The sequence below is a fragment of the Populus alba genome, chromosome 11 (genome assembly GCF_005239225.2).
Source record: "Populus alba chromosome 11, ASM523922v2, whole genome shotgun sequence".
Taxonomy (NCBI): Eukaryota; Viridiplantae; Streptophyta; class Magnoliopsida; order Malpighiales; family Salicaceae; genus Populus; species Populus alba.
In genome coordinates, this window is record NC_133294.1 from 1,100,706 (window position 1) to 1,242,497 (window position 141,792).

Sequence of the window (141,792 nt, forward strand, 5' to 3'; positions counted from 1 at the left end):
TTTTTTCATACTATGGTATTCATCACAGGTCAATATGTCCTCATACCCATGAACAAATGGCACAATTAAGCGTCATTATCGGTACATTGTTGAAACCAGTCTTACTTTTATAGGACAATATAGTGCTTCATTAAGATTTTAGAACTATGCATTTAAATCATCACTATGTCTTATTAATTCCATACCTACTCCTGTCCTCCAAAATAAATCCCCGTTTAAGTGTCTGCTTCATCGTACTCTTGATTATGATTTTTTACATACTTTTGGTTGTCTTTGTTTTCCTTTCTTGCATCCATTTCATGCTCCTAAGTTGGATTTTCTTTCATCTTCATGTGTTTTCTTAGGATATAGTAACTCTCATCTTGGTTATCGATGTCTTGATTTAACATCTTAATATATTTATGTCTATCGTCATATTTGTCTTTATGAAGATGTGTTTCCTTTTGCAAATTCTGAATAGATAGGGCACCAACCATTCACCTCCTCTCAACATACACACCTCCCAATCTTGAATCCTTCCCTAAATTTTCACCATATTCCCCCACCAATTCACCTAACCATTAGTTCTAATCAATCACTTGCCGCACCTCTTCCACTCCACCATTCGCCCACCATATTTTCCACCATCCTATCACCACCTAGCCCTGCCCCTCTGTCATCATCTGCTTTTTTTATAATGATTATTATGCAGGAATAGGTTCTCCTTCTTCAGAGTTGTATGCTTCTAGTTTTGCTACTGCAGAGAAGCCTAGTTTTGCTGCCATTTCTCCACTCTCTGTTGTTGTGCAATCTGGTCCTTTAACACGTTCTCTTACTGGTCTGCAACTATGTGTCGATCTCTCTCAATATCATATTTAGCAACTCACAAGTTCAGTTTCTTCTACCCCTGACCTACAGATCGTTAGCAACCCATGGTCTCCATCCTTGACTACCAAAAACTACCTTGCTCACAGCATCTATAGTTATCTCTGCTACTCCAATATGTTGGGCAGTGTCTCCTCCTACATGTGAATCCATTTTTTTCCTGATGTTGACAAGTATAAGGCTTGGTATGGCGCTATGCGTAAGGAAATTCAAGTCTTACACTTTAACGACACTTAGTCCTTAGTTCCTTTTCATCCTTCGATGAATGTTGTTAGTAGTCAATGGGTGTACAAGATAACACGCCATATTGATGACAACATTAAGAGGTATAAGGTGCGACTGGCTGCTACGGGTTTTACTCAGCAAGAAGGCATTGATTATTCTGAAACTTTCAGTCTTATTATTAAGTAAGTGACCGTCAGATTAATCTTCTCCATTTTGGTTTCACGTAATTGGAAGATACATCAACTTAACATACATAATGCCTTCCTCAACGTCATTCTTGACGAAGAAGTTTACATGAAATAACCCTCAGGTCTTGTTGACTCTGCATTTCCTTCTCATGTATGCAGATTGCATAAGTTGCTATATGGATTAAAACAAGCTTCACAGGGTTAATACACTAGTCTAAGTGCTTTTCTGCTATTTATAGGCTTTCATGCCTCCAATGTTGACACCTGCTTATTTATCTTATTTGTTGGTGTTGATATGTTTTATCTTCTGGTTTATGTTGATGATATTCTGCTTACGGGTAGTACCTTTACTATGCTTCACCACCTAATATAGTTGTTGAGCTCAAAGTTCAAGATTCTTGACTTTGGTGTCATTTATTATATTTTGGGTATTAAGGTTCAGTCCACTGGTATGGGTCTGATGTTATTACAACATAAGTATATTCTTGACATCCTTACTTGGGTTGATATGACTTCTTGTAAATATATTGATACTGTTATCTCTACCTCTAAAGTTACTATATTATCAGATCTATTGTTTTGTGATCCTACATGGTTTCATCAAATCATGGGTGTTCTTCAATAACTCACCTTTACGAGACCACTCCACTAGATTTTCATTGGGCTGCCGTTAAATGCATTATGCGTTATCTTCAGGGTACGACAACCTATAGCTTACATATAGTTCATCTTTTGCGTTACATGGCTTTATAGATGCAAATTGGGAAAATAGTATTGATGATCGTAAATCTACGAGTGATTACCTTGTTTTATTTGGTCAAACACCAATTTCATGAAAATCAAGTAAGCAACATACAATTGTTTGCTCCTCTACTGAAGATGGGTATAAAGTATTAGCAGATGACACTATTAAGGTTATCTAGCTTCAGTATTTATTGATAGATCTACAAATCCCTTCTCATTCTGCTATTACCATTCGGTGTGATAATCTTGGTGCTACTTATTTATCTGTGAATCCTATCTTTCATGCTCTTACAAAACATGTTGAGGTTGATTATCATTTTGTACAAGATAGGGCTGCAAAGAGATTCAGATTTGTTTTATCTCCTTCTAGGATCAACTTGCAAATGTCTTCACTAAACCACTTTCTATTGCTTATTTTACTACTTTTCGCTTCAACCTTCGAGTCGATCCTCCACCCTCGACTTGATGGGATATATTATAGAATGTATAATAGAAAATATTTTAGGCACTATTCTAGTGTTATGAGCTCTACCTTTACTATTATATATTGTCATACATATATAAATAGAAAAGGATTGAATAACTAATAGGTTAAGCCTCCTACTTCTTCTCAACTTTCCTATAAATATATATATTAAGTATTCATTGATATTATTCTGCAACTAGATTCCAAAAACTTATTTTTGGTAGAATAACATTAATTACTCAAGTTAAAATTTCCTAGAAAAGTGTTCATATAGTTGCGTGAAAAAAGAATGCAAACCATCGAACTACTTTAAAGGGATGAAAAAAGAAAAAGAAAAGTAGAGTATAATAATGAAACTGATGAATTGTAACTTGATAACATAATGTTAGGTTATGTTTTCAATTTGTAGAATACTGGATTTAAAACCTACATCGCGCAGTAGAATTTCAAGTTCAATTTTAATTTAAAATATATCATTCTTACGTTTATGATTTTATTATATGATGATTTTTTAAAATAAAAAACAAAAAGATATTATTTATACTTATGAAATAAATTAAAACAAATATAGATTAATAAACTATAAAATAATTGTTAATACTAATTAAAAAAAAAACAACCTAGGATTTTAAGTTAATTCCTAACATAAAAAGAACAAAATAATTACATTATATATATATATATATATATATATATATATGTATGTATGTTTTCATGTATCATAATGTTTTTAATTGAGCAATAAAAAGATATTGTCTCTGCTTTATCAAATAAATTAAGAAATATAAGAACTTATAAATCTAAAAATAGTTGTTAAGAGTAATTAAATATTAAAATAGGAAGCTAATTTTCAAGGAAGAACTAAAAGATAAAAGTATAATGTTTTACATGGACTATCCTTTTTATTTTAAATGTTTTTATTCTTTTTATGGTAATGGGTAATTGTAGTTGCTAATAGCAAATCATTTATATTTTTATAAAAACATTCATTCAAATAAAGATAATTCATATAAAATATAAAAGGAAGAAAGTTCACGAGAAATCAAACTAATCTCTTTGAAATATCTTCTAACTAAAAAAATATAAGATCGATCATTATTTAAAAAACAAAGCAAATTTAAATAGTTCAAGAAAAAAGAGAAAGACAATAAATTGTTATTTAAATGAAAACAATTAAAGAAAAGGGAAAAAAAAGGAAAAAAAAAAAGAAAAAAAAGAGGCTAGGAATACAAAAGGCCCAAGCTTGTGCTTTTTTTTTTTACATGAGAGGGAGTGATCTGTCGTTCGCTCCTACTTTTTTTAAAATCATGGTCAGTGACCTATCTCCTATTGTAACATATTTTGTGATCAAAAAACTAGAGTTCAAGTTTTGGGACTCCAAAAACTCAATTTTTAAAGTTGTAGGATTAAAAAAAATAACATGAAAAAAATAAAAAAGTGATGCTTCACTATTCATATTAGGTGATCATTTTCAATTTGATTTGATTTTGGATTAAATTAAACAATCAAACCAATTTTGTTTCGATTCATAACCAAACCAAATCGGAAAATAGACCAAATTGATCGATTTTAATTTAGTTCAGTACAATTTTTAGGTAAGAAACCAATAAAATATATATATATATATATATATATATATATATATATTACCTTTTTGGGGTTTTTATTGATGAATAAAGCCAATTGAAATTGTCCAATTATTTTGGGCTTTTTTGTCTTTTTTTTTGTTTTTCTTTGTTCGTTTAATAATCATGGAACATTATTTACAATAAAATCAAAACTATTCCAATGAGAAAATAGTCTAGGCAGCCAAAATCCAATATCAACCTTCTTGATACAATATCAATCAACCTTCTTAATACACTATATTCAAATAAGAATAAAATCCAAAATTCTTAATTTAGTTTTTCAACAATGAAAGAAACTCTAGACCATTTTCTTCATAAAATATCTATAGGCAATCATGAAAAAAAACTAGTTAAATTAAAATTAAAAAATTTATAGATAGAAAATTCGAATGAGAATATAGTGTCAAACAAAACTTTGTAGTATTCAAAATAATGCGAGAAAAAGTATAAGAACAATTATCTTTGGTAAAACTTGCAATCAATGTATCAAGTAAAAAAAAAAAAAAAGCAAAAACAATTCATCTAAATTGAAAATGGTAAGAAGTCTCAATAAGAAATTCTAATGCATTCATGTAAAGTTATAATTCATCTTATTATTGTCATAACTCACACCAATGTTTCTTCCTTCCATAACCTTCAACAACAATATGTAACAATCAATATTTTATTTAGGAATCAAGGCATTAAACTTAATAAGAAGAAGAATGGATTACAAGAATGATTTATGAAGTAAAATGGCATCAACAATCTAGATAAACCAAACATGGTCTCTTTTTATTATTATTAAACATGACAAGTGAAACCATAAGACAACTGTACAATTAGATGTTATATTAGAAAAAAGATGAGTTAATAACTTTGAAGAAGAATGAAAGAAAAAAACCTAAGGATTAAAAAAAAAAAAAAAAGAAGGCACCCAATAAATGATTATGTCCCATCAAATTATCATAAGCAGAGGTAACAAAATCCAACACACAAACAAATAGATGACCTAACATATAATTAACCAAAAAATCTCAACATAATAATGTGAATTTTTTAAGAACTTTATCAATAATCTAGAATTTTCCTATCCTTAAATTAGGAGGTTCTATCTTTATTTGATTTCCTTTTGAATTAACCTATGTAATCTAACAAATTATAATTCAATAACACTCATAACTTCACAATAGTATAATTCAATAACAGTTTGATAGTAGTGTAATCCAATAAGTTCCAATTCAATAAAATTCATAATTTAACAATAGTGTAATTCAAAAAATTTAAAATTATAAGTTGTGATATTTCTATTTCATAATAATTGTTGATAAAATATGAGTTTAAATATCCAAAATCAAGTTGGTGGTGAAAAAAATTGTCATATAAAAGCATTATGCACAAGATGGAAACAACAATCAAGTTATGAATTCTTGTTATTCTATTTGATATAGTGATGAAAAATCTAGTTATTGCCCACTATTTTGATTTTAAAATCTACCCTTAATACCTAAAATCTTATTAATTCTTGCCCACTACCTAGATTCACGATTTGCAAAACTTTAGGGATGGATTAATAGATGTTCAAATTGAGCATAAAAAGGTTAAATCTATTCTCACACCAAATGGATGGTAAGAAATCAAGTCAAAATTCTACCAAATCACAAATTTACATTAACCACCTCTAAAACACAAACATATCAAATAATTCATGTTTTCCTTGGTTTAACAACCTTAATCACAACATGTTTAACATTACTTATAGTTTTAGGCCACAAAAAACATCAAGAATTCAAGATTAAGAAACTTACATGAAAGAGAAAGGGTGCACCAACTTTAAGATACTAGAGACACAGAAAAGAGATAAGAGAAGGAGATGGAAGGGGGAGGTTATGACTTGCGTGAGAGAAGAGGAAGATTGGAGAGGAGAGATTGCAAGAAAGGAGATAATCTAGTTTAGGGTAGTTGATTGGTTGTGGGAGGTGAGAGGGAATAAGGGTTTAAAAAAGACCTTTTATACCTGGTTTCCTAATTTGGTTTAAACATTAGGGGCTCAAATTGAACTAATTCGGGTTGTTTTGGTTTGAATGGTTTTAGAGGATTTAAATCAAACTCGAACCAAATTGAATATATTTTTTTTTTTTTTAAGTAGGTTTTTCAATTTTATCTTGGTTAATTGTTTTTTTGTTTTCTCATTTTTCTTGGTTATTATTTTAATTGTATGGTTGTTAGAATAAATTTTTTAAAGTAATTCAATGATTTAGATTCTAGAGTAAAAAAATATATTTTTGAAATTAAAATACCCTCTTCTTATTTATGCATTTTCTTTTATTTAACAATAGCATAACTTTTTATATCAACGACAATTTGTCTTTGGAAAAAAAAGAGTAAAGCAACTAAAATGAAACTCATCAAGATTCAAATAGTTTAAATGCAAGAGAAAAAAAAATCCTTAACCAAAAATGTCTTTTTATTAATTATTATTTTCTTGAAGATATTTTTTTTATCAAAAACATGATTTTCATGTAAAAATTCATCATGATCTGTAAAATAACATTAAACCAAGAAAACTTATCATCTCAATTTATTTTATGCTATTATATGAAAAAAGATAAAAGGATAATTAATTGGAGGAAACAATTTAAAAATGTAGAATAAAAAAATAACAAAATATAAATTTTAATCTCATTTAATAATATTATTCGAATGCCAGTTTCTTTCTTCTTCTTTTTTTTTTTTTGAGAAATTGTGCATATTATTTTCATTTATAATTATTAAAAAAACTTGAAAATATAATTAAATCCAATGTAATTTAATAAATATTAAATAATGTTTTTAAATATTATTAATTGTAACCATTTATTTTTTTTAAAAAATCATTTTTAAGATATAATTTCATTTTTAAGAAAAGAGAAGGGCTAAGAAAGGCGTGACATGCCTGGATCATAAAAACAATAAGCTTAAATGGGTCCGGGAGGCCATGGCCACACATCTAGTATTCTATTTAAAAAAAAATATATTAAATGAATAAATTATTTTTGATATTAGCACATCAAATATGAAAATATCAAAAAAAAAATTAATTTAAAAACAATTAATTTTTTTAAAAAACACTTCTGAAACATAATATCAAACACAAATTACAACGGATTTCACCCTTGTGAACAAAACTAAGTAAAAATGATTAATTACAAAATATTAATTGATGATTCCATTCATTAGTTTCTGCATAAAAACAATATGGACCACTATTAGTGGCCACAGACTTTTTATTCATTGCTTGCTATTGATTGAGGGATACAATACAGTATCAATTTCATACCAAACAAAATACTTCGTAAAGGGAAAATCGTCATCTTCTATTCATTGTGACAACAACACAACCTTTATGTAATCTGAATTAGGGCACTATAAAATTAATTTATGTTGATTTGAAAAATAATACAATTTGCATAGTGCATAGCTTTGAATGGAAACAATGATTCGAGAAACCAGCTCAAGGCATCTTTATATTATTAAACATTGTCTAAACATACAAGTTTGATTGCATTTATTATGCCTTTTGTGATGATGAAATATTATTGTGCTGTCTAGATTAAATGAAATTATAGCAGTAAATTATACATAACTCATAAGTTTGATATTTTAGACTCCTGTTATATTGGAGTTAAAGGATATCTGGATTAGGGCTTGCCCTTAATGCTACCAAAAAAAAAAAATTAAATATATATTTGGTACTTAACACAAAAGAGGTAAATAAGGTGCATCTATCTAAAGTTCTTAAGATATTAAGAGAAATGTATTTTTTATGGAAGATAAATTAAAAGTTCGTGCACAATTTATAACAAAAGATTGAGGTATTACCTGAATGAATACAAACTAGCAATAAAATGTTACTAGTATATTATTTAGCATTTAATAATTTTTTAAAATATAAAACAATTTTAAAAGTATAAAGAATTTTTTAAGTATATGGTCATGACAGATCCAATGCTCTTTAATTAGAAAAAACCAAACCCAATAGAGTTAGGTTCTGGCACCCATATCAGACTTAATAGCATTGGGTTGAACTAGGGTTTTAGGTCCAATCAGCTCATCTCCTGGATAAGAGTGTGTTTGACAAACACAATCTAATGTTTTTCCCTTAGTTTTTAATTACTTTTTACTTTAGCGCTTAGTCAGACAAAGCCTTAAAAAAATCCAAGAAATTCAAAGTAATTTCTTTCCTTAAAAAAAATACAAAAAAATAGTTTTTGTTTCCATGCATATGACTAAATCTCTTAAAAAATAAGAATTATATTTTGATTAAAAAATATATAAAAATATATGATATGATTTAGCATTACACACACACACACAAAATTCAAAAAATACATTTGTATGCACTTTTAGATTTAATAATCAGTTTATTGAATTCATGAGAACTTAGCCAATATTTTAATAATCATTAAAAATTTTAATTCATGATAATTAATAATCAACATTCTGATATAAATATTGGACCTACAAGTAGACTAATATTTAAATACCAAAAGCTAACTAGAAAATTCTCAAAATTATTTTAGATATTCACTAATTTTAATTGAAAGTATTTTTCACCACAAAATATAAGTAGTAGAAAACTCTTTCGTGTTTCATGATAGGTGAACTCTGTAAAAGCTCCCACATGGATTCTTTCCACAAAAATTTATATGAGTATACGAGCTCATAATAAATTCATAATATCAAATTTATTCATGAGCATAATTTTTTATTCTAGACCATAAATAAACTATCATTTAAAAACTCATTAGTACTTTTAAATCGTATTCAAATTATATATAGCACAGTTTAATTACCTCTCATGTAAAGAGTTTTAAAAATACCTATACTTTTTCCCGTAACAATCAATCTCTTACACTAAAAATTTAAATAAAACTACACTTGAATCTTTTAATGACTGATCACAACTGTCTCTCTCTCTCCCTCCTTTGATCCCAACATCAGTCACTCCGCGCCCACTTCCAACACACTACCATACATCGAGAGGAAATTTAAACGAGAAATACTTATCATAACTCTCTCTCTCTCTCTTAAAATCTCGCATTTACAAGTCTCTCCCACCATAAATGTTAGTACACCCTCTCTATGCGCTCTGCAATTACTCCTCTGATGCCACAGCCTCACCACTTGTTCCCTTTCTTCTTCCCGTTCTCACCTTCTTCAAAGCATTATAACTTATCTCCTCCTTTGCCCTTCCATTTGTCTCTCACCATGTGCCCTCTTTTCTCCCAACATAGTTAGTCAGTCATCTTAAAACCCTCATTAGAACTTAGGGTTTGTCTTCCAAAACCAGCCAAAAAACTACTTCTGTAGCCTTCAAACCTGGTTTTTTAGAGACCCAAAACCTCTTCACATACAAACCTAACCCTCGTTTCCATATAGAACTTCAAAACAATTAAACGCTTCTATATTTTGGTGAGTAGTAATATAATATGCTTATGCACACCTTGTCTTCTAAACACTTCATTTCTCATCACAACAAGATTCTCTCATTTTCAGTTTTATATGTCCAACGTTTTTCCTTCAACTTTCTTTTCTTCTGTTCATGGTTTTCATTTTTGCAGGGATAAGATCAACTGCTATCGATTGACTTAGATCTTGGTGGGAGTTATAGCCGGGATAATTTTTTGCGTTGAAATTTGTTAATTTGTCAGTCTCAAAAGAGGTCCACTTTGTGGCAACTCTCTATGCTTAGGACTTGTTTCTTTTCTATTTATTTCTTTCTTTTCTTCTCAATTCCAATCTTTTGACACGTATAATCTATAAAGGACTCAAGACTTTCTTGGATAGACAGACCTTAACACCCTGGTCACTCCTGCTCTATTACTATTGGTAATAATCTTATAGTTTTTCCCTTTTTTGCTCACACAGCTTGAGAGAATCTACTACTGAAACCAACCCCGCATATCATGTGTATCTCCTCGGGAGAACGAGAGAGAGAGAGAGAGATAAAGATGCTTCTGAGGGTTTGTATGTGAGAGAAAGATATACATGCCTTCTAAAATGGATTTTGAAGGGAAAAAATACCTGCGTGATTCGAATATCTTTATCTTTTATACTTAAAAGGGGGCGGGGATATTTTACTCACTCAAGAATGCTTAAGCAAAGGTTAAAGAAAACGTTTGAAGCAACATCCTTCTTGAATGAACGCGAAACACTTTCTTTGGAGAGAGGGAGAGGGGCAGAGAGGTGTTAACTCGCTTCTCTGGTCACTAGCCTTCTCCTATAATGATGCATGTACACGAATAATTACAGCTATGGCTGGGTGGAATACAGTTCACCTTGCCCTAGAAAGTCTATATAACATTTATTATACAGACAATTCAACCTTATTTTCCTTTTATCCCTCCTTGTAGTCTTTTTTTTTAATTCATTAATGTTTCTTATCAATAAAGCTTTCCTCAAATAGTCTTTTCTTTCCTTCTATGATTCACTCGCTCTTTTAGCATGCCATATCCAGGGAGTTCATCTTTTATTTACTTATTTATGATTTTATTTTTGGCAGATTGCAAGTACAACTTAGCTTGAACTCTTAAGGATTTATAAAAACGTTCCAAACATGTTTGATAGCCACCATATGCTTGATATGACTCCCAAAAGCTCTGAAAACGACTTGAGCAAGCTCAAAGATGATGACTATGAGACCAAATCCGGCACCGAAACTATGGAAGCTCCCTCCGGTGATGATCAGGATCCCAGCGGCCAACGCCCCAAAAAGAAGCGTTATCATCGCCATACGCAGCGTCAAATCCAAGAACTGGAAGCGTAAGCAACATCCGTCTTCACTCATATTGATTTCGCAACGATACATGGATCATGCTAATTGATTTATTTTTTATTTTTTTTTTTGCAATTTAAGATTTTTGGTGGTTAATTTATGAACTTTTTTTTACTTAGTTTCTTCAAGGAATGCCCTCATCCGGACGACAAGCAGCGGAAGGAGCTCAGCCGCGAGCTAGGACTGGAGCCATTGCAAGTCAAATTTTGGTTCCAAAACAAGCGTACTCAAATGAAGGTAACGCTTCTACTACATTTCAGGCATCCTCTATATTTTCTCTAATCTTCATAATATTATTGTTTGGTAAGCATTAACTTCCCACGTTTAATAATATCACAAATTTTATTTTTCCCTTTAGGAAAAAAAAAATCATTTCCCATTCCAGCAATGTAAAGCTATAATTAGTTGTACCTGCAAATAATTAAAGCCCTTTTTTTTTTTATCAAATTAATCAATTTTAATTTTGGTTTGCAATATGCTCTTTTTCAAAAAAAAAAAAATCTAGAATATAGCTTACAGGCTTATAGATATTGTTAATCATTCTTTTCATTTTGTAGGCGCAACATGAACGCAGTGAGAATTCAATTCTCAAGGCTGAGAATGAAAAGCTTCGTATGGAGAACAATAGGTACAAGGAAGCCCTAAGCAGTGCCTCATGCCCTAGCTGTGGTGGTCCAGCTGCTCTTGGTGAGATGTCTTTTGATGAGCAGCATTTGAGAATTGAGAATGCTCGCCTTAGAGAAGAGGTTACAAAAACTAAACTTCTATTAGTCTCATGAGTTCAAAAATTATATTCCCTTGAAACAATTTTTTTAACATAAGTGTTGTTTAGTTACAGATTGACAGGATATCTGGAATTGCTGCCAAGTATGTTGGCAAGCCTTTGTCTTCTCTTTCCAACCTTTCTCGTCATTTACCATCCCGGTCTCTTGATCTCGGAGTTAGCAATTATGGGGCACATTCGGGCTTCGTAGGGGACATGTTTGGAGCTACTGCTCTAGTTGGATCAGCAGTTACTGGACCTACTGAGGCAGACAAACCGATGATAGTTGAAGTCGCGGTTGCGGCAATGGAGGAACTAATGAGAAAGGCTCAGGCCGGAGAACCCTTGTGGATTCAAGGAGAGAACAATACCGAGGTTCTCAATGAAGAGGAATATTTGAGAACTTTCACTAGGGGAATTGGACCAAGACCTTTAGGAATGAGATCTGAAGCTTCAAGGGAATCCGCAGTTGTTATCATGAGTCATGTTAATCTTGTTGAAATTCTCATGGATGTGGTAGGTTTCTTTCTTGTTCATAGTATATAGATCCGTATATATTTGCGATATTTTTTTGAAGATTGGTTGGGACCTAACAAAATAAGGTCTCTAAATCATCACACTAGAATTTAAAGATTTGAATATGAGACATAGAATTTAACTATGGCAATTTAGCTCACTTCTGGAGCGTCGGAAGTTTTGTAGTTCCTAACTAACTGTATGAGATGAAAACTTTGGTTGCAGAATCAATGGTCAACTATTTTCTGCGGTATTGTATCAGGAGCAATGACCCTGGAAGTCCTATCAACAGGAGTGGCAGGGAACTATAATGGAGCATTGCAAGTGGTATAAACAAATTTTCAAATTCCTTAATCTACTGATATGGATCTATTGACCTTTTTGTGAATGAAATGGTAACTTCTCCATGCATGATAATCAGCATTTCCATTTGGCTCTACTTCTCAACATACCTATCATTGCTTTCACAGATGACAGCTGAGTTCCAAGTCCCTTCCCCACTTGTTCCTACTAGAGAAAATTACTTTGTGAGGTACTGTAAACAGCATACCGATGGGACTTGGGCAGTGGTAGACGTTTCTTTGGACAGTTTACGCCCTAGTCTGATGTCTAAATGTAGAAGAAGGTCATCAGGTTGCTTGATCCAAGAATTGCCAAATGGTTATTCCAAGGTAATAACTCTCACTTGAACATCACTTTCAAGGTCTTACTTCCGCCCTCAAATATAATTGTCAAAATCATCATTTGACCATAGATCATGATTGTGAAGGTCGTTTGGGTTGAGCACACTGAAGTGGACGACAGGTCTGTTCACAATATATACAGACCCCTTGTTAATTCTGGTCTTGCTTTCGGAGCAAGGCGTTGGGTGGGAACATTAGATCGACAATGCGAACGTCTTGCAAGTTCAATGGCTATTAACATTCCAACTGGAGATCTATGTGGTAATGTATTTTCATCTTTCTCCTTTAGCTAGTTTCATAGAGCTGAAGGGGTGTGCTCATTTGGATTTTATCCTGATGGCATAACACCTCGATCAATCTTTCTTCTCAATAGTGATAACAACCCCTGAAGGGAGGAAAAGTATTCTGAAGCTGGCTGAGAGAATGGTGATGAGCTTTTGCACTGGAGTTGGTGCTTCTACTGCACATCCTTGGACAACATTGTCTGCAACTGGCTCTGATGATGTGAGAGTAATGACTCGAAAGAGTGTGGATGATCCAGGCAGGCCTCCAGGTATTGTGCTCAGCGCAGCGACTTCCTTCTGGATTCCTGTTCCATCCAAGAAGGTGTTTGATTTCCTTAAGGATGAGAACCATCGAAGTGAGGTATATGAAATCAAGGTTTTAGTTTCATGTAGCTTTTAAGCCCAATTTCCTATCAGTAGCTAAAGTAATTTCAATGAATTCAAGGTTTAAGTTTCTTCTCAAAGTAAACTTCTTATCTTTGCATACAGTGGGATATCCTTTCAAATGGTGGCCAAGTTCAAGAAATGGCTCATATTGCTAATGGACATGATCCCGGAAACTGTGTCTCCTTGCTCCGTGTCAATGTGAGTTGCCAAAACATGATTGTGCGTGCGCGCTCGCGTGTGTCCCCTCTTCAGATATCTTATTTCAGAATCATGTCATTGCTGACATAAAAAATAAATTGCAGAGTACAAATTCAAGCCAGAGCAACATGCTGATCTTACAAGAGAGCTGCACTGATTCTACAGGCTCATATGTGATTTACGCACCAGTGGACATTTCGGCCATGAATATAGTCCTAAGTGGTGGAGACCCAGATTATGTTTCTCTGCTTCCATCAGGTTTTGCTATTCTCCCTGATGGACCAGGATATGGCCCTGCAGGAATTCTCGATGTCGGGTCCGGCGGCTCTCTGTTGACTGTTGCTTTTCAGATTTTAGTGGATTCAGTCCCATCAGCGAAACTTTCGCTTGGATCAGTAGCAACTGTAAACAGTCTAATTAAGTGCACAGTTGAAAGGATTAAGGCTGCAGTAATGTGTGACAATCCTTGAATAAAAGGCCTCACATAAGGTTAGGAAATCCTACATGCTATATGTTTTTGGCCAAATTATTCCGAAACATATTTAAGTCAAGAACGCACCTTATATCATCCTTGCCTGGTGGTATCTGTCAAGGCAGTTAGCTAGTAGTGAAAGGGCATTTTCACCACCCTGCAAGGGTTATAGGTTCGGGTATTGACTCTGCCTGACAAAGATGAAAGTGAACTCAGAACTCGCTAAAAATGCTAGAAAATCTCGCTTTCATCTTTCTTTTTTTCTTTAGAGTTAATTAGGGCTAGTATCCCTGAAGCTGTAAGTTAGTTTGTAATTGTCTAGAGATCTGCTCCGGCTTTTGCATATCTGTTGTCAAGGAAACGTTAGAAGACTGTAGACTACTTGGCTTCCTCATTAACAAACATTAGTTTCACTTTGTGTTGAATTTCTCAATAACTTCTGAATGAATAGTCGCTCCTTCTGTTTGAAACTGCTAATTTTAATCTCTATCAGTAAAATGACAGCCTCGGTTTTGATAACTAGAATCAAGGGAGAAGGTAGGACCTCAAGAAAAGCTCCTACCTAGTTCATGCTCATTAAAAAAAGCCAAATCTCAGGTTCAATCTCAAACTCTAGATGGAAAAATTGGTATAAATCAACTGTGAAATCTTAACATGTGATCATAAGCAACTCTTCAGTAGCCTATTGACAACTATATATGATGGGAGCTAGGCATTAGAAAACTGTGTTGCAAGAACAACTTGAGAACTTTCGAAATACAGTATGGTGAGATGGAGTGACAGCGTATCCTGTCGAAAAACCTTAAGCTTTTCGGTGAGATCCAAGAAATGGATTCATATTAACTCGAGCATATATCTATATTGCCGAAGATGAAAGAGAGAATGTAGTCATACTCTAGGCACTATGCACTTGCCTTGTAAACCAGCCTAAAACTGCTCCTTGAGTAAACTGAGAATTTCATCACCTAAAATGAGAATTTCTTCTAGCACACCAGTACTGGTTGGATGGTGTAATTATTCCTCAGGACATTGCATTCATTTCTCTTACCAGCACATTGATGTTCAAAGATTTAAAATTTACCTCCATGAAGTAATTCGACAAATTAAGTAATAAAGATTCAAACTCTCAGGCCCGCATGCAACAAACCAAAATCTACGGGTATTGAGTTATTCAAGATCTGAGTGGTCGTAGCTGCAATTTTCTAACTACAGAGGCAGCTGCTCAGAACTCATTAACTCCTTCATATCGAATTAGGTCCTACTGACGTGAAACACAAGAATCACTATATATGAGCTTTAATTCTGAATCAAGATCTGGCCTGGCGATTTGAACATTACTCCATGGCCCTCCGTTTAATAAAAACTTTCAAGAATAAATAATATATATTTATTAATTATATTTTATGAAATAAAAATTATCTCTGCTAAAAACAAAACCTAAAATACAAAATGAAAGGTTGTTCAAGACTAATATATATATATATAATTTTACACAAAGACTATTATTCACCTTGAACCCGGCTATGTCTGTCCGAATCATCTAGTGTCCTCTGCTATCATCATGTACCAAAAGCAATACAGTGGGTTGTTGAGATAATTCAATGCACTGCAAAAGATTTCCAGTGATTTTGGAACCATTATTATACTATATTTTATATTTTAAAACGTGTGAGAAAAATGCAGTGTATGTATTTGTATTGTAAATATAGATTCATTGTACCTAGGATGACATTGTAGATACAAAATATTTGTGTTGTGGACAGTGTAGTAACGCTTTAATGGGATTGTTTTTTCTATTTATTAATCAAAAAGTGTTGTTGGATTTGTTTTGACTGTCAAATCCAACATTATTAGGTCTGGCTAGACAGCTAAATTTAATGTTGTTAGGTATTGTACAAACATTATAGATATAAAGTATTTATATTGTGGACCACACATAAACATAAAGTGTTTGCATTATGAAAACACTCCTTCAGATACTGTGGACATATACTCATTATATTATGGATCACATTGATATAAAATGTTTAGTCTATGGACGATACTGTAGCACTTGGGAGGCATTGTCTTTTATGTTAATTAATCAAAAAGTGCCGCTAGGTCTGGCTTCGCAGTCAAACCCAACGACCTTAGATCAGGGTGGGTAGTCAGACCCAACGTTATTGGATTTGGTTGGGCCGCTAGATAATTTCAATTTCATTTTTTTGCCTTTTTATTTTTTTTTTCTCTTATTTAATTTTTTTTTTCATATGGTAAGGAAAAAATAAATTAATGGGAATTTTTTTATATTATATAAAAGTTGAGCGATGATAATTGTTTTTCATTTGAAGTTGGGTTGAATTTTCTTATTAAATGATATTTGTTTTTGCGCTTCAAAAATGCTTGAAAAAAAATTAATTTTTTTTATTTTTTTCTTTAATTCAAATTAATATTTTTTATTATTATTTTTGTATTATTTTAATTTGATGATATAAAAAAATCAATTTTAAAAATAAAAAAATATTGTCTCAATATATTTTTTTATTAAAAAATATTTTTAAAAATAATCATTATGTAATAATATAATAGCTAGTATATTGGTCTGCGTTATGCAGATTCAATAACAAAAAATATTTTCAAATGTAAAGATATTTGAGTTGGGTTAAAAGTACGGAATGTATTTGCATCATCACCATCTTTAAATAAAGTATTTTCTACAGTAGCACCATGAATAGTGCATTGAAGAGCAGCACCCAACACACCGGCAACTAATTTCATTACCTTTAATTTTTTTCCTTTTAAGATATTTCCAATATATATTTTTAAGTTTTTTTCCTCTTTAATTTTTTTTACTTTTATCTTATTGATTTTTTTCATACTATAAAAAATAAATAAATTGATATGAATTTTTTTATATTGTACAAAAATTAGGTGATGATATTTTTTTTTTTCATTTTATATTGGGTTAAAATTTTTTATTAAAGCATATTTGGTTTTGCGTTTCAAAAATACTTTTAAAAAGAATTGATCTTTTTTTTTTTTTTTTCTTTACTTAAAATTAATATTTTTTTTGATGTTTTTACATGATTTTGATGTAATGATATAAAAAATAAATTTTAAAAAATAAAAAATATTATCTCAATATTTTTTAAAAAAATAGTATTGTGAATATAAAGCCATTGCATATTACTAAAATAATTTACTCTCAAATTTAGGGATTATTTCTTAATGTTAACATATATACTCAGATGAAGGCTTTTCTCTTTATGTAATTACCAAGACACATTTCCATGTGTCATCTAGTAGTAACAACAGCAAGTGAAGTTGAAGGTACCTAGCATGCATTCCTTTTTTCTTTCTTTTTTTCTTTTTCTCAATAAGGAATAAAAGAAGAAGAAATGCAATATTGTTTTGCTTGAAAACCATGCGATTTATTTGCTGATTAAAAAAAAGTACTTAAATAGGAATGTGCTAAAGATCTTGTGGGTTCATTCAAGATAATATATCGAATGGATAATCAGTCATATATATATATATATATGAGCTATAAATTTTATACACACTCATTGGGTATACCTACTCCACAAGATTTAGAAACATGGAGCATTTTGTGTAATCCTTAGTGCTCAAGAAATATCTTAAATTAAATCTTGAATAGAAGAAAAAAAAATAATAATAAAAGAAAAAAATATTAACATGGTGACCTACTCCACAAATGTCCCCGTAAAAAACTAAATATTATACTTTAGATTGATCATAAATAGATCACAAGAAATCTATATTTATAAAAGATTAAACATGAAAACTTATATTTATTACAAAATAAATCAATTAATCCCTTAATATTCTCTCAAACAAAATCCAAAAGTGCATCCCCACTGTTTTTTTATTGATATTAAGTGGAAAGTCAAGATACTTTCCAATAAAATAATCCATAAGAAGATGGAATATTAAAGATGCCAAGAAAAGGGTTACCTACTGAATTTAAAATTCTCTTCCAAAAAGCAGACCAGAGACGCCATTGAAGATGATCATTATTTGCACACAGGACCATAACCATTTTGATGATGTCATATGTTTCAAAATCAGTGGCACCACAAAATTGAACTGGCAGTGCAAATATCTGCACCAGCTACGTGCAGTGAATCCATTAAGACGATATTGCTGTAGATTTCAGAGGCCATTAATGTTGTCGAAGAAATAAGCTCCAGCTAAAGAATTCTATGATTTTATCGAGGAGATATTAGAAGTTTGAAAGAGAACGGGGACCTCACCAAATATCCATCATATGAAGATAAGATTGGTAAGATCCTTACAATCTTTCCATTTATTACTTTGCCTGGAATTCAAAGTACTTATAAGCCATAAGCACCGACAAATGCTACATCTCCTACCTGTTCAAGTGTTCATGTTCTTGTTTTCTATGTGGCTCTTGTGCATTAGATGTATCATAACTCAATTCTGAGTTATTTTCTAAAAATAACTTTTTTTTAAATAAAAATAAAATAAATAAAATAAAGGCTAGAAATATGGAGAAAGTAGGCCGGGGAATCGAGCTGCAATTTTTGGAGGAAATTCCAGACCTAATTGTACCCCATTATGCCTAAAAAATGAGAAAACAATGCAAATTCAAGGTCAAATTAAATGATTATTGGATGAATTTGCATAAAAATTAAGTTCAAGGACATAATTAAATTTTTAATAGGTCAATTTGATTTAATCATGGGCCAAATTAAATTTTAATTATGTTTGAGAATTAATTTTTGTTCAATTAAAGGATTTAATTAAGTGCAAGGACTTAATTATACTTTAAATGGGTCAAATTAATTTTATTTGGGGCTTAATTAGTGAAAAATTAAGTCCAATGACATAATTAAATTTTTAATAGGCCAATTTGATTTAATCATGGGCCAAATTAAATTTCAATTATGTTTAAGAATTAATTTGGGTCTAATTGAAGAATTTAATTAAGTGCAAGAACTTAATTATACTTTAAATGGGTCAAATTAATTTTATTTGGGGGTTAATTGGTGAAAAATTAGGTTTGGGAGCTTAATTTGGGCTTAATTGAGAAGATTGAAATTTTAAGAGACCAAATTTAATTTTTACCAAGTTAATTGATTGAAATCAGGGGCAAAATTGTAAGAAAATTCAAGTTTTTGGGTCAATTAGGGGTTAAATTGACAAAATTCGCATCCAGGAACCAATTTGCAAGAGGCGCCACACTTTAGGGGCTTAATTGACAAAAATCGGGGGCTAAAATTGAGAAAATTGAAAGTTTAATGGTCAATTAGGGGTTAAATTGACAAATTTCGAGACCAAGGACCATATTGCAAATGTCGCGTAAATACGGGGCTACAATTGAAGTTCATCATGGGGCTTAATTGCATTAAATCAAAAGTTTAGGGCCAATTAGGGGTTCAATTGAAATCAATTGAAAGCTTGAGGACTAAATTGAAAATAAGTTAAAATTCCTAATTCAAGCCCGAAACGACGCCGTTTTACATAAAAAAAAAAAGAGAGAGAGAGAGAGAGAGAGCACCAAACGACGCGTCGTTTGGTTACTGTTCATTGTCTTCTTCTTTTACCCGAAAGAAACTGTCCGGCCGCCTACTTTTGAGGTGCATTTAATGCACCAAACATCCACAGAATTTAACCAAACTTGCACGAAACGGATCCTCTGCAGTTCCTCTACAACACCATGTGTACAGGTCAGGATGATTGATAGCACGGAGACGGCGTGAAGAGGTCAACTCAGGCAGCCTTTACCTGCAGATTTGACAACTCAGGGAGGCTACTTTGAACCAACGGTTGGGATCCTTTCCAAGGTAATCAAGGGCTAAAATTTTACCCCGGTGAAGACAAGATTACCCTCTTCCACCGCCTATAAATAGTGGCGGAGTTGATGGCCTGAGGGAGGAGAAATTCGGGTCCAAATATCATAAAAAACCAGCCTCCCCCTATTTCCATTTTTCTTATTTCCCCGTCAGCCCTCTGCAGCTCTTTCCACCTCTGCCACAGCTGTCTTCTCCGGCGAGAATATCAATAAACCCAGCCTATACACCACCACGAACACCAGCTCCACCATAGGAAGCCAACCAGCCACCAAGCAGCCACCGCGACTCTCTCTCTCTCCTCCTTCCATCGTTTCTCTCTCATCTGCAACGTCTTCGTCTTCCCCCCACAGCCGACTCCGGCCACCATCACCTCAGCCAACGCCCCCTGAGCCACCGACCAAACCATTTCATCACGACCGAGACCAACGCCAGGCAACCTCCTCCTCCCAGCTTTGCGTCTCCTTCCTCGCCATGACTGTTGCATGCAGAATTCATTTCTGCATGCAGCATGAATAATTAGCATGGTTGTTGGGTTGGACCAGCAACCATGCGGGCCTGGGCCGGACCCAAATGGTCCGGCCTGGCCCAAAAAAAAAAGGAAAAAATGTTCTGGGCCGAGATCGGCCCAACCAGTTTGGGCCGATGTTGGCCCACCTTTCCAGGGCTGAGCTCGGCCCAGTTAGCTGGGCCGGCCCAACCCACATTTAATATTATATATTATTATATTATATTATTTTAAATCAAAAAAATTCCAAAAATTTTCAAAAATAATTTTAAAAAATTTGTGATTTTCTCAAATATTTTTCTACCAATTGTGCACAATATCGGATTGTATATTTACACTGTAAAATATAAATCCAGTATTAAAATACCCGGTTTTCTTCGAAATATTTCAAAAAAAAAAAGGCAAAAACATTTTTGAAAAAAAAAATATTTTGCTGCATATGGCCAAATCCTAAAATTTTTCAAGCGTATTTTTCGTAAAAACAAAAATTTCATCTTTTTTAAAAAAAAATGGATATCGTAACCAATTTATGATTATCCATTAGGATTTGGCCAAAATGTCAAAAACCTTTTCTAATATTTTTTTAAGGGTCTAGATGTAGACTTTAATATTTGTGGGGTGTAAAATTACACGATAAAGTACACCCTCAAATATTAAAGATACAAGATGTAAATAAATGTGATGCTAAAAAAATTCAGTCTTTAGAACGGTTAGGATTTAACCCGATAAGGTAGAGACTCTCTCATGAAGAGAGGTCTGCCTTGAACCTTAGAAAAAGACCAACCCGACTTAGAAAAAACAATCAAACAACAATGCAGCTTACCTTAGGTAGGGTGCACTGGGGGTGACGCGTCTTCCCCTTGCATAACCAGTCCCTTACTCAGACTCTCGCAGACCATAGGTTCCTAGTGACTATAATACTAGGTGGCGACTCCTAAATCTTAATCATAATTTTATACAACACACCTCACAACAGGAGGCACGACATGGAGCCTCCGTCGTCGCCAGACGACGTCGCGACACCCCGCGACAGGATGCAATTGCAATATATAGTTGGTGTGCTTTTAATTAAATTCAAGAGGGGAATTTAGCTAGCTAGCTAGGTTAGATTAGCTTTCACAAGGAGTAGGGTGAGCTTGAATGATTTAAAAAATTTGTTTGTCTCAGATTGTGTCTGTTGTGCTATGTTATGCTTGTTATATTGTGTTGTGTTGTATTATATTATGTTGTGAGATTAAACATATCATATGTTTTGATAATGAAATGTTATGTTGTGTTAGTCAGATCACTTAAATTAAAAGTATCATTAAATATATATAACTTATATTAAGTATTTTTAATAAACCAAATAAATTTCTTAAGAAAAGAATTGTTTTTTTTTTTTTGAAAAAAAAAACATAAATAACATTAAAATATAAGTAAAAAATGAATAATAATAATAAAAATTCTAAATAGTTTGTTTTAGTAAATTTGAACTATTAAATAACTTAATTAAAAATCATACAAGTTGAGAGCTAATATGCTTAGAATAAAATAAGGTTATTGACTATGTAATTAAATATTCATTAATTACTATATATAAAAAAAACAAAAATTATTGAAGCTGATGAATTTTAAAATATTTAAATTTATTTTTATCTCTTAAATAAAATTATAGGTTTTTCATATGAAAGCATTATTTTCCATACTTTTTAAAGGGAAAACTAATATACATTTAGTCTAATTTTATAAAAATCACTTTCTACTCTAAAAAATTAAGTATCTTGATTTTTAAATTTATATCAAATATTTATTTGATGCATTGCTTTAAAGCAAAACAATAAGCTTGAAAAACAGAGTGAACACATAGATTTGTTCTTGAGTTGGAGCTTAGATTTGGTTTTGTCAAATTTTGATGGCTTAGCCCAAAATTAAAAATAATAATAATAATAATAATAATAATCTTGAAACTAGAGACATATACAATAGGGTTGGGCTTGAGTTTTGATATTCAAAAAAAAAATCTGAAGATCTTATTCATCATTTCATATGGATATTTTGGTAGCAAATAGATACTTTTGGTTGGTCAATGTTTGTTGGTATTGTAATAACCAGTCCGATCATAACTATTCTATATATATTCTATTGATGTGTACTTCATTATTCATTCACTTTTCACCCCATAGAGAGGAAAAGAAGACTTTCAATATGATGGTTAAAAAAAACATTTTTAAACAAAAAATACTTGAAAAACAATTATTATCATATTTCTAAACAACAACTAAAATAAAATAAAACTTCAAATTTCAAACATAACCTTTATTTTGTCCATTGTTTTTGAACTTATCAACTTAACTAGCTCCAACTCAATTCTAGTATCTAGTCAATCACATATCTTTTTTTTTTTCTATGGCCTCTATATTTTCATCAAAACAAAGAAAATTTAAGAAAGTTATTAAAAAAAATGTTACACAACTTCCTTTAACCTTTTGTGAAAAATCTTGGAGGCTTCTTCTATTGATCACCTCCCATGACAAAGAAGAAACTCTTTTGAACCTTGATTTTTTCATCCTCAAAGATTAAAGAATTATATATCTTGAATTTAATTTGTTTTTATTTTTTTATTTATGAAAATTGATGGATTCATTAATTAGAATTTGTCATAACCCAATGTTTGACAACACAAATTCACCAAAAAAAAAAATGAAAATGAATGAGTAATTTGAAGTTTGGGTCAAGACAACACAAATTGAAAGTTATGAGGGTTAACTATGATGAAATTATAAATTTGGAAGTCTATTTTGGTAGAAATTGAAAGAATTGAAAAGTTTGGGGACTTAATTAAACTTTAGATTAGTTTAATTGATGAAATCCAGAGCTTAATTGAAGAATTATAAGTTTGAGGACTTAATTAAATTTTGGGTTAGTTTAATTAATGAAATTGGAAGCTTAATTGAAGAATTGATAAATTTAAAGACTTAATTAAACTTTGAATTAGTTTAATTAATGAAATATTAAAATTCAGTGTTGGTATGGGTCAAAATTGCAAACAGTTAAAGTTCAAGGACCAAAGTAAAACAGTGGGGATACTATAGGGAGATTAATTGATTTTTTCTCAAAGTAATTTTGAAAGAATTAAAAGTTAAATAATAAATTAAGGATTGAATTGATTAAATTGAAAACCAGGGACTATTTTGTACATGGCATCAAAATGCAAGGGTCCAATTGCAATTTATTCTAGTGTGAAATTTAAAAAAAAAAAAAAAAGAAGAAGAAGAAGAAGAAGAAGAGAAGTTTCCATGAATAAAGGCCTCATTGGAAGATGTCATAATTCCAGTGGTTAAATTGAAAAATGATTGCCTCAACTCAAAACCGGCGTCAAATTTTTTATAAGAACAAGATGTCAATAAAATTTTAAAAAATATATGACAGAAGTAATAACAAGAAAGCTAGATAATTAAATAAGAAAACATTAAATATTTTGACTTGGGGTCAGCAAAATTTTTCTTGGAGCTTTGGTGGAGCCGCATTGTTAGCTAGTCACTTCCGGCAAGTAACCATTAATATTATTTGTTTTTTGGGAAAATAAGTGAATATTGTTTCAGAAATAAGTGTTTCGACTCCATGTCTCGTAACAAGCTTTTTGTTAAAAACAATTATAGAGAAACCTCCTACCCTATTTCCCATTACTTCACTCAGATTTTGTTTCCACGTGTTAGAAGGGGATTGATGGGACAACATAAATCCATGTAGGGAGATATTGTTTTTTCGTAATACATTGAAAACCATAGAGAATTGAAAAATCAGTTAAAGACCAAGCTCCTGTTCCTCCAAGTAGAAAAGAATGGGAGTGACGTTTTAATTTTCAATTTAAATTTTGCTTTTATGGACCATTATTTATTTAATATTAGATAATAAATTCCTCATATCAATTAAACTTTTAAAAAATTGTATAGTGAAATTAAGTCTGCATATTATTTATCAGTTATACAATATTTTTTTTATGGAAAAAAAATCATCAAAAAACAAGTGGATGAATTTAAAATTAAAATTTTTTTATTATTTTTTTACTTTAAATTAATATTGTTTTAGTATTTTTAGATCATTTTGATGTGCTAATATCAAAAATAATTTTTTAAAAAAATATATTTTCTGATATATTTTTAAGTGAAAAAACACTTTAAAAATTAATCGCAACCACATTTTTAAATAGAATTTTATTTTTTGAAATAACTAAACAAATATTTCTTAATTTTTTTCAATATTTTGATATTTATATTTTTGCTTGTTTAGTAGTGTGATTGCAGTTACTTTTCAAATAATATTTTATGTCAAGATATATGCAATGATATTTTAAAAAAAAAAAAATTGCTTTTGATATACCATATCAAAATAATTTTAAAAAACTAAAAATATATTAATTTAAAATTAATAAAAAAAATTAAAAAATTTTTAAAAAATACAAAAAACAAACAGTTACGTAATCGTTTTTGGGCTTCTGTCTTTAGTTTATTAAACTTTATAAGCACTTGCGAAGCCATCGTAGGAAATGAGTGGATGAGAGCAAACCCGTGGGTGCAATGGCACTGTAGGAGGGGACCTCCGGCAACATAACATTCATCTCTGTCCTTTGCTTAAGGGCTGTCAACGTAACTGGCCCCAGCTCCATGTTAATTTTCTGACAAAACAAAGAAAATCCAAGACATAATAAGAAAAAAAAATTACACAACTTCCTTTAATCTCTCGTAAAAATCTTCAAGGCTTCCGTTCTGTTTATTTTTGTATTTAATTTAAACATATTTTTTAAAAATATTTTATTTTTTTCTTCAAATTTTTTAATGTTTTCTAATCAATTTAATGTGTTGATGTTAAAAATAAATTTAAAAAAATAAAAAATATTATTTTAATACATTTTCAAGTAAAAAAATAATCACAACTATACTTATAAACAGCCTGAAAATTCATATATTGATAACCTCCTATAAAAAAGAAGAAACCCTTTTGAGCCTTCATTTTGTCCTCCTCGAAGATTAAGGAGATATATATATCTTGAAATTAGTTTTTTTTTTCTTATGAAAATCGATGTATTGATTAATTACAAGAAATAACAGGAAATTAAGGTGGATTGATTAATTACAAGAAATTAAGGTGAGCACAATTTTTCTTGGAGCTTTGGAGGAAGCCAGATTGTTTGGGCTACATTTCTCGTAACAAGCTTTCCCGTATTAATTTCCCATGACTCCACTCATATTGTGTTTCACGTTATCGGTGGGGGTTGATGGGACAAAATAAACCCATCTAGGAACATTTTTTCTTCGTAATAAATCGAAATAAACCGTTACGAATTGAAAAAAAAAAAAAAAAAAAACTCATATTGTGTTTCATGTGATAGGTGGGGGTTGATGGGACAAAATAAACCCATCTAGGGACATTTTTTCTTCGTAATAAATCGAAATAAACCATTACGAATTGAAAAAAAATAAAAATAAACTCATATTGTGTTTCATGTGATAGGTGGGGGTTGATGGGACAAAATAAACCCATCTAGGGACATTTTTTCTTCGTCACCAATCTGGAATTTTATTGAAATTCTTGCATGTTGTAAGAAAAAAAAGTTTGTGATTTCTTCAATTTGAAATTTTATTTTGGTCCTTCTTGTTATATCTTTTAAACTATAATCCATTTTTTTTTATAATATTGACATTGGAGTATTTTATGAATACTCTATATAGGATATAAATCAAAACAAATCCTATAATATAAAATCCTGCCGAAAAGATGAAATTAGAAATATTCATTAACAATGTATTGTATAATTTTTTTCTTTGGCCAGAAGGAAAAGAAACCATAAATTAGATGAATCGTGTAACATCTTTAAGAAATCACGTACAAAACTCTTAAAAAATAATAATAATATCATCGTAGAACAAAAGAGCAAAACCACACACAAAAAAAAATTAAAGTATAATAGAAACTAAAATCACTAACAAGAGACACAAACTTGATCATAAAGGGATAAAATTAAAAAGAAATCCTCAATCTTGAAACCAAAACAAGATAAACACTTAATTTTGTAGAAAAAGAATATATTCTGTTACAAGAGAACTAGGTATGAACTTCACATAATATTTGTAATATATATTGCTAGTTTGTTGTTTGATGATTATCTATAATGTTATAATTACCATATAATTGGAAATAATAAGAAAGATTATTGCATATATTTTTAATAATTAACTTTGTAGCAGAATAAAAAAAATTGAAAGAAATAAATATACATATATTTGCAACAAAATATGAACAATAGTATACATTGGGTTTGGGAGCTAAGTAAATTATGCAAATGATGGAACAAAATTTGCCATGTAATAAAGCAATAGATTAGGTGTGTTTGGTATTGCGGTTGCTGTTGTGATTGTGGTTTAAAAAAAGTTGTTTTATAAAAAGTATTTTTAGTTGAGATTGGTTTGAAAAAATATTTGTTTGGTTAAAACTGTGGTTGAAATTGAGGTTGAACAAAAAGTAGTTTAATGTGTTTGGTTAATAATACTTTTGAAATTAAGGTTATAAAATAATTTTAAAAAATTATTATTAATATTGATGGTTTTTAATTTAAATATTGTAGATTTAACTATTGTTATTACATTATGAAATAAATAATACTTTATATAAAATATTTTTATTGTTGCATTAAACTATCTACAATTCCATCACGTATAAAATGCATCCGACAAGGACTACAGTTTTTTTTTGTTTCTTAAGCATACAACAACATTAGGTAAAATATAATCAAGAATAAAATTGGGATTGCGATTAAATTCTGCAAATATTACGTCGTCAAATGATCTTTGTCTAATTTATATAGTGTCATTTAATAATGTTAAACACTAGTTTTTTGAATAAAATACAATTAAAAAATAAAAAATAATTTTTATTTTTTATTTTACTAGGTCGGACTTAATTCAATGCATTTTGAGCTTTGGACCAGTCCGGCCGGAACCGATCTGACCAGAACAATGTAGCTGGCTACACTGTTCATGTGAACAGTGTAGCATGCTAATGTTTTCTTTTCTTTCGTTTCTTTTTTGAACAAATAAAAGAACCTAATGGATTAATTAGCAAAAACACTAGATAACCATGCTCCACTATTTATACTAGTTAATTAATTAGCATGAACAGTGGAGCATGGCTATCCACTGTTCATGCTAGTTAATTAACATGAAATGCACAGGAAGCAGCATTCATATGCTTTTTTTTTTTCATATGTTTTGAACACAAAAATAATGTGAGATTCATAAATAATAAATTATTTTTTTTCTTTATCAAACGGGTTATATCTGTGTTTTGTTTAAAACACAGACATAATCTCATTAACAAATGCCCTCTTAAAATACTCCAGCAATTAATTAAGAAAATAAAAGTACATGTCATGTACCTTGAAATGAGAAAATGTGATTCAAAGTATTAGCATCAAAATGATCAATTTTTTTATTATTATTAACTTGTCGATTCAAACCAAACACGAAAAGATTGTCCATTTGGAATTCACATGTGAACTTTAATATTTTTGCTTGAATATGTTCAGGAAAGGTCATTGTAACGCCGTGACCCCGCGAGGAGTGTACATCAAGAACAATCATTTTTTTTGTTTTGTTAACTATTTAAAATAAATAATCTCAGGTATTTAATTTCTTTATTTTTTTTTGTTTTTGTTGTCGCATTTTAGTTTTTTTAAAAAAAATTGTTTTTTTTTATCATGTCATTGTATTTTATTATTGATTTAACCCAAAAATTATCGTTTAAAAGTTATAATCACATAGCTAATTAACTTGTGGACATGAATATTCTTGTGGGATCAAACGTGTATCAGATCATCATCTCTGTCTAGATTTTTTATGAAAAGATTTGTCCATGTTGGATTATCTTCTTCACTCGGAGTTTTCCTAGAGATCAACATCATAGAAGAAATTCTCGTTTCTATGATGTTTCAGTCGGTCCTTTTTATTGCATGTACCTGGACGAGATTATTGCTACAGCATGAAACACGTTTAAGAAGAGTTTATTATTGGATTGTTTTGATGTGATTTATTATTGGATGAATTGTTTTTTATTAAAATAGCATTGTTAAAAAGGACATGTTTTTAATTATTAATTAAATTTCAACATTTTTTTATTTAAAAATTATATTTAAATCAAAAACTTAAATTATTCAATTTCCAGTAACAATCATATTGCACTCCTTAATCGTTATAAAATCTAAATTCAAATCAAATTATAATAAACAACTACAATTCTTGTCTTGTATGGACAATATCCCAAATAGTAAAAGGTGATCTTTATTATACCTAACATGAGAGTTTACCTTATAGGAGAAGAGAAGTTGACTTGGATTAACTTAAAAAATAAAAAATAAAAAATAAAATTATGTTTAAAGTTTACAATATTCCATAAGAAAAAATTTTGAAACAATAAATTGATAGAGTTTTGGAATAATTTGCTTGTGTATTGCATTGATAATTTGATGATTTATACAAGTATGAAGGGAGAGTCCTTCGGCTACAAAACAGGAAAATATTTACATTTCATAAATAGAAGATTGTGTTTCTATATTCTAATACACCCCCGTAGTCAAAACGGGAGGTTGCCGGACGTTGAGACTATCCTGGAAATCATCAAAAAGTTGTTGCGGAAGTCCCTTAGTAAAGATGTCAGCAATCTGATAACGTGAAGGGGCATGTAGAACACGAACTTTACCACGCGCGACTTTTTCCCGCACAAAATGAATATCCATCTCAATATGCTTAGTGCGTTGATGCTGGACTGGGTTGCCAGAAAGATAAACCGCACTGACATTATCATAATATACTAATGTGGCTTTTGAAATGGGACAATGTAACTCCAGAAGTAGGTTACGGATCCAACACGATTCAGAAACAACATTAGCCACTCCCCGGTATTCGGCCTCAGCACTAGACCGTGATAATATGGGTTGTCTTTTTGCAGACCACGAGAGTAAATTATCTCCAAGGTATACACAATAGCCAGAAGTAGACCGTCTGGTGTCTGGACATCCGCCCCAGTCGGCGTCGGTGTACGAGATAAGAGTATGATCTAATGAGGGATACAGGTGAAGACCAAGATCTAGAGTACCCTGAATATAGCGAATGATGCGCTTTAAGGCCGACATGTGCTATGTTCTAGGGTCATGCATAAATAGACATATCTGCTGAACCGCGTAGGAAATATCCGGCCGCGTAAATGTCAAATACTATAGTGCTCCAGCTAGACTACGATATTCAGTCGGATCATGATAAGGATTTCCTGAAGAAATGCTGAGTTTAGCTTTTGTGTCCACCGGAGTAGGAGATGGTTTTGAAGAAGACATACTAGCTCGCTCAATGATTTCTTCTGCATATTTCTTTTGTGAAAGAAATAGTCCTCCGGAATATCGTGTAACTGATATGCCTAGAAAATAGCTGATGAGACCCAAATCTTTCATAGCAAACTCAGTGGCAAGTTTCGATATGATAGTTTGCCGAAGAGTAGTAGATGATGCAGCAAGAATAATGTCATCCACATATAGAAGGATATACGCCATATCATTACCCTGCCGATAAATGAATAGCTAGTGATCTGAAATACTGTGAGAGAACCCCAATACGGCCACATAATCAGCAAACCGTTGATACCAAGCACGTGGGGCTTGCTTAAGCCCATAGAGAGATTTCTTTAGCAAACAAACATAATCTGGGTGCTCTGAATTTCGGAAACCTGGAGGTTGATGCATATAAACTGTTTCGTCGAGATTGCCATGCAAGAAGGCATTCTTGACATCTAGCTGATGAAGACACCAAGATTTAGATAAAGCAATGCTCAACATTGTCCAAATGGTTGCCGGTTTGACTACCGGACTAAATGTCTCCCCACAATCAATCCCCGTTTGCTGACCTGCACCATCACCCACAAGACGGGCTTTATACCGCTCAAATGAACCATCAAATTTCTTCTTATGCCTGAAAATCCATAAACTTCGAATGATATTAGCATTAGACGGACGGGGTACTAAGTCCCACGTCTTATTTTCAATAAGAGCATCGTATTCGTCTTTCATGGCCATTTTCCAATTTTGATCATGTAATGCATTAAGGGGATTAGTGGGTAAAGGAGAAATGGATGTTTCAGCCGAAGTATGAAAGTTAAAGAGCTTTCGGGGCTTAACAATACCATGTTGGGATCTGGTAGTCATTTGTGGAGAGTGAAAAGAATGGACAATTTGAGGGGGTTGGGCTGGTGCCTTTGGTGGATGTGGACTTTGGGTCTGTGGTGGAGCAGTGGTGGTAGGGGATTTTGCTCGGGGTGATGTGTTTGATATGCTGGCTAGCTCTTGGCTTGGAGAATCGGGGATGGGGTTGGGGGGTGGTGGTTGTGATACCTGAATAGGACTCGAGGGTTGGGGTGGTGGATCAGCAAGTTGGCCAGGAGGATGATTTGGTGGAGCAGGTGAGTGGAGAAAGGGTAAGAGACCTGCATCTAGAAATTCATAAGTAGGACATGAAGGAGTATGTAATGTAGAGAAAGGGAATGTATTCTCATCAAAAATTACATGCCTGGAAACAAGAATTTTACGACTGGAGAGATCATAACATTTATATCCTCTATGGTTAGAGGGGTACCCTAAAAACGCACATGGTGTTGACCGAGCTTGCAATTTATTTCTAGAAGTAGACGGAATAAGAGGATAACATAAGCATCCAAAGACTCGAAGATGAGAGTAGGATGGATCTTTTTGGTAGAGAATTTTTGTGGGTGATTGAAAGGCAAGCTGTTTGTTGGGTAGTATGTTGAGGAGATAGGTGGTCATTTGAAGTGCATGATGCCAAAATGACGCTGGTAGAGATGCATGAGCAAGGATGGTGCGGATAACATTATTGATGGTACGAATTTTTCTTTCGGCTTTTCCATTTTGAGAAGAAGTATGTGGGCAAGAAAAACGGAAAGTCATGCCATGTAATTGACAAAATTGGTGAAAAGATTTATTGTCGTATTCCCCACCATTGTCACATTGGAAACATTTAATATCTCTCTCAAATTGTGTTTTGATATGAGCACGAAAAGCCAGAAAAATGGAGTGCACTTGAGATTTATTAGCAATTGGAGAAGTCCATAGAAAATTCGTAAAATCATCAAGAAATAAAACATAGTACCGATGACCTTCCGAACTAAGGGTAGGTGATGACCAAATATCACTATGCACAATATCAAATGGTAAAGAGGTGAATGAGAGAGATTATAGAAAGGTAATTTAATTTGTTTCCCAAGAAGACATGAATTGCAAAAAAAATTGTCCTGAAATTTATTGCAAATAATGAAATTGTTTCTACGAAGAGAACTTAAAACAGGAGTTCCCGGATGCCCTAAACGATTATGCCATAAATCAGGAGATACAACGGTAAAAGTAGATGGTGCTGAAAAATCAATGGTTGGTCTTGTTGTAACTGGATAGAGGTCACCCGAGCTGTTACATCTCATTAAAGGCATCCTCGTTGGAAAATCCTTCACAGAAAAACCGAACGGATCAAATTCGATAGAAGCATTATTTTCAATGGTAAATTTTCTCACAAAGACAAGATTTTTGATCAATTTTGGGGCATGCAAGACATTATTCAAAGTGAAAGGATGTTTGGATTCAGGTAATAATGCATGTCCATAACCAATAATTGGAATAGTATGACCATTTCCGACAGTAATGTTACGATTATTGCTCATATTTAAATAAGATGTGAGATTACCCCCATTTGCAGTCATGTGAGATGTCGCTTCGGTGTCCATATACCATTGAGCATCAGGAGGAGCAATGGAGAGCATGTGCATAGCCGCTTGGATGTCAGTTGGAGCATAGGAGGAATGGGCCTGCTGTGTGGAATGGGCCGATGATGTGACTGCTGCCATATGGGCTTGCTGAGGCCTAGACCCAAGAATGCTGGGCTGGCGTTGAGTGGGCTGCCTAGCCGTTGGGTATGGGCATGGTGGGCTGGCCCATTGAGGCCACGGCCCAGCCCAAGGGGCCTGCCCATAATTGGGCTGCTGTCTCTCCTGCCCATAATAATTGTTTCCCGTCTGGTGCTGCGGGGTCTGGTGCTGCGGAGCATATCCCGGCTGCCATGCCGTGGTGTGCCCATGCCACTGGCTTCCACGGCCACCACTTCTCCCTCTTCCCTTTCCACCGCGAGCTCCATGGCCACCTCCTCTGCCACCGCGATTGAAGGAGCTGCGGTTGCTGTGGTGTGGGTTTGTGCGGTGCTGTGGGTTTCCAGTGTAGTGTCCACCGGAGTTAGCAGCCGGAGAGACAAAAAAGGCAGAGTTGGGGGGAGATTGGGCAGCCTTTTTCATCCGTGTCGTTTCCTCCAACACAAGCATGGAACGGGCTTTGTAAAAGAGGGGAAGAGAGTCTCCATGGCAGATTTGCAATCCGATGTTGGAATACGCATCAGTCAAGCCGGAGAGGAGTTGAAGAACCAGTCGGTCATTCGACACAGGGGCACCCACATTGGCCAATTGGTCCGAGAGGGATTTGAGATGCTGACAGTAGGAAGAAGCATCGGTGAAATTTTCCATTTGAACTTTGGAAAATTCTTGTTCCAGGTAAAGTGCCCTAGAATTTTTGTTATCTGAGAATATGTCTTTCAATCTGTTCCATGCGGTTTCAGCCGTAGAATCGCGTTCTAGAATTGTATTGAGAAGGTCTTCTGAGATTGTACTATAAATCCATTGTAAAACAATGGCATCAACACGGGACCAAAGGTCAGGGTCCGTGTCTTGAATTGAAGGAATCTGTGTGTTCTTTGCTGATGAGGCAGGGATGATATGAGCCATAACTTGATAAGCTCTAGCATGTATTTTGAACAATTCAGACCATGTAATGTATTGGTCCTTTTCAATGTCTAAGGTGACTTTGATAAAGGTGGTGATGTTGGACACCGTAAGAGCAGGATGAGATTGATGAAGTTTTGTGGGAGGAGAAGAGAGTGAGGTGGCTGAGGTGGTAGAGTCTGTTGTGATTTCTGTCATTGTTGGCTTTCTGGATGTTTTGGGCAGAGCTTGATTAATAGAGAGGGAAGCAGAGTTGGGTGATAATTGTAGTTTGGAAAAGAAAAAAAAAAAAGGGAGGCAGCTAGGGTTTAGATGTAGAAGATGACCTAGGGTTGCTCTGATACCATGATAGAGTTTTGAAATAATTTGCCTGTGTATTGCATTGATAATTTGATTATTTATACAAGTATGAAGGGAGAGTCCTTCGGCTACAAAACAGGAAAATATTTACATTCCATAAATAGAAGATTGTGTTTCTATATTCTAATATAAATATGAAAATAAACTATAAAAATATGAAACATGAAGTGTTGTATAGTTATATTTATACATCAAAAAATTAAAAAACAATCCATATAAATATAGACTATAATAAAAAATGTGAAACATGAAATAAGGAGTATAGTTATTTCCCATTAAAAAGTAAAAAAAAAAAATTTATATGAATTTAATCTATAAAAAAAAATATGAGACATGAAGTATAATATAATTATTCCACTTCAAAAAGTTAAAAAATAATTCATATAGATATAGACTACAAAATAAAAATATAAAACATGAAATATAGTATAGTTATTCTATATTGAAAATTTAAGAATTAGTTGATGTGAATATAGATTGTAAAAAAAAAAAAAAAGTAATATTATGTATTTATAAATTAATTTTATAACTTTAGAGTTTATTGAAAAAATAAAAATGTTTTTTTAAAAAAATTTGACTCACCCGCTTAATTAAAATAAATAAAGAAAAATCAAATTTCAATCAGATTACGCTGAATCACTCAAGTTTCAAGTTTACTAGAAAAAACCTCTCGAGTTTAGCAAGGTCACTGACATTTTTAGATTTGAGTTGTCCAATCCTCTCTCCACATGCTGGGCCCAGCTGATTTTCATAACTATGTTTTATAAATGTTTTTATTATTATTATTATTATTATTAATAATAACAAATGCGGAGAGGTTGTATTTATCAGTTGTCTCGAAATGTGGGGAAACGGTTAAAACGTTGTGACACGTCACACTTTTGCTCTCTTTATAAGCAGCACACCACAAGTTCATGAAAATCAACGCTTAGTATTCCCCAGATAATTTCTTATAGCTTTAAGTACAGCAATAACATGGATACGACTTGCAGTAACCACACAACTTTCTTGAATCGCCAATTACACGGTGGTTTATGTCCTGCCACCAAGCACACAAGCCTAATAACAACTGATAAGAGAAGAACTGGAAGTGGCCGAACAGTTTGTTCACTTTTTAATCTGAAATTTTATTTTGGTCCTTCTTGTTATATCTTTTAAACTATAATCCATTTTTTTATAATATTGACATTGGAGTATTTTATGAATACTCTATATAGGATATAAATCAAAACAAATCCTATAATATAAAATCTTGCTGAAAAGATGAAATTAGAAATATTCATTCACAATTATTGTATGATTTTTTTCTTTGACTAGAAGAAAAGGAAGCCATAAATTAGGTGAATCGTGTAACATCTTTAAGAAATCACGTACAAAAACTCTTAAAACATAATAATAATAATAATAATATCGTAGAACAAAAGAGCAAAACCACAAAAAAAAAAAAAAATAAAGTATAATAGAAACTAAAATCATTAATAAAAGACACAAACTTGATCGTAAAGGGATAAAATTAAAAAGAAATCCTTAATCTTGAAACCAAAACAAGATAAACACTTAATTTTGTAGAAAAAGAATATATTCTGTTACAATAGAACTAGTATGAACTTCACATAATATTTGTAATATATATTGCTAGTTTGTTGTTTGATGATTATCTATAATTTTATAATTACCATATAATTGGAAATAATAAGAAAGATTATTGCATATATTTTTAACAATTAACTTTGTGACAGAATAAAAAAAAATTGAAAGAAATATATATATATATATATATATATATATATATATATATATATATATATATATATATATATATATATTTGCAACAAAATATGAACAATAGTATACATTGGGTTTGGGAGCTAGGTAAATTATGCAAATGATGGAACAGAATTTGCCATGCAATAAAGCAATAGATTACGTGTTAAAGTCAAACAATTAAGACAATTATAGTACGTACATATCATTTGATTCAAAGTATTAGCATCAAAACAATCAATTTTTTATTTTTATTTTTTTGTTAACTTGTTGAATCAAACCAAACACGGAAAGATTGTTTATTTGGAATTCACATGTGGACTTGTCATTATAACGCTGCGACCCCGCTAGGAGAATACATAAAAAACAATCAACTTTTTTGTTTTGTTTACTATTTAAAAATTTTTAATTGTGAAAAAATAATATAAATTATATTTAAAAATATTATTTAATAGTTTAAGTTTTTTTTAGTTAAATTGATTTTTTGATATGGTATCAAAGTCTTGATGACCAAATGATCACAAATTCGATTTACAATCCTTATTTATTTGATAAAAAATAAACACAATGTAATATGAGCCTGTGTAAGTTTCAAGTTCAAAAAAATTATTTATTTTCACTTGAAAAGATGTGTTAAATAATAATAATAATTATATCCTGAAATTTCATCTATCAATTTAAATTTTTAAATTGTATTGATTATTTTATATTAATCACATGACTAATTAACTTGTGGGCTCAAACGTGTATCCGATCATCATCTCTGTCTAGATTTTTTATGAAAAGATTTGTCCATGTTGGATTATCTTCTTCATTTGGAGTTTTCCTAGAGATCAACATCATAGAAGAAATTCTCGTTTCTACGATGTTTAACATGAGTCCTTTTTATTGCATATGTACGCGGACGAGATTATTGCTACAGCATGAAACACGTTTAAATGCCTTGGTCACCACAAGAATAGTTTTAAGAGTACTTGTCAGTCTCGTTTCAAAAACCGACATGGAAAAGGATGTGATTTATTATTGGATGAATTGTTTTTATTAAAATAGCATTGTTTTGTCATTTTATTTTTAATTTCTTGGTGTTCATACTTCATACTGTTGAATTTGGATCTGGTCAGCGGATTATTAAAAAAAACAAATCGGGGAAGACAATTTTTGTTAACTACAAATGTAGCCTTAGTCAGGTTTTAAGTTGCAGATTTCTTGAATTAACCAGACGAGACCATTTTTACCAACTGTAGTTTTAAGCTATACCCAATGAATAATGGACTAGCAGCATCAAGCTCGTACAACTCACCTGTTCTTTAAAAAAAAATTTAACTTTCAAAGTGTTTTTAAAAAAATCTAAAACTTTTTATTTTAAATTAATATATTTTAATGTTTTTAGATATTTTTTTATGCACTAATATAAAAAATAATTATTTTAATATATTTACGATTAAATAATAAAAAATAACTTCAATTATATTCCCAAACAAACTGTAAACTAGCCCATATATCTTATTTTAAAAAAAATTATGTGGAGAACAAGTTGTTTGCTTAGGCAAATTAACTTCCATCACAACAAATTTTAATTATTAATTAAATTTCAACATGTATTTATTTTAAAAACTATATTTAAAAAAAAAACTTAAATTATTCAATTTCCAATAACAATCACATTACAGGCTTTAATCGATATAAAATCTAAAGTCAAATCAAATTAAAATAAACTACTACAATTCTCGTCTTGTATGAACAATATCCCAAATAGTAAAAGGTGATCTTTATCATCAATGATAGTTATTATACCTAACATGAGAGTTATACGAGGAGTTTATTTGGATCAACTCAAAAAATAAAAAATAAAATTATGTTTAAAGTTTTAAAACATTCCTTAAGAAAGAAATTTCAAACAATAAATATGAAAATAGACTATAAAAAATATAAAACATGAAGTGTTGTATAGTTATATTATACATCGAAAAATTAAAAAACAATTCATATAGATATAAATTATAATAAAAAATTTAAAACATGAAGTAAGGCGTATAATTATCTCTCATTAAAAAGTTAAGAAACAATTCATATGAATATAATTTATAAAAAAAAATATGAGACATGAAGTGTAATATAATTATTTCACTTTAAAAAGTTAAAAAATAATTTATATGGATATAGGTTATAAAAAAAAAAAAACATAAGATATGAAGTATAATATAATTATTTTATATCGAAAAGTTAAAAATCAATTCATGTGAATATAGACTATAAAAAAAAAAAAGATGTAAGATTATGTATTTATAAATTAATTTTATAATTTTAAAGTTTATTAAAAATTAAAAATGTTTTTTAAAAAAGTTTGTACTCACCCACTTTATTAAAATAAAATAAAAAATCAAACTTCACATTACACTGCATATCCTGTCTCACCAAGCCGGGTGCAGCTGATTTTCATAACCATGTTTATAAATGTTTTTTTTTAAAAAAATTATTTTTAATAACAAATGCGGAGAGGTTGTATTTATCAGTTGTCTCGAAATGTAGGAAAACGTTTAAAACGTTGTGACACGTCACACTTTTGCTCTCTTTATAAGCAGCACACCACCAGTTCATGAAAATCAACGCTTAGTATTCCCCAGATAATTTCTTATAGCTTTACGTACAGCAATAACATGAATACGACTTGCAGTATCCACACAACTTTCTTGAATCGCCAATTACACGGTGGTTTATGTCCTGCCACCAAGCACACAAGCCTAATAACAACTGATAAGAGAAGAACTGGAAGTGGCCGACCAGTACTCTGTTCGCTTGTTACTCCTAAAACTATGAATACGAGGACATTGATTGAAAGAAAGGTTCCCCGTGAGGTGTCAATGCCGGCAAAATTTGGCATGTTTGGAGGGAATTTTGTGCCGGAGACCCTAATCACTAGTTTGAAGAAGCTGGAAGCTGAATTCATATATGCTTTACAGGATACTGAATTTCAGGTTTGCTGCCACTTTATTTTTATTTTTTTATTGTTATATATTTCTTTGCACTGCTAGAAATGATTTTCACCAACCTCCAGTAATGTAAGGTTAGCGCTTACAACGTGGACTTTCATGAAAATGTAGGAGGAGCTTGCGACGGCCCTGAGAGACTACGTAGGAAGGGAAACGCCTCTGTATTTTGCTCAAGGATTGACAAATTACTACAAGAATAAAGATGGAGAAGGGGCAGAAATTTACCTTAAGAGGGAGGATCTCAATCACTGTGGAGCACACAAGATGAACAACGCTGTTGCGCAGACGATGATTGCCAAACGCATGGGCCTGAAGAGTGTTGTGGCAGCCACTGGTGCTGGACAACATGGTGTTGCAACTGCAGCTGCATGTGCCAAGCTGTCTTTGTCTTGTACTGTCTTCATGGGCTCTGATGACATGGAAAAACAATCCTCGAACGTACTGTTAATGAAACTATTTGGTGCTCAGGTGAGATACCCTCTAGCTTCTTTTTTCCAAAGCTTGATCTATCTAGCAAAAACTTAATGAATCGGGATTCCCTCTTTGTGCATTATTCTATTTGCATAGGTTAAACCTGTGGAAGGAGGTTTTAAAGAAGCGAGCTCGGAGGCAATCAGGGAATGGGCAAGTAACTTAGAGACAAGCTACTACCTGACCGGCACGGCCGTGGGGCCTCATCCATGTCCAAGCATGGTCTGTGAATTTCAGTCTGTGATTGGAAAGGAGACAAGGAGGCAAGCAATGGAGAAATGGGGTGGCAAGCCAGATGTGCTGATTGCCTGTATCGGGAGCGGGTCCAATGCAATGGGATTGTTCCATGAATTCATAGAAGATGAAGATGTGAGGTTGATAGGAGTCGAGGCTGCAGGGTTTGGCTTGGATAGCGGGAAACATGCTGCAACTCTGAGTGAAGGAGAAGTCGGGGTCTATCATGGAGCCATGAGCTATTTGTTGGAAGACGAAGAAGGACAAATAATACGACCACACTCAATCGCCGTGGGGTGAGTCCATAGAACTCCTTTACCATCTATTAATAATAAATAGCTCCATGGTTGTACTGTTAACAAATCCTTTCCCAGAAATTTACTGTCACCATATTTTGCTGTCTTCTGCAGGCTGGAATATCCAGGGGTGAGTCCGCAGCTGAGCTTTCTTAAGGACACAGAACGTGCTGAGTTTTATTCTGCCACAGATAAAGAGGCTGTAGATGGTATGTACAGTCTTAAATAATATTTATATAGTTTTATTTATTAAGGGTGAATAATATTTTCAGTTTAACCTATATTTATTTTATTTGTAATTATCTTGAAGAAAGTAGATTTTGCAATAATCTTGGCTCCCTGTGCATTGTTTGTTTGCAGCATACCTTAGGCTATGCAGATTAGAAGGCATAATTCCATCCTTGGAGGCAGCTCATGCACTGGCATTCCTCGACAAACTTTGTCCTAATTTACCAAATGCCACCAAAATCATAGTAAATTGTAGCGGTCGAGGAGATAAAGATGCGGGAATGGTTCTTGACCACAAATTAACTTGAGATAAATTAAATGAGCACTCAAATTATCTTGGAATTTTGAAAACAGGGAAAAGAATATATAAAAAAAAAAAAGGTAATTTACTGTACTGGTTACTTGTGGACACACCGACAATTTCTCTAACATGAGCTTTTTCTTTGCCTCTTAATTTTTGGTATTTTCTAGGGACCTTTCAATTATTTTGTACTATAGACAATGTTGTCACATGCATATTTCACCTAATAACCGAGAAAATAATATCTTAAAATTTTATTTAATAACTTAAATTTTTAATTAAATAGTAATATAATTTACTGTAATTTATGTTTCAGTTTCCAACACAAAAAATAAAATGCATGCTGTTGTCATTATCATCACAATGCTATACAATGATCTCCACAATTTCTTTATCATGAGTTTTTTTTTCTTTACCTATTAATTTTTGGTATTTTCTAGGGACCTTTCAATTATTTTGTACTATGGAGGATGTTGTCACATGCATATTTCACCTGACAGCCAAGAATATATATATATATATAAAGGTAATTTACTGTACTGGTTACTTGTGGACACACCGACAATTCAAGGTATAACGAGGATGGAGAGCTTTATATGGAAGCTCATCGAGCATATCCTTGATAACGAAGGATAGCCAGCTAAAAAACTTTTCTCTGAAAAATTGAATGTTACTTTTGCACTCGCTGATATCATAATGTATAATGTATGGATTCATTTCAAGAAACTTTTAATAAAAAGAGTGTAATTTGTAGATTTGAGTTTCTCTAAAGAATAGTATTATAATTTAGTTTATTTTTTTTCTTAATTTTTATGTTAAAAGATAATATAAATTATATTTTAAATTTTGATTTTATTTAATTATTTAATTTTTGAATAGTACTATATTTTAAGATTTAATTTGATTTAATCATTTAAGTTTTAGGTTGAAATGATTTTTTAATATTGTATTAAAATTTTAATTACATAACGATTATAAATTTAAATCTTATTTAAATAAAAATAAAATATAAAATAGTATGGATATATATAAATTTTAAATTTAAAGCATTTTTATTTAAAAAAAATATATTAAAATAGAATATAAATTATACTTTCAAAACTTCAAGCTTCTAACTTGAAATGGTTGTACCAAAAAAAAAATATTAAATGCATGTTATCCTCACTATCGTCGCAATGCTATACAATGATCTCCACAATTTCTCTAACATGAGCTTTTTCTGTGCCTCTTACCTTTTGGTATTTTCTAGGGACCTTTCAATTATTTTATACTTTGGACGATGTTGTCACGTGCAAATTTCACCTAAAGCCAAGAAAAGTTTTTAAATGGCTCTTTCTTTCCCTCGTAAATCGTAATTGCAATTATAGATCCCTCTATTTTTTTACTCAGATTTTGACAAGAGGCACGGTTGGCAATTGAATTAAAGCTTGTTAAGTGGTTATTTTTTAAATAATTTTTTATATTAAATATATATTAATAATATTTTTTTTATTTTTTAAAATTATTTTTAATATCAACACATCAAAATGATTTTAAAATAATAAAAATATATTAATTTAAAATTAATAAAAAAATAAAAACAAAATTTAAAAACGCTTTTAAAAGTCTATGACTATAACTACCTCAACTTTATTATTTATTTTTTTATATAAAATAAAATGAGAAGATCAATGTTATATTTATTTTTTTATTTTTAAAATATTTTAAAAAAAATTTGAATTTTATTTTTTATTTTTTTCTTAACTTCAAATTAATTTTTTATATATATTTTCATATAATTTTAATGTGTGAATGTCATAAATAATTTTTTAAAAATAAAAAAATAATTATTTTAATATATTTTCAAACAAAAAAAACTTTAAAAAACAATTGTTACTGTCGCACGTGTGCGGCGTCGCGGCAAAAATATATTGTTCTTCCCATTTTAAATCTACAATATAAATCTATCTATATCTATGAAAAATATGGGGAGACAAGAAAATATTGTCTTTTATTGGTAGAAAATGGAATGGAAGTCGCCACCTAGTATTTTGGTCACTAGGAACCCTAACTAGTCTCAGAGATCGAGTACGGAGACTGGTTGCTTAAAGGGAAGGTATTAGCACTCCAAATACGTCTTACTTAAGGTAAGCTGCATTGTTTGATTGTCTGATAAAAACTAAGGTGTTATTGTGTTTCTAGTTGTTGGTATGTCCATGGTTCAAGAAAAATCCTCCTCGGTAAGGAAGTCTTTATCTTATCGGGTAAAATCCTAACCGTTCTAACGTCTATACAAAAACTTTATTTTTAATATTAGGAATACGTTTTACGTATAAATTCGTAATCCCAAATACTACAAGAAGACAAAAAGAATTTTTTAGAATTTTTGAAATATTGGCCTAGTTCTCATGGTTTGAATAAACTGGTTATTAAAGCCAAAATGCATGTTAATACATATATTTTTTTGAAATTTTCTTTGTTGTGTGAAAATATGATGTTATAATACTTATATATAGGGGTGTTCACGGTTCGGTTCGGTTCGGTTTAGATTAAAAAAACCAACCGAACGAATTATAGTATTGTTGCAAAAAATGAACTGAACCGGACCGGAAACCGGTTCAAACCGAACCGGTCCGGTTCGGTTAAATCCGGTTTTTTAAGGAAAAAACCGGGAAACCTAATCCCATGAGTTTTTTTGGTTTTTGTTTTAAAATTGGCTTCCGGTTTGGGAAGATTTAGCATGGCTACGCTTTAAAATTAGCTTACAATTTCGGTTAAATTAAGCTTCAAAATTTAAAGTAAGTTCAGCTTTTAAAATAAATGTTAAGCTAATTCACGTGGCTAAGTTTTAATATGAATTTAGTAACTTTCAATATAAATGAAAATTTGGACATGAATTATGACAGTAGTTAAAATCCTACAGAGATGCAAACTTTTAATATACTTCTCAAAGTGCTAAATCAATGCAAGATGCATGATCAAATTTTAAAACCTCAAATTAAAAGTCTGTTCGCACTAGAAAAATACAAGTGAATACATTAGCAACCAGCAATAAATTATCATAAACATCTGGCATAATTTGAACTTTGAAGAAAAAATTCCAGCAACACCAGCATTCAAAAATTCCAGCAACACCAGCACCAACATCCAGAAATTCCAGCCAGCAGCCTACCTTGAATCACCAAAATATAATTTAAATTTAAAGAATTCTTAATTTCAATAAAACAAAATGAAGTCATGAACACACTGCCAGCAGCCTAGAATTAATACAACAGAAAATGGATTGATATCAACACAAATCAACAGAGATCAGAGATCAAAGATCAACACAAATCAACGCAAACAAGATGTAAAAACAGTAAAAAATTTGAAAGATAACTCGATATCAACAGTCAACACAAATCAACAGAAATCAACACAAAGCAATCAATAACTCGATATCAACAGAAAGGAGAGAGAGCCGGGGAAAGGGGGTGAACCTGAAGAAAGATGCAAAAACTCTAGCTGCAAGCCTGCAAGAGGATAGAAAAAGAAGCAGAGGTTAGAGATCTCTAATGGAACAAATGTCACAAGTAAAACTTACAAGCACACGAAGGCCATAATTAACACAAGGATAAATAATAAACTTTACCTCTTTGACTCTTTCTGTTGCAGGTGAAGAGAGACGCCAAGGGCCGGGTTTTGTTCGGGTTTTTTTTCGACTGCAAGTATACTAGATGGATGCGGAGATCTGGGTCATTTGCTTATTGATTAGCGAGAGAAGAGATGTATGCGGGGGCAAGAGGCAAAGAAGATGAAATTTGAAGGGGAAACTGGAAAGTAAAAAGGCAAGAGGCAGAGATTAGAGAAGATGAAATTTGAAGGGGAAAATAGAAAGTAAGAAAGAAGGGTCTGGTGTGAGGGGCGGCGGCTGCAAAAGTAATTTTAGGTTTAGCCTTTAGGTTTACACTTTACTAGTTAACTGTACCATTTGATATTTGCATTTAGTATTTATACTAGGAGCCTAGGAGGACGTTTCTGGCTTTATTGTTAAATTTTATGGGTAGCCGGTTCGGTTCGCCGGTTTTGGTGGTGAAACCGGAACCGAACCGAACCGGAAAGATTTTTGGTTTTAGTAATCGGTTTAATCGGTTTTTCATCTCGGTTCGGTTTTCTCGGTTAATTTTTCATCGGTTTTCTCGGTTTTTTCGGTTATTCGGTTTTTTTGAACACCCCTACTTATATATATATATATATAATATATATATATATATATATATATATATATATATATATATATATATATTGGAGAGACTAGGCCGTATGCATTAAAACAAAAAAATATTTTTTTTTATGTCTTGACGAAAACCGGCTATTTTAATACTGGATTTGTATCTTTACGGTATAAAAATACAAACCAATATTAAGCCATTTTGATAAAAATATGCAGGAAAATCAACAATATTTTTTAGGATTTTTTCAACATTTTTTTTTTGAAAGCAAAACATCTTTATTTTTAATTTTTTTTTGATATTTTGACGAAAACCGGGTATTTTAATACTGGATTGGTATCTTTACGGTATAAAAATACAAACCAATATTAAGCCATTTTTGACAAAAAATATACAGGCAAATCAACAATATTTTTTCAAGGATTTTTCAGAAATTTTTTTTTTTTTTTGACATATATCCATATATATAAATAATATAAAATAATATAATAAATAATATAAAATATTATGTGGGCCGGCCTCGGCCCAACAACTCTCCTATCTTTGTCTGGGCCAGACCCGGCCCAGACAGCAGGGATGGGCCAGAACCGTTCTGGCCCACATAAAAATATTTCTGGGCCAGAACCCGTCTGGCCCAGAAAAGGGAAAAAAAACAACAACGCTGGGCCAGCATTAGCCTGGCCTAGCAAAATAAACTGACTGGGGGGGGAATTATTTTCCCCCTCCCCTCCTCCTGCATGCAGAACGCTGCATGTAGGAGGAAAAACAATTAAAACGCAAACAGTGAGGGGGAAGAAGAGTTACCTGGCACAGAGGAGGCGGCGCGTTACTGGTCTGTCAGCTTCACTGGCGGTGTTGCGATGGAGGCCGGTGGCGGTGTCGTGGCTCACGAACAGCGACTCCAAGCGGCTGTTCTGAACGGTTCTGTGTCTTCTTTTTGCTTTTTAAGTTTCCCTCCCAGTTTCAAGCTTCCCCCCTTCCTCTCAGTTTTGGGTTTTCAATGGTTCTCTCTTGTTCGGTGGTTTCTCTCCCCTTTTCGGTTCTGTTTTTTTTCTTTCTCTGTGTTTTCTTTTTTTTCTTTCGATTCGTTCTCTCGGTTCTTTCCGTTCGTTTCCCCCTCGCGTGCTGGCGTTTGGGTCCTATTTATAGGGCAAAGGGAGCGGGGGCGTCCCTATCGCTGCCCTATCATTGTGCATAGGGAGCGGCCACTTCCTGCCCTGCCGCGGCGCCGAATAAGGTGGCCAATGGGTGTGACTGACAGGGTGCGCCTCTCGGGGTCTCATCAATGAAGGGGCATGGGGCTTCGGGTTGTGACAGAAGCGTGCGGAGGAGAGAGGCAGCATAATTTAAAGAAGAAAAAAACAAAAATCTTTCTCTCTTCCCCTACTGCACGTCCAGGGGAAGAAGAAAGAGGAACAGTGTCTTTCAAAACGACACCGTTCCGAGCTTCTTCTTTTTTCTTTTTTTTTCATGAAACGGCGCCGTTTTGGACAAAATGCGTCGTTTCATTTAAATCAAAAAAAGGGCACCGAAAGGCGTCAATGTCCAAGTCAGTCCTTAATTATATTTTTTCCATTTCAATTGCATCCCTGAAAAATTCAATCTCCGCCCCTATAGTTGGCCGCGTTTTTCACTTTGGTCCTTGGTCTCTAATTTATGTAATTTGACCCTCAATTAATCAATAAACTTCTAATTTCTTCAATTAGGCCCCTGAATCAATTCAATACAGCCCCCTCTATCTTCGCGCCTTTTCCAAATTGGTCCCTGGTTTCGGATTTTCACAATTAAGCCCCTAATTGGCCATTAAACTTTAATATTTATGCAATTAAGCCCCTGATTTGACCTAATTAATTCCTAAAAAATATATTCTGGCCCCAGAACTTAAATTTCTTATAATTAAAGCCCAAATTGACTTAAAAATCAATTTTTCTTGCACTCAAATCCTCTATAAATTCAATTAAAAATCCAATTAAGTCCATAAACCTCCAAATTTGGACTTTTCTCCTCAAAAATCAAATTTTCTTATCCACCAGGGCTCTCATCATTTAAGAATATATTGTCAAAAATCCATCTTTGTATTTTTAACCTCCTTGACTAATTTTTCTGACCATTTTCTGGGCGCTTCATACCTCCTGTTATTTTTCTAACCTCTTTTGGCTATTTATTTTATTTTTTGTGGGGACCCAAAAATGGGTTACAACAGTTACCATACTATCAAGAACCTTGTAAGATCATTTTTTTTTTTTTAGTGATTTTCATCTTATCACCAAATCAACCTCATGTTATTTAGTTACTTTGTTGATTTGTTATATTTTTTAATTTCAAATATCAAATTTGAAATATATATATATATGAGATGCTCTTGATACACGCAATTGACACCGAGTAGTTGCGTTCATGTAGATAATTCCTAGTACAAGTGTTCTACATGTAGCATGTCTTGTCTTGTTTATATGGAGTTTTTCAATCCTAAATCACCATCTTTTCTTTTTTTAAAATTTAAAATTTTTTACGTATAATTGTTAACTTAACATAATTTCACAAATTGATTTAGAAATTTTCCAATTTAGAACATGAATTAAGTAAAGTTTTAGTTTGAATTAGTTTTAACAGTAATATATTTAAATTCAAATAACTTGAAAAATTAATTTAGAATTTAGTTAATCTAATTAAATCCAATCTAAATTAGATTAAATCAACGACATCGTAAATTTATATAAAAAAATATTATTTTAATAAAAAATAATTAATTGAACTTGGTGACCTCTTAAATTGTCTCAATAATCTAATAATATAATAATGTAAACCACTTAATAAATTAAACCCTCATGAGATCTGACAACTATGTTATTATGTAACAGCCCGGCCCAACATGCTGAATATTGTCTGCTTTGGGCCTTACCGCCCTCACGATTTTGTTCCTGGTGACGCGAGTCCACTTCTGAGCCTGACGCCCCAAAACGCGTTCAACATGTTAGCATCAGCACTACTAATAAAGCCAGCAACACATCCCTCACCCGCCGATGTGGGATCTTACATGTTATATTTTTATGCAATTCCTAAATCATCTTTGGATGCAAAATCTCAAATTAGGATGTTGTCTGGATAATAAGTTGTGATTTTATAAATTAAGTAATATATTTGTAATAAAAGTTGTTTTTTTAAAATATTTTTTACTTGAAAATATCTTAAAATAATATTTTTTTTTAATTTTTTTTTTAAAAATAACACATCAAAACAATTTAAAACCATCAAAAATTTAATTTAAAATTTAAAAAAAAAACATTTGTTTACAAAAAAAAAACACTTTTCAACGAAAAAAAAAGACATGTATTTGATATTTTCTTCGTTTGTACGGAGGCAAATACCGTGTGAATCGTTCAATCAATGTGATTTACCAGCACCACGTATTAAAAAAGACTGCATCATTATAAAAACAATTTCCATAGAATTAAAATTCATATCATTATAAATATGAAACATGACTCATTGTCTGTGTTTTTTTATTACAAACATGTAATTATTAAATAAAAATCTTGTCAAATGAGAATTGTCATTGAAGTTCATAAATGATAACCATAATCTTTTCAAGTAACCATCAAGCAAATCCGCGTCAGAGCGGATGAGTTGCATTTACATTCTACTCCAAATAAAAATGACCCTACAGCTTCTGGACAACAAAGTTTGGGCTCATTGACAATATTACAGCAGGAAAAGGCAAAAAAAAAAAAAATGAAAAACAGAGGGCAGAAATTATGTCACTGATGTGCTGTTGCTGCCACCAATTCATCCATTTGTGAGGAATTAAGCTTTTTACGAGACGTTCAGGCCTTCTAGAGAAACAACTTAAAACGGTGACGGCTAACTGGTGCTCTGTGCAGTCCCTGCAGAAAGTCAAAACAAACTGCAAAAACAGACAACCCAGAAACTCCAGCAGTCTAACAATTACAGTGGATTATCGAGTGCCCTCGGAATAAAACTCAAACCATTCATACATTCTGTATTGCATATATTTTTCAGCCTCCATAAGCGACCAACAAAAACAACTGAAAACATTCCTTCTTTTTTGCATATAAAAAAAATGGTTTTGAATATCCCTCTGAATGTTAGAAAGACAATTTTTTAATCTTTTTTTTCTGCATGATATAATGCATGGTACAAGCCCCACTATACATGTACATGATTTGGGCATATAGCCAAGGCATTGCACAGTCCAATGCAACTGTAAAGCAAGTAAAAGCATACCGCTAACATGATGAAACTCTAAGTTACATGAGACTTGGACGCTGATCTATAGAAAGTTAACTCCGCATTCGTTTTCGACTACCTTCTTCAGTATTGCCCTGCAGATGATAAATCAGAAACAAATTTCTCAGGTTGTTAGAATATTAAAAGAAATCCCCAACCTGTAGGGCAAGAAAGTGAAGGATGGACTATATAGTAAACTGAACTTTCAACTTACATATACTTCGATAATAAAGACCAAAATCTAGCAGAGAAAAAAAAAAACATATCTAATACTACACACCACTCCAAAGTCACTTGTATTGCCATGATTCAATTTCGATGCAAGCTGAAGACATAATGTTTCCAGCAAGATACACATATCTAAGTGTTGGATTTAGGTTGGCACGAGTGTGCAGCTGATTTAAGAGTTTGTCGTTCCGATTACCAATTTTTATTGAATAATACGTCAACATATAACAATACTTGGAAACATAAATTGATTAATTATGCTGGTTCGATGTTCCGATTACCAATTTTTATTGAATAATACAATAACATATAACAATACTGAGAAACATAAATAGATTAATTATGCTGAGTGAAAGATCAAGATAAAAGCAAACGGACATAGAAAAAGAAATGCATACCCCTTCTTCATGTCCAAAATCTTCAGAGGGAACCCCACTAGAATCGGACCTGCATTTAGCATGTACAATAGGGCCTAACTGAGACCTATCCATGTCTGCCGTTGACCCATCAGGAGCATTCAGGTAGACAGCTCCTTTATACATCCATTCCTCAGTTTCATCACTGTAGAAATCATCAAAAGGCTCTCCACATAATGCACATGTACTCTGCTCTTCGTCAGCAGGAACAGCCATTTCATCGTCATCCTTCTTCTCCACGATGGTCTCAGTGGGTAAAAATCCAGGAACTGCATCAGTTCCCAATGCCTCTGCACCACTAAGCCACATACTTGCACTTACAAACCACTTGCGAGAAGGGTTCTGCTTACGGTTTTTGGACATCCGGTTCTTAGTAACATGCCAATCCATGTGACTACTGTGCTCTTCTTGACACTTTAATCGAAGGCCACATGTTGTGCACTGTCTTGGAAGGTCAGAATATAATGCACTTATTGCAGATTCATAGCGCAATTTGAGAAGGTCAGCATTGAACTCAAGCCCTACAGAGTCCTACGTATTGATTCACAAGGTTAGATTATTCCTAAGATCACATTTGTTAAAGGAAAAATAGAGATTCTATTCCAATGAGTACCTGTACAGGTGTTTGTTTTGTCATTGTGATCAAACCTTGAGCCATGAGAGAATTAATCAAACCAGAAAATGCAGTGCCAGACGGTTGGGCGGGGGCACCTGAACTAGCATTCTGAGGGAAAGACATCGTTTGAGGAGGACCTTGTCGCAAAGGTGGCCGAACCCTCACCTGTGAATGCAAGGTGTTTGCAACATTGCTGACCGCTAAAGGCAGTTGTACAGCAGGTAGCGCATTTGAGGAACTATGCCCGTGTGTGGTGTATCCATGATTCATTGGTCGTGCCAGTGGACGAGGTGGCAGTAAAGCTATCCCTGATGGATGAAAATTTTCTAGGGCTTCATGAGACGGAAGAAACTTTGGCTGAAAAGGATTAAAATGTGCCTGGTTTTGCTGGTTCAAAGCAGCATGTTGATTAGGCAATGGTGTTGGCTTCATCAAAACATAATCTTTGCTCTCAAAACTATTAAATGATTGTTCAGGCATAACTGACACTTTTTGCAAAGCCTGATTTGTGACAGTACTGCTGGTATTTACTGGATCAAACTGACTTCTACTCTGCTTTTCTGGTGGAAAAGTAGAATGCACAGGAGGTTGGAGAGACTTGTGTACATTTACTGGAGGCCAGGCCCCTGATAATGGTAGCACAGCACTTGACCAGGTACCAGAACTATTAGAGTCAATACTAGAACCCAATCTTGATGCAATCGCAGGAGGCCTAACAAGTTGTGCATCCATATCTGGAAATTTTTCAACAAGTGGATTGAAATTCTCGCCACCCAAAGAGGATACACAACTTCCAGATAAGGGCATCTGGAAATCCCTTCCTCTTCCTTTGGCATTCAGGAGATGTGATGGCTGACAGATGTGAGGCGGCAAATTCCAAGCTTCTTGAGAATAACGAGAACCCGAAATCTGATTTCTCTCAGTCAGGAGTCCAGGCATCTTGCTTGTTGATCCACGGCCAGACTGCAGGAAGTACACCAATATCTTTAGCACATAAGATCAAAATTTGAAGTTGATTTTCTCTCTCAAAATACACAACATAATTTTAAGACATAACGAAAAGATGTAGAGGTTGGTTCCTAGTATATGAACAACAAACCCAACTGTTTCCTGAAACCAGTAATAAGGGGACAATAAAACAGGTGAATATAATTTGAAAGGTTATCTTTTTGACACAACTGACTATACAAAAAATAATTGAAATGCAAATTATCATCCAATGATAGTGTCGAATGCAGCAGAAAAGCTCTAAAATGTGCCAGATTGCAGAGGAGGCCTTGATGGGGATAAAGAGGAGGGGGGGGGGGAGCAACTCATTATCAAATAAAAGCTTGTCAAGTTCCATTAAAAAAAAAAAATCACCACCTTATTATAGAAAGAAATAAAAATAATTTTGAATCAACCAATTTCACGCAAAGCTATAACTTTTAGACACAAGTACAAGAAGTACATAAACAAGTTGAGAAAGCATACGCCAAGAATCGAGACTGAATCTCCACCCATATTAGAGGAGTCATCCACCATTGGAGTCAGACTAGACCCATTGCTCCTAATATCAGAGTCTGCACGGATAGCATTTAGCCTTCCAAAGCCAGGCCTTGGAACAACACTTCCAAAAGGTGGAACAGATGGTGGCAAGAAATCATTGCTCCTATCACGATCTAACAAAGTAGGGCTCATATCTTCCCAATCAAATTCCTCCTCTTCAGTATTCTGCCATGATCTTGGAGCCACCTTATTATGCATGCCAATTACAGCCAACTGTTCAATGTGCAATGGTTTACTATTTGGAATTCTCTTCCCCCTATCATCCCCATATGCATCTATTAAAGCTCTGGGTCCTTGTTGCTCATGTCCATTGCTGAGAGATCTGGCAGAAGCTTCAAATCGGTAATGGTTATCATCAGAATAGTGTTTTCTTCTCAATTCATTTGTCTCATCATCTCTGACAACAACTCTGCCATGTCCATAATCAAATGGAGGATGAGATGGGGACAACCCCTCCATGAACCTTCGGGGAGAATTTCCTGCTGCAAAGTCATCGATTTCTGAAGACGAAGGCCTCTCAGCTCCAGTTGTTGAAGGCGACAAGCGTCTTGCAAGCCTGGAAGTTGAGGATGGCTGCAGCTTATTAGATCCAAGAGTGAGAGATGCACGGTCGGCTCCAACCTGTGAAGATATGACCTCTGCTTGATCAGTTTCATATTCATCGTATCCAACAGCAGGTTTGTGACCATACATTTTTAGATTTGAAGAAGTTCCCTTTGTGTGCTGAACATTCTGAGAGGGGTTAAATTACAGTTTTAGCAATTTCTATGTTTGTATTGACCATCCTGTCTGCGTGCACACAGATGCACATTGCATTACATAGTGTCAATAGCTGATGATAACACAATTACCAAACGACAACAATCAATAACAAAATACAAAATAATCCCAAAATGTAGCTTGTGAGCACATAAATTCAACTTAGAACCAAATGTTTTATTTCATACCAAGTAAACAATAAGAAACAAACACAGCAGATTAAAAATAATATAGCCCAGAGGAAAGTCCCTGTATCAAAAACAGATGGAACAAAATCGATTTCTACATGCAACTTTAATATTGACCAAACAAACAGAAAAGGGGGCCTTGCTTTTGTGGGATCATTAGAGATGGAATTTCTTAGACCTTTCAACCAAAAGGATCACAAATCAGTTTCCCTTCTAAAATTCTGAAACAGTATTCAGTTTAGTAATAAAGGAAGAAATCGATACATGAAGCAACCAAAGAGTCGCACAATAGAAGGCCACTATATCAAGTATCTTAGACATAACCAACAAGTCAAAACACATGTATTTCAAGAAAAATGGAAGTCTCCATATCTTGAATAGCCATAGTAATGCCAAATGTCGAAGCATGGCACTTAATCAGTAGACATTTGACACAAATCCCTGAAATGGTATATTGAACAGTAACAATCAACAAAGTTGCAAAGCAACTAGTAACTAAACGGTTTTCTATTTAAACATTATATAAGTTGAGAACCATAAGATATGTAAGGTTTCAGGGCCATGCATTAAATAAACATGCTCCAAAGTGCAATTATCACAACTTTTCTTAAGACTCATCTTGATATCCAAAATCTACAACTGAAATGATTAGCATCATGAGACCGTCTTTAGCCATTAATATTTCAGTCTTGAAAACACCAAAATGATGAACATTTGACTTGGCATAAACTCTACTATAAACTCTTTTTATTTAAAAAAAAATCTAAAATTTAAACAGACCCAGGTGAAGGTTCCAAAACACAAAGCATATGGTTTCAGAGCAGGACTATAAATCAGAGAGAGAGGGAGAGTTCAATGAGAACCTTACATTATCTCTACTTGAATCCATCTGACGTAAGTATTTTGGGTTCACATGTATGCCATGACTTGGTCTGGGTGATTCAGAAGCCTTCAAGGAAGTCAAACTTGATGATTGATTATTAATTTGTGAAGACAGCTGCAGTTGAGTCTCAATCTTCCGAAGTACAGAAGATGGAAACACAGATGACCAAGTGCCAAAAAGATGGCGCATTGAAGGATATAATCTAGGGTCAACTTGTCCGTATGCCTCACAGAAAACCTGGTAAAGTGAAAAGACCAAAAATATCAGAATCATGTAGTATAAGAAATATCAATCATGAAAAATGAAAGAGAAAAAAGCACACTATTTTGTGACTAACTCACCTCAGGCAAACGGGAAGAAAAATACCCAATGTATTTACGGCCGATGTTCTTGACAATGCTATCTAAAAGATATAACGAAGGTAGCTTTAGATCTACTGGGACCTGCCAAAGATGAAAAGTAAACACAAACAACCACCCCTCTTCAGAGAAAAAGGCATAGATATAGAAACTCAACTTTCTATAGATAAGAAAAAAGGACAAAGCTGGGGGAGAAAAGTTGAAACTTTTAAATTAAAAGGAACACAATGAAATTGAATATAATGATCCAAAATTCTTCTAACTTCAAGAAATTCATATGTCAATCCATCTTCACTTTTCAGAGTTAACTTGAGTAATATTTCTTCCCCTAATTGAAAACTCAAAATATCTTTCCAATATCCAGTATCCACATTTATCCAAGGAACTAGCCAAGAAATGAAGAAAAATGAAAACAAATTCACGTAAGTGAGAAATCTAAAAGCCCAAAAAACTAACAGATAGAACCAAAATCAATGGAAAGGGAGTTTAGAAAAGGGAGATTTCCCAAAAACTACAAGCACAAAAATTTCAAGCATTCAAAGCAGCACTCCAACCAAGCAGCTGGCATTTAAACGTCACAAGTTTTTTCTTCTCTTCCTAATGATTCTACTTAAATAAACAGACCATGAAACCAATAATATGCAGGGAAATAAAGTAAAATTTCCAATTTGTCAACCCAACAAAGCTGAAAATGTTTCAACTACATTAACTCTAGATTCTAAATCTCTCACATTTTCCCAACATCCGATACAACCATTCAAAAACTCCCACCACAGCAGGGGAAAAAAGGCTCAAAGTTCTACAGCCACACAACACATCTCCCAAACCTTCAAACAAAACCTAAAATCCATCAACTCTGCCACATTTCACTTACGCCAAGACTTCTAAATTCATCAATACCAGCATCATTCATCTCAATAACTAAACCCCGAAATCCAAAATTAATACAAACACACAAAAAAATTAATCAATAGCACCTCCCCGATTAAGAGACTAAAAAATCCTCTAAAGTTTCACTATCTCTAGCATTACTCCACCTCAATAACTAAACCCAAAAAAATCCCACACGTTAAAAAAAAATACAGACCTCGACAATGCGGCCACAAAGAGCATCAGCAATACCCTCACCGTGCTCCCTCAGTTCTCCGGCAATAATAGTCAAATCAGTGATAATAGGTTTTGAATTAAACGTTAATTCATTCAAAACCGTCACATAAATCTCCACCATATCCTCCGTACTCAAGCCGCCACCTTCCTCCACCGCCGATTGTTGTCGCTGCTTCAATAAGTACCTGTACTTGTCCAGTAGTGAAGACGCTGGGGATTTCTGCGGCAGCAGCTCATTTGGCATGGTGTTGGTAACGGCTTCCGCTGCCTTGGTGGCAGTTTTAGGGTTTAGGAGTTTTGTGGATTGCATTTGTGTCCCATTAAGAGAGAGAATTGAGAATTGAGAATTGAATGTGGAAAATTAGGGTTTATGAATTGGGATTTTGATGGATTAGTGGCATCGATTTTGTATTTTCTAGAGAGAGAGAGAGAGTGATAAAGATGAACTTACTTGGCCTTTTTCTTTTATTTTTTAATTATAACTCCATCCTTACATTTTATTACATTTGATGAATTGGTCCTTCTATTCTAGGATTTAAAATAATAGATTTTAATCCTCAGTTTAGACAATTATTTTTTTATCCAAAGTAAAATAAATTAGAAAGAAAAATGGAATTGATAAAGGGACAAAGTTATGAACAAATTGATAGATATAAGGATGAAACATAAGTTTCTAAGATTATAAGGACTGATTAATTTTTAAAAAAATCAATAGATTAGATCGTTTGGCTATCTATTTTTTTTTAAAAAAAAAAAAAAAAACAAAGAATTATTGTCAGTCAAAGCATTTGATTTTTGCATTTTAGCATAATATTAACAAAAGGCTAAAGCCGATGATATTATTGTGCGATATAGTTTATTATTTATTTTAATAGTATAATTACCATCTTGTCTGTTGATTATTATTTTTTTTATCTTTATTTCAAGAATAGGATGGTCTTTTTTACAGGACATAAATATTTTTTAGAAATTAAATAGAGTTATTTTAATAATTGTGTTTGTAACTGTATAGTAAAATGATGAATTTAATCATGGAATAAAATAATTTCATGTTTTTTGTACAAGGGTGACTTTGTATTTTCATGTTTGATCTACTAGTAGAATTACAACATTGCCCATGCTATTTTTATTTTTTAGCCTTGCCTTTAAGGGCTTTGTGGTAATTTCTCCATGATATGTTTGCGATTATTGATTGGTCTGGGAGGCATTTTCAGTTTTGTACAATTAAAAAAAATCTAAAAATTTTGTTGGCTCGTGTAAAACATCCATCAACGTATCAGCCACTTCGTCGCCTTCTAGCAACACGTACAGTTGACTTTGGTGGTTGTACTAGTGCTTTCGCCGCAGTATTGGATTTGTCTCGGCATCCTTTTTCTCTTTGGATGGTGTGTGTATTGTGGTTCGACGCAGTTTGGCCAAAATAGCTTTTTTTTTTTTTTTACTTTCCTTCTCTTTCTTTTTAGATTTGTTTGAAGGCCATGTAAAAAATCAAAACAGCCCTTCAATTGTTTTTTTTATTCAGTCCCTCGTCTCTTATTTACAATTTCTTTTTTACATTGGTTGTTTTTAATTAGATTTTATTTTTGATTTCATCCCTTGTCATTTGATATATATATATATATATATACATATATATATTCTTTTAAAATAACATTTTTTTAAGGCACTCAAGCTGTAATAACTTTAACCTATCACAATGTAAAAGTAAAATTTAAAGATTTTAAATTTAAGAATAATAGAATTTTTAAAATATTTAATGGAGAAAAAATAATCTATCTTGAGGTCCAAGGATGCAATAGCAATACACGAATGAGCTCCATTCAGCTAATGATTTGCAATTGGCTTCTTTTTTTTCTCTATTTATTTATTTTTATGTAAAACCCCATAAATGTTTACACTTAGTATGGTGGTCAAAAAAATTTTAATTAGACTTCCACTTTTTAGTTAAAGCAAATAAAATCATGTTTCATAAAAATAAAAGTTTTTTTTACCATTTGTTTTACAAAAATAAAAAGCTCTCTTTCTTTTTTAGTATATTATTGGTGATTTTTTTTTTAAGGAAGTTGAATTAACAAGTAAAAAATAACAAATGCTATTTTAAAATCTATATTACCTATCCTATCTTGTTCAGTATACAAGCTATTTAACTTGCGCTTCTTCGAAGGTAACATAAAAAAAAATTTATTTGATATGACAAAGTTTTTTACATGTTTTTTAATATTAAAAAAAGTCTCAATTACAACTTAAAACTTTCATGGATGCATTTAATTAAATAAACTAAGAACTGCTCAAGCAATCAAAAATTTATAAAACTTAAGTTCTAACCAATTAAAATTAATTAGTCAAACTCATGTTTCAAGTCATGGACTTAATTAGGCTAAATAAAGTTTTTTCATGATTTTTTATTATTATTTCAAATAGACATCTATAAAAATGATAATCAACCAAATATTGAGGCAATTGAATAAAAATACCACAATGAAACAAGTTGTGCTGCTCAATTAATAATTAATAAAATATTAAACGATGAAATTAAAAAAATATTAAACAAGTAAAAAAATCCAATTTTAATAGGTAAAATTAAGGGGGGATAAAAAGACAAAGTGCCCGAGAGTGCATGGACCTCAAGAAAAAGGCTCGGGTGCGCAACCCGCTCGCTTGTCGTGCTTAAAAGTCATCTTAAAATCGGACTATGATGTTCTAGATCAAAACAAACTTATTTTTAAACATATTTTAACCAAAAAAAAAAAAACCTTCAAAAAACACCTTAGACACCAAGTAAAACATATTTTTGGCCTTACACAATCCAAAAAGGTGCCTAAAAACCATCAATCAACCCAAAATCAATTTTATTTGAGGGCTAAGATTTACCATATAATGCAAGTTTATTGAGGGGGGCACCTAGTATAAAATTTTCCCATCAAAAGGAACTCACTAACACCAAAATAACCTTTTTTCGTGGCCTTGATCAGTTTAAATAATAAATTTCTCTTGCTATTACTGGAATCCAACTACTTTCCCTCTCCTCTCTCAAATCAAGAAATAAAAAAAGAAAAAATAAAATAAAATTTAAGACCAAGATTGATTTTGTTCTCAGTTTTTGAAAATTGAAAGGACCACATAGTTATAATTAGAAATTTTTAGGGATTAAAGTGCATAATTTGCATAAAACTTTGGTTAAACCACTTATTCCCTCCATGTTTTTTTATTTTGATTCCTTTTTTTTTAATCTTTTTTTTTAAAAAAAAATTAACTCAAGCTAGCTTTCAATTTGGCAAGGGCCTAAAAAAAAAAAAAAAAAAAACTATGAAAATTCATATTAAATTGTGAGGGAAACTATTGGGAACATTAATTCTCCACGTAGTTTTTATTTCAGATGTTTCTAAATATTTATTTGATTTTTAAATAAAATGTATGAAAAGAATATGACATTTTAATTTTTTCATCAATTATTTAATTAATTAAAAAAATATGTCAAAAATATAAAAATATTTCTTTAAGATTAAAATAATTTCTTGAGAAAAATATGTACATCATACAAATTTTGATAAGTAGTTGGAAATCCAAGTCTGAATCTTTTTGTTTGGGCTTCTTTTTCATGGGCTGCTTTTATGATTCAGCCCAAAAGGACCCGTCAGTAGTGGAGGTCAATGGTGTTTGGTGTGGCGGCAGCAGCTCATTTGGTGTAGTGGTAGTAATGGATTCTGCTACTAATGCTGTTGCGGCCGCCCGAGTGAAGGTTTTAGGGTCTAGGACTTTTGCATTTAGTTCAATTCAGAGAAAGAGTTGATGGTACTGAATGCAAAGATTTAATGCTTTAGGATTTTGATTGAAAGACAATGAATTGCTTAAATCTAACAACGTTGGTGTCCTCAAAATCTTGTCTTTCTAGTACTAGTCTACTCTCTTTTCACTCTTCTACCAACCCTTTTCAGCTTCCAAGATCATCTTCAAGATTCTCTCACGTGACCCCAATTCACTGTGGTCTTCGAGAGCTTAGGAATCGTATAAATTCAGTGAAAAACACACAGAAGATCACTGAGGCTATGAAGCTTGTTTCTGCTGCTAAAGTGAGGAGAGCACAAGAAGCTGTTGTTAATGGTAGGCCTTTTTCTGAAACTCTTGTTGAAGTGCTTTATTACATTAATGAACAGCTTCAAACTGAGGATATAGATATGCCTTTAACTAATATTAGGCCTGTCAAGAAAGTTGCTCTTGTTGTGATTACTGGTGACAGAGGACTTTGTGGGGGTTTTAATAATAATATAATCAAGATAGCAGAAGCAAGAATTGCTGAATTGAAGAATCAGGGAGTTGAATATACTGTAATCAGTGTTGGAAAGAAGGGTAAATCTTATTTTATTCGTAGGCCGCATATTCCTGTTGATAGGTTTCTTGAAGGAATGGGTTTTCCTACTGCCAAAGAAGCTCAAGCAATTGCAGATGATGTTTTTTCATTGTTTGTTAGTGAGGAGGTTGATAAAGTGGAGCTTTTGTACACGAAATTCGTGTCATTTGTTAAGTATGTTCCTGTTATACAAACCTTGCTCCCGTTATCACCGAAGGGAAGGATTTGTGATATGAATGGTGTTAGTGTTGATGCAGACGGGGATGAGTTCTTCAGGTTGACCACAAAAGAAGGGAAATTGGCCGTGGAGAGAGATGTTGTTAGGACTGAAACGGCAGAGCTCTCTCCAATTTTGCAGTTTGAGCAGGATCCAGTTCAGATTCTTGATGCCTTGTTGCCTTTGTATATGAACAGCCAGATTTTGAAGGCATTGCAGGAATCACTAGCTAGTGAGCTTGCTGCTAGAATGTGTGCTATGAGCAATGCAACTGATAATGCTGTGGAATTGAAGAAGAGCCTTTCAATCATTTACAACAGGGAGCGTCAGGCCAAAATTACAGGAGAAGCTTTGGAGATTATTGCTGGTGCCGATGCCTTAACCTAATGAATTCATCATGTTAGTCCCTATACAACTCTGCTTCTCTCCACAATTATGCTTCTTTCTAGGTATAACTCAAGGGTGATTCCATATTCATTCAAATATGCTTTGTTTTAAAGAAGTTATTGAGACAAATGACTTTTTTTTTCCTTTTGTAATTCTCAAACTACTTGTAACAGCTCTGTGCACCATGAGAACTGCAATGTCTTTCAGAACAGAAGAGTTTTCTGCATATCTTTGTACCCAATTAATTTTCTCTAATATCTACACTAGTATTGTCTGTGGAGTTTTCTCCACAAGGATATCCTATAGAGGTCAGTTTCTGTTGGATGAGCTGATACGCAGATTATTTATAGCAGAACTCAGTCCTTTTCGCTGCAATGTAATTAGATTTACAAAGGGTTTCTTATCTCTTTCATCCATTTAAATTCTCCTGCTTCGTAATCCTGAATGGCCTTAAACATTCATAGTGCCAAATAAAGCTCTTATATTTTGGAGATCAAAGTATGGATTTCAGAAAACTGGTGTTGCTCCTGCTCTGTCACTGAAATTCATCTTAGATTGCCAGTGCCAGTTGAGAGAGCAGTATTACTATATTAGTTACCTGTGAAAATTATTTGAGGTGCTTAATGCCAATGCAATGCAGCAGCCAAAAGAACCAGTTGCAGTGACAAGTTTATTCAGCCCTCGTGATGGAACCTGGCAGTCGAAGGACTCTTGTATTACTGTCAGCTTATCCGTGATTGGTTTGCGACTTCAAACAACTGCAAAACCCTTCCTTTTCAGTGGCCCTTTTTGACATCAAAAACCTTGTTTCAAACAGTAAGTATCATAATCCTTTTCTCCTTCCACTTTCCTCTGCATTCAACTATTTATTAGCAAAACTCGTATGAGATTGAGGTAATGAGTTGTGTCCAGAAGCTCTTTTGAAACGATGAAGGTAAGTTTAATATGCATCTGATTTTGTAGACAGCGAGACAATGGTGAAGATGTTAACCATTGTTTCTATTTGAACTTCCTCTGAGGCTCCTTTCAGCCTCGTATTGTTTAGATCATGCAGTTGTGGTAGGATTGAACAAGTGATGACATCCACCAGTTTATCGAGCGAAGTATAAAAAATCTTTAGCGGATAAACTTCCTCCGAGATAGAGAGAGCGACGATCATTATGTTTTTGGAAAAACTTTAAATTAGTCCCTCTACTACAAGTATGATTTCAATTGGATAGTTAAAGTATAAAATCAAGCAAGATTTAACCTAAAATAATCAAATGTCTACTAGTGTTATTTCTTCATATGATTCTGTCACATCCTTCATGCACGTCTTTTTTTTGTGCCAAAATTAGTGCCGTTTACTTAGAAATTCAATTATAATCACAGAATTTCTAAGTGCTGTTAAATTAAATCATGCAATGTTGTACAGAGTTATTTCCTAGCAAAATACAAGAAATCAAGAAAAACATTGAAATAATGAATTTATTTGTTCAAACTTGTATTTAAATTTTGATTTTGGTACTAAAAAGTAGTTCAATTAAAAAAATTAAGCAATACATTGTTTTCGGTTTTTCTTTAAAAAAATGAATTAATGTCATCTTGAAAAAAAAAGTTTAAAAATTTGAAACAATGTCTTTTTTTGATAATTTGTTTTTTTTTTAAAATAAATTCTTGAAGTTCATCTGACTAAGTTTCACTTGGGCTTAAATAAGTCAATCAACTTTGAGTAGGTCAACTTTCTAAACAAGTTAAATACAAACCTGACCTAGACCAAGTTCTAGGATGGCAGACCAACTTACGAGGACTGGTCAAGTTTAGTAATTATGATGTTAATTGATGTTTACAAAGAGATAACATTAAAAAAAATTGATATCTAAACAAAACCTTGAAGGATAAGAATGAAATATAGTGTATAGCTGGAGGAGAGGTTTAGAGTTCTCTTTGTTATAAATAATGAAGCTTTAGAGATGATTTCAAAAGGTTTTTATTCCACATTGAAAATATATCTTTTTAAATAAAAAAAAATTTATTATTTTGTATTGAAAAAAAAAACAATTTTCTTCCTATAAACATAGAGTATATATATATTAATAAATTTTCAATTTCCCACGTTGAAAAAATAAAACGTTCTTCTAATATTATATAGTAAACTTTGATATGAGATAATAATCAATAAAAATAATAATGGTAGGCTCACACGTATAAGGTTGAATTAATTAAGAGAAAAGGCCTTGATTGTCCCTTTGCCCACGAGACAACTCCTATACTTTTTAAGTTTTTTTTGTCACCAATAATAATTTGTAATTTGCCTATAATCTGAAACCATAATTTTTTAACAATCATAATCATAATTATATTTTTTTAATTTTTTTTTTTGTAACTTGATTGGTGAGATACCTAACTTATAATAAGAATTTTTAGTTTATAGAAGTTAAAAAAAAACTTTATTAATAATTATGTAAGTTAAATATCATTTTTTCTATAATCTGGTTCATAATCCAAAAGACACTAGGTTAAATGCATTGCACTTAATAGATAGAAATCCTACAAATATATTCTTATTCTAAAAAAATCTTATGAAATATATGGGGGATTTTTGTAAATAATAAAGTTTTATAGATTATTTCAAAAGATTTGTATCCCGCATCGAAAAGATATTGTCTTTTCCTTTTAAGTTGAAGTATTTAAATAAAAAATGTTTATTATCCCATATTAAAAAAAATACTTTTTTCCTGTAAACATAAAATATATATACTAATAGGTTTTTAATTCCATATTGAAAAAATAAAACGTTCTTCTAATATTTATATAATAAACTTTGTTATACAATAGTAACAAACAAGGAAAGGATGGTAGGCTTGTGTGCATAAGGTCGGCCTGAACAAGAAAAAAACCTCTAATTGCCTCCATGCACGCGAAATAATGCCTATACTTTTTAAATCTTTTATCTCTAGTAATGCTTTGTTTTTAGCTCTTAAAATAAATCCATAATTTTTTAACTCCTTGAATTAATTTTCTAACAGCCATCATGACATCTATATTTTCCCAACATTTTTTTTTAATATGTTGTAATGGCTCTCTGTTATAAGACAGCTATTTAATTTTCTTTCTGGTTATTATATTTTATCAGCCTATAAATACACTGTATTTTTTGGAATCAGATAACAACTAACAAAAGAATATTTATCCTCTTAGGTCTTGCCGGGTAGGAATGATAATTATTACGAGCTTAAATAAATAAATGTGACGGAGGATGCTTTTTTTAAAAAAATAATTATATGATAATTATTTTTATTGTAATATTTATTTAATTATTAAGATTATACATAGAATTTAAAAATCCTCATTCTAGTTGGATTCTATTATACATATTTAAATTTTAAAAATCCTAATTCTAGTTGGATTCTATTATTCACGGAGAGTTTTTTTCCTGTAAGGATTCTAGTGCTATTATAAAGGGATGTCTAGCTTCTTCTTCTTTTTTCATTAGAGATTATTATTCATAACTTTCCAAGCAAAGTACTTCTTTCTTCTATAAACTGCGTCACAAACTACTACCATGCGTGAAAGTGATCAAGAGATCGATGCCAAAAGCCAGCAGCAGAGGAAGTTACCGAACAACATGGATGACGAAATGGATATGATAGAAAATCTGCCAGACGCCATGCTTCTGCACATCTTGTCTTTCCTTCCGGCAAAAGATGTCCTCAAAACTAGCATATTATCAAAGAGATGGCGACATCTATGGATGTCTGTTTCCAATCTTTCCTTTGAAGAATGGAGACCTGATAAATTTGTGATGTTCATGAATTCTGCAGAAAGGGCGATGATGTGTCGTGATGTTCCAAGAATTGAGAAATTCTCTCTCTCAAGTCATATGTTAAATAGTGCATGTATTAATGCACTGATAAGTAAAGCACTAAGCTTTAAAGTGCAAGACTTTTCACTTCGCCTTGTCTATGTTGGTGTGCCAATATCGTTACCTCATCACCTTTTCTCTTGTCCAACACTAACTGTTCTGAATCTAGAAGAAGTTACTCAATTTCCTTGTACTGCATGTCTTCCCAATCTGAAGAAGGTAAGATTGTCATGTTGTTTACTTCCGCATCAGCAGTCACTGTTGCACTTCTTTTCCGGTTGCCCAAAATTGCAGAAGCTGATTCTGAATCGATGCTTTTGGAGGGATGCAAATCTTGGTTTTATTTCTACTCCCATGCCTGAACCGGTGGACATTACTCAACTTCCTTCTACTACATGTCTTCCCGATCTGAAGGAGTTAGAATTGTCATTTTGTCTACTTCCATATGGGCAGTCAACGGTGCAGTTCTTTGGTGATTGCCCAAAATTACAGAAGCTAACTCTGAAAGAATGCCATTGGGGGTTAGCAAAGTGTCTCTACATTTCTACTCCCATGCTCGAATCCGTGGTCATTTGTGATGCTACTTCGAGTAGTGGTTGTAAAGTCGTGATTTCTGGATCGAATATTAAATCCTTCTCCTACTACGGTGATCTCAGAACTACTTACTGTTTATGTTCATCCTCGATAGTTGATGCATATATACATGTGCATTCAAAAGGTAAGATTGAAAGGGAAGGGAGAGAAAAAGAAGTTGCCCATCGTGTCCATAAGCTTATTATGGAGTTCTGTAATGTGGAACACTTGGGGCTATCACCTGATACTCTTGAGGTATGTTTCCAGTCGATTAGAAGTCAGTTAATTATCTCATTAGGACAGTGTTTCTTATGAATACGAGGTTGTTTTCTTCTACTTCTTCTTAAGGATTTAATTCATGTTAATCAAAGGGGAGTTTCTCGATTGCAATTATAAATTTCATGCTATTTTGTTTTTGGATTTCTAGGCTCTTGCTTATGCAGAAGAACTAGATCTTCCAGTGTTTCAGAGATTGACTCGTCTTGAATTGAAGAGGAAGAGTGTGGATTTATCTTGCAGAGCACTGAATAGATTGCTACAGAAATTGCCTCATCTTGACTGTCTTGATTTCCGAATGGTATGATTTTCAAACCACCAAATAGATTTTGCTGTGGTTATCTGGGGTTAAACTTGAATATTTTGGTTGAAATGTATGATTGATTTGCAGGGTGTCTTCTTGTCTAAGAAACATAAAAATTTCGCATTGGATCCATTGCCTCCTTGTTTCTTGACACAACTAAAGATCATCAAGATCCACACATCCTCTTTAACTGACGAGGAATTGCATGCTGTCGGGATTTTATTCAGAGTTTCAACAGTTTTGGAGAAGGTGTATATTTCAGGTGGCGGGTTGAACAAGAATAAGATATCCATGCTCGCTAGAGAATCAAAATTTGAAATCATTTCCATGTGAACCATGCACCTGAATTGAGTTTTGACAGAAAATCCCATGTGTTGAGCTATTAAAACAACTTGTGCTTTTTCTTTTATTTTTCTCCAGTAGTATCAAGTCAATGGTATTTGTAACGGTTCTAGCTGTTCAATAGGGATATTTTGGGTCCGATTCTGCTACACATTCTAGTTGTTCTTCAATTTCCTGCAAATATTTTTGGGTCTGATTCTGCTCCATGATTAGAGTAGGTTCTTCGAAAATTCATCTGGGATTTTGTTGTATCTTAATGTTTTTATTTATTCCATTGATGCACAAGCCTTTATTGCTGGTCTTCCAATTGCAGATTCATGATTTAACTGCTTGTTTTTTAGGCTGTAAAATATTCCTTAGTGCTTCCTTTTTCTTTCTCTCGGTGGTTAAAAACCTCCTCCTCCCCTATTTTCTTGAAGAAATTTAAAGGCTTGCAGAAATTAAAATCTAATTAGGAGTTCTTGCACCCTTTTCACTTGCGCAAGGATCCCAAGACGAGTGTCTTGAAATTCAACGATGCAACAAAATCTGTTAATTGTGTTCATAAAATAAGGCCACATCGGAGATGTAGACACTGAATGAGATGAATTATATAAAAAAAGAAAAAGAAATTTGCCTTTTTTTTTAACATATAATCAATTGAAAATAATTTTCAAAATTTTCCTCTTCACAGCTTAAAATCAAACAAAATTTTGGAAAAATAAACATCTACCACCTCCACCATTCACACTAGTAAAGAAGGCGACTCGTATCCAACGGTGGTCAACAGTGCATATCTTTGACCTTTGAGTTCAGAAATTGAAAGAAAATCTAAAACTGCATTCAAGGAGGCACAGATCAAGTAATAAAAATGCTTCAGGCTTCAGATGTCCGAAAACCAAAAATGAGATTTTACTGCAGCAATAACAAAACCAACCTTTTAGGCTGAAATTATTTCTGTCAAACAACAACTGAAAGATCTGAAAGATACAGTGCTTAAATTTAGCCCCGTCACAGGGGCTTCAGAAGCAGTCGATGTTTGAAAAATGAAAAAGGATGAACAAAATCTAAATTGTTTGTAAGTTGTTGTATCATGAGAACATCTGGCTGCTATTCCATTTGTGAAGAACCAATGGAGGTTGTAGAGGAGGAGCAAACACTAAGACTTCAACTTCTCAAAGGGAGTTGAAATTCACTTGCTTTCGCTGTCATATATATCTGTTCTGAACATATATATCAAGGAAACCCAACAAAGTAATATAGAAGGCAAAAGAAAGAGTAATGTCTTCTAGACTAGCAAACATAGACAATTGTTTATAATTTCACTATCAAAATGCATCTTAATTGCTTCTAATTGGCTGCAATCTAATTGATGATGGGCAGGCAATAAAAGATAACTCCACATAGACACTGCAGACCTCAGACTCTAACGGTCAAATCAAAATGGCATGAGACAGATTGCCTAAAAAGTCTGCATGCCAGTTTTCAATGAAGTGATATAGAGAAAATTGTTGAATTAAGCTGTTATGAATTCAGGAAATAGAAATAATCATAATCATTTAAAATGCAGCATATCATACTCTGCATTATACTTTGCCATCAGCAATGACATTTTGGTTCAGACAGTTTTTCAAAAAGAAAAGGAAATATGCATGCTGAAGTTAGGAGATAGGCCTTGTTTCCTTTTTCTTTTCAATGGCTTGATTTGCTGTGGTTGTTTCCATGAACTCTTTCACAGAAATCTTCCATAGTTCTCATGTACCCATTCACATATACCTGGTGGAGCATGGAAAGAACCAAAAGTGGACAACATTAAACTGCAAAAGACCATGAAATGGATGTTTTGTGACTGTCAAAGAACCAGATTATCTAGAGGAATTATTTGTACAACTACAGCATGAGATTCTGACTAAACACTATATAGTTTGCCAAAAGCGCAGCTAAGTGTGTTTGGTAAAGTGATGTGGGTGCTTTTCAACTGAAAAAGGTATCAATTTGATAGTTTTTTAGGTGTTTTTCAATTGTTTCAACATGTTCACATCAAAACCATCTAAACGCACCTAAAAAGCATCGATTTTGATGCATTTATGACACACACTTTGAAAAGCAATTTCAAATGCACTGCAACTGCATTACCAAACAGAGAGTACTACAATGGAATTTGCCTATCCAGTAAGTCAGCAACCAATTCCGATAGAAAGCCTCATAAACAGAAATGTATTCCAATACATAATATTTGATGGAAATGCCACAAAATAAAACTATGCAAGTGTATCTTCTTGTTCACTAATAACACATCCTTCAGAGTTTTTCAGCTTAAACATCTGTAATAGCCACCCCCCAATATCAGATTCCCTGACTTCTTATAACCTCCCCATATAAGCCTAGTAAAAGATTCTGAATATTCAAGATTTAGAAGCAAAATCACAAAATGCTATGAATCATCCATCTATACTACCCTGAATCATGATGGTGTAACAGCTTCTACAACTATTAACTCCAATTTAAGAGTAGTATGACAGCATACAAAAAACCACATATCTGACTTGACAATGTAACAAAAATTACCTGAAATTAAACTCCACATCTTTCTTCCATCTACTTCCATTACTCACCAAATAGCAGAAAAGAAGGTTTATATATAATTTTATTGCAATTTTTATGAAAGACGCTCTACCTTCCACTCCTTGTATTCATTCTATTTTCTCAAATAAAATATAAACCAAGAAATAGGAACCCTTCAAACGAAGGCCACAGTCATTGAGAAGCAATAAATTTAAGGACCAAAATGAGCACATTAAGGCATCAACACAATGATATGACTGCTCAAACATTCGCAAGCCAGAATCACATAGCACTAGAATCAAATTGCATTACGGAAGAACAAGAAAAACAAAAAGGATACACCAAGTAAAAGCCATGAGCAAAAGCACCAACCAAGACAGCCGTGAAAAGACGGTCCCTTACAACAGGATTCTTACGCAGGGTGAGTCGAACTGAAAATATTAAAAAAACAAACAAACTCATCATTAAGCACGAAAATGGACAAACCCCATTTCAAGAAACATAAAAAGTAGAAGCTTACTTAGAGGAAGAACAGGAGCATAGACAAGAGGAACCAAGAACTTGATCGGGGGTCCATTTTTTTTCCTTCTAATCGCTGCCGCCGCCTCCCTTCATCAAATTCATAAATAAAATCAAATCATCAATAATATATAAGCATTTACATAACCTATGGACTCATACACATGTCTCCGGCAAATAAAACTCACGGGTTGGTGGGATCAGACGGTGAAGCCATGAGAGAAGGGGGGGTTGGTGGGATACCTGCGATGGCTGAAATTCTCAAATCTGAGGAATTTCTACTTTGTTTCCTCTTGTTAGTTTGGGCTGAAAATTATGCTCTTTTTTCTTCTTCTTTTTTGTGTCAATAGTAAGGACTGTAAATTCATGGGTTGGGTTTGGGCTCCATTCACCAAAATCAATCACTTATTGTACTAAACAATTCTTAAGAAATTAATCTAATTACTTTTGGGAAAAAGATTTTCGATTTTATTGAAATAATTCCTGGAAATTTGAGAAAACTTGTTTAATAATTATTGTTTGTTTCTTGGGAATATAAAGCTTTCTGTTTTTCTATTTCATTAGTTAGAAACGAAAACCAATAAATGTTGTCTACCAATAAACATAGTTCAATCCCTAACAAATCAAATATTAAAATAAAATTAAAATTAAAAATAAAAATTAATCATATAAAAAGATCTAAAATAAACAAATATAATTAAAAAAATAAGAATAAAAATTAAAATAAAAAACAAATTAAAAAAACAGATTAAAATAAAAAGTATCAAATCTAAAACATAACACACCATAAACATTGATTGAATAATAAAATTTTAAAAAAATAAAACTTTAACAAAAAAATCAAGGAAAAAAAATAGAAATCAAAAGAATGAAAACTGAATTAAAAAAAATTATATATAAAAAATTATAATTAAAGGAATAAATTGAATAAAAACTCTTATAAAAATGGCAAGAAAAAATTAAAATAAAAAAAATATTAAAAATAAAAGGGATAAATGTGTACCTTTTGAGGTATGAGAGAGAAGAAATAGATAAAAAAAAAAAAATGATTACATGCAATAAACAACACATTAGTTGTCATTAGACAGTTGTCATCAGACACTACATTAGAAAGAAAAAAAATAAGTTGTCATTTCCAAAAACACGACAGAATAATAAATTCCGTCACAGGTAAGTATAACATGCACCACCAGTTTTTTTAATTAAAAAAATAATTATTAAGTGCAAAAATAAAATCAAAACGCCCTTCTTCGTGATTATAGAATAAACAAAAAACCAAAGTAAAAGGATAAAGAAGCCCTTAAACACATGCCTTACCTTTTTTCGATTCTAAAGGCAAAAAAATTATTTTATTATTCTAAAAAAGGAAAATACAAAAATAACCTTGATTAACAGCTCTGATTTTTTTACTCTAAGGATAAATAAGTCATTGTATTGCTCTGGAACAAAAAAAAAAAAAAAAGAAACTAACAATCTTTTAATGATGAATAGACCATTTGAAAAGAACGAATTACCTTAGAACCAAGGCACCCCGATTTTTCTTCAAATGATAAAAGCGTAATTTAACTATCGCAATGAATAGTTTTTTGTATCTATGTGCACAACGATCTTCACAGTATTTTTGCTCCGGTCTTTATTGTTTCTATTAATACACTCACACACACATATTACATGCTAGTTTGATTCTTGGCGATTTAAAAAAAGAGAATAATATAAAATTATTTTTAATGTATTTTGAGTTAAAATGATTTGTTGAAAGAATGTTTAAGTGTTAAGATAGGGAGAGAAATGGGAGGAAATTAAGTTAAAGAGTATTTGCGAAAAAAACAGAGAAGAAGAAAGGAAACGGAGTTTCGAATTTTATTTGTGAATCATTAACAATTTAAGCTCCCTTCTTGCATCTCGAAAATGTTGTCTTTCCCGATCATCAGACACTGCAGTTCTTTGATGATTGTCTAGCACTGGAGGAGTTGACTCCAACAAGTTGTTCTTGGAACAATGTCCATGCTGTCGGCATTTTTTCATTCAATCTAAGAAAACTGGAAATAAGAAATGGCGGAGCAGATGCACTTGTTGACACAGACGATGTGGATTGTTCAAGTTCTTGCAAAATCATTATCGCAGGATGTTCATTCTTCATTACCAAATACTTGGAGCATCCCCAATAAGGAATTAAAGCATCTATTAAAACATCAAGGGAGTGTGGCCATGGAAAGACCTTGCTGATCGTGCTGGTGTGTTTCGAACAGGGCTTTCTAAAGTGTGTTGCCTACAACTTTTCGATACAGCAGTTGAGGTAAAGCATGCTGTTCTTACAGCTAAATGGTTATTAACACTTGTTGCCCCCTTCTTTTGGTTTTATCGAAGCTGTACTGGAGCATGTTATATTGTTCTAGGCTCTCATTTATGCAGAGGAACTCCTCGCTAGGCTGCCTGTTCTCTGTAATTTGTCATGTCTCACATTCCCCCGTTAACCGTTGGTGTTTCATTGCAGAGGATTGCAGAAAATGCTCCAGCATGCAGCTTGCGTCAAAAGGCATTGAATTTTCAGGGGTAACCATGGCAAGCAACTAGTTTTCTAGGTATTCTTATGAAGTGTATACCATTGCTACAAGAGCTAAATAGTGTCCTGTGATTGACACGCAGGGGTTTTCCCCGGAGACACTCGATGTGCGAAGTGAATGGATGTTTGATCCTAAATGTTTATCAACACTTGGATGGTGCACAATCTGTGATTTTTCTAGACTTCAGAGCGAGGTAAATGCTGTTGAGATGTTACTGTAAAGCGCGATAGTCTTGAAGAATCTTCTCATTGCCTTGCCCTCTGGTGATGGCAACGGGGATCTACAGGACTTGAAGGGGGCTTATGTATTGAATCAACAGGTAAATATTTTCTGTAGTTGAGTCGTAAGGTTCAAAGCATAAATCTTTGGCTTAAAGAAGTCGAAGAAACCTTCGAGTTGCCTCCTTGATTGTATACTTGTGAATCACTGACTATGTTGAGTATAGATATGAAATCTGATCACAAGCTTCCTTCTCATATATTTCTATCGAATCAAAAAAAAGTCTCCAAAAACAATGAAACATTTGAGTTGAAGTGTCATCAGAATGGTTAGGGTACAAGAATCAGTTCTCCAGTAAATGGAACTTGATTTCCAAAAGTTGAAACTTGTGCAGTAGAAACAATTCAAGTGCGTTCTACAACCAAGTGACTAAAAATCATATTCCCTCGTGCTCTTAGAAGTTCAAATTTGGACAACTGGGAGAGTTGTGTGCAATCAATATGACCAGAAAATGCTCAATCGAAATCGATTTTGCCGATCTTTGACCATCTAGGGAAGGCAAGTAGCTGTTGATGAATCTTGTTCGTCTTGTCTACACCCTCATCCCTATGCGCAGAACCAGAATAAATTATATCCATAGATTCTAAGGCTGTAGCATTCTTTAAAAGAAAGCCAACTGCATCCAGCTCCTTTTCATCACCACGAAAACTTGCGACTTGAATGAATTTGAGACATGACAGGAAACAAGGTGGAGATGGGTCCAATGTCCAATCTTCTCGACAATTTGAAGGAACCTTAGGCATGCTGACCTACACATTCATCGTGATTCAATAACTGATTGAAGTCACAAATAAGGAACTTGACAGCGAGAAGTGGAAACTTGTAAAGTGCAGAGAGTTACCCCATACAACTGAAGAGCTACAAGATGAGGAGAGTTGTAGATGATGTGCCAAAATCCATCACTGTGAAGATTTGACTCCTCTGATTCAAACATTAAAGAGGTCAAGTTCGTAAATTCAAGCGGGAAAGCAAGCAGCTCAGGTGCGTCATCCAGAACCTGCGAATAAAGAAAAAACTGCATCACACCTGTGAGGCCCGTAGATCACATAGAAGCTTAAGGGAAAAGGGGAAGCAAACACACATCAACAACATTAGTTGTTAGACACAAGGATTGAGCACTAGAAATTCCTTCAAGGAGCTTAGAGGCACGGTAGGCAGTTTGCCTCGGTTTGTCAGCAGCGGAAAAAATAGAAATGCATGTCTCGACCACAGAAGATTCATATAAGCAATAGTCATTTGAAAGTGTGCCGATGATAGTAAAATGGGTGAGATCAGTTCGAAAAATCCTGACATGACAACCGCCTAAAGAAGCCGGACTGCTCTGACAAGGTTCATATATGTCCAAGCTCTGAAGTTTGGGAGCAGAAATGCTGACAGCCATGAGATTCATCCAATTGCACTCATGTAATTCCAACTCCACGAGGTTCGGGAGACTGAATAGTTGCTGGGTTGAGTGGTCATCAGTAAAGGTAACCTCATAGAGGTTCAATATCTTCAAACATGAGAGGGATATTGAAGAAGGAAGCTTGAGAATATATGGCATATTTATTTCCAACTCTGTCAATGTTTCGCAGTTAAATAAGCAATGAGGCAAATTAAACGATGCTTCGAAATCACAAAGTTCGAGATATAAATCCTTGACGTTACGATTTACAGCGGCAGAAATCCATGTACCAACCCGAGATGGATCGTCCTTGACTTTACATGAGAGATAGAATTTTTCAATATTAGAAGGGCCACGAAGAGCAAGAACCCTATCCACAAAATCCATGAAGAGCTTTCTTTTGGGGGATTTCAGACCAAAAAACGTGAGATTGGGTGTGGATTTCCACAGATGTAGCCACTTCTTTGATAATATGCTGGTTCTAACAGCAGCTGCTGTCGAGACGAACGACAGGATATGTTCAAGAAGAGCATCAGGTAAATTGCCAAAGCTTTTTTCACCAGAATCGGTTCCCTTTTCTGCCTTCAACTTCTTTCTTTTGGTTTTGCGAGTCAAAGATTTGGCCTCCATAGTTTAGACTTCGCCTAATGCATGAAATGAAGCGTCAGGTTGATCATCAGGACTCGTTACATTCCAAAATCAACTTTACTACAACACAGCAACATGAATATATTCGATTTTTTGCACATTTAACGCTAAAAGAATGGAGATTAGATGAAATTAAACCAGCAGCCTAGGCAAAATAAAAACAGATTTGACCACAGTTATGTGATATCTTGCAACATATCTAGTTCAACAAATTCATCTTCTCTTAATCTTGTTCAATAATGTATTCATCTTTCACCACGAAAAGACAATATCTATCAACAAACTCATATTATTTTATATTTAATTTTATTTTGAAAAATAGTATAGTGGTTTAGACTTTAATGAATAATTTTATATTAGTCTTTAACATAAGTAATTTATCAAAAGAAGAGAATGTAATAAAAATTCAAATAAACAACTCATAAAACATGCAAAATATGCTTTTCTCATGTTAATATAAAATGCATTGAATGGCAAAACCATGTGAGAAGAAGATAATTAAAAAAAAAAAACCTAACGATGGAGAAGTTGAAGGATTTGCAGCCGAGATGAAGAAATAACAAGGAGTAGAAACAGAAGCCGAGAGTGAGGTCTTGTGTTTTTCGTTTTGATAATAACTTAGAGAAGATGGTGGCTAGGGCAGGACGTAATAAGTTACCTTTATATGGCAATTAAACTGAAGTGAGAAAATTAAAAGAAGGAAAGTAAAGGGAATTAAATTTCTTGTTTGGTTTAAGGAAAGTGAGGGTTTTCTTTATTTAGATATATTGATGAGAAAAACAAAATATATATATATATATATATATATAACGATTTTTTAGAGGATTCCATGAGCAATATTCAATCAATTTTTTTAATTTCTTTCTAATTTGGTGTAAAGATTTTATATATTAAGAAAAATAAAGTTTAGGGTATTTTTTTTTTTTATTTTCTATTTCCCTTTAATTTCCTTTATTTTATGCTCCCAATTTTAGCATCCAAATAAAGGAAACGATCCAATTAGAAAGAAATTAAATTAAGAAGAAGAAGAAGAAGAAGAAAGGATGATTAATGGGTAATTGATTGAGAATTGGAAAGGGTAATTTTCTTGGTCTGCGGTTGAGATTTAATTGCCTTGTTTCTTACGAGGAGTTGCTAGCGGATGGAAACGACAGCGTTCCTGGTTTTCTGTGGGAAACGAAGAGCCCGGTGACTGAGCGACATCATATCCAAGTAAATTCAATTTTATCTCCATCGAAGAGTCGGGTGTCTTTAGTATTATAGTTATTGTGAAAAAAATTATTTTATTAAAAAAAAATTTTAATCGAGATTAGTTTGAAAAAATATATGTTTGGTTAAAACTGTGGTTAAAATTGAAGTTAGCTAAAAAATATTTTAATGTGTTTGGTTAAAAATGCTTTTAAAATTGAGGTTATAAAATAATTTTAAAAAATATATATTAATATTAATGGTTTTTAATTTAAATATTGTAGATTTAACTATTGTTATTACATCATGAAATAAATAATATTTTATATAAAATATTTTTTATTATTCCATTAAATTATCTACAATTTCATCACATATAAAATACATTCGATAAAGGACTATAATTTTTCACAAATTTTTTAAGAGTACAACAATATCAGGTAAAATATAATTAGGAAAAAAAATTGGGATTGTGATCAAATTCTGCAAATGCTACGTCATCAAGTGATTTTCGTCTAATTTATGTAGTGTCATTGAATAATATTTAACACTAGTTTTTCAAACAAAACATAATTAAAAATATAATTTTATTTTATTTTATTGGATCGAATCCGGTTCAATGCATAGCTTTGAACCAGACCGGTCCAACTGAACAATGGACATGCTCCATGGAGCTATGCTCCAAAACCGGTTCGGTTCGGTTCAAAAAGAAACCGAAATTTTTTTTAAAAACCCAAAAGTGGAGCATCGGTTTTTTTTAGTTTTTTCAAAATTTTAATCGGTAACACTAAGAAGCAGCAAAGAGCTAGTTTGCAGCAAACCTGTAACTGTGCCACAGTTGGTAGTAGGTCTCACCAATAAAAAAAAATTCCTGCTTTACCAAACAATAATAGTTGTGAATACGGATAAACTTCACCCACAATCACAATCACAGTACCAAACAATACCGAAATCAATCAATCGATGATATAAATTAAGCGACATGGTAATTTTCTAGGTCCATGGTTTGAGATTAATTGCCTTGTTTCTTTCGAGGAGTCGCTGGTGGATGGAAACGACAGCGTTCCTGGTTGAAACCAAGAGGTCTGGGACTAAACGACATCGTCCAAAATCAATCAAATCGATGATTTAAATTACGCAAAAACCTAGCGAGGCAGAGATCAAATACTTTCACAGTTTCACTGGCTCTTTGGAGGAGATGCCACTCTAAGGCTCAACAGCGGTGGACTGTCTCTCCATCTTATTTTATATTTTTAGGTAAATCAAGAATAAAAACCCTCAGAACATCCAGTGGCAAAGCTAAAAAAATTTAAATGAAAAACAAATTACTAATAAATACTTGTTATTATATAGATATTCGTTATATAAAAAAATCAATTTAAAACATATATACTAACTTATATCAAATGAAATTAATTTAAAAATACTTTTAAAATAAAAAAAATTACATTATAATTGTTTCTCCTTGATTTTTTATATTTTTAAAACTGCTTTTAAAATAACTTTATTATCAATCTTCTTCGAAGATATTTTTAAAAATAACCCAAATCTATATATATATATATAATAAAAATAAAACATTGCTAGAAAAAAGATTTTGTAGTGATTTTAATAAAATGCATATAAAAAAAATCCAAAAATGGATGATTTTCCAAGAAACATGCATTTGCTTTATTTGGACGTGAAGACACATAGTATTTTTTTTTTTTTTTTTTCCCATATTTTTCTATAACTCCCCTTCCATTCCTGAAACTTTTAAACTCCTAATTTATGTTTCTACACATAAACATGCTTATAAAATGTAAAGGGGGCAGGCCCTCTTATGCCCCAGCATGGCTCCGCCCCTGTGAACATCAACGAAGCCTTTTGTTTAAGTTAATACATCTAGTCTAGCTATCAAGTTGACTTTCAAAGTCTAGCACGAGTTGAATTTGTAATTAAATAAGATAGGATGGTGGTAAGATCAAAATCCAATTGATATAATTAATTTGAACAGATTTTATCAAGACATTGCTTGTTCATCTTGTTAAAAGATAATTGTTATTCTAATTCAGCGTGTCGATCTCAAACTAGATTTAAAAATAAATAAGATATGGAAATAACCCTAGATATTGGGAATATAAATTTTGAATATGGATTTCAAATTAATATATGATTCAATTTTAGACTTAATTAACTTAAATTTGTTTTGAAACTATAATAAAATTATCAAATTAGAAGATAATAGACTGAAATATGAAATACAATAAAAAATCAATTACAATCCTAAATAAGATCAGATATTTTAATACACATTTTTATCTTAACTTTTCAATATACATCTTTATCTTAACTTCCTAGCTTAATCTTTGATTTAAATCATATCAATTTTCAGACTTTATTTTTACTTTAAATCAACTTATTAGTTATTATTTATTAACACAAATAACTCTTGATTGATTTTATTGAATACACATATTAACTTTTACTTTGCAATAAAAGATTTTCTTAAAGAAACAAAAAATTTTAACCGATTATATTTTTAGATTTAATAAAAATATCAAAGAATTTTATATGATGCAAACATTCTTTTTTTAATTTTCAAGAAAAAATTTAATCCCACCGGAGAAGAAGCATGCAAACTAGTATGACACCAAGGCATTCGTATACAACATAATTTTAGTAACTATTAATTAATATAAGAGGTGGTTTATTGGCAAAACTTTATGTTAAACAATCTATATATAATATATCAATTGAGAAATCTTTAAAATTGTAGGAATACACTTCTCTTCTTATAGTTCAAAAGGATTAAAGGAAGTATAATCCAAAATAAATAGTCAAACGAAATTTAATTTGCCAATTTCTGACCATCCAGGGAGCTCGAATAGCTGCTCGCGAATCTTCCTCTGAGCCTCTGACCCTTTGTTCGAACAAGTAATAACCATATCATCCAAAGCTCTTGCATTCTTCAGCAAGAAGGCAACTGCATCCAACTCATCAATAAGACCTCCGAAGTCACGTATCTCAATGCATTCCAGACATGACTGGAAGCAAGGTGGCGCTGGCTCCAATATCCAGTCATCCTCTCCACAATTTGTGGGCAACTCACTTAGCTCGATCTGCACATTCACCAGAATCATGTGAACCCATTAGATTTGTAAACATGAAAGCTTGATGATAACTTAATTTGGAAATCAAAGAGTCCAAGATGTTACTCTATAGAAACTAAGAGCTTTAAGATGAGGAGAGCTGTAGAGAATGTGCCAGAAGCTATCACAGTGAAGACCAGGACGATGAAACAACGACTCAGATAATCGTAACGAGGTCAGATTCATGAGTGTAGGTGGATGGGCAAGAAGCTCGGGCGCGCAATCTAGAGCCTATAAAAAAACACAAACAAAATTGTTATAATTTAACGCACTTCATTGAAGAAGCATCTGTAAGCAATGTCAAGTGGCAGTAATGGTCTCCTGGATTAAGAACAGTTAGAAAATAATATAAATTATATTTTAATACCGTATCCAATAAATTTAGCTTTTTAGTTGAATTGGTTAAAAACACACGGGAGAATTAAAGGCTAAGAATGCTCATGCTACTCGGGCGTGCAATCGAGAGGCTTTTTATGAACATTTCAAGCAACTGGGTTGAGAAAATAAAAGGTAAAGGAAAAGAAAGAGAAAGAGGTAGGGAGAGACAGATACAAATAAGACTATTATCCAGTGACCAGATAGAAGCTGATGCAAAACGGAGAAGCAAAAATACCTTTAAAACAGCAGGATCCAGTGTTAAATGTTTTACAGTAGAGAGCCCTGCAATATGCTTATAAGCACGGTAGGCAATTTCCCTTGACCTCCCCTCACATCCATCAACATCAAAATATGCCTCAACCAGTGATGATGATTTAAATAAGCAATAGTCATCCCAAAATCCACCACTGAGAGAAAAAAAGGTTAGAGCAGTTCCAAAAATCATGACATGACAAGCATCTGAACCTCTCAAATTGCTCCTACGCATTTCATAAATGTCCAAGCTTCGAAGTTTGGGAGCAGAAATGGTAATGGCCTTAAGGTTCTTCCAGTCGCAGAAACAGATCTCCAACTCCTCGAGGGTTCGGAGATTCAATATTTGCTGGGTTGAGTCCTCATCGGGAAAGACAACGTGTTGAAGGCTCAATATCTTTAGACACGGGAGAGGGATTGAAGAAGGAAGCCTGAGAACACCATGTGAAGTAATTTCCAACTTGGTTAATGTTGCACAAGTAAATAAGCATAGGGGGAAAACGAACGATTCTGATTCATCCCCCTCGGAAAAGTCGACACATAACTCTTTAACATTACGATTTACTGCAGCAGAAACCCAAATACGAGTTCGAGTCGCATCATCAATTCTACATGTAAGAGTGAATTTTTCTATATTAGAGGAGTCCCGTAGAAGAAGCACTCTCTCCACAGAATTCATGAAAATCGTTGTCTTAGCCTTAAAAAGATATTGATGAAACTCAAGATTGGAAAGGGACTTCCACAGATGCTCCCACTTCCTAGACAATATGCTTGTTCTAACAGCATCTCTTGTTACAAGGAAGGACAGTATGTGTCGAAGAAGAACATCGGGTAAATCGTTTATGCTTTTCCCACCAGAATCATCCATGTCCTGTTCTGCACGCATAATTAATTAACTCAATATTAATTATTACAACGCAGAAAATAATTACTTTACTATTCAGATCAAGATTTGATGAAATTATTCAGATTTAGTCCTATAAATAAATAGCATAATTACGATTAAATCCTAAGACAATGAGGGGTTTAGCAACGAAATTCAAAGCTGAAATATCATCATCATCATCATCATCATCATCATAACAACAGCAACAACCGAAACTGAAGCTTTGATAATAGCCAGAAAGAAAGAAAGGACGATTTACATTTAAACCCTAAAACATTAGCAATAACTAACCTGGAAAAATTAGTGAAAAGATGTACTGAACCCTTGATAGATAATAGCTGGGAAAAAAATGAAGGAATGAGAGGTTTTACTTTGATCAGCTACTCCACCGCCCTCCACGCACTGAACTGAAATTGCTTTTTCCTTCTGTTTTGTTTTTTATTGATGGGGGTGTTTTATATATATTCAATTAATTTCATAAATTTTAAAAATAATGATTATATAAAACTTAGCAGAGTATCACTAAGATTTGTGGTAAACTTTTTCACTTTTGCTTTTCCTTTTCCTTTTGCTTTGCGAGCCATTGGAGGACTGGAGGTCGTGCTACAGTCCATGGAAGCCGCAGCGTTAAGGAAACCGAGATAGCAAAGCAGGTGGATGAATTTGTATTATTATTATTATATAGGCACAAGAATACTTAATACTATTTTTTTTTTCACTTGCATGCTCCTATTTATGTCAAATTGTAAAATGAATTAATAAAAAAGCATTATTTGTTATTCACTATCATAATTAACCTTTAAAATAAGATAAATAAAAATATATAATATATAAAGGAGTCAAGGTAATATTTTCATATATTTATATTTTACTTTGACTTAAAATATTAGCTTTTCATTTAAATATTTAATTAGAATCAACAATTTTTTATTTATTTTTCTGTTTATATAATTTTATTGTAAGGTTTTTTTAATATTTTTATTAGACTGACTAAAGGGTTTTTTTGATTAAAAATAAATTTATTAAGGTTTCTAGATTGTTTTCAAATAAATACAAATTAAAAAATAAATTTTTAAGTTCTCAAAACTCAAATAAAATCTTTTGGTCGCCATAAATGATCAAAAACTTATTCAGCATACGTATCATCCATTTTAATAAATAAAAAAAAAAAGGAGGAGTAGACACATTCAAAACATCAATCTTCTAGTCATGCAGGGCCTCACTTTTTTTTTAATCTTGATTTATTTAAAAAAAACATTAATTAAAGGCCTTTTTTTTACTTTTTTTAAAATATACCGTATCCTTCTCTTTTATATTTTTAAATTGTTTAATTCATTATTTTTTAAATAATAATTAATCTTGTTAATTATTTTTCTAATTTTAAAATGTTTGAAAAGATTATTGTAATTTATTTTTAAATTTCTCTTGTATATTTTGTATATATAAATTTCATTTGCAAGATGTATTTATAAACATAAAAAAATTTTATTACTAGTAATCAGAATTAAGCTTTAAAATAAAATAAATAAAAATATATAAAATATAAAGAACAGTAGAAGTTAAATATTTATATGTGCATATATCCTTTTCTTTTACTAGAAGTATTAGCTTTTACTTTAATATTCAATCAACATTAACATCACTTTTTATTTATTTATTAGTTTTTATATATATATATATATATATATTAATTTATTTTTTTAAGGATAAACAATATCTTTTTATTTCTCAAATTATGATACCAAAAAATGCATCAATACCTGCAAATTATTATAAATTAATTTAAAATACAACCCCCAACATAGCGCGATGTATGTATATCCAAAGAAAAACTAATTTGCCTAGGTGATTTATTGTTTCTTCTACCATGGACTCACCGTTTGCATTGTTTTTTCATCACTTAATACTTTTTTTTTTCATTTTCATGTTTTTTTTTTTCAGTTAGATCTTTTCACATTTGACTGCCCTAAAATCTAAGATTAGTAGTTTGATTATGGGGTTTTCGCTTTGAAAAAAAATGGATTTTTGGTTGATATTTGATTTTACAAAAAAAAAATATTTTGATTTTTTAGTTTCTAAAGGATTAAAACTAAAGGGACTACAATTAAAGACTAGAGGGCAATATATTCCTTTTTAGTATAGTAAAAGAAATTTCATGTTTCAGAATTTATGAGGGAAGGGAAGAAAAGTAAAAGAAAAATGGTCACTGGAGCCACAACGAGCATTCATTTTAGAGACACGTCACCTTGAAAGAATAATGATGACATAGTGATTCCAACTCTATCAAAGAAGGTCATCTTTGGAGGCTGTTTAAATATGACCTCATGCACCGTCCAAAATGAGACATCTTCCACTCGTTGGCGCGTAGTTTGCACGTGTCGGTCTTTTCTTTTCCCTTCTAATAATCACTTTGGTCCTAAACCTATAACAACTTCTCAATTGAGTTTTTATTTTCAATTCACCCGAACCCAAGCCCTCTTTTTTCAATTTAATCCCCATTTCTCTAAATCCTTTTCAATTTAATCTTGAATTTCATCCAAATAGGGTCTAATAAAGGCCTGATATGGGAAGGGAAGGAGAAAAATGAAAAAGAAAGAGATAATTAGATTACCAAGTTAATGCATTATGATCGTGTCTATATCTTGGGTTATTGAGGCACTTTGATTTTTTAGTAAATATTAAAAAAAAAAAAAAAAAGTTTGCGGCACATGCAGTGGAGTAAATTATAAATTATTCTTTTGCAAAAGTAATAAAATAGTTCCTCTAATTTTTTTTTTAAAAAAACTAATTAATTGGTTGTTGAATGCCTTAAAAAATATTGTCATTTCATGTCGGCAAGCATTTGCTCTTGGTTTCTTGTTAAATATTATAGAAAATAAAGATTCTATAGTATTGAAGCCATAACTGTTAAATAATTACAATATATGGAAAAGATAGATTAAAAAAAATGAAAGATAAACAAAAATAAAATTTTAAAAATATTTTTTAAAAAAAGTGAGAAATTTTTTTATCATTTTTTACTTGGATAGAATGTAAATTTTCAAAAAATATATATTATCGAAATAGAAGGTGAAAATTATATTATTGATACAAAATTACCTTCATTAAAAACTCTCTGAACTGAAATGAGTAATGTTAAATGAAAAAGGATCAAAGTGAAACATTACAGCATTTATAGGGACAATAATATACAATAGCCAACAAATAAATCCATCCTTTCCTCACTCTCTTACCCCCTCCACCTCTCCCTCTTGACAAATTTTAATGATCCACGCAAGCTCAACAGAATGTGGAGAAACAAGTGAAGGAAAGGAGCTTGGATTGAATTGGTATTTGATTTCTTTCTTTCTCGTTTAATTTATAATTTTCTCTTCTTCTTTTTTTTTACTTTTCCATTTGATTCAAAACCCATTTTGTGGCTTTTGCTTTGAAATTTGAAGTAAGAGACTAATATTTGATAATTGATTTGATTGCAATTGATAGATTGGATTGGATTGGATTAGGATATTTCATTTTGTTTGAACAAATTAGAATAAATTATTTTGGAGGAATAAGGAGAGAAAAAAGAAGGAAAGAATGGATTTTCAGATGATGAGAGTGCAAAGCCTCTCTGAAGGGGGCATAGCAGAGGTGCCAGCCCAATATATCCAGCCCCCTGAGGAACGACCGCCCATTAGTGATGACCTCAGAGTAATAGATAACAGTGATGAAGACAATGTCCCCATGATTGATGTTTTTGGGTTCGACTCGGAGCAGAGGGATACTGTTTGCAAACTAATTGGTGATGCCTGCGCCCAATGGGGCGCCTTCCACATTACCAACCATGGAGTTCCAGTTGAGTTGCTGGACCAGATTAGGGGCGTAGGGTTATCTTTCTTCAAAGACTGCCCTGTCAAAGATAAGCTCAAATATGCCTGTGATCCCAATTCTCCTGCTTCTCAGGGGTATGGCTCTAAGATGCTGCGCCCGAAAGCTGAAGCTGAAGCTGAAACCTCAACTGTTTTGGACTGGAGGGACTACTTCGATCACCATACCCTACCACTCTCTCGCCGTGACCCTTCTCGCTGGCCTCACTTCCCTTCCAATTACAGGCAAGTTGTGGCACATTATAGTGATGAGCTCAAATTGGTTGCACAGAAGCTGTTGGGGCTTATATCAGAGTCTCTGGGACTGCCAACTTCTTGCATTGAGGATGCTGTCGGGGAATTTTATCAAAACATTACTATAAGCTACTACCCTGCTTGTCCTCAACCGCATCTTACACTGGGTCTTCAGTCCCATTCTGATATGGGTGCCATCACACTTCTCATCCAAGACCATGTCGGGGGCCTTCAGATTCTCAAAGACTCTAGGTGGATCACTGTCCATCCTCAATCTCATTCTATTCTTGTTATATTGGCTGACCAAATGGAGGTAATTGAACCATTACTGATGTTTTCATTTTCCGCTATTGACATGCTTTTTTCATTCTCTTGTTGGCTTAACTGCAGTTTTTTCTTAATTTTTTCCCCTTGTTTTCTAACTAACTTGGACAGGAAGGCGATGAACTGTGTTTATGTATCTGATTGAATTGAAGCTTTTGCTTAATAATGCTAGATAGTAAAACAAAATCAAGAGGGAAAAAGGATGCATTTTGATTCTCATGTACTCATGCCTCATGCAAGTTAACATTTTGCGAGCTTTTTGCAATCATGTGGGTTCATTGTGAAATCTTGAACCTATCCTTGCGGAGTCTCTACTCGCATGCTGCCACATTCTTAGCCTGCAACAAACGGTCAAAACCAATGGTTCCTGTATAAACTACCTTATATTTCACAAGAAAAGCTTTCTACTATAGCTCTTTCCTATGTAATGGTTGGATTTTGAAAGGTCAAAGTGATGGGTATTTTCCATTTGAGCTCTTATCAGTTTACCTTCTACAAAATCTTATATCCATTAATGTGCCACCCATGTGTTTCGTCATTTTGTTGCTTTAGTTGAAATGCACTTTGATCAAAATTTTAATGGGAAACACTTTGCCTGTAGATTATAACCAATGGGAAGTATAGGAGTGCTCAACATCGAGCCATTACAAATTCCAGCAGTCCACGGCTCTCAGTTGCCACCTTTCATGACCCAGCCAAGACGGTGAAAATATCCCCTGCTTTTGAGCTAACTAGGAACTCATCCCCGCCGAAGTACCGTGAAGTTAAGTATGGAGATTATGTGTCATCATGGTATACCAAAGGCCCAAAGGGGAAACGGAACATCGATGCCCTCCTCATCAATTGTTAGATCTTCCCCGTTTTCATGTTGACCTTTTCTGTTTTCTTGCTTTGAGGGGAAAAAGGAATTTATTAGGATAAGCATATGCCTTTACATTTAATCTTTCAGGAATTTTGTGTTTCATTGTTATAGTGTTCCCCCATGGATGTCTTTGATGGTGTTTCTCCTTCAAATATTTTTTGGGATTGGACAGTTTTTTTTTTTTTTTTTTCCAGCTGCTCTGTTCCTCCGAAGGTTGTCTTTCCTTGCCATGATACTGTTGCATAGAATATTTTGTGGCATATTGTAATATTTTGATCCCATAAGCTATTCCCATAATCTCAGCTGTACTAGGAATTACTCCCATATTTTTTAATATAAAAGGTTGGAAATCAAAGAATTTGGGTGAGCTCAAATTGACAAAAATCTTGTGTATCTATGTTGGGCTTGTGAGACAGGCAACATTTGGTTGCTCATAAAATCTCAAGACTCATGTCATTTGGGATAGTAATTGACATTTTGACATCTTCGAAATACCCATAATATGTTTGAGCTTTGGTATTATATCATATTTAAGGTAAAAATTGCCTAAATGTATATACTAGCCCCTATTTGACTCTGAAACACTACCAAGGTGCAAATAAACTTTTTCAGATATTCCTTGATCCGCCATATAAGTTTTATTTTAATTAACATAGGTAGAAAAAAATAATTTTTAAATTAACACAGCTAAAAACACTACGAAAATAACGTTAAATAACTTTTAATTTAATTGTTAGGATTGAATTAAAATTGACAAAAATTCTCTAGTAGAAAATTGAAAAAGCTTTAAAATAAAGCTTGAAAGTTATCATGCAGGATTATATTTTTTTTCTATTTAGCTTAAAATTTTTAATTTAATTAGTAATTATATTTTATTATTTAACTATTAGTTAAATAGTTTTAATTAGAAACCATGAAACGCTAACAATTTACATCCAATGTTATGCGCAAATCATAAATTGTGTTTCTCTTGGTAATACAACTAACTACGTTGTGCTATTTTTTTTTTTTTTTTTAACTATGCTAGTTTACAAATTGTTTTAGCACTTGTGATATTAAAAATAAATAAATAAATAACTCTGAAATGTTATTTTGGAAGTCTACTATTGAACAAAACGCATTCCGGTGGAAAATATAATATATTCGTGCAAAGGCAAAGTTCAATAAAAAAAAATCTATAACATGCATGCAAGTCTAAAGCTTATAGCATTAATCCAGTGACAGAGTTAAATAATAATCCCGATTCCCATGTATCTTGTTCTTCCCTTTACATTTTGCATGGGTTCAAAATAAACATGTAAGCTCACAGCACAATGCAAGTTGGTATGAAACCCTTAAATGCACTAAAAGAATTAGGACCAAGATTTGAAAAGTAGCATGCAGGTAGTAAGGCACCTCTTGGATTAGCAAGTACACTTGAGAGTTGAAAAAATAATACACTGAACACATTGGTTATATATACGAAACATGAAATCTTTGCACATCTTCACCGGAAAAAAGAAAATACAACTAATGATATATGAACATACCATCGGAGTAGTAGAATCAGATAATGTTACAACAACGTCATAGTTCTGCAAGAATGGCTGGGATGTAATGAGATAACTCTGCAGTGAGCGATTGAAATCCGTTCACAAGCTGCGTGTGGAAATCTTGATCTTCCTCTCCAATCAATCTAAAATGTACACGAATGGCACGCTTGCAAACAGCCATGAATTCAAGTAAGGCAGCAATGAGTTGCTGCAGTTCTTGAGAACGCAACCTTGTAGCAGGCTCACCTGACAGGAAGGCTGTGCAGACACTCAAAACTCCACTGTTTACCTGTAACAAAGCAGATTGCCGTAAGAAAAGTGAACTTCGCTTGGCCATGGTGATGAATGGTTGGAGAACATGATAAAAATAACATTTTTATATCGATTTTAATTGAAAATATGGAGGAGCTTCGTTAAGAAACCCAACAAGCAACTCACTTGAACTGCAACACTGCCTTGGAGAATTCTCTGCAAACTTTGGAGACGTGGAAGCTGATCGCCTTCAGAGCTGCGGGGCTCCTCAAGCTCGTTTCGTAAGGCAGCTGTTCGAGTTTCAATCATTCCAATTGCATTCTCGACTGGTGAGAACTCAAGAGATTCAGATTTCATTACCAAAAGCCTGTTCACCAGAGCAGGGAATGAGCCTTCAGTCTGAAGAACTGTCCTCCTCTTCCATTGGTCTTCCAATCCACCTTGGGTTTTACCATTTTTTGTAAATGGAGTGTCAAACAAGAAGCGGTCAAAGACACGTGCCCGGACAGTCCCAGTGGAAAGAGAGAAGATCCTTTCCCTTCTGCTTCCTAAATCTTCATCTTCCATGACCGGATCAACAGCAGTTATCTGCAGGTAGCAGACTCCAGGCTGCAGCTCGTCAGCCTTTACTTGCCTAGAATCTGGAATAATATGCAAAGTGTGATTGTCGTCCATCCTAGACTCATAAATATGACTAAGTTTCTCCATTATGTCACCTAGCCGTACATCACGGGGCTCTCGGTATACATATTCCTTCCTATCTAGTTTCCCAAACCTTTCACCATAGAATCCCACCCTATAGTATGTGGCATCAGTGAACGGAATTGGGCTTGATTCCTGCTCCAGAATTGATTCATAGATATTAGTAAGCGAGGTGTGACATTTAGCCAGCTGTCCATATGCCCTCCTACTTTTATAAACTGGTATTACAAGCTCCAGAATGTTTGCACAGAAATGAAAAAGCTCAGCTTGAGAGAAAAGGTTATTAGCAAGCTGTAGATATTTTACAGCAGAGTCCACTGTGAGCTTTGAAGAACCATACCCCTCTACCTCAGCTGCAGATGCCTCAGAAGTGATCTCACTGCTGACCATTGGGCAAATTTTCCGTAGAGAGATCACATGATCTTTGCTCCACACACCATCATTCCTAGCCACAAGAGCCTACGATGATTGAAGTAAATCTATCAGTTGAAAAAGGATAAAATGTAGGCAACCATCACTCTATGATCACAAACTCATCTTTCCAGTTGTCCACTAAGCTAGAAAATATCAGTCAAACTACAAATCATGGAAGAATCTTGAATCAGCTTACATAATTCGCTGTGGTTTAAATACAATTCCATTAGACTCAAATTGTTGAATTGCATGATTCAACACAAGCAAATAAATAAATAAATATGAAATAGATGGTTCGAGAGGATTGTGCTAATTGCAAATTCATTTCTCCAGAGATCACAAGAGTTAATAACATTCAACACCACATAAACCAAAGATGTTAGTACTGCCTGGACAATTAGACAAGATCTTTGCAGTTTTTTTCCTTTTTCATCTTATTTTATTGAAACCAATAGAAAACCAACCCCGAGAAAAAGCGAAAAGAGAAACAGTTTGTGCGTCTTATTTTAACTTTCTAACACTAGAGTTCAAAGAAGCCCTGAAAACATAAAAACACAAGGCAGAGCGGGTGAAATAGAACAAGAGTGAGAAATAGACGTTTTTATGATTAAATGATAGTTGATAAGAAAACATGTCATAGTCTGTCAGAGTTTTTACCAAGACAATTGTTCGCGGTGAGATTTGAACCTGCATTTCTTACATTATGCTAAAGTTCATATCAATGGGAAGTTAGTCATGTCATTTAACAGGTTCAATCAATCAATCATAGACAGGCTACATAATTTAGGTGTTCATCCTTTACTATATCCAAAAGATCTCCAACTCCGACGGTTCAGAATTAGATTCAATTCGCTTCTCCAAAAAGATGATCTCTCTATGTGAGAATTCAAATCTCATTTTAACCTTCATAATCACTGTTTTCTGTATAACAAATAATGAGAATATTGATAAGTTGAAGAAAATTACACCAAATATAAATACTTTTACTCATATTTTAAGTGGCTAGAAAAACTCTCATCAGTTGAATTGGCTTCTCCAAAAAGCAACTATTTTGTGACAATGGATTTGGAACAATCAGTAAGCATTTAGCTTCAGGTAAAGTTCTGACAGACCCAGCATTTGAAGGAGCAATATGACAGTCTCCAACAATTTCAACTTCCAGTTGATGGCAACTCACTTTCACCAGAGAACAGTGGGAAAAAAGTGTAAAAGATGCAAAAGATAAATTCAGAATATGACAAAGCAGCAGCAATTTAAGTCATTTGCAAGTTTTGGGTGTTGGCAGCTTAGAAGATATTTACGAGGACAGGATACTGTTTAAGCATATCATGAAGAGTTTCTCTCGGTTGGTGTACATCAAAATGAAAGGGCAATCTAATTAATTCATTTAGTCACAACCACACATATTAGTAATTTACCTGCATTACAACACCAGCAACAGCCACAGCACACTGTGCAGCTTCAGCCCAAGACTGCATTTCCTGATGTGCATCGCATAAATGCAGTAACCACATTATGTGAAGATCAGGAACAGGAGCAAATGCCATTGCTAGTTTATAGAAGCTCTCTGCAGCAGCATATCTATCCACAGTCATTACAGAACCCTGTTAAGAAAGTCGAGAACAGATGATTCTGTCAGAGCACCAGCATTTAGTCATAAATCTAGCATGCATTAGTGATGCCAAAGAACCAATTCAACCTTAAAGCTTAAGCTATCAGGTGAAGTTCCAAGAATGGTTTTATATCTCTCTAACACACTCTCTTAAGTGATAGCCCTTTGAACTTGAAACTTGCACATATTTACCATTACCATGTGCTTAATTTTATTAATTTAATTAATTAGAATAGGGTTGTTCAGATTCAAACTTGTGACTCTTTGATCATTAATATGATATCATGTTAAAGAACTATTTCGACCCAAAAGATTGAATTATTAGGTGAAGCCCAAAGAATGGTTTTGTATTACTCTCTAACACACAATATAGGGTAAAACTCATCCGAATTCATTGGGAAAAGAACCACTAATCCATGATAATTACAGAAATGCCCTTTCCTAATTCAGGAATACAGCTTAAGCAAGAATGTGCTAGGGGTTACGATTGGGAGGAAAACGTTGCCAACACTACTTGCTTATATGCCCAATCCCATCAATCCATTATGTCCGTATTAAATGACCAGTCTCTGAAATAAAAAGTTGATGCAGATATTAACTTACCAAGAGTGCATGTTCAAGGCTAGCATCAAGGGCCAGGATAAGGCAGTCTGAGAGATATTTCACCTCACTCCAAGACCACCTATTCTCTGCCAATTTTTTTGGAACTGCCACCAGAGCACTTTCAGGAAGTCCACATTCCCGTAGTAGGTCAGGAGTCTTCAATTCATCTGCCACCTCCTCCAAAGACTTGCGAAGTCGTTTTGCTTCACCACTCTCCTCTAGCATTCCATCAGACTTCATCTGAGTCACTTGCACATCAGACATCAGCTCTGACAGTGTGATAGTCAGCATGACCCTCAACCTTGCTGTTTGCATGAAGTAATAGAAAGCGCTCTGCAAAAACAGAAGAAAATGACAATTGATGTTATATAAGTTGAAAATTACAAAACATGCGGCAAACCAGAGCATGTAAAAAAGCATACCCTGACAAGAATCTGGAGGCCAATAACAGCTCTTTTCTTGACACTTTCGTTTCTAAAAACTGCAAGCCGAAGAAGATGGAAAGCAACCTGCTTTAAGAAACGATCGTTCTCCCTGGCCATTAATGTTGCCCCATGAAGATCAAACACGTTGTTAAAGACAGGAAATAGAGCTTTCCAGAAAGACAATGGTTGATTTCGAGAGAAGAAGCTCGTAAATATGGCTGTGAGGCAATCAAGTTTCCCATAATCAGTAGCAATGCTATGGGAAGCTGCCATCATAGAAAACTTCTCAGTTATTTCCAGAACCTGAAGACTCACAGCAGCACTCAAGTTTTCTTCCCAAAGCTCCTGAAGTAAATGCCAAAGCTATCAGCTACCTAAATTATTGGTCATATACAGAAATATAATATTTTGCAAAAAAATAGGCCCCATTGCAGTATGAGAACAAGCACATGAATTCTCCACAAGAATATACCAGTTTCTGTCTCAATATTGGATGCAAGGATTCTCTAAGTGCTTGGGCTGAAGCTCCAATCCTGGAAGATTGTGCCTGAGCAAGTGCTTCTCTCAAGGAATATGGCTGGCTGGGGGAGCTTAATTGGGAATTCACTCTCTGCCACAAATATCCATTATCAGGTGTACCCTGAGGCTGCACAAGAAAAAATAAAAAACTTAGTAGGATATATAAATTTTGACTTCTAAAACTTCTAAAGCATGCAAGAGCGCTAACTTTTGAACCAAGAACAAATAAAATTTAACCTACCCTGACTTCTTGCCGTGATGCCTCAGACAGATAATTGTTGATTGCTGGAGAGAGCCTATCGGAGTACTTGGGAGAAGCAGGTCCATCCCCAACAGGACTGCGAGAACTAGATCCCATAAGAATGCCATCAGCAGGTTTTCTGTGCTGTAAACACATTGTGCAGAATCAGCATCATACATAGAAAAACAGAGAAACAATGCTAAAGAGAAGCAACCCCCAAGGGGTTGCATGCAAACCCTAACATTTTTAAACTTGATAACCTAAACTATAGTACTTGCCTAGCAGATCGATTTTCCTCTAAGGCTAGGTTTTGCCTTATCCTTCTATAATTTTAGCCTTTTTTGACTAGTGAGCCTTCCCTAATAAGGTGCATAAAGTGCATTGGGCCCTTAACAAATCAAGAAAAGCTTTTGGACTGGATGCTCTAACTCCTCAAAATGTGATACCTGAGGGAAAAAATAGTCAAGACACTCCACTTTATTTTCCCCGAGTCAATTTTCCTTTCAAGGATCTATATTTTCTCCCTATCTATGCCGATGGCCAAAAAGTGCATTACCAGCATGATCTTAGTGATCGCACTTGTTTTTGCATGTGGTGCATGTTGCCCTAATTCAAACTAGATAATATTTAGAGGCACCTAGATGAATAAACTCTTAACTTAAACTAGATAATTCTCCATACCTAGACCAACAAATATGTTCAGCTACCAAACACAAATACCAATGTCTAGAAACATGGGAAGAGAAAGAGACGGGAGTTCAGATAAATAGCAACCTCAAAAAGAACAAGGCATTCCTCCATGAGTTTGAAAAATAATCTAGTCCGAGCAATGCTTTGCTGCCACGCCTTGACAAGCGATGTATCATCCAAATTGCGCATGATTTGCAAAATAACAATTAAAACTTCACGCTTTTCAACAGCATTCAGGTTGTAGAAGACAGGCATCTCATCCAGGATCTGCATAAACGACAGATTCTTAATTCAGCGATCCATGGGGTAGTTAAGAGCAAATATCAGTTGGCAGAACAGTACAGCCTATAAAATACATCTTATCCCATATCACCTCTTCTACATCATTATGATACTAGATATACTTGCAGTTACTAATTAAGATTAGGATGTTAACAAGGCAGACAAGCTCAATAATCATGAATTTCTACAAATTTGCAAGGCACTATATGAGGCCAACACTTGAACCCAACTTCCATCAAAAGAATTAGAAGTAAACTCAGTTAAGAAAAAAAATGATCCATTACATTTACATGAAAGAGTTTCAATCACTGGTTTATCGGTGCAATTAGGAATGTATCCATTTCGTCTTCAGCTGAAGGCATTTTCTTAGCCTTTCTTAGGGGAGAAAGCAATTTTTTTTCAATATTACTAGACATTTTAAATGTGTCCAGAAAAGCATGTCCGTATAGGTGGGTTTTTGACTTCTTACTTGGATGATAATGTCTATCAGACTCCATATATGGCTACAGAATACCATAGTGATACACAAACTGCTGAAGGTGGTCAAGGCTCCATATATTCATTAATTTATGGATGCAGAAAATAAATATAGAGTCCGTCTAAGTGTTGTGCGCAGAACCAGAACAAAATTGTGATATTTGTTTCGAAACTTTCGATTGTCAAAGTGCTTTACCTTTCCTTCATTAATGAGCATCATCTACCTTGTTTTGAATAACTAACTTCTGAGATATTAGATACACATTGGCTTAGGCTAGTATCTGCATAGTTATTAATATTCTGGCATCAGAATATCCATCTCATCAAGCGGCTCTGCTTGTCATTAAATCTTCATCAGGGCAATTTTAATCAGTTACATTATCAATGAATGAAGTGGTCATTATAATTCCTGAATGCCTCCACGAATTGGTAACAATATATTCTTGACCAGTGAATTTAATTCAAAAGAGAAAATTTAAAACATTATATCTTTTTCATTTCTTACTTTTTACACCATCTCTTATTTCCACAAGGAGAACTGTTTTCAAATCCTTTAGTAAGAGACCTGCACATTTATTGTTCTTACCCGCATGCTAGAAATAAAGTTTTATGAGACCTTTCTCTGATGCCGTGTGTCACTGGATTTCCTTTACCTAGTTTGCAATTCTCATGTGATGATTTCTTAGTGATCTGTTTTATTTTACTCTACACATAGCAATTATGGGAACATGTTCAATGCTGGACATATAATTATGATTAAACCATGAAGTGTATTGAGAGAAGCATGCTTTAACTTCTCTTAATTGGACCAAGGCAAATTCTTGCTTCAGCCACTCAGTTCACTTGTGAAAGTAAATTGAAGCACCTGTAGTTATACCATGTAACTCCATCTCTCACCATTATCAACAAAGAATGTTTCATTGCCTCTGACAAATTCTCTTCAAGAAACTTCGCATTTAAAGATCTTTCTTAGTAAATGAACTACTGGTCCTTTAAAGAGTTGCCATGTGTTATTTTGAAATAGCCCATTAAGGCAAGAGACAAACACTTTGATTTCTTATTACATGAACTCAGGCACTAACCTCAATAATCAGTAGCCAAGCAGATTCTGAACAGAAACTTAACTGATAATATGGTAAAGATTTCCTGACATCCGAAGCTAAGTTGAACAATTCATAGTCCATGCCAAATGATAGGAGTACAGAAGAACCCTAAGTCCCTAACAAATACTAGCATATAAACACTTAAATATAAAGTTCATGGTGATAATGCTACAAACACAAGCAGGCAAACATAAGAACACAATTCTCCTTTTCTGACTCTTAATTAGAATACTTCAGTTCCACCAAACATTAAAAAAAAAAAAAAAGAGTTAAAGCAATCGAAAAGTGTAATCACAAAGTTATACAGAACTATGATGAGCAACCAAGATTCCCACATGATAGCACTAGAAGAGAAATTAAATTTGACTGTGAACTTGAGGTAAGGCAGAAGTGATTGGATGTTTTATAAATAAGCAAGAATTTTATAATGGTAAAAACCTGGCCAACAAGTGGAAAATATAGCTGCGCGATATATAGTTTATCTTCAGGCTTTTGGTATCGAGCATCAAATTCATGCTTGCAAAGCAGTACTACTAAGATTCTGGCTGCCTGCATGCACCAAAACTCAGTGCCATGAGAATATACAGAGGCGGAAATGGCCACAACAAGTAAAATACCAATTCTGCAAAAAGGTACTCTTGAAGAAAGTGTACGCACATAAGATATAATATTCAGATGAAGTAGAGGGAACTTGGTTCATCTGCACTAAACTCACCTTTGACCGTTGAGATAGCTCATCATGATCCCAAGTAAGGAAAAGCTCTTGTATTAAAACTGACGCAAGGTAGTTTCTACAATACAAACAAGAACACAATCAGACATCCATTACTACAAATCCCTACTCGGTCACTAGATAGCATCTACCTTTTTTTCTTTTCGGAGAATGAAGATTACATCCATATTATGTGTTAAAATGTACGTCACAATCCTAGGTGCAACTTGACACTGACAGACATCTACACTTACAAGGAGATTGACAAATGAAGTGGCTGAAAGGACAGCGATAAAATTATATGAAAAGAAAACAAGCCTATGTAATACAGAGTTCACCTAATTTATTTTGTATAAAGCATCAAAGCAATCAATCAACAAGAATTTGATTAACAAAATACCTGAGGGGCCTCTCCCCAGCATTTCCACAAAAAAGATCAAAATCACATTATTTGCAAAAAGGTAAGCATGCAATCACAAACTGATCAGCATCCCCAGATAAGATTGCCCAGGTATTTGCTTATATGTGTGCATGTGTGTGTATAAAGTAATAAGGTATTTATATGTTAAAAAATAAGAAAATCTGGTTCTAGAAAGTAGATAGGTAATTGAATGAACTGAAAGAAAATGACAACACAACATGAGAAGAAAGTGATCTAATGAGATGCAGACTTCACTCAATTTATCTTGCATGATGTACCAAGGTGATCAATCAAGAACAATTAGATTGATGAATACCTATCTGAAGGGTCCCTCCCCGGCATCTCCACAAAAAGATCATGATCACATATGATTTGCAAAAAGGTAAGCTTGCAGTCATGAAGAACTGATTGGCATACCCCAGAAAACTTGTCCAGATACAAGGACACCTGTAGCAGATTGCAGATAGTTAGAGGTATAGCGAGTTATAACATCAGTAAAATTTTAACCTACCTTATACTCTGCCCACACTCAAGATAGCAGAAGATTTAGATCCCTACTTCCTGGGCACATGATGCCATTCCTAGTATGTTATATGCATACAGAACTACTCGACAAATTGTCTGTCTTGTCAGGGGTGGCATGTAGAGTACTTTTGAGGGGACCATGTCCCAAAAGTTTTTCAACATTACACCCTTGTGTCTTAGCATATAATTTAATGAAACTTTCTTATTCTCCCATTACCCTATGCCAATATTTCAGTTTCATTCTGCTTGTCCACCTTCATGAACAAAGTTTAGCAGAAATATGATTATGGCATTTTGTCATTCACATGACACCCTTCCAGCATACAAGTCGTCATGTTAAGTGCATGCTCAGTGATCCACATTTTATAACTGAAACTATATATACATAAATGCCAGAGCAGTTAGTGTTAAAAAGTACAATTAATGTCAGTATGCTGATTTAGATATTATATTTCAGCTGAAAGCATACCAATTCAAAAACTTGACGAGGTTCAATGATTGACAAAAGATCATAGCAGAAGAAGGCCAAACTGCTATTCAAACGTTTTGCCAAGCTTAAACCCTTCTTACAACGCTCATGCACCTCTGTAAGAAGGCAATCATATAACTGCATTATGCATCTGAACACACCTTCTTTCAATTGCATCGGTGGAACATCTTCACCTACAGCACAAAAGGAATTACAATAAAAGAAAAGAAACATAAGTTAAATACTGCAAATATAAAATCCACGTCAATTGTAATTTCAAGCAAGATCATTTTGTATCGAAATGGCAGGAATCCCATGGCATTTAATTAATATACCCAATGGAAGACTATGATAGAAAAGACGAGCTTGCTCCAATGCCATCGACTTGACAATAAGCTCAAGGAAAAACCATGCCATTGCCAATACATCATCATATACTGGTCCAACACGATAGCCTTTAGCCTGCAGTGGTCATAAATTTGAAAAGTTCTGCAAGGAAAGAACAAAAAGAGAGGGAGGGAGGAGGTGGAGAAAGAGAGAGGAAAAGAAGATGCATAAACACAAAGAGATGACTTTGGTCCTAAGCACATCTTGCAATAAATGCAGCATCCAATGAATGTGATAAATGCACTAATCCAACAATGGATGCCAGAATCAGTTGTGTCATTAGCACCAATAGATGTCATAGGATTCAGCGATTGTATTAGCCAGCGAACTACACTATCAATAAGAGCATAAACATATCATTTGGTCAAATTGAGACGGTGGAGGACTGTCATCACTTAGCCATAGTCCAACCCACTTTAAAGACCACTGTAATCTATTTGAAATATCACAAGGATGTTAGAAGCCAGGAAAAAAAATGAATTACAAGTACAAGTAGAAAAGGATGATGAATACAGATTCTTAAATGGCAAAGTATTCCAGTGACAAAGAGCCATGAACCTTTCTAAAATTAAGAAAGAGCAGGCTAATAAATTGCCTTAGGCACAGGGATCCAAAACCAGCCAAGAAACTAGAATTCATAACAAAAAAATTCCCAAGTAACAATAAAAAAAGACTAATTTATACAAGTATAAATAAACTGATAATAATCACCTTCCTTTTGCTTCATCAATGGGACTAAAGCGGGTAAGACGATGGAACAATAAAAACATCAAGACTGATAAGTATATAACTACATCACAAACACATAATTGAAATTCATAACGATTAACACTATTTAGCCAGACACCAACAAGTGAGGTTCACATTCTTTTCTAATATACAAGGTAATCGTGCATCATTGTCAAACCCAACAATGGTATGAGGTTCACATTCTTTTCTAATATACAAGGTAATCGTGCATCATTGTCAAACCCAACAATGGTAATTGGAAATGCTTCTAAACCTCTGCAAATAAAACTAGAAGGATGTTAAAAATAAATTTGATATAATATTTAGGGTTTTGATACCGAGCATAAGAGTGAGTATGGGAAATTTACAAAGCTCCAAGTAATATAATTGGAAGAAATGTCATTATACTATGAAATTTAACAAGTTATCTACATCTATCAAGAACAGGAGAGAGTATGTGCACCAAAGTTAGATAGATGATGGTAACTAAGAAACGAAGGATGATCATATGACCAGTTTACCACCCCTACCAGCAAATGCAAGAATTGTGAAAGAAGAGACAACTAACCTTGCTACGAGCCAGACTCCCCCACACAGTGGACAAACCAGGATAAACAGGTGGTTGACGACCACCAAAGTCATCAAAAGCATAATCAACATAGTTAACCAGAAAACGATTCCGTTCAGTATCATCAACTGACTCTTGCTGCACCCTACAAAATGAAATGCAGCCAAATGTTAAACGATGCAAAGGCTAGTTTTTATTGCTCTTTTTTTTTCTAAATAAATTGCTCGAAACTGGTAAACACTGAATCGAATCTGAAAAGATTGAAAATTTATGAGTTAACATCGCCAAGATCAGGAAAAGATGGACATTCAAATCTAATAACGATAATATTGATTGAAGATTATCAGCAATTGAGAAGTTCTCCCTGCTTTTATTTAGGTAGACTAAAAAACTTTGGAGGCATACATTTCTGATTCCTGTTTTGAACAACTCATATTTTACATGAACTCAGATTTCTGCACTCGAAGAACATTCTAGAAGACAAATGATGTTGCCCTGATGTTTTTGATGTCAAACTCAAAAACATGACTAGCAATCATACCTAGTTAGGATATTAACCATGGCCCTGAAGGCTGCAACCTGAAAGAAAAAGGGAAAAATAAAGAACTAGTTAACAGGCACTGCACAATCAGGAGCAAAGGTGTACAACATGAAAACAAAAATTAAAAAAGACCCCCAAGCAAAAAACCAAATGAACTAGTTAAAATGGCTTTAAATCACAGCCAAATTTGTAATCGCTATTGCGACCCAACTGTCACATTTTTACAGGGGTTGTCTATTGGCTGCAAATGGCACAAGTGTGAATTTATCAATGATAGAAGGCACCAAGATCTGTTGCATAAAATAAACTATGGTTTCAGATCATGGTTCTATTGCACAGGTAATAACACTTATTATTTAATGCCATCACAGAATGACTATTACTGATATCTAAAAACATGTAGTTAAAGCAACTCAAACAAACATAAACAGTGAGTTCCATATCAAGAAACACTTGTAAAGCTCCTGGTTGAATTGTTAAAATTACCTGAAGAGTTTCTCCACCACTGCCAATAAGATGGAGAAGCATATTCAAAATTGGGTGGAGAAACTGAAGCAAAGCAGTGGAATCAACGTTCTTCAGACTATTAATGGCCTGCATGATATCCATAAACATTCAAGTCAAGCCACAGCAAACAGACCCTATTTTCACACAGTTGAATTGATTATGATAAGAAAACTATCCAGGAGTTTCCTTGTTCGTGATAATGTAAACCAAATAGAATTTAATGATACAGAAATAAGACATCTAATTCAAGCAAAATACTGGCTGAAGAAAGGCCACTAAAAGCACTACACATAGAACATCACTGAGATGCCAAAACACCACTTTATCCCAAAAAGTCAGAAAAACAGAAGCTAAATAATTTTGGTTCTCAAAAAATCTGGTGGTACAAAGAAGTTTATGATCCATCTCTTTCCCAGAGCCCTTGAGAAAAATCAAAGATAGCAAATCCTTCAAACTATGTGGAGATTCCCATTTTATTCCATAACTGCCAAAAAGCTTATTCCACGCATTTCAAGCAACAACCCCATAAAAATAATGATGCGCCGGAGTCCAAAGTAGTAGCATAAGAAATGATGACCACTGCTCATATGACTTTCTCACCTGCAGAAAACCATTATTGTTTATTCAACTAAGAACCACTAGAGATACAATACCCTTGACCTAATGTTGTTCGCAAGACATTAAAAATCTTGGCCACATAAGATAATGAGATAATATGACAATATGATGCACCGTTTTTTAAGTTCAAAAACTACTTCCCATTTCAAGCCACAACTCCAGCATCACCTGTTCTTGAAGTGGTAGGAGAAAAAAAAGAAGTGTGGCTAACTTGACCATGGTTTGCAGTCACGCTATCAAATTCAACAAGGTAGCTAATATTCAAATTGTAAACTTGCATTGGTTATAATCTAAAGCTTGCAAGTCAAGGAAGAGAAAGCAATACAAGGGTGGAAAAGATTAGAAGTACCCTAGAATTTGAGAAGGATCAAAAGTACACTAAATTTCCCCATCTCGAGTTGAACCATTTCTCAGGTATCTATAGCTTGGGAAAGGGTAATTCAGGAAAGGGTAATTCAGAAAAGCAAATGAACATACCAAATCACATGGTTGTGGCTAAGAAAGAGTGACATGGGAAACTTTTCAATATTCTTGGCCTGATAATGTTTATTTCATTATTTCATTGACGGTTAAGGTTTTGAGGAGTTTAAGAAAAGCCCAAGACACAGTTTAGTAAATCAAGTATAACTTTTAATCCGACCGTTGGATCAAGATAAAATTTTGACAGAAGATTCTAAAGGCCATGTTTCTTATTGAGTTCAAATTTCATAATGACCAGAGATCGGTAAGGCCTTCAAATAAGGTTCGAAAATTATTATGTGGGATTGTCTTTATTTACCTTGTGTTTGGATTCTTTTTCTTATTTAGATTAATATTTTACTATTTGAAAATCCTAATGCTAGATGCATTCTATTAGTTATGTGAGTTTTAATTAAGAATCATTTTTCTATAAGGATTCTAGGTCTAGAACTAATATCAATAGTGATGTCTAGTTTATTTTTGTTTGAAGAAGATTCGGATTATTCCAGAGAGATTTTTCTCTATTCATCAACAATTTTAGGGCTATAACTTTAAAGCTTGAGAACCCTATTTTTTATCCACACTATATGCCACGTCAATTGATATCAAAGCAGGTTAGCCTCTTTGATTGATGGAGACAGTAATAACTCAGTTTGATGTAGAAAAACATGTGAAGGAACTAAAATGGATTTCATAGAAGCAAAAAGTGTAAATATTAAATATAGATTTTTCTTTAGCATGCACACACCATAAATGAAATTTTGAAGTTCAGGGGTCAAAGACATGCTACTTTGTAAATCAATTAGCTACAATGTTATATTCTAAGTATCTATTCCTTCGGAGTGGAAGAGATCAATTTCTAACAGTTAACTCGAACTCGAGGGCATGCTTTTCAAAAGTAGAAGGGATTAAGGTGGGGAACTTTCTTCAATATTCTTGGCCTAATAATGTTTAATGCATTATTTCATTAATGGTTAAGGTTTTTTGGTTTTGAGGAGTTTAAAAAGAATTCAAGAAGTAGCTTGGTAGAATCAAGCTGAAATTTTGACAAGATTAGAAGGTCGTGCTTCCTATTAGGTTAAAATTTCATGATGATCAAAGATCAAGAAGGCTTTCAAATAAGACACAAAAGTTACTATGCAGAATTGTCTCTATTTACTTTGTTGTATTTAGATTCTTTATCCTATTTAGATTAGGACTTTTAATTTAATTAGTATTAATAGATTCTATTAGCTAAGTAAGTTTTAATTAGGAATCCTTTTCCTACAAGGATTATAGGTCTAGAATATATATAGAGATATCTAGTTTAATTATGTCAAAAGAAGATTCAGATTATTCATACTTTTTACAAATATCTGAGATTTTTCTCTATTACTCTACAACTATAGAATAATAGGGTTGTAACTTTAGGGCTTGAGAACCCTAATTTTTATCCACGCTATACACCGCATCGAAAAGGTAGGAATCAAGTGCAGAAGGAGCAGAGACGGAAATTGGACTTTACCTGCTTATGAGACATTTAATTGATTACTCGGTATTTTTAGTCATTTTCAGGAACCTTACTATAGATTATAAAGTTCAATTTTTAAGTTACCATTCAAGTTAAGAGTTTATTTTGTTTCCAATTTAATAGTAGTAAAATTTGTCTTCCAACCTTTTGGAACTCTTGTTCCTATAACTTGCACTTTCAAAATCTACATAAGAGCACATAATATTATAAATTATGATGAGTTTTGTTTTGATGATTGAGAATAGGAAATGATATGAAACTATTTTCCTTCTATCTACCATATTTCTCTAGATTCTCTCCTTTATTTTTTCTCCTCTGTAATTTACTTATGCCCTCTACTTCCCTAGCAAGAAGAAATTTTAATTTCTGAGGCTTAGTAAAGCACATTCTAGTTTTCATCAGAAATCAAAAGGAAATTAATCTTTCATTAATAAAGCTGCTTAATCGAGAAAGAGAGGAGGAAATTGTTGGTGAGTGAGGGTTGAAAAAGGGAAGCAAAAATTCTAGGGAGGTGATTGAGTCCCAAAAGCAAATATCAACTTCAATATCTCCAGCAAATGTATCATAACAATAGACAACTAACACATCATTATATAGGGGAGGTTTCTTCAAAGATCCTTCTTTAGGAAGAAGAAATCATAGGCAACTCTATAACCTCATAATTCTAAACTACTTGAAAGAGGCACCTAGAAGCACCAACTGCTGGATAAGAGACCAAACATCCTTAATCTCTAAATCACTTCACAATGAACCTATATAACCTACTCTGCTCATAGAAACATGCATCAGAAAATCAAGGATCCTATTATTCTGCAATAGGATGATCAAGAATATGCATGTATTGGAGTTTGAAAATAACCACACGCAATTATGTCTTTCAAAAATTCCTTATGATATTTGGCTTCCAAATGGATCGTCACTTATTAAAAGAAAATTTTTAGTAGCCTCGTTTTAAAAAAGATTCCCTTAAATTGATGAGTCTGAACTTCTTCAATTTCCACATGCATAATTTGATTAAGAGATCTTTCAAAGCTCTCCATGCATAATTTTGGGATGGTTGTTTACTTGCTTGACTTGGCTAAGTCATTAACAACCGCCTGTGAGGATTATCACAGAGTCAAGCTTTAAATTTGAATATTAGATAAACAAACTGGGAAAACAGCATGACTCTAAGGACACCATGAAATGTATCATTTAATCCAGAGACAGAGCCTTAGGTCTCCCAAGCATCCATTTTTTATCACCCAATTTCTCAGCCTCCAACAGGTCTTTTAGGCCATTGGTAGGGATCATGAGACCAGTCCAAGACAGCATAGATAAAATAGACCTTCTGGCCTTAAATTCTTCTTTCAGTTAATATGGCAGCTAACATATCTTCTTGCTATTTCTATGATGTGAGAGTGATTTGAAGACTATTTGGCAGTAACACATGGAATACCACAAAAAAAGCAGAGAGATTGCATTAGAATAAATGTTAAGGATGCAAATATAGAAACCGATATGTACTGAAAAAATTAGAAGAATACCTCAAGAAGTTCAGATCCCCAAGGTGGACTAGTACGAAGAGTGTGCCTATCATATTCAATAAAAAAATCTCTAATGCGCTCATTAATGGGATACAGAGATGAGCATAGTCTCAAGCGCAATCTGAAGACATTTTTTCCATCTTCCAAATAATCCAGCCTCTCCTATAAAAGATTGGGAAGAAAGGAGTATAAAAGGTAAATCATCACTAAACAGTATATATAAAGATTTTGCATTTGAATAAACAAGCCAGAATGAGGTTGGCATATATGTGTTTATGAGACAATCAAGGAATCAACAGGAAAACTTTTCCCTAGAAATCATATGAGATTCAATTAAATTTACAAGAAAGCAATAAAAAAAATGAAAGAGTAATCAAAAGTGGAAATTTTCCTCAAACAAAAAAAAATCAGAAAGTGAACTATTTTATAAAAATACACAAAGTAGAGATTGAATACCAACATTATTCATCCAACACTGCACTCCAAACATACCTTTCCCATTTCCTGGAGATAATGTGGAACCAGCTCTCTCATTATTGGCAAAGAAATTTCAGATCTCAACCTGAGTAAAATCATGCTATAAATAAAATGACTGAAACTTCTACAACCTTAACAAATTTATAAATAAATAGCATGATGAAATAATAGTGTCAATTATAGTGTCAAGCCATTTTCCAAGTTTCAATGTATAAATCACAAGAAGGGCGAAGAAGAGCAAACTTAAACCTCAAATAATTATTCAAAAAGAGCAAAATTGGGACCCATATCAAATCTGACTACAAATCAGGGAAAGTTTAACTTTATGCATAATATCATAAGGCTAGCAATGACTTTTCATGTTGTCTAGACTCAAAGATATTTGGTAGAACCAGACCAGATATTCAACCAGACAAGGCTTCATCAATGGTCAGACTACTAGCTCATACATATTATAGACATGATCCAAAAAGATAAAGGTATTTTCACAACTTAAGGAAAAATAGTATGAAGGTAAAGATTGAATGCAGATGAATTACAGTTAGCAATCCTCATATATTCATTTCAATGTTGAACAAGCAACATACTAATCCTAGTCATATTGAGATTCTCCTTTGTTTCAAAGAACAAGATATATCATGTTTGGCCAATGCAAAACATTGATTTGAACTCAATGGTTAGAATTCCACTCCAAAATGTTAGTGGGTGGTCACATAATTGTTGAATGGGCACTTATTTTATTTTGAGAAATCCAAACTGTTAATGTAACAACCCGGCCCAGCCTACCAGATATTGTCCGCTTTGGGCCTTACCGCCCTCACGGATTTGTTCTTGATGACCACGCATGGCCTCAAAACGCGTCTAACAAGTCAGCAACTAGCACTACTAATAACATCAGCTATCAAATCCTCACCCTCCGATGTGAGATATTACAATCCACCCCTCTTAAGGAGCCCGACGACCCTGTTGGCATAATCGGACAGCCGGTGAGGCCGGCTATGATACCAAATGTAATAGCCCGGCCCCACCTGCCAAATATTGTCTGCTTTGGGCCTTACCGCCCTTACGGATTTGTTCTTGGTGACCACACATGGCCCCAAAACATGTCTAACAAGTCAGCAACCAGCACTATTAATAAGGTTGGCTCCTCACCCGCCGATGCGGGGTATTACAGTTGATATCAAATAAATGGTTTGGATCTCACGGACATGATACAACATGTTCTATGGAACAGGAGGGGAGACAAATCCTAGAATGTAATAAAATGTAACACAATATTTATTGTTGTGGAAAATTAAGAAAAGAGAACTAAGAAGTAGTTACAATAGAAAATCAGAAGAAACGCCAAATTTAAAGCCATTTACATACTGCGCATGTGTGGATAATGGAAGCACTGCATATCCGATAACCACCTAGAAAAGGAAAGAATATGAAGTCATTTCACGATGATAATGTTTAGAACACTCCCAAAAACCCCGCAAAAACAAGCAATGGAGTATAATAAACTGAAACTCAACATTGATGGGAAATAACAACAAATAGGAATTATAGCAACATTCAATATACAGTCCACTGTAGAAATCAAGCTTTACAGGGATATCTTGCAAGAACATAGCATGTAACTTAAATTATAAATGGCATGTTAAAAACTTAGTTTCAACTTGACTGAATCGAGTGAGGATTGTAGAAAATAAGTTCTTGTATTCCAGAATATACTTTTCTTGGAGATGTCCAGAATATGCTTTTCTACTTAGTTACAACAAATAGAGAAGAACAAGGAGCACTGTTGCACAAACTATTACAGCTCTGTTTTGTTTGTTGGGGCAAAAGATACCTTTTCAGTATATGCTTTGCCTGCAGAAGATGAAGCAATTTTTTGAAGGGCATAAGGATCAATCTATTAATCCCCCATATTAAAATAGTAACCAAAGTATTTCAATCAATTTCAAGTTAAATCAATATGGTCTGAGTAGCCAAGCTGTAGTGACATGGGGTTGGGTTTCAAGTTCTATGCACAGTATGTCACTTTTATCCACCAGTTCTTATTTTGTCAGTCAGCTCTCCAGCAGTACAAACAGAGTAGAAGGATGGAATTTGGATTTTTGTCAAAAACAAAATCAATTCCTATGCTAAAAAGAGTACTGAACTTTTAAAGTTGCTGGTTATTATGAAGATGAAAATATCTGATCACTTAACATTACCCCATTTACAATAAATCTTCAGTGAGCCATCTGTATCATAATCTTTCATTCAGATTTCAGCCCACAAATGCTGAAATGTGAAAGGACGATGTAACCAGAATCCAAAGCACAATGGGAGTGATAAGATATTTTCATTTAAATATGTCACATTTGATGTTAACCCCTAGCCGCACACCAATATAATGCTGGATTTCAAGTGGTCAAGTATAAACTCTATGTCAAAAGGGAGAAAAATAAATGTAGGGCGTACTGGTTTTGGAGCTTCCAGTTTGGTTTGAAGATCAACATGGAAGAAAGTGAACAAGAGGTGATGGGATGGTGTCCAAATGGCTGGCAGAGAAAGTTTGATTTCATCGTGATAGCAAGCCACTCTAGTCCCAGCAGCTACTTGTGTGTGAGCCCACTTTTGGAGTGATGTTCCTGGCTCCCTGGGATGCATTGCCTGGTAAGATAAAGCACACACATCAATCAAGTTGAATGGATTGCAGAAAGCAAACTGATTTAGCACTTAACAAGTGACACCCATTTACCTCTAAAGGCTGTCTACGAACATCCACGTCATCCTTCCTTAGTTCAACCCGAATGAACAAATTCCTCTTCCGACTCAAACTGACAGTTAATGGGTAAACATACAGGCAATGGAAAAGCTGCAAGAAAGGCTCGTTCCTCGTGGTCGTGCGGAAATCAAAAGCTTGGAACTGGAAGTCAAAGAACATGGTTAGAAGGAAAAGGGTATACGATAGTGAGCACCTTGTTGAAATAGAAAGAAAAGGGTTATTATTCATAATAATCTTCAAGATGCATACTTAAATTAAATGCTGCTCTTATTACAACCATCTAAACACAGACAACAGATTCAAAAAGAGTGCAGATATTCAAATGAACATGGGGAGATAATCATGGGCAGGACCCATAAGTTCAAATGCACGTCTTGGGAAAACATAAAATTGCATTGATTACCACATCAAATAATGAGCTCAGCAATGTTAAAATAGTTATCCAAAAGGATTGGACATTTGTTAAAGATCACTATTTCAAGCCAAAACATTAAATAAAATGAGAGAAGGAGATTATCTTTTCATGAAAAATAAATCAATCATTACTTCTGATTGGTTTTTCCTGTTTCCTTCTCTATTTTCAATACAGGACAGAATTTACCATTAAAAATATATGATGTAATTATAAAAGAATGGGCGTTGAAAATAAAAATTGTTATCAAGGGCGAAACCTTATGTGCAACGACAAAAATCACAGGCAGCAAACTGCATGTTCATGGATTCAAGTCAAAATAGCTGAGATGCCATGCGTTGCAAGAAATGAAATTGAGCATTAAGAGCTCTCAATGTTGTAAAATTATGAATCATGAGCTTTTAGTGTCATCATGGCAGTTTAACAGTTCTTTGCCAAGTTAGAGCTCCTAAACATAATATCATTCATCATATTGCTTGACACCAACAATTCTCAAATGAACTAAACAAATTATGCTTAAATGCATTTCCAAAGGCGACAAGAAGTTCAATTAAGAAAAAAATGACTTGCAAGTTCATTGACTCAGCTTGTGGAAAAATCGCACATAAGTAATCACATACAAGTTTTGGAAAAACAAAAAATCCATACGGTATGCCTATATGGTACATTCAGATACCAATATACACAAGAAGGTTGTTATACTCACATCATCAGCAGTGAAATCAGGATTTTCACGAGCATTTGATATATTTCCAGATGTTTCTTTCCCATCAAAGATATTCCACTTCGAACCACTACTTTGAGGATCATCGAAGCCATTGCTAGGGGATTTTGTAAATGCAGAATCAGCAACACGATCCCCCAGATCAATGGAATCATTGGTTATACTGCCAGTTTCTGATAAATTTTCCAACTCCGCATGGGCTGTCTGATGCTTTTCAATTTCTAGTCTGAGAACACCCTTGACAGGTTTATGAACTTTGCGTTTAGGATCCTAAAAATTGGAGAGAACCTCAAATTAAGATAAATATTAAGAAGCACTTTACAATCTACAAGATTATTGAGTATTCATTCTTGCTGTTAGATAATCATTGAGCAGACACTAATGCATCCACTAAGAACAGAAAGGACCAGCTCAAATGTTTTAAGATAAGTGGAAAAGTACAAAATACAAAATAAAAGGTGACCTTGATGCATGTCAAATAAAAGTAAATAGAAGAAAGAAATGGAAAGAAAATGATTTATTAGAAGTTGTAACATTACACCACATGAATCATGAAAGCTTATTTTCGTAAAAGCAAAAACAATATATAGAAGAATATTTGCATGTAAGAGATGGCAATAATTAATAGCATTAGCAAAAACAACTAAGAAGTCAGTATTGCACCTTTTATTTTTTCAAAAAGAATGATTTATTAGAACAGAGAAGAGGACAGATTAGAACAAGAAGGATAAGACATTCTCCATGACAAGAGTACACAGGAGAGAACTTGAAAGAGAATGGCCTAGCAATCCTTTAGAATATTTGATTAAGAAATGCTTTGCACATATTATTAGAACACAGTTGGAAAGCCAAGAAACCATTCAATGTTATAAGAACTGCTTTGTAGGGGAATGTTATCCACATATTCTGGAGTTCTGCCTCATCAAAGCATTCAGAATAACAGCAAAATAACATGCCTCCTTTCTCGAGAAAACTTTAAAACCCTTCTCCGGTTATGTGTTAATGATGTGTTGCTCTAATGCTCATTCTTCTTATGTTCAACTTCGAGCTTCATATATAGCAATTTTTTTAAACTAAATAAAAACAAATTGAAGAGAAGCAGCATAAATGTACACTCAATCAGAGTAGATGGAATACAATGAGAATTGTGTGAAAGACTTCAACCATTTGCACTGGTTTTGAGTAAGAAAAACATTAATACTTCAGAAAACTAGCATTACAAGGTTCCATAGAGATACTGGAAATGCAAGACATGAGGGAATGCTACAAATGAAGCACATTGTACATGGAAAGAACAATCATAGGCAACTGTATACAAAAGATAAAAAGAAATGAACAAATAAAATATATGTACCGGCTGCTAGCTTGAGTGTTCATAAATAATTTAGAAAAAATAAATAAATATATATATATATATAAATCGTAAAGATAGTAAAAGAAATCGATATAAATGAATCACTTATCCACCGCACCTGAAGTGAGTCCTCAGTGTAGCTTTCCTTGACTTTATTTAAATTTGATATTTCAACCACAACAGAGCTTCCACTTGAATAACCCAACTTCCCATCCAGAGTGATCTTTGCAACAGGCTCGAAAACACCATCATGGGAGCTTGAGCCAGATACACTTGGAGCAAGAGGGCTGCTTGGAGAAGCAGCCCCCCCGGAAGTCGCAGCTATACTGTTATCAAATAATGGAACAATAGTCCACGCAAAGGATTCTTTGTAAGGCATAATACGAGACCAGACCTGCAGTTTCTGCTTCTCTCTCTCGCTCAAGTGCACCTGTTCAGAAAGAGGGAACACAATCATCACATTAGTGAAATGTTGTTCAAAAACATAGTTTAATAAACATAATTTATTGGTAACCAGTAAATGATTGCATAGATGGTTGAAAACTATGTTCCATGGATATATAGTCGGTTAAGTATGTTTGAAGATTAAAAACTAAAAAACCATGGAGAAAGGCCTTCAGAGGATGACAAGATTAGTCCCACAAATATAAAAAAACATTATAATCTTATGATGGGATGAAACTCCCTCCATACTCCATTTTCTCTCTTTCCTCGCCCCCAATGTGTTACAAAGACTATTTTGTTAGTTTTTAGGAGAACAAGGACTGAAGTTAAACCACAATAAAATCTCAAGGACTCTAAAAAATTACCCAATAACTAAAGAAAACAATTGAAAAAGGGAAGAATTTTTTAGGTTTGATTTAAATCAGTTAGCCATTATATCATTGAAACACCAAGCTAGGCACACCTATCTTATATGTAACATTAAGGCCCCACGTATTATATGGTAGTTCATTGCATAACTTACATCAATCACGAATGAAAAGGGAAATACTGTTTAAAAGCTAGTGGCATATAAGCAACTTGCTAACAAGGAAACAACATTGCAATTTTCAGTCCATTAAATGAACATAAAAAACAATAACATCAAGACTTAAAAGACATACAGGTTCTTTACGTGAATAAACAGAGGCAGTGACCCCGCCTTCTTCTGTGGCAGGCTTCTCTAGTTGGATGAGCAAACATATTGATGATGAAGGAGCATCTAAATAGAAAATTCCACGGGGATCATGAGAAATTTTTGCCTGGCAATAACAGGAACAGGACCATTAAATTTCCTTCTATATAATCTACAAGAAAACTGCTTAAAATAACAATACCAATGACATAATAAAAATTTAAATTGAAAAGGAGCTTCTAAATTATTATTATAGCTTACATCTTGAGTGTCTGTTGGCACCACAGAAAAATAAAAATCCTCGGACAACTTTTCTCTTCTCTCCTTATTATATATGCAAATTGTACCATAAAATGGCTCTGAGAATGAAAGACACAGAACTCTAAGTCAGAAATATTCAATTAAATATATTTTATGAAACAGCATAATTAAGATTCCTTTATTACAGTGTAAAATGTTTTGCATTGAAAAAAAAAATTGATTAGAGCTACAGGATTTTTTAAGTTCAAAAGTATTTACCATGCCAGAGGAGTTTGTTTAGACAGTTAAAAATTGTAGCTTATTTACAATTAACATAAGCCTAGCAGGTGACAGATCCATAGTTTCACCTCTTGGTGGACATGACTTGAACTAGAAAAATGTGAAGATAGGATATAAAACAAAACAAAAAATTGTCATTTCATGTCCAAGTCAATTTTTAACCAGTTGTTGCATATAGAAAGAGCTTGGGAAGAGAAATGTTATCAATGGTATAAAACTGATAATAAAAGCTGCACACCCACCAGCTAATCCTGCTTGAAATGATAGGGACAGTACTTTCACAGAGATCTTCAATCCACTATGGCCAGCCCCACCAGGATCCCCCCAGGAAAAACAAAAAATAATCAGAGATAAAGCATAACAAATAAATTGATAGTGAACCACAATACTAATACCAAACTTTTCAGCAATAACAATTTAAAACCTGTCATACTGTGGCAATGGAGTTTCAGGAATCCTTTGGCCAAATATCATCGACCTCTCATTATCCCAATCAAAAGCTGGTTCATATGCAGGGAGAGGAGATTCACCAAAATGCTGCAAGTACATCATTAAAACAATCATGAGGGGAACTAGAAGTGAGTTATTGGAGGCAAACGTTAAAGAACCAAGAAGCTAACTGATTCATGAAGTACCAGACTAGTAGAATTATGTAATGAAGTTACGATCTCAATAAAACCAATGCTCCAAGCAGTACAACCTTTGAAACAACAGAATTTGATGAGTCAGGGAAGGCGGCCTCCACAAATTGCCTTCCTGAAGTACTTGGGATGTCATCATCGGTGGTCTCTTCAGCCTTGTTTCGTCTTGAATTGGCAAGATGCAGTTCTGTACAAAGGTCAAAGCGAAGTTGAAACCATTGAGCATCTAACTATGTATATTTAAGATATTCAATACTAACTAAATCACAAAAACTCAGATTTCTCCCAATTGACATGCACGATGAACAGCTAGAGCTAACTTAATTGCCAACTAGATATGTCAAGAAAAGATAAAGTTTCTCGAGAAATACTCCATAGGAAATAAATCCCTCTGAATCCAAACAACTAAAACAATTCTCAAGAAAATACTCCATGGCAGATAAATCCCTTGAATCCAAACATCTGAAACAATGTTTTACCTATATGCCAATCTTAGCTAGCATGCAAGAGTAGGATTTGTGTACTAAACAGTAAATTGTTCCCCTTAAGTAAAATCACTAAAAAATTTGTCAACCTTACCTGTCTCGAGATCAGTATCCGGACCTTCAAAAATCTGGTTTTGAAAAGATACTGGAGAGATACTTTCATAATGACCATACTTGTTTTCATCCTTCACCCAATCAGTTCTATAACATTGAACAAGTTCATTAAGATGTGGCCACTGCTCCAAATTTTCATCTACCTGAAGAATAAAAACAAAAAATACAACAACAAAGTAGTAAGAGCCTTCACTTTTTCCAACACGATCATATCTGCACACACTACATTGACTGATAAAATCATAATAAAAACAGTCCCTGACAGTAGCTCCAATTAATTTTAAGGAAATGAGTGGATAAATTGAAATTGAGGCTATTAACATGAGCAAGCAGATGAAGTTATCAAGATTTTTAAAGGTCGCCGAGTTACAATATGGTCAGGGTTGTCAGCAATGAGCTTCCCCTCTCCATTTTGGTGTTCGATATTGACAACAAAAACCTATAAGCTGTAAGAAAAATGACCGCCCCCTCGGAGAGCGGACCCAACGATACCAAACCTTTTCAACAAACTCCCTCGCTCTCATAAACAAGGAAAATGCTTGAGTTATGAATTAGATAGGGAAAAATAAGAGCAGTTCTTACTACATTATATTTACTCTTCACCTTCAATTCAAAAATCAAAATGAACTTACATTATTGTCATTGCATCATTTATTAGCTTTAATTTAACATACATTTTGCAATAAGTTCAAATTAATCATTAAAGTTAATAAAATAACTCATGCAACTAAAATTTAAATTATTTTAAAATAAAATAAATTAAAAAAACTCACCAACGGGTCCAACTTGAGATGAGAAAGGGGCTGAGAATGCCGAGGTATTTTCCGGAACCGCTGCCCTCCGCTGCTGCCGTTACTATTATTATTATCCATCTCTACCAAACACGCCATAAATAAAAATCAAAATTCATTTTAAATTAAATAACCGACAAAAAAATAAAAACAAAAAAAACACCGTCTATTGTTAACATATTTGCTAGATCTGAGACGAACGACTTCAACCATGTCCGGTGCAGCATTTTAAGAGAATGCGTCAGCGATGGAGAAGCTCAGACCTAGAGATGCAGAGCTTTTACCTGTGCTGCGACTGAGACTAGAAGGGGAGAGAGCTCAAAATGTGAAGCGATTTCGTGCACTAGAAGAGTTGAGTTCTTAGAAACGGCATCGAGTAAGCTCGTAGAGGAGAGATCTTGAGATAGAGATTGAGATAACCAACTAACTCTGCTCTAAAAGACTGAAGGCTAAAGAAAGAGACGAAGAGTACAGAGCGAGCCAGCAAAATACAGAGGGAGGGGTACAAGAGTCAAAATGAGTCCTTTTTTTTTTTTCTAGTTTCTCGTCTTTCAACTCGGCTGCGACTTGCTTGCTTTAATTATTATTTTTTCCTTTTCTTTTTCTTTTTCTTTCGCTTCGAAGGAAAGGAATTACTCCACTTAGCAACAGTCACCGGCTCGGCTGACTGATTAGCCTGGTACCTAATCCACACGTCTTTAATCTAGACAGGGTGTTAAAAAAAAAAAAATAGAGTTGCTTTAATTTAAAAAAAAATATATTTACTTAAATTAATCAGCTCATTTAAACTTTATAGTAAACCAATTATATACTGGGTTCAGCAACAGTAGTTTGCATTCTTTTTCTATTTAATTTATAGAATTTTAAATCCATCTTGTATTTTCTCTATTTTTCATTTTGTAGGTTATATATATATATATATTATACACACATATATATCTCTTTTAGACGGATTGGATTATAAATATACTGTGGATATTTTGGATTAGTGTATTCAAAGTTTTGAAACCCAGCCTGGTCCAGCGGGTCTATTTGAAACTGAAACCGGGTTAAGTTCAAGAAAAAATAGAGGAAAAAAAAACTCGGTTAAAACCTATTGACTTATATTTTTTTTACTAAAATAATGTCGTTTTGATTTTTTAAAAAAATAAGAATTAATCCAAGCAACCCGGTGACCTGGTCAAAACACGAAACCCGGGTTTTAGATCGGGCCGACCACCGAGTCAGGTCTAGAAACTATAGATGCATTTACAATAATTTTGATGATATTATATTTAATATGTTTAGTGACCGATTAGGTTATGATTTTAAGATTAAGCTTATATTATTTATTTGACTGGGTGTTTTATTTTTCATAATTTAATCTAAATTTTGAAATTTGATAATTAATTATAAGGAATTATATCTTTTGTACATTAGATGGGGATTTTTTTTTAATTTTTCAATTTTATATCTAACGGTTATATTATTAATATTTCAAGTATTTTGAAAAATGTTTTTATATGATATTATTATATATGATAAAACCGTTTTTATGTGGTTATTGATTGAATATCATAATATAAACTGGCCTCCTTAAATATTGGTCAAACCATGAGGCATGTTTAGGAGTGATTGCAATTATTTTTTACTCAGAAATGTCATTAAAATAATTTTTTATTTTTAAAAAAATTATTTTTGACATCAGCACATCAAAATGATTTGAAAACATCTAAAAAAATATTAATTTGAAGTAAAGAAAAAAAAAAAATTAATTTTTTTCAAAAACGTTTTTGAAACACAAAAACAAACCGTGTATATTTTAAAATAATCATAATATAATTTTTTTTTCTATCAAATATCATAAAATAAGTTGAGAAAAATGTTTCAATTGAATCTACTCGAGCCTCCAATTTGACCACAACAGCTTCCAACTAATGTTTATTTTTTAAATCAAAGGTGATGTTGATTTTATTTTTTTTTTCAAACAACATGACTTGACATCATGGTTGATAAAACCTAAAAATAATTGCAAATTCTTGAAGATTATAACTGAAAATCAATACCACTTTTGACCTTTAGAAAATTATTTAATTTTTTAAGTTGGTAGTTGCTAGTGCGATCTTCCTACCATACTATAAACTAAGTTTTTGTTATTCACAGCCCAAAGAAACGATGCACATCTTATCAAGCCAGCTAGTAGATAGATTGTGTTTACCAGAATTTTTGGACTCAAATCGATGACGATTGTATATGAATCAAGAGGTCCAGGAAAAACAAATCTTAAAAAGCTAAATTTAATTTTTTTTAAAAAAAAGAAAATCCAGACATAATAATTATTTAAATTAAATTATAAAAATTATTGGAATAAAAACCTTAATACAATAATTCTAATAAATCACGAACTAAAAATATAAGAATAAGAAATTTTAAAAATACTAGTGCTAGCAAGTACTTTCAAAAATGCAAAAATGCAGTTATCAAAAAAAACATATAAATTTAATAGCGAATAACATGTTTTTACTATGCTATAAATTCTTATACTTGCTCTGTTACTCTGCCAATGCTTGCCGAGGAAGAGTTACATGGCGTAAAAAATATATTGATTCGGTCCAAACATATTATATAAAAAGATTTAAAATTAAAGATATCAAAATATTTATTTTAAATTTTCAAATTTAATATAAAAAAAAAAAACATCACAGATATTATTTTGAGTTGATTGCTGTAAATAAATAATTATTCGATCAATGTCTTTACTGTAATAATTTTGATGTCTTGACTCATGTAATTGTTATGTTAGGCTTTTTGTTATTTTTAAATCTAATTTTAATTTTTTTGAATGATTTTTATTTTAAATTCAGATTTAAGGAACTTTACTCTACATGTTCGCATCACGTTAAGTTGAATATATTAAAGGATAAATGTTTAAAGGGTTTTTCTAATATGTGCTAGAAGAAGGTATAAATGATGGGAGTTAATAAATATCTATTGAGATGAGACAAAAAAAAAAAATGTTAGCTATTAACAACATGGTTTAGAGGATTAAAGGCTAGTTAATTCATTATAAAAATGAATTGAAAGACTAGTTTAGAGGATCAAAGGCTAGTTAGATCTGTGTGAAATTTTTGTTTTAAAACATGGTTAATAAATATATTGGAGGTCAAATTAAAAATAGAGTCTATTGTGATAATTTTTTTAAAAAATTATTATTCATCACTTGATATAAAATATAAACATGATTAAAATAAATTATGAATTAAAATAAAATTATTCAAAAAAAAACTATTAATTAACATATTTTTTTTATAAAACCTCAAAAGTGAAAAGCCCAAAACCCTATATACCCCATGCATCAATAATATTTTATTTATTGTTTATACGGCGAGAAGATGAAGAGTTGAGATTTGGCTCAAAAGTCACTCAAGTTTCCGGAGGGGATAAAAGTATAAAACATAAGCAAAATGAGCTCTGAGATTAAGCCGAGTTTACATTGCTTTAGTCGGGCTTAAGTTTTGATTTAATGTAAAAACATTTTTTATCAATATATTTTGTGCTTGAGTTTATAATTCTTTGCCCAGGGAGAATTATTTTTTGCCAATTAAAAAGTTTGATTAGTTAGTCATATTCTTTTTAAATTTAAACAGTTTTTTAATTAAAAAAGTCAAATTTTAAAGTAAAAATTATCAAATTTAATATTATTTTATAACAAGTAATTAAGTCCGACAACAAAAGAAATTTATTATAGTGATAACTATAATTAATTCTATATCAATTTTTTATTCCAAAACTCGCTCTGTAAAATATAGTTGAAGCAAGAGTGTTTGGTAGTTTTCTATGGACAATTTTGAACAAGATTTTCCAGGGTTTTTTTTACCTTTATTAACACTAGTTTTTTAGCTTATTCTCTTTGATTTTAAGTTTTGATTTTTTTATTAATTTTTTTTCTAATCTAAATTAATCATTATAAATAGATATTCAAGTAATAGTTTTCTAAGTTTGGACCTTAGTTTAGAGTACACTTAAATAGGGTATTGGTATTGGAATATTAAAAGGTTAATTACACGTATTTTATTTACACCAAATAATAAGCAATAAAATCTAAAAAATAAATAAATGTTAATAAGTATGTATTTAATATATATACATATATTCACACACACACAAACATCTAATACTCGCAAGTATAATAATTTTGTATAATAAAATGAAGCACTCCTATTTACTTTTATAAAAATATAAGTTTAGGTGTGATTGAATTTTAGTAGAGTTGGACTAATTCTACTCAAAGCTAGACATTACCCGTGACTTATTTAGTGAGCATTTTGAAATATGATTATACCTGTGTTTTTAAAAATTTTAATTTTTGATTAAAAATTATTTTTTTGTATGTTTTTTATCGTTTTGATGCATTAATTTTAAAAATAATTTTTTAAAAAATAAAAAAATATATTATTTTAATATATTTTGATATAAAAAACATTTTAAAAAATAACTACAACTAAACTCCAAGAAGTCCACTTTTAAAATTTTTTTGCTGATGGTGTGAGTAACTCATGTCTTTTTTTTTTTCATTTTTTTTTTTGAAAAAAAAAGAAGCTCCACCTCATCCTCAAATCCAAATCAAACAAAGACCAAACCAAATGAATACAATATTTAAACTACAAGCATACATTAAATAACATTTGACAAGACGAATTGTTTATTTATCCTCGTATATTTATGGATTGTGTCCATTAATGCTGCCTTTTTTATTGCATCGATCGTGTCTTTAAATTATTATAAAATATCGAGAAAATCATTCTAACTCAAGGTAGCAGGTTACATCAACGAAAATTGCCTAAATATTTCTCTCTACAAATAAAAATAACAGAGAGCAAGAATAGCATGGTTGTTCATTTGGAGTTTGAATCGAATGTCATTTGTTTCTAGCTATTAAAGATGTAATCAACACATCAAGTGTACATGAAAGCTACTTAACTGAGATTTATCGATATAATTATTAAATAAAAGAGCATGTTTATTTTTATATTTCAAAAATGTTTTTTTTTTTAATTATTTTCTTTTCTTTAAATTATTTTTTTTTTGTTTTAAATCACTTTGATATAATGATATTAAAAAATAATTTAAAAAAATAAAAAATATTATTTTAATATATTTTTTAATTAAAAATACTTTAAAAAATTACCGCAATTACATTCTAAATATTCCCTTGAAAATAGTGAAACGAAAAAGAATCAATAGCCAACCAAGCATGAACAGATCAGTGAAGACACTAAACACTGGAATCATGCCCGTTTTAGAACACGAAAACCTCTCCTCTCTTCAACTCTGTTTGGCTCTGCGTTAGCTTCTGCTTTTTTCTTCAAACGCAGTAACATGGTGTTTGGTTATCTTCAGCAGCTGTGCTTTAGCCATGGGACTCACAAAAAATTGATGTTCAACCTGCGGTTTTTAGCAAGCAAGTTTTTCCTGCTTTTCTTGCACTGTTCATGTAATTCTCTTGCACTGTTCACTGCACTGCGTGAACACTTTTTTTTTTTTTTTTTTAAGTGTGTTAATTTTTTTAACATTTTTTTTTAAATTAGAGTAAATTTTATACATGTTAATATTTAATCTAATTTTATTATATGCTAAAATAATCATGGAAACTATAATTTTTATTGGATGTATTTCATATGTACTGAAATTGGTAGATATTTTCATGGAATAATAAAAAATATTTTATATTAAGTAAGTATGATTTATTTCATGATGTAATGGTAATAGTTAAATTTACAATATTTAAATTAAAAATCATCAATATTACTATATATTTTTTAAAATTATTTTATAATCTCAATTTTAAAAGCATTTTTAACCAAACACATTAAACTACTTTTTTTTCAACCTCAATTTCAACCACAGTTTTAACCAAACACTTGTTTTTTCAAACCAACCTCAACTAAAAGCACTTTTTATAAAATAATTTTTTCAAAATCACAACTACAATAACTACCGCAATACCAAACACACCCTTCATATCCTTTGATCACTAACCTAGATTCAAGCCAAGTACGCATGGGGCTCAACAAATCTCCTCGTTTATTGATTTGTTAAATCAAACCAGAAATGAAGAAGACACAAGCATTTTAGCAGCAAAGGGCATTCGGGGATTGTACAAAATCGAGCCACGCATTGAATGGGAACTTGGGAAAAGAAAAGAAAGCAATCATGGGAAGAAAGGGACACGAGACTTCGGCTTAACCAAAGAAAAAATAAGTGTTGCGGAGTTTTAGTTGGGGCTGTTGGAGAGTGAGGTTGTAATTATTTTTTAAAATGTATTTTATGTTGAAATATATTAAAATAATATTTTTTATTTTTTTAAAATTATTTTTAAAATCAACACATTAAAACAATTCAAAACATAAAAAATTAATTCTTAACAAAAAATAATTTGAATTTTTTAAAAATATGGGTTGGCTCGTGTTTCTAAATGCTCTCAAAAATCTAACCACATACTCAAAATATAATCTATGTTTTAACTTCTCAACAGATTCTATTTAGAAGATAGTGAAAACAAAGGACTACGAGAGAGCAAAAAAGGGTACAAAAAGGAAAAGTAATCAAATAAATCCTCTAATTATACTTAGAATCTAAGGCTCCGTTTGTTTGCAGGAAAGTAGTTTCCTTTTGGAAAGTGAATTCGGGGAAAGTAAATTCCTGGAAAGTGAATTCCGAGAAAGTATTTTCCGATGTTTGGTAGTGTTATGGAAAATGAACTGGAAAATACTTTACAGTGTTTGGTTGTGTTATGGAAAATGAACTGGAAAATAATTTATTAATGAATTAAATTTTTTTTCAAGTTTATCTAATATATATAAAATATTTAATATAAAATATTTAATCACTTACAATTGTCATAACCCAATTTTTGACCTTTTTATTTTTATTATTTAAAAAAAGATGATGAATGAAGGATTAATTAAAATTTGGGTTAAGGGCAACATGATTGGAAGTTTAAAGATTTAATTAAACTCTTGACTAGTTTAATTAATTAAATCAAGGGTTTAACTGGAGAATTGATTTAATTAAAATTTAGATTATTTTAATTAATGAAATCAAGAGTTTAATTGAAGAATTAATGAGTTTGATGAATTAATTAAACTTTGATTTAATCAAAAAACCAAAGCAAATTATAATTCACTTGACAAGTGGCAAGTGAATTATATCACTTGCTACAGTGCAAGTGAATTATAATTCACTTGCTACAGTAGCAAGTGAATTATAACAACTGTGGCAAGTGGCTTGCCACTGTAGCAAGTGAAGGCGCACGCCGAAAGGAAAATGTTTTTTCCTTTTCTAACAGAAGGAAAACACTTTCCTTCGAGCACGTTATTAATTCTAGGGGGATGGAATTCAGTTTCCTTTTATTATTTTCCTTTATACATAGGGAAAAGCAGGAAAGTGAATTCCAGGAATTCACTTTCCTGCAATCAAACACGGCCTAAAAGAAATGGAGTTTCTTAAGCACCTTGAAATATTTTTTAATCATGCTACAACAACTTCATGGAGTTGGTTAGCACGTGGGACAACTTTAGGTTTGCGTGTTCAAGTGTTGGCTGGCGCGAAATCTTTCTTCAATGTGATAGATGATTATTTTTGAGATTAGGGTATGTAAGACATTTAAATTTATTTATTTTTTATATATTTTTAGATTGTTTTAATGAATTAATGTTAAAAATAATTTTTTTTAAAATATATTATTTTAACATATTTTAAAACAAAAACTACTTTAAAAAATAACCATTATTACCCTTTCAAATACTATATATGACAATGAAAAAGAAAGAACCCTCCTTAAAGTTTACACTCTCTCCATATATAGATAATGGGAGAAATATGTTTTATTAATTTTATGAACACAAATAAATTTTGGATACAATACAGGGCAAGTTTTGAATTGAGTAGAACAATATCTATTATTTATCTAAAACTCAACTTTATCATTTCAGATTTTATCTACAGTAGCTATCTATAAAATATCCAACTTATTTGCATCGATTTCAACAATTATTAATCCAGTTTAGGTAAAACTATTGTCCTTGATTTTTTTTTTTAGATATTGTTTAGAAACACGGTACAAATCACGTTCTTTTAAATTTTAATTTTTTTTTTAAATTTAATTTTTTATGTTTTTAGATCGTTTTAATATGCTGATATTCAAAATATAATTCTAAAAAAATAATAAAATAATTTAATATATTTCCAAACAAAAAATACTTTAAACTACAATTTTTATTGCAATCTCTAACAAACCCTAATAATGGCCCGACGCGCATAGGCTTATTGTAGTTCAACCAACAAAGAATAGCCCAAACAGAAATGAAGATGAAGAAATTGTATGGTATTATGGTGGTTTTTATTTTTTTGCCTAGCTATATGGAAAAAATTATTTGGTAAGCTAAATTACTTATATTTTTTGCACTGACCTTACATGCTATGCCATTGCATTTCAAACCTTAGTTTTATAAAATTTAAAATAAAATGTGTTTTATTTATTTTACACACAAAAATTCTTCACACATCAATTTTAACTAAATATATTTTTTTTTAAAAATCATAATTTTTTTAATTACAAACACAAAAACTACCACAATATAAAACACATATAAAATAATTTGGTCCAACCTTTTCAATTGCAAATTACTTACGGGGTTTGGGTCGATCTTCGAGCAAAACACTTTATATCTATGTTTTTTTTTTTATTAAAAATTATGTTTTTTTTCAACATGTCAATTTAATTATGTTATATTATATCAACCTTCTATATAATATTTTTTTACTAAAAAAAAAAACATAAACAATACTTGAAAGTTTCTTTTCTATATTAAATATAGTGTAGCGCTGGCTACCAATACAGTACGAGGCTATATTATAATATATAGTTAGACATGCACCAGTCCATCCCTTCCCATGGTTTTGATTTCTTCAAAATTGTTAATTTACTCCACAAATCACATTTATAAATGAAAATCTGAAAACTGTGGGCAACCAAAATCCGCCCCCACTCGACACGTGTTCGTTTCATGGCATAGTTGGCTAGAAAACTCAAAGAAATTGGTCCGATTGTCAATAAAACGTGCTTCTTTCTTCGATGAAGTCAGTGGTTATTGGTATGAATATCACATTGTCATGGAATTACATCTTTAAAATAATTCAAAACTTATATTTGATTTTAATTTATTAACATTCAAACTGTCCCGTGCCAACCTGTAGCTCAACCAAAGTCAACCAACAGGTAAATAATTTTTTAAATAATTAAAAATAATTTTTTAAAATCAAATTATCTTGGATGATGAGTTCAAATGTTAGGTTAACTAAATATAATAAAATTAACTTCCAATTTAATTCAGTATCAAATCTAATTTAAATTAAATCTTAAATAAAAAATTAAATCAAATTAACCTACTCAGTTGTTGAATTGAGTTTTTTTGTAATAATAAATAGAATTTAAATAGTTGTTGTGTTTAAAATTTCATTTTATCATCTGAAAAAAAAAATAACCATGTATGTTGGATTGATATAAAATGTGTACATTTAAAATTATTTAAAAACAAAATTTAATCTCAATTAATATTAATCTGATGATACCTTTAATTAAAAAAAAAGAAAATACTAGTAAGTCAATAAAACCGTTTTTGGTCTTGGGTAAAAAACCACAGGAAGGGAGAGACCAATGGGAAAAAAACAAGCCTTATCTCATTTCCAGATTTCCAGTCTCCTTTCTCCGGTTCTTCTTCCCAGCTGTCGCCCTTTATATCTCCAACCGGTCAGCACAGCAGCAGCATCAGTAGAAGAAGAAGAAGAAGAAGAAGAAGAAGAGTTGTAGCAGTTTGAAGAACTCAAAAAATGCCTCCAACAGCTACTCTCTCCGCGTCTTCTTCTCTCAATTATCTCTTTCCAATCCCTCCCTCCCCCTCCTCTTCTTTCACTTCAACTCCTTCGCCTACTAGCTGTTATTTCCATCCATGTACCAAGAAATTCTCATCATTACGCTTCAAACCCAACAAACCCAACATGACTCGATCTGCAGTCTCCATCGAGAAAGAAACCCCGGAGACAGAGCGGCCCATTACATTTCTTCGTGAATCAGAAGGGGCTGACGTGAGGGCCCGCTTCGAGAAGATGATCAGGGAAGCCCAGGATAGCGTTTGTGCTGCCATCGAGGCTGTTGATAAAGGAGGCAAGTTCAAGGAGGATGTCTGGTCCAGACCGGGAGGTGGAGGAGGTATCAGCAGGGTCTTGCAGGACGGTGCCGTTTGGGAGAAAGCTGGGGTTAATGTCTCTGTTGTTTATGGAGTCATGCCTCCTGAAGCTTATAGGGCTGCTAAGGCTGCTCCTGCTGATCAAAAGCCTGGACCTGTTCCTTTTTTCGCTGCTGGCATCAGCTCTGTAATTTCTTTCTCCATTCCAATTTCAATTTTTTTTCATCGGTATTACTGTTTTATTAACATCATTTATTAGTTTTTTCTCAGGTTTTGCACCCCAAGAACCCATTTGCGCCTACTTTGCATTTCAATTATCGATACTTCGAGACGGATGCTCCTCAAGGTATTACTTAAGCCCAATGCTCTGACATTTCGTCTCCATGCTCCGTTGTTCTTGTATTGGATTGCAAAAGTTACCCTTTTGTTCTTGAATTGGATTGCAAATGTTACCCTTTTTGGCCCTTTGTTTTTTGTTCTATTGTTGGTGTTCTTAGAAGAATGAATTGGAAAACATTTACTAGTTTGGACTAATGTCAAACTGGTTTTCTTGTTGGCTTTATGTGAAGATGTCCCTGGGGCACCTAGGCAGTGGTGGTTTGGTGGCGGGACTGATTTGACTCCTGCTTATATCTTTGATGAGGATGTTAAGCATTTCCATTCGGTAAATAAATGATCAATTTTGCATTGCTGGTTCTATTTATGATATCATATCTTGCTTCCAATGGTCTGCATTGTGATATGGATAAGTGAAATACCTAGTTTCATTTCTGTCTTACTTATTTGGTGATTTAATTTGTCTGTTACGTTTCTAAATTTTACCATACGTTTGTAGGCTCAAAAAAAGGCCTGTGACAAATTTGATCCTACCTTTTATCCACGGTTCAAAAAATGGTGCGATGACTATTTCTATATCAAGGTACGTGTCTGTTTTAGGTGCTTAACTTATAGTACTATGGTGCATTTCTCTTGATGCATGGTTTTCTGGTTCTTGAAGTTTATGTTTGCAATATTTTCCTTATTTCAGTTTTGCTGGCTCGTTGCAATTACCCCCCATTCCCCCATCACCCTACACAAAAGGGGGAAAAAATTTAACTGTTTGCATGCACAAAAGGGAGAGGGGGGAGTTAACTGTTTGTGTGCCACTGGATCTGCTGAGGCTACTGTTTTCTCACACATTTAACTTGTGCATTTTGAACTTGTAAACTATGAGGTGGAATGAAACGGACAGGTCTGGTTGGATAAGAGAATAAAGCATAGCTTTAACAGCTATTGTTTCAGACTTGTTCATTTATGGGGCTGTTTCAAACTTGAAAGGAAAATTTCCTGCCATTGATGCTTGAAGTGCTGTGGCAGTTCCTTGTCTGAATAGCCAAACTGCTTAAATGGCTTTTTCTAGACTTCTTTGTAATGGATACCTGATTGATAGATTGATTTTGAGTCTGCTGATGAAAGTGGTTGGACTAGAGTTTAGCTCCTGCAGGCCATGAATTTGTATCTATAACCTTGCTGTGCATTTTTTTTCCTTCTTTCTGCTAAAAGGCTGCACAACATATAAGGTTGTATTAATCTTCTGCTGAAGTAGACTAAGAAGCTGGAACAGACTTGTTTTATAATGACCTTATGTATTTGGGCTCATATTGACTATTGATGCTGTGTGCAGCACCGAGGTGAGAGACGAGGGCTTGGAGGAATCTTTTTTGATGATCTAAATGACTATGATCAGGAGATGCTTCTATCCTTCGCCACTGGTATTTTGCAATGCTAACATGTCTTTGTGGTTTTATCAAGAAAAAAGTCCTAGTTCTCGTGAATTCCAATTTTACTAATTTATGCAATGTTTTTATGAACTCCAGAGTGTGCAAATTCTGTGGTACCTGCATACATTCCCATTATAGAGAAAAGGAAGGATACACCATTCACAGATCATCACAAAGCATGGCAACAACTGCGAAGAGGACGCTACGTAGAATTCAACTTGGTACCAAAACTAGTTCTGGAGAATCTAGACATAAATTTTAACATAAAAAGCTCTTTATATCGAGCCTTAGATGTTCTCTCACTTGCTTTTTTCCCCATAGGTTTATGATCGGGGTACGACATTTGGATTGAAGACAGGAGGTCGTATTGAAAGCATTCTTGTTTCTCTGCCACTATCTGCACGATGGGAATATGATCATGTAAGTTTCCAAGAACTTTTGTGCGCAACTATTTGATATGCATGATTAGGGAGTATAAGATTATGAACTGACGGCAAGAGGCTTCCTTGTTTCTATGCAGAAACCTGAAGAGGGAAGTGAGGAGTGGAAGTTATTAGATGCTTGCATCAACCCAAAAGAATGGATCTAATTTGTCTTTTCTTTTAAAAAATGTTTCATTTGAGGTTTCCCCTTTTTTTCCCCGTATTTGTTTCCTCCCTTCTCATTTCTTGTAAGCTTGTATTTTGTTTAGCAAAGTGGTTTTGCTGCCGGAATTAGAACTTAGCATCCAGTTGTGTAATCTATCGACGATGGAAGTTAATAAGAGGATCTATAATATGCATTTCAATCCCAATCTTTCTGATTTCGTTTTTCTTTCTCCATATTGGAACTCGTAAAAAACAAAATTAACTGGAGTTGAATTTACTAAGAGGATTGAGTTTGGAATTGAACCCCTAAGATGGGAGATGGCGTCGTTGTTTCTATTTATCATGTCTCTGGATATACCAAAACTCGGGAGTTATACTCAACTCTCTGTGAAAAATGAAGATGTTCTGTCCCAAAAGAGAGTACAAATTTTACCAGAATGAAGATGCAATCTCAGCATGCCCTAAAGCTCTTAACATCGACCAACTATTCCTTGAAACATTATCAGGAACTCCTCTGCAAATTTCCCAAAGAAGAAAAAAAAGATTCAGCACATCAAAATGGAGATTAATGATAATCGATAGAAAAGGAGGATGCAGTACTGCAATGGGATGATTCATTAACACCTGTGCTTCAGCTTCTACACATTTAATAACTCACAAGAGTTGTCTAATGCTATGTGCATAGTTGCTGACTTGCTTCCTTGCCACTCCTCTATTTTAGGAAATCTAAAATGGAAACGTCAGCTATAGAACCTCCAAGCAGCAAACAGAAAAACATAACTGAATAACTCCAGGAATCACTCTAAGCAGAACCTTGATCTTTTCATAGTTTAAGATCATCAAGTACATTGGATTTTCCCATGCTCTTCTAAGCCATGTCTCTAACAGTTCCAAAAATATCATGGCTTCGGAATACTAACAAAACAGCAGCAGAGTTTTATAGCAAAAACTACCAAGCACACACCCACAACCAAAAACAGAACTAGCTCCTAATGGTCATTGGCTGCTGGCTTCCAAAATCTACGGTGGTGATCAAATAATTTCTTATCCATTACCGGTATTATTGGCTGGCCAATCAAGGAACTTGTAGCCCTGGAGTGAAGGTGGTAAAAAGCTCTGGTTTGCGGTGGGGTTATCAGGAGTGTAGATATAGTCCTTCCCATACCCAAGCTCTTTCATTAACTTGGTAGGTGCGTTTCTCAAATGAAGCGGCACTCCCTCGTTTTGTCCAACAGATTCTCTAACAACCTTCTGTGCAGCCCCCATTGCTCGATAGACAGAAATGGATTTTGGAGCCAAAGCCAAGTAAGCTACACATTGAGCAAGAATCACATTGCACTCAGGCATGCCCAAGAAATGGCAAGCTTGGTAGCAAGCAACAGCCTGGTTAAGTGCTAAAGGATCAGCCAGGCCAACATCCTCACTTGCAAACCTTACCAAACGCCTCGCAATATAAAGAGGCTGTTCGCCTCCTTCCAACATCCTCACCAACCAATAAATGGATGCATCTGCATCACTTCCTCTCATAGACTTGTGAAGTGCACTGATGAGATTGTAATGCTCTTCCCCTGCTCTATCATAAGCAAGATGCTTGCTCTGAAGCGCCTCCTTGGCATCATCCAATGCAACACTAGCCAACCTCAAATCCCCCTCACTTCCCACTCGGGCAGCTGCAGTTGCAGCAGAAATTTCCAAGGCATTCAACGCCACCCGTGCATCACCATCGCAATTCGTGGATAAAAATTCAACAGCATCCTCACTCACATCTACTCCCAAACTCCCTAAGCTCTTGGACAATCCCTTGTCAGGATCATTCACCGCCCGCATCAAAATGGTTTGAACATGGTGAGGCTTTAAAGGGCTAAGCGTGAGAACCCTACAGCGAGAAAGCAATGGCGTAACCAAATGAAAAGAAGGATTCTCAGTAGTGGCCCCGATAAACACAATGGTACCATCTTCAATAACAGGCAAGAAAGAATCCTGCTGGGACTTGTTAAACCTATGAACCTCATCAAGAAAAAGAACAGTCCTTTTAGTATTCTTGAGTTTAAATTTCCTAGCATCCTCAAAAGCATCCCTAACATCCTTAACCCCACAAGTAACAGCAGACAAAGAGACAAAACGGTAGGAGGAAGAGCCCTGAGAGTTAGCAGAAGTGACAATGGCACGAGCAATGGATGTCTTACCAGTTCCAGGTGGGCCCCAGAGGATGATAGAAGGGATGCGGTTGCAACGCATAGCAGAGCGGAGGAGGGAGTTTTGGGAAAGAAGGAGGTCCTGGCCGATAACATCATCAATGGTGCGAGGCCGCATGCGTTCGGACAAGGGCTCATCATTGCTGATAGTATGATTATGTGGATTTGAGGGGGGTGATGGAGCGAATACTTTGGGGCGTTTAGAAGGGGGAGGAGTTTGGGTTGATAGTAGTTGATGATGAGGTAGTGGTGGTGGTGGTGGTGGTGCGGTGGTTATTTGGGTGGGGGAATTGGAAGGGGAGGAGGGTTCTTGTTTTGGTTTTGATGATGGGAAATGAAAGAAGCGGTCTAGTTTTGGCTGCTGGAATGATGATCCATTTGGGCTATTATTGGGATGAGGATGAGATGTTTGGGAGAGAATCCACTCGGTGGCTTTCACTGTTGATTTGCCACCGGTGGCGGCCAGAGCTTGAGCAGCCAATTCACTAGGAAAACCCATGCTCAGTAGCTGCTCCATCTCCATTTCCCTTCTTCTCTCTTTGCTCTCAATGCTTGCAGATGCTATATGAGGATGCCTCGCTATGCCTGTGCTGGCTTCGCTGCTGCTGGGGACAAAACAAAGTGTCCGCCGGCTGTCTGATTCGATGCCGGTTCGATCCCTGATCGAACCGACTCCTTTTTCTCTCGTTCTTTTTCCTTAAAAATATCAAGGATTTTATAAATTTCAATTTAACCCCAACATATAATATGGGGACAATATCATTGTCACCCCTTTATTAGTAAAACACTAGAAAGGTTGCCGCGAACTACCTTTTACCATGTAAAAAAAGTTTTGTAAAAGTACGTGCATACAATGTTAACACGTTTTCAAACAGTAAGAAATTTTTTAAAAAATAAATCAAAATGCTATTTTTTTTTACTAATATCTTGACAACAAAATAATAGATTTACTCGGATTAATCCCTTTTAAATACACACCCGTTATAGACTCGGTTTAACTCAATCACTTTGATTTTTTTTAATTATATTTTATTTAATAATATAAATGTTCATAAAAAAAAATCATTTTTTTTTTTAAAAATGCGGTTGTATCACGATGACAAGTTCATCAGCAATCAAAATCAGCAGAAAACAACCAACGTTATGATAGAGACAGCAACATCAGTAGCAGGAGTAAAATGAAAGTGATGATATGATGCTGCTGCTGTTGCTGCATAGTTGTCTTGTAAGGCAACTGTAGTAAAGTGAAAGTTATCATCGTATGATGATGCTGCAGCATAGTTGTCTTGTACGGCAAATCCTCACTATCCACCGCCACTTCTCCTCAATATCCACCGCAAGCAAAGTGCCTGTCAGAGCTCTTTTCCTAGGCAGAGGCGCCTCTGATCAACTTGTTGGTGGCATCGAATAAATAAGGCTCTACCCATCTCCAGCTACTGCCTTACTCTTTCACTCTTTCTCCAACCACTGGCCATCTTGTTGATAATGGCAACAAATAGGGAGTGATTGTGGTGGGCATTTCTGTTTCACTCGGCAATTCTTGCTGATGGTCTTTTTTGGATACGGGGCAAAGGGGATGGAGGCCGTCTTGGCTTTGTACATGAGAATCCTGCTTTTCATCCTACTCCAAACCCTTTTTTGGATTCCGTTCACTCTATTGCTTTGGGTGGCATTCGTTCTGTTGCCCTCACTTCCACTGGCCAGATTTTTGCATGGTTATTACTACATCCCTCCATCTATTTCCTTCCGTTGCAATATTTTTTCCTTCAAAATGATTCTGAGATAAAGAAGCACATTAAGGATGTCTTTCTGACATAAAGTTTGCAGGGGCTATGGCGGTTTCGGTGCATTGGGGCATGTATCATAGAGAACTGTTCCCTAGACTGGTGGAAGGTTCTTGGGATGGAAAAACACGCCACATTTCCACTACTGGCATACATTCTTCTGCCATCACTGCCTCGGGTATTCAATCTTTTCTTGATTTATGCAAACAAGTAGCAACCTTTTGTACATCTCAATTGCAGTTTATACATGCTTAGGAGATACATTTTCCACGTATCTTTTACCTGTTTGCAAATTGCAACCGATTGGTTGGCTTTTATGCTGCTTTACTTGGGGATTCTGTGTTTAACCCTGCCATGAGCCCATGTCCACTTCTCTATCTAAATCCTAAAGTTTTGGATCACCTTACAATGTTATCAACAACTGATACAGGATTGGGAAGTTCAACTCTATATGATAGTAATGATTAATGGATATATCTTTGATGACTTTTTGGTGCACGTGTGTGAACATAGTTCTTTCCCTTTAGCAATGCAATCTTTTCATTAATCTATTTGAGATGTCATTCCCTTGTTGTAATTGGGAATTCAATTGTTTTTCTTATGAAGAGAAAATGCACGAGGAGATCAAGGAGTTACTACCAATCCGTAAAGGATTACTTAATCAAACTTCCTCATACCTGGCCATGTATAGACTTCCTCGTACATTAGTTCATATTTTGTCTTTTGCTTGCTGTCACTCATCTGGTTCCTACTATGGAAACAGGGGAAGTTTATACCTCGGGTTGAGAAGAAGGAGATGGCAGATTAGGCCTTGGCCCTGGTCAGGGTCCAAATGAAGGGGGTTGACTTAGTATACTCTGCAAAGTAAAGGCATTTCCGGTGCCTGTGGCTGCTGTGTCTTGCGATGATTTTTTCAGAATGGTGCTGGCAGAGGAGGGGCAGGTTTGGAATTGGGGAGGTGAGGATGGTACTTTTGTTTGCAGGATGTTCTCTCTCTTCTATATTCCTGCTTAGATGCTAGTATAGGTTTTATTTTTCAAAATGTAGCGAAGGAGCTTTATGGAGCAATATCATGCACTAATTGTTGTCTAGTGTTTGGAGGAAAGAAAAAAGAATAATATATATTTTTTAGTTTAGTCGAACAACCTATGAATTATCTACTGAAAATCTTGCATTTGTAAGACTTGAGACAAAGGATGGCACTCCAGCTTTAGTCATGTGGTCTCATGCTTCTCGGGTTAATTCAAAAGGGCTGCTGCCATCTTAGGCTGTTACATGAACTGTCCTTTGCCATTCAGGTTATCTAGGGATGTGCAAAATTTTATGTTTCTCACTGCTTCTACTTTATTACATTTGTAATTTTGGCCTTCCTTGCGATTCTGTGTTAACTTACACTGAATTAAATTCTGTCATTCCATTTTATTGCTGCCTATGTTGCACATGGCTAAAACCGTGCAGGAGAATGCCCCTCATCTTGTTTTCCATTAGCACCAATTATATGTTCTTACAGAGTTTTATTTATGCACTTTCCTGTCCTTGGAGTGTGTTAAAATCCTGGCTGCTCATAGACAACATCAATTACTGTACTAGGCACTTTCTGTGAATGCTTGAGTGGAGTGGATAGTTTCCTCTGTCACAAAAGCACAATTTTTTTATGGGCACTGTTATTACGTAAAGGTTTGTTCTGTGAATTTGCTATGGTAGTGGATGGCTATGCAATGTAAATGAAAATCATGTCTCATCGTGTGACAGCTGATGCATTTTGTCATGTTTTCAACATTGACTGAACATCCATTATTGCTGGAACAAAAACAACATAAATAAAGTGTCTATGAACTTGGAAGAGGTGACAGGGTCAGTGCTTGGAGACCAAAAAAAATTCCTAGCCTCAAAGATGTTTGTATCATTCAGATAGCAGGTGGTGGATATCACTGTCTTGCCTTGACTGGTAAAGTGACTCCAGAACGTCATGGTTACAGCAGCAACTGCAACTCTCGTTCCCTTTTCTTCTTTATTCTTTCCTCCTCTTTATAGATTGCGTAGCCTTTTCAACTATTTCTGATTCTTGTTTGTGTTATCAGATGAAGGTCAAGTACTTTCGTGGGGGTTTGATGGACATTGTCAGCTGGGCCATTCTTCAATTCAATGTCAGAAAATACCAGCAGTGATTGATGCTTTAGCTGATCAGCATGCCATTCATGTCACCTGTGGAGGTTCATCGTTGGCAGCTATAACTGGTAAGTCGAGGCATGATCTTGAATTGCATCTTTGGTACACATTCTTTCTTTCTTTCTTTTTCTTTTTTTAATGCAACAGAAACTCTCCAATTCTGAAATCTGGTATATTCTACAAGGGTGCCACATGCTTTTATCATGAGTTTCTCCTTTGGTACATTAGAGTGCTGATGATATTATATATATTACTGTCAATTTTTGTACTGCTATGAAGTGATTCTAACTTACTAGACGTACTCTTATTTTATCTCCTACATGAATTGGTAATTGGTTTGAATGTGCTCAAAACTCCACGCTAGATGGCTGGACTGTGATCTAGATGGAAAGTCCACCCAAATCTACATGGTTTGTTATTTGGTCCTGCTGCCAACCTATCTGTCACTGCAATAAACAGTTTATTCTCCACCATTTTATGAATTGGTTTTAACTGTTTATGTCCAGTGTTGCTAATATGTTGACTAACCATTATTTTTTTTCATGTGAAGTTTGGTATGCCCTCATACAGAATCTAGCCTATCCAGCAATTTACTTGAACTTTTGAGCCAGTTGTTGTAGGTGTCTGTGTTCTGTTCCTGGTTGCCTTTCATTATCAGTGCACCAGATGTCACTGCTGTTTGTTGTTTGAACAAATACTTTTTTAAGGAGAAACTTTCATAGTTGGAGGCAATTGTTTTAATTAATTAGTTTTTTTCTGGTCATTAATAATGTAAAGCCAAGCTTGATATTTAATTGAATCCTGTTTGTTTCTAATCAGTAAGTTTATCTTTGGTTTGTTGATTAAAAACAAACGGGATTGATGTCATTTCTGAAATGATCCCATGTTCTTAATTTTTCCATGGAGGTTGGAGTTATGTCAAGTTTTTATGATAGTTAAACATGGCTAATCTCTTGTCTTGTTGCTTTTTGCTGATGGATATGGTTTGGTTTGCTGTGTTTTGTAACCAAGCAAGCAAGCAAGTAACCTATGCTTTAATTTAATTCTTGAAGAGGACTGGTGGATCTGGAATGGATACGAGGAGCAAAGCAAGGGTATATAATTTTATGCTTCGATTTTGTCGTTGTTCTTCTTCTTGTCTAATTAAGCTTTCTATTTAGTAAATCTAATGTAAATTTTTAATTTTTTTTTTTTTTATGTAAAGACACTTTCTGGTCCGGTTAGTGATCCTTCAAAGCTTCCCAAGTGGAACCATGATGGTTCTCAATTTTATTGCAGTGCTGGCACAAATGCAAGGTACCTTCTTCATCTCATATAATTCTTGCTATGGCTTCATCATACGTGTTGTCCCAGTTGCAAGCACAATGTCTAGTGAATTTTGAGCTGGTTTTTATAATCAAGTAGCGCATCTATAAATTGCTGTTATCTTTTCTTCATTTTGTCTTTAGGCATGAGTTATTGCTCCATTTCCTGAGTTAAAGTCTGCATGAGACAAATCCATGAAATTGATTGTTGTTTAGTTGAAAATGGTGGTAATTGACCAGTCTGGCAGTCGGAATCAGTGTTGAAAATTTGTGTGATTTATTATAGAAAAAAGACAAAAAGAAAAGAAAATTGGAGAACACCTAGATATGTTTTGTGTTTGCCATAAAAAATTGATGTAGTTGAAAATGGTAGGATGAGAACATGTTTGAATGCTAACAATCACACAATCCCTCACACACTGAGTAACTCTAAATACCATTATAACATGCCTTCGATATCTAGTCACAGATGATCCTATAATTAACAATCCAGGGTGCTTTTCTGATCCACAGTCCATTCATGCATTATTTGCAGGATCAGATCATTGTTATTTTATCCCCTTTCTGGTAGTGGGATATGATATCTGCTAAAGGAAAAACACTGTTCATGTAAGAAATACACGAAGGATCTCTTTCATCATATGCAACTACTGGTTCTTTGTGAAAAAACGTTCCTAGAATGTTCTAACTATGATATTACTAGAGTTGGAATGAATGAAGAGCAAATTGGGAGCATGATCTCGCTTTTGCTTAATAGTATCTGTGAAGAAACGAATATAATTAATCCCATGAAGCTTTGAGCGTGCAGCCATCAATTGTAAGACATTTGATGTAGCTCCTCTTCTGATGCTAGACATGGTGCTAATGTTCCTATATGTTGTAGCTGCATGTTATCAAATGAAATCATGGGGATTGTGCAGCTACTCATGCTATCATCAGTTGGCAGAAATCCATCATGAGAATGATCCCCATAAGTATGCAAGTCCTGTATAGGTGGAAAGTTTGAAGCAGAAACTGTTTCTTTCATGTTGCCCATTTCTGATACAACTCGTTGATCATCAAAAAACGTATTTTCTGCAGAGACTGTTCTGTACGCGTTTTCTAGAATTGTTTGCATATACTTTCTCTGTGCATCAATTCTCTTTTGAAGGTGATGCTTTACCTATTAGGACAATGAGAACAAAATACTCGAAAAGGTAAGGACCTTTTTCCCCCCCTTTTTAAGACAGAGAACTTGAAATTTTTGTCACTAGCCTTAAGGTTTTCTGTAATTTCTTAGGATTTACCTTTAATTGCTCATCTAAAGTCCTCTGTGCTTGTATTTGCGTTCCAAGCACTTCATTTCGATGGATGTTCCTGATAAAATGTTGAAGGAAACCTATGAATGAAATGATGATAGTTTTCATGGTCTAAAATATACTTGAAACTGTTGTGAGTAGAAAACACTGGCTGAGTTGCCTCTATATACGTACTTGTTCAAGCCATCACCGAAGATTCTGGCTGTAGCAGCATCTTGTAGGTTCTTTAGATGACCAGTTGCTGCCAAAAAGAGAGAGACTGAATTAGATTACATACCAATACAAATGCCACGAGCTTCCAATTGCAGGATAGTAGAAGAGAAGTAGCCTAGCAGCAGGAATTGAAGGATATAGACTAGCAAGCAGAAAAGGAGGCATGATGGAACCCTAGTTCCTTACCATCTCTAATTGCCTGTTCATTAAGATAATTCTGTGGTTGCTTTCCAAGCCTAAATTTCTGTGTACATAGTCAAAAAGTAACAGAAATGAGATATCCTAAGATGGGAAGATATGTGTAGCTGAAAATCTAGAGAAATGAAGGAGAAATTAACCTGAAGGTGGCTCTTCAAGTGATAAAGGGTCAGACCCTTAACTCCCATAATTCTCATAATGGCCTTAGGCGTGGCCTCTAGATAGGGTTCAGACATGGAAAAGAACGCAGGAGAAACAAGGTGAGGATTCAGGCAGATGGTCAGTTAACAGTCAGTGACACAAGATTATTCTATATATATATATAGTGAGAAGAAGAGTTGATGACTAATTACTGTCTGGTCCTCCAAGCAGGGTGACAGCATCGACAAATCGTTCATGAAGCTCGAGAGTCCATCGGAGACGAGGCTTGGGGTCTGTTGTGATCAGAAGATGGTTGCTTTCTCTTTGAAAGCAGGGTGGCTCCCTATCATGTGTTTGCATCAGTGCTGAGGGCATGTTGGAGTGCAAATTGTTTGCAGTGCAATGAGATGGGAACAAATGATATATATATATAGAGAGAGAGAGAGTGAGGGAGGGAGAAAACAGGAAATAATCTGCCTATTGAATTCATCTAGACATCAATTATTAGATTTGCCATGAATAAATGATCACATATTTCCAAAACATATCAATGCTGACATGTCAACTCGGGTAACATGCTTGTCTAAAAAAACGTTTTCAAATTAAACCAGATAAAAGTTGATTGTATTAACCTGATGAGTCAATTTATAATCCAATCATTCCGGTTAAAACTTGGTTTGATTTAAAACAAAAAAACGTTGTTTTAACTTTTTTTTTTTTATAGAAAAATCTTCATATATTATTGTTTTAGATTGTTTTAAACCGATTCAGGTTAACCCGTTAGATTCATAAACCATGAAAACTGTGGAAAAAGGTCGAGGAGACCCTACCATCTAATTATATATTCTCATCTTCTGTTTTGTTTAATGGGAGTAAAAATCATGTTTGTATCCTGTAAACTTAGAGGGAGCAAAATTCACGGGCACTTTATTAACTTTTTATAAGTACTAGTAGTAATTAAAGACCCAGGAATCTTATATTGGTTGATCTAATGTCCTATCATTACCTACAAAATTGATGTTTGAAAAGCAAGACTTAATTAGATATAATATATAAAATAATTTATGGCATCAATGATCATCTTATTCACTTGTTTACTATATTCATGATTAACAAAAACCTGAAAATTAGAGTGGCTAGTGTGAATTATATAGATATGAAACGTAGTAATCAAACTAGGCACAACAAATGAATTCAATGTAGGGATGATGTAGGTTATTAAACGTCCTCACCTTCACGAGTTGATCCAAGACGTGTTCTCGACTCAGTTTAAGAAAATCTGAGTAGAAATATATATTGTAAAACCTAGACAATTTAAAGTGTGTTTGGCAGTGTGGTAGCGGTTGTTTTTCAAATAGCTTTTCGTGTCGAAATACATGCCAATGATTTTTTTTTAAAAAAATCATTTTTAACATCAACACATCAAAACGATCCACAAAGTACAAACCAAACTCAATTTTAATATATAAAAAAATTTTAAAATTTTGACAAACACAGGTTCAAACTCACTACCAAACGGTCTCTTAATCAAAACCTGTTCTAACTTTTGTTTTGTTTTTTTTTTTCAAAATAATATTATTATAACCTTTTTAAACAAAAATCTTGAAGCTACATTGTTATGGATTGATTTGGGTTAATGAGTCCAACACATGAATTGATTATTAAACTAGGTTATCAATTGAGCTGGGTATTGTTATGGTTTTCATGGTAATTGAATGGAAAAAATAATGTTGTTTTATATGTTTTTATACTAATCATTAAAAAAATATAATTATATAATTGATTGTAAATAATTAGTAATCCACTTTATGTTTTAAGCATATTTGTTTTTAAACTTTTACCATAATATTGAGATTTATTTGATGTTAAATTAATTTATGTGGTTTTTATTATTATTATGAGTACATATATTAGATAATAAATAACACTGCTAATTATTTTTCTATTATTATTAAAAAATATCAGCTAGTTTTTCGATATTTTAAGGGGGAGATAAAAAAGAATAATTTTAACTATTGATGGGGCCCAGATAATAATAGTTGCTTACTTTTGTGATGTCATGATCATGGGAGAATATTTTCCTTTTCAAATATTCTGTACGGTTTACTAATTATAATATGCAATTCATCTGTATTACAATCCAATTATCAACATAAAATATTCACAGAAGTACTGGATATAGTTTAATATGTATTGTTACATTAAAATATTATTTTACCCTTTAGTAAAAAAAATAGAAGCCTTGATTGTAGCGGTAATTTGGTATTTTTAGATGTTAATTTGTCATTATAAAATTGTTCCGAGATAGGTTAATATTTTTAAAATTTTTTATATAATAAAATGATAAATTTACCTTCAAGATCAACAAAATCTATAATTATTAACCAATAGTTATTTAGTTTTTTAAAAAGATTTAAAATAGTTAAAGTATCTATTTACTTCTAAGATAAAAAAATAGAGCTGTTGATAAAGTTTATTTATTTATTTTTTATCTTTTGTTCATTAAAATATAGTTAAAATACATGTTTAGCCTTAGGAAATACAAAAAAGAAGGCATGTGTCCAGGGGTATTTGTGTCTATTCATATTGTTTTTGTAATACTCGGGCTCATGGAGGGCAGTTTGGTATTTTAAAGGTGAAAAAACATTTTTTATTTGACAAAGTTGTTGGCTCGTGCTCGTTATAAGGCTGCGCGTAGGTGGTAAGTGTAGCGCTATTCGGCAACCAAACTTGCCCTTCCATCATGTTCTTAGAAGCGTTATTATGTCATTTGTGGTACATGACAGTGGATGATAGATGGTTTGTTATCGGTGATTGTTTCTTTTTTTATTCTGTCCTTTTCTCTCTTCTAAAGAAAGCACGCTTATATATGTCTCTGTTTTTTTTTTTATTTGTTAATTCTAGTCCTTATGTTTTTTATTACTTATTTTCATCATTGTCTCTTTTATAAAAAAAATAAAATTATGTTTTCAATTTAGTCCTTAAATTATAATTTATCATATATTATTTTTTCAATTTGGTTCTTATTCTTTTAATTTTTAATTTTTTTCTTGGTTTTATTAATTAAAATTTTATTAGTTTTTAATTTGGTTCTTTAACACACACATATATTAGACATGATCTCACTGATTTTTGTTTTTGTTTGTAATAAAGAGTATTCTCAAATCTGTTTTTATGTCAATCATAACTAAATCTTTCTTGAGACAAGTATTTTCTTCGCATCAAACTAATGTATTACAACAATTTCAATTTTTCAAGATGAAGGTCTCGCTCTAGAAAAATAAAGAGAGCATATCTTCTTAACGACAAAATCTGTTGTCTATATATATGAACGACAAATATCATATATTAAAAAAACACAAGTGAGGAGTTTATGTAAATAACTCATATTTTTTTAATAAAAAATAAAAATAAATATTATTTTAATATATTTTCAAGTAAAAAATATTTTAAAAAATAATTATTATTACAATTACAAATAAAAAAAAATAACAAAAGATGTAATATTGGTGCAATGATTGTAAGCATCCAAATTAATGAGTATCCAATAATGCAAGGCATTTCGTAAACTTTCAAACTCTGACTGTGCTCTTTCCAAACAGTGTATTGTTTTAATGGAAGGTTGGGGCACCAAAAGAAAAGGATTTTTGAGCCATGCATGATTAGGCTCTCTACAAGTAGCCTAGTTACAAAAAGGCACGCTGGCTGGCACTTTCTGTAAATAGTGGCAAACAGCTCTGACAAAAATCAATCAGCCAGCTTCCTACATCGACGTCTTTTGATTCCCTCTTAAGAAGCATGGAGAAGAATAACTATGTTTTAAAAATATTTTTAAAAAATATAAATTTTATTTTTAAATGTTTCAGATTATTTTTAAAAATAATTTTTAAATAATAATTACTCCCGGCAAAACACCATAAACCTAACACAAGCTAGAGCATTTAGTGCTCGTTTGACACTGTGGTTCAACCTGCTTTTTGAAAAATTTTAATTTTAATTTTTTATTAAAATTGAGCGCGGTTTGTATTTTTCTGAATCGTTTTGATGTACTGATATCAAAAATGATTTTTAAAAAATAAAAAAACATTATTGATATGTTTTTCGGTACAAAAAACTATTTGAAAAGTAACAATTACTATATTTTCAAACATCCTTAAATCGAGGTTGAAACCAATCATTTAAGTTCAATCGGCTTGGATCATTAGGATTGAATGGCTCCTAGCCTTTACACTCTACATGTGTGATTGATCCATGTAGACGATGACTAAGACATCTACAATTCAATGTTTTCATTCTCTGTTCTTATTTTAAAAAATTAAGAATAAGGTATGAAGATTTATTAGTCTTTGTTTCAAAGTTTTTGAATACCAAGTGATTCGATAAAACTTGTTTTTTGTAACTTGATTAGGTTGACATTGAGTCTAATTGTCAAGTTAAAACCAGATCTAGGATACTTATAAATTGAGTCGAGACATCAAAGATATTGTTTGATTATAGTCAAGAAATATCTTGGGATAGGGCTGGAATCAGGACAAGATGTTTCAAGATCGAATCTATAATAAGATTGGGTTAGAATCAAGCCAATTCAACTTGGACCTCATGGTTTTCTATTAAAAAAAACTAAAATAAGAAAATAAGAAAATTGCGAAACATAAAAGAAAAAAAGGTATCAAATGCTATTAAAAGAATAAATGCACTATAAAAGTCATAATCCGAGTTGTTAGGCAAGACAATTAAGCCAATATCTTAATTATTGTGGCTAAAAGGGCATGCCATGTGTGTGCCTAATTATCTTGGAAATCAAGCATCATCCAAATCCCAAAGTGCATGCATGCTTTATTGTCGAAAGGTTTTGCGGATTCCTCACCTGATTTGAAGTCACCATAACTTGAGTAAAATCAGTTCATTTCTTGCAGTCGTGCCAAAAATATTCTACTCTACATATCTTTTGGAAAAAAAAGAGAGGAAATTAAGTAATGAATGATTTGAAGTAGGTTTGTGTTTATGCAGAGTTTTTTTTTTTTTATCAAAATATTCATTAAAATGACATTATTTTATATTTTTTTTATTTTTAATATTAACATATTAAAATTATTCAAAAAATATCAATTTCCATGCAAAAATTAATTTCAAAAACACTTTTTTAAAGAACATGTTGTAAAGCAAAAACAAACATATACTTATAAATTGTTTGGTATCATAATACATTATGCTTTTCAAAAATAATTTTTATTTAAAAACATATTAAAATAATATATATATATATATATATATATATATATATATATATATATATATATATATATTATTCTTGATTCCATCAAATCAAATAAATTTTTACAGCCATCTTCAATGCAATTCTAAAAAAAAAAATTAAAAAAAAAATCAGTGGCTTAAGCATGCACGCGCATGTCCATGGTAATCCACTAGAGGGCAAAGAGTGCAGTACTGCTGTCGAATCTCTGGGTCATTTCTTTGATTGAAGAACAAGCAACACTACCACATGCAATGCAATGGATATGTTGTGGTTTTCTGCTTATATCCAACCCCTCTTAATATCGTATTTTTTGACATATTTCACCTCCTGGAACCAGTTTCTGGCTTTGCCACCCCTACTATCATTCTTGATGATATTAGGGGTATATTTGACATTATATTTTGAAAGTATTTTTAAAAGATTTTGAATTTTGAATTTTTTTTTAATGTTTTCAGATCATTTTAAAAAATAACCGTTACCACATTTCAACACACATTTTAAAACAAAATATCCCATTTCCATTTTTTTATGAAATGCATCAAAGTATAATATAGAATGGATCTTTCCCGAATCATCTCCACCAGCCTAGTTTGAATGCAAAAAAATAAAAATAAAAACCTCCCAATAATTCCACAACAATAATAATATAGTGTATTATTATAAATTTTTTTAATTTTGGGTGTTCGAGTCAGTTTACACATATTTTAATTAATCTCTTGAGATCCTGAAATTAACGATCAGGTAAGTCTCTAATATCTTTGAAATTTATGGTACTCGAATTGATTACCTCTAGAGAATAAATTTAAAATTTAAGCAGTTAAATTATATCTCTTAGAGTTATATTATTTTAGTTAATCGTTACCCAGTGCACGATGGGAAGGGTAAACAAAAAAAAAAAACTATTCAATAGCTAAAGTGTTTAAAAATACAAGTGTACAGGGGAAAAACAAGCAGAACAACCTACAATGACCGGAGGAGAGGACTCTGCTGTTGTTATTTGGATCTCACGCTGGAGTAGAGAACATCGTCGATGATGGAAAATTAAAAAAATAAGGCTGCTGTGGTGGTTGATTGTTGAACGACGGGGAGTAATAGACTAAGAGAGGCTAGGAAAAATGTTTATTGTTGCATTGCAATATATTATATTTTAGTTGAAATTGTAAGAATGATTTCAAAATCTTGATTTTAATCTGATTTTTGAGTTTTTAAAGTGATTTGCATGTTAATTATTTTAACTAACGTTTGTTCATATCCCATTTTACAAGTACAGGGCCTTACCACCATAGCTTGAACAAGACATTGCTCGCTCACGATTTTCAAACAGCAGAAGCTGGAAGTAGAAACATGAAAGCGAAGACCCACCATGCATTAATCTTTAATGTCTTGTTCAAGGATCATATGTTAAAATTTTATTTATTTATTCATTTTCTTCGAGTGGGTTTATGGCGGACCCACCATTTAATTCGGGTGGGTTTTGTTTTGTTTTTTACGTCCGGTTTTACAAGCTTTAGGCCCCGTTTGGGCTCCTTCTTTCGGTTATGCGAAAAATAACAACATTATTTTGATGCTTTTATTTTTAAAGCTTTTGGAGTGGGCTCCCATGGCTAAAAGCAGAAGAGAAGGGTGCCCAAAACGAGCACCAATTAATCTTTAATGTCGACCATATTGATTAGATGGCCAATTAATTCATTAATTAATAGGATTTTGATCGGATTAGATCGGGGGGTAGGCGCACACAAAATTGATCAAAACAAGCATGTGCGTGATTGAGGATAATGTTTGGTATTGTGGTTTAATTTTTTTTTTTAAATTAATTTTTTTAAATTTTTAATTGATTTGATGTGCTAAAATAAAAAATAAATTTTAAAAAATAAAAAACTATATATATATATATATATATATATATTTATTTTTAAAAAACACAAAACTCAAAACAAGCATATGCGTGGTGAATGTGGTGTTTGATATTGTAGTTCGAGTATATTTTTAAATTTTTTTATTTTTAAATTTATTTTTTTATTATTTTTAATTGCTTTGATGTACTGAAAAAAAGTAAAATTTTAAAAAATAAAAAATATTTAAATATATATTTTTTAAAACATAAAACTCAAAATAAGCAAGTGCGTTGTGAAGATGGTGTTTAGTATTGCGGTCCAATTGTATTTTTAAAAATAATTTAGTTTCAAATTAAATTTTTATTTTTTTTAATTGTTTTAATGTGTATTATAAAAAATAAATTTTTAAAATATAAAAAATTATTTATATATATATATTTAAATAATTTAAAAAACAACCTCAAGAAAGCATACCAATGACCGCTTGTAAATTGGAACTGCTCAGTGCGAGACAAATATCCGTGATTTATTAATTCATCCATTAATTTTTTGGTGCTATTATCTTGATGGAGTCACACCTTTCTCGTACTATACAATATTTATAGACTTTGTACAATAAATTTCACGTATATGAGACAACAGCGCACGTGCCAAGCTAACAATATATTACTCTCTTTAAAAGAATTGAAAAAAAACCATCGTGCTCATTTTTTTTAAAATTTTTTTTCAAGATTTTCTCCTTTTATTTTTTTTAAATTCTATCTCTCGATTTTTTTCTTTCATTCTAATCCTCAATTATTTTATTTATTTTAAAATCATCATAATTTATCTCAATTTTTTTATGAAATTATCGTAGTCTAAAAAATAAATATTTTATTATTTTTTAGTGATACTCAATTTTTATAAACATCTATTTTTATTATTAAATCATTAAAAAAGATTTAACTCAATTACGTTCATTATCTAAGTTGTGAGTTTTGAAAATAAGGCTACAAAACTTAAATTGATATCTAATATGCCACCATTTTAATATTAAAAAATAATATATCATTTTAAAATTATCTTGAATTCAAACCACTTTTATATTCTTCATCCAAGTTATCTTTAGAACACCTTGCCCAATTGGAATCGGAGATGATTGTTGTCTTTAATTTATTGCTGTAGTGTGAATAACTTAGAAACTATGTACTTAACCTGTATATTTCTCTTGCCAAGCATGTATGATCTTGATCCTTAATCAGTCATATAAAATTGATCAATAATTATTGGAATTTGGATGTTATCTTGAAGAAATTTTAAAATACTCAATAAATAATTATCATTATTTCTTAAATGAGATCACTTTAAAGAGAATTATAGATATAAGAAGAAGAAGAAAATTATAATCGAACCCTCGTTTAGACATGATTAATTTAAAATTTCTCTCCTATTTCTCTATTGTTGATCTTATGTATATCTCTCCCCTACCCAGTATTGATGGCTACTCCTTATAATTGTGAGTGTTACATGTTATGATCACCCATCAATCAATGTTAAGGTATAGATCTTCCATGGTTGAACACCACACATTGCGACTCTGGCCTTGATAGCTGCTCGCCACCACTGGCGGCGGGGCATCCCTTGAACCCTACTGATGGAACCATGCAATTATACGTCAAGCATAACGAC

At 33.1% G+C, this 141,792-nt stretch overlaps 14 protein-coding genes and 2 pseudogenes across 29 annotated transcripts in view; 7 read left to right on the forward strand and 9 right to left on the reverse strand.

Moving 5' to 3' along the window:
* Positions 1–9,219: 9,219 nt before the first annotated feature.
* Positions 9,220–14,662, forward strand: LOC118035843 (homeobox-leucine zipper protein PROTODERMAL FACTOR 2). Of its 6 annotated transcripts, none has more exons than XM_073412447.1 (12): positions 9,223–9,548; positions 9,698–9,782; positions 10,639–10,898; positions 11,031–11,148; positions 11,469–11,657; positions 11,750–12,190; positions 12,416–12,517; positions 12,661–12,861; positions 12,960–13,134; positions 13,247–13,518; positions 13,647–13,742; positions 13,847–14,662. In XM_073412447.1, the coding sequence occupies exons 3-12, from the start codon at positions 10,693–10,695 to the stop codon at positions 14,210–14,212; spliced, it is 2,166 nt and encodes a 721-aa protein (XP_073268548.1). In that variant the 5' UTR covers positions 9,223–9,548; positions 9,698–9,782; positions 10,639–10,692; the 3' UTR covers positions 14,213–14,662. The 6 variants fall into 6 exon arrangements, with proteins under 6 accessions (XP_073268550.1, XP_073268548.1, XP_034897385.1 ...); XM_035041494.2 differs by having other exon boundaries at positions 9,224–9,548; positions 9,698–9,798; XM_073412448.1 differs by having other exon boundaries at positions 9,224–9,548; positions 9,698–9,734.
* A 14,463-nt stretch (positions 14,663–29,125) lies between these two features.
* Positions 29,126–33,582, reverse strand: LOC140956147 (uncharacterized; annotated as a pseudogene).
* A 4,545-nt stretch (positions 33,583–38,127) lies between these two features.
* Positions 38,128–40,692, forward strand: LOC118035846 (tryptophan synthase beta chain 1). 2 transcript variants are annotated; one of them, XR_012171200.1, is made up of 6 exons: positions 38,128–38,483; positions 38,610–38,966; positions 39,066–39,499; positions 39,614–39,708; positions 39,860–40,108; positions 40,555–40,692. XR_012171200.1 is itself a non-coding variant. In XM_035041500.2 (5 exons), the coding sequence occupies exons 1-5, from the start codon at positions 38,166–38,168 to the stop codon at positions 40,033–40,035; spliced, it is 1,380 nt and encodes a 459-aa protein (XP_034897391.1). In that variant the 5' UTR covers positions 38,128–38,165; the 3' UTR covers positions 40,036–40,149. The 2 variants fall into 2 exon arrangements, 1 of the variants encoding a protein (XP_034897391.1); XM_035041500.2 differs by lacking the exon at positions 40,555–40,692 and having other exon boundaries at positions 39,860–40,149.
* A 7,062-nt stretch (positions 40,693–47,754) lies between these two features.
* On the reverse strand, positions 47,755–55,014 carry LOC118035842 (polyadenylation and cleavage factor homolog 4). 4 transcript variants are annotated; one of them, XR_004685267.2, is made up of 8 exons: positions 54,551–55,014; positions 53,446–53,547; positions 53,090–53,341; positions 51,200–52,006; positions 49,724–50,689; positions 49,093–49,641; positions 48,464–48,561; positions 47,755–48,102 (listed from the first exon to the last, which is right to left on the reverse strand). XR_004685267.2 is itself a non-coding variant. In XM_035041493.2 (7 exons), the coding sequence occupies exons 1-7, from the start codon at positions 54,878–54,880 to the stop codon at positions 48,520–48,522; spliced, it is 2,937 nt and encodes a 978-aa protein (XP_034897384.1). In that variant the 5' UTR covers positions 54,881–55,014; the 3' UTR covers positions 47,755–48,519. The 4 variants fall into 4 exon arrangements, 2 of the variants coding, with proteins under 2 accessions (XP_034897384.1, XP_034897383.1); XR_012171246.1 differs by having other exon boundaries at positions 47,755–48,122; XM_035041493.2 differs by having other exon boundaries at positions 47,755–48,561; positions 51,200–51,895.
* Positions 55,015–58,229: 3,215 nt separating this feature from the next.
* On the forward strand, positions 58,230–60,522 carry LOC118035849 (ATP synthase gamma chain, chloroplastic). 3 transcript variants are annotated; one of them, XM_035041505.2, is made up of 2 exons: positions 58,230–59,534; positions 60,166–60,522. In XM_035041505.2, the coding sequence occupies exon 1, from the start codon at positions 58,410–58,412 to the stop codon at positions 59,520–59,522; it is 1,113 nt and encodes a 370-aa protein (XP_034897396.1). In that variant the 5' UTR covers positions 58,230–58,409; the 3' UTR covers positions 59,523–59,534; positions 60,166–60,522. The 3 variants fall into 3 exon arrangements, with proteins under 3 accessions (XP_034897396.1, XP_034897395.1, XP_034897397.1); XM_035041504.2 differs by having other exon boundaries at positions 60,163–60,520; XM_035041506.2 differs by lacking the exon at positions 60,166–60,522 and adding an exon at positions 59,696–60,020.
* A 673-nt stretch (positions 60,523–61,195) lies between these two features.
* Positions 61,196–65,067, forward strand: LOC118035845 (F-box/LRR-repeat protein At4g14096). The gene is made up of 3 exons (XM_035041497.2): positions 61,196–64,194; positions 64,367–64,516; positions 64,607–65,067. The coding sequence occupies exons 1-3, from the start codon at positions 63,067–63,069 to the stop codon at positions 64,850–64,852; spliced, it is 1,524 nt and encodes a 507-aa protein (XP_034897388.1). The 5' UTR covers positions 61,196–63,066; the 3' UTR covers positions 64,853–65,067.
* A 661-nt stretch (positions 65,068–65,728) lies between these two features.
* On the reverse strand, positions 65,729–68,306 carry LOC118035854 (uncharacterized). Its single transcript, XM_035041512.2, has 4 exons — positions 68,113–68,306; positions 67,926–68,014; positions 67,746–67,836; positions 65,729–66,063 (listed from the first exon to the last, which is right to left on the reverse strand). The coding sequence occupies exons 1-4, from the start codon at positions 68,139–68,141 to the stop codon at positions 66,033–66,035; spliced, it is 240 nt and encodes a 79-aa protein (XP_034897403.1). The 5' UTR covers positions 68,142–68,306; the 3' UTR covers positions 65,729–66,032.
* A 2,856-nt stretch (positions 68,307–71,162) lies between these two features.
* Positions 71,163–72,781, reverse strand: LOC118035847 (F-box/LRR-repeat protein At3g26922). The gene is made up of 3 exons (XM_035041501.2): positions 71,849–72,781; positions 71,609–71,764; positions 71,163–71,516 (listed from the first exon to the last, which is right to left on the reverse strand). The coding sequence occupies exons 1-3, from the start codon at positions 72,779–72,781 to the stop codon at positions 71,223–71,225; spliced, it is 1,383 nt and encodes a 460-aa protein (XP_034897392.1). The 3' UTR covers positions 71,163–71,222.
* A 3,908-nt stretch (positions 72,782–76,689) lies between these two features.
* LOC118035848 (F-box protein At4g09920) lies at positions 76,690–79,284 on the reverse strand. 2 transcript variants are annotated; one of them, XM_035041503.1, is made up of 4 exons: positions 78,926–79,284; positions 77,732–78,619; positions 77,185–77,349; positions 76,690–77,088 (listed from the first exon to the last, which is right to left on the reverse strand). In XM_035041503.1, the coding sequence occupies exons 2-4, from the start codon at positions 78,614–78,616 to the stop codon at positions 76,807–76,809; spliced, it is 1,332 nt and encodes a 443-aa protein (XP_034897394.1). In that variant the 5' UTR covers positions 78,617–78,619; positions 78,926–79,284; the 3' UTR covers positions 76,690–76,806. The 2 variants fall into 2 exon arrangements, with proteins under 2 accessions (XP_034897394.1, XP_034897393.1); XM_035041502.1 differs by having other exon boundaries at positions 77,732–78,624.
* A 2,601-nt stretch (positions 79,285–81,885) lies between these two features.
* Positions 81,886–84,091, forward strand: LOC118035852 (jasmonate-induced oxygenase 1). Its single transcript, XM_073412311.1, has 2 exons — positions 81,886–83,047; positions 83,660–84,091. The coding sequence occupies exons 1-2, from the start codon at positions 82,211–82,213 to the stop codon at positions 83,906–83,908; spliced, it is 1,086 nt and encodes a 361-aa protein (XP_073268412.1). The 5' UTR covers positions 81,886–82,210; the 3' UTR covers positions 83,909–84,091.
* A 1,193-nt stretch (positions 84,092–85,284) lies between these two features.
* Positions 85,285–111,690, reverse strand: LOC118035841 (guanine nucleotide exchange factor SPIKE 1). 2 transcript variants are annotated; one of them, XM_035041491.2, is made up of 31 exons: positions 111,442–111,690; positions 111,140–111,240; positions 110,347–110,509; positions 109,827–109,954; positions 109,560–109,663; positions 109,369–109,424; positions 108,848–108,945; positions 108,576–108,713; positions 107,588–107,899; positions 106,098–106,385; positions 104,953–105,120; positions 104,673–104,864; positions 103,590–103,633; positions 102,237–102,306; positions 101,745–101,906; positions 97,611–97,718; positions 97,125–97,162; positions 96,584–96,728; positions 95,235–95,361; positions 94,900–95,093; positions 94,222–94,352; positions 93,488–93,563; positions 93,211–93,321; positions 90,995–91,177; positions 90,221–90,364; positions 89,933–90,106; positions 89,458–89,805; positions 89,036–89,368; positions 88,239–88,424; positions 85,891–86,865; positions 85,285–85,741 (listed from the first exon to the last, which is right to left on the reverse strand). In XM_035041491.2, exons 2-31 carry the CDS (start codon positions 111,236–111,238, stop codon positions 85,487–85,489), a joined length of 5,550 nt encoding a protein of 1,849 aa, XP_034897382.1. In that variant the 5' UTR covers positions 111,239–111,240; positions 111,442–111,690; the 3' UTR covers positions 85,285–85,486. The 2 variants fall into 2 exon arrangements, with proteins under 2 accessions (XP_034897382.1, XP_034897381.1); XM_035041490.2 differs by having other exon boundaries at positions 109,551–109,663.
* Positions 111,691–120,839: 9,149 nt separating this feature from the next.
* LOC118035851 (oxygen-dependent coproporphyrinogen-III oxidase, chloroplastic) lies at positions 120,840–123,936 on the forward strand. Of its 3 annotated transcripts, XM_035041508.2 has the most exons (8): positions 120,845–121,570; positions 121,654–121,729; positions 121,953–122,047; positions 122,219–122,302; positions 123,047–123,134; positions 123,240–123,364; positions 123,465–123,563; positions 123,664–123,936. In XM_035041508.2, exons 1-8 carry the CDS (start codon positions 121,028–121,030, stop codon positions 123,730–123,732), a joined length of 1,179 nt encoding a protein of 392 aa, XP_034897399.1. In that variant the 5' UTR covers positions 120,845–121,027; the 3' UTR covers positions 123,733–123,936. The 3 variants fall into 3 exon arrangements, 2 of the variants coding, with proteins under 2 accessions (XP_034897398.1, XP_034897399.1); XM_035041507.2 differs by lacking the exon at positions 121,953–122,047 and having other exon boundaries at positions 120,843–121,570; positions 121,643–121,729; XR_004685268.2 differs by lacking the exons at positions 123,240–123,364; positions 123,465–123,563; positions 123,664–123,936 and adding an exon at positions 122,411–122,942 and having other exon boundaries at positions 120,840–121,570; positions 123,047–123,131.
* A 571-nt stretch (positions 123,937–124,507) lies between these two features.
* LOC118035844 (uncharacterized) lies at positions 124,508–126,658 on the reverse strand. The gene has a single exon (XM_035041496.2). The coding sequence runs from the start codon at positions 126,446–126,448 to the stop codon at positions 124,775–124,777; it is 1,674 nt and encodes a 557-aa protein (XP_034897387.1). The 5' UTR covers positions 126,449–126,658; the 3' UTR covers positions 124,508–124,774.
* A 366-nt stretch (positions 126,659–127,024) lies between these two features.
* Positions 127,025–132,526, forward strand: LOC118035855 (RCC1 domain-containing protein RUG3, mitochondrial-like; annotated as a pseudogene).
* Positions 130,793–133,513, reverse strand: LOC118035856 (myb family transcription factor IPN2). Its single transcript, XM_035041513.2, has 6 exons — positions 133,245–133,513; positions 133,032–133,108; positions 132,880–132,937; positions 132,655–132,721; positions 132,469–132,538; positions 130,793–132,344 (listed from the first exon to the last, which is right to left on the reverse strand). The coding sequence occupies exons 1-6, from the start codon at positions 133,405–133,407 to the stop codon at positions 131,994–131,996; spliced, it is 786 nt and encodes a 261-aa protein (XP_034897404.1). The 5' UTR covers positions 133,408–133,513; the 3' UTR covers positions 130,793–131,993.
* Positions 133,514–141,336: 7,823 nt separating this feature from the next.
* Positions 141,337–141,792, reverse strand: part of LOC118035839 (uncharacterized) — a 1,739-nt gene continuing 1,283 nt past the window's right edge. Inside the window, exon 1 of the mRNA XM_035041487.2 lies at positions 141,337–141,792. This exon is cut by the window's right edge and continues 1,283 nt beyond it. Within this exon, the coding sequence (XP_034897378.1) occupies positions 141,657–141,792 (136 nt within the window). The 3' untranslated portion in view covers positions 141,337–141,656.

Coding starts and splice junctions, on each gene's coding strand:
- LOC118035843 (XM_073412447.1), top strand. CDS start 10,693: ATGTTTGATAGCCACCATATGCTTGATATGACTCCCAAAAGCTCTGAA. Junction 12,191..12,415: donor TTGAAATTCTCATGGATGTG/GTAGGTTTCTTT, acceptor CTTTGGTTGCAG/AATCAATGGTCAACTATTTT. Junction 13,519..13,646: donor ATGAGAACCATCGAAGTGAG/GTATATGAAATC, acceptor CTTTGCATACAG/TGGGATATCCTTTCAAATGG.
- LOC118035846 (XM_035041500.2), top strand. CDS start 38,166: ATGAATACGACTTGCAGTATCCACACAACTTTCTTGAATCGCCAATTA. Junction 38,484..38,609: donor TACAGGATACTGAATTTCAG/GTTTGCTGCCAC, acceptor ATGAAAATGTAG/GAGGAGCTTGCGACGGCCCT. Junction 39,709..39,859: donor AGATAAAGAGGCTGTAGATG/GTATGTACAGTC, acceptor GTTTGTTTGCAG/CATACCTTAGGCTATGCAGA.
- LOC118035842 (XM_035041492.2), bottom strand. CDS start 54,880: ATGCAATCCACAAAACTCCTAAACCCTAAAACTGCCACCAAGGCAGCG. Junction 53,548..54,550: donor TTTGTGGCCGCATTGTCGAG/GTCTGTATTTTT, acceptor CATCTTTGGCAG/GTCCCAGTAGATCTAAAGCT. Junction 52,007..53,089: donor TGGATTCAAGTAGAGATAAT/GTAAGGTTCTCA, acceptor AACCCCTCTCAG/AATGTTCAGCACACAAAGGG.
- LOC118035849 (XM_035041505.2), top strand. CDS start 58,410: ATGAATTGCTTAAATCTAACAACGTTGGTGTCCTCAAAATCTTGTCTT.
- LOC118035845 (XM_035041497.2), top strand. CDS start 63,067: ATGCGTGAAAGTGATCAAGAGATCGATGCCAAAAGCCAGCAGCAGAGG. Junction 64,195..64,366: donor TATCACCTGATACTCTTGAG/GTATGTTTCCAG, acceptor TTGGATTTCTAG/GCTCTTGCTTATGCAGAAGA. Junction 64,517..64,606: donor ACTGTCTTGATTTCCGAATG/GTATGATTTTCA, acceptor ATTGATTTGCAG/GGTGTCTTCTTGTCTAAGAA.
- LOC118035854 (XM_035041512.2), bottom strand. CDS start 68,141: ATGGCTTCACCGTCTGATCCCACCAACCC. Junction 67,837..67,925: donor TGCTCCTGTTCTTCCTCTAA/GTAAGCTTCTAC, acceptor TAATATTTTCAG/TTCGACTCACCCTGCGTAAG. Junction 66,064..67,745: donor GCTCATGGCTTTTACTTGGT/GTATCCTTTTTG, acceptor ATATATGTTCAG/AACAGATATATATGACAGCG.
- LOC118035847 (XM_035041501.2), bottom strand. CDS start 72,781: ATGGAGGCCAAATCTTTGACTCGCAAAACCAAAAGAAAGAAGTTGAAG. Junction 71,765..71,848: donor TAACAACTAATGTTGTTGAT/GTGTGTTTGCTT, acceptor CTTTATTCGCAG/GTTCTGGATGACGCACCTGA. Junction 71,517..71,608: donor TAGCTCTTCAGTTGTATGGG/GTAACTCTCTGC, acceptor ATGAATGTGTAG/GTCAGCATGCCTAAGGTTCC.
- LOC118035848 (XM_035041503.1), bottom strand. CDS start 78,616: ATGGATGATTCTGGTGGGAAAAGCATAAACGATTTACCCGATGTTCTT. Junction 77,350..77,731: donor TGGATCCTGCTGTTTTAAAG/GTATTTTTGCTT, acceptor GTTTTTTTATAG/GCTCTAGATTGCGCGCCCGA. Junction 77,089..77,184: donor AAGCTCTTAGTTTCTATAGA/GTAACATCTTGG, acceptor GTGAATGTGCAG/ATCGAGCTAAGTGAGTTGCC.
- LOC118035852 (XM_073412311.1), top strand. CDS start 82,211: ATGGATTTTCAGATGATGAGAGTGCAAAGCCTCTCTGAAGGGGGCATA. Junction 83,048..83,659: donor TATTGGCTGACCAAATGGAG/GTAATTGAACCA, acceptor CTTTGCCTGTAG/ATTATAACCAATGGGAAGTA.
- LOC118035841 (XM_035041490.2), bottom strand. CDS start 111,238: ATGGATAATAATAATAGTAACGGCAGCAGCGGAGGGCAGCGGTTCCGG. Junction 109,955..110,346: donor GGATACTGATCTCGAGACAG/GTAAGGTTGACA, acceptor ACCTTTGTACAG/AACTGCATCTTGCCAATTCA. Junction 104,865..104,952: donor TTCGTAGACAGCCTTTAGAG/GTAAATGGGTGT, acceptor TTATCTTACCAG/GCAATGCATCCCAGGGAGCC.
- LOC118035851 (XM_035041508.2), top strand. CDS start 121,028: ATGCCTCCAACAGCTACTCTCTCCGCGTCTTCTTCTCTCAATTATCTC. Junction 123,135..123,239: donor GCTTCTATCCTTCGCCACTG/GTATTTTGCAAT, acceptor TATGAACTCCAG/AGTGTGCAAATTCTGTGGTA. Junction 123,365..123,464: donor GCTACGTAGAATTCAACTTG/GTACCAAAACTA, acceptor TTTTCCCCATAG/GTTTATGATCGGGGTACGAC.
- LOC118035844 (XM_035041496.2), bottom strand. CDS start 126,448: ATGGAGATGGAGCAGCTACTGAGCATGGGTTTTCCTAGTGAATTGGCT.
- LOC118035856 (XM_035041513.2), bottom strand. CDS start 133,407: ATGCCCTCAGCACTGATGCAAACACATGATAGGGAGCCACCCTGCTTT. Junction 132,722..132,879: donor TGAACAGGCAATTAGAGATG/GTAAGGAACTAG, acceptor TCTTTTTGGCAG/CAACTGGTCATCTAAAGAAC. Junction 132,539..132,654: donor TTCGGTGATGGCTTGAACAA/GTACGTATATAG, acceptor ACATTTTATCAG/GAACATCCATCGAAATGAAG.